At 34.4% G+C, this 144,179-nt stretch overlaps 1 protein-coding gene across 2 annotated transcripts; it reads right to left on the reverse strand.

Moving 5' to 3' along the window:
- Positions 1-15,155: 15,155 nt before the first annotated feature.
- LOC105229832 (uncharacterized) lies at positions 15,156-107,630 on the reverse strand. 2 transcript variants are annotated; one of them, XM_011210298.3, is made up of 11 exons: positions 106,812-107,630; positions 89,164-89,192; positions 70,270-70,318; positions 51,735-51,777; positions 34,859-35,529; positions 30,843-31,003; positions 29,513-29,714; positions 28,866-29,117; positions 27,080-28,029; positions 26,721-26,969; positions 15,156-17,441 (listed from the first exon to the last, which is right to left on the reverse strand). In XM_011210298.3, exons 5-11 carry the CDS (start codon positions 35,416-35,418, stop codon positions 17,158-17,160), a joined length of 2,658 nt encoding a protein of 885 aa, XP_011208600.2. In that variant the 5' UTR covers positions 35,419-35,529; positions 51,735-51,777; positions 70,270-70,318; positions 89,164-89,192; positions 106,812-107,630; the 3' UTR covers positions 15,156-17,157. The 2 variants fall into 2 exon arrangements, with proteins under 2 accessions (XP_011208600.2, XP_011208601.2); XM_011210299.3 differs by lacking the exons at positions 70,270-70,318; positions 89,164-89,192; positions 106,812-107,630 and adding an exon at positions 54,095-54,530.
- Positions 107,631-144,179: the final 36,549 nt, after the last annotated feature.

Genomic DNA, 144,179 nt, shown 5'->3' on the forward strand with positions numbered 1-144,179 from the left:
CGCCGCCTTGCAACACTGTACGCTATATGTATGCAGACTGCTAGCGATGCTAGCCACTCGTATCGCGAAATGTAGACGAAATGCAACGCGAAGCCGTAGAAGCAAACACAAAATAAATTATTTGTTTACAGTTGCTCTGAAATTTATTCCATTTCCGGGTACGAAATGCCAGAAATGTGCTTTTAAAATGCGATTAACAGTGTTTCGTTCCTTTTTTTATTCGCAACGAAGCACTGTGTTTGGTTCTCCGGCTTCGCCTTGTATTTAGAATTGTATAAACTGTAGAGGTGCCAAGCATATACGTGGAAATTGTCAAAAAAAATATAAAAAAAATGTTGCCCGAATTTTGTGCCATTTACTTATTTAATAGACGCCTGTCTCTAGCCTTCAAAACTTCGCCAGCCAATCAGCCAAGAATGTGTTAATTTTAACACATCCTCAACGAGCGCGCCGAAATGGGTTTAATCAAGCGCAATGCCGCGCCGCTACTCACCGCTGACCGCCCAGCCGCGCGTTGGCCGCGCGCAACCAGCGCGTCATTGTCTGGCGAGTCATTAGCCGCGCACGACAGCGCATAATCTTGTCATTGCTAATTCGCGGCATTTCTGGCAAACACCAAACATTTCCTACCACTTTTTTCGGTAAGTTATGTTTGTCTAGCTAGCTGCCGCTGCCTTATGCTGCCAACTAATGGCTACTACTTTTTATGCAGTTTCCATTTCGCTCCACAGCCCAATGACAATTCCGCTGCTGGAGCGCGCTGCTACTCGCCACCGCACCCTTGCAACGCGCTCTTCACGCCAACATTTGTATACAAATAAAGTTTGTTGTTATCAGTGAACGTGCATCTGCGCAGTCTAATTCGCTATGTTAGTTTATGGCTAAGAATATTTGTAGTTTGTTAGCAACCCGAAAATTTGCAAGATCTAAAAGTACTCCCCCAACACCACCACGCAGGCGAGCGCGGAAAACAGTACAGTACTGTTGCAAGACGATTCTGCGCTGTAGCCATTTGGTGTGCGGCGGTGTTGAATTACCTGCTGTTGGACGGCAGTGGTACTTCTTCAAATTACCTTTAAAGAAATGTGTCGGCGCTAGACCAGCCAAGCGCGTTAGTGTTTAGTGCGCTTTGTAGAGTTTTTACCAAGAGAGGTGAGCGTTCATTATTGTATGGTGTGCATAGCCTAGACTTTTGGGTCCATGAGCCATGAATTTTATCGGACTTATATAGATGAATCGACCTCCGCCATGAGAAAATTTAATTTTATAAATATTTAGTCTAAAAATTCTTTCATACTCTACCTCTAACGGCCTTGTTTCGTTCCCAGCACATTTACTCATTTATAATTCTCAACAGTTATATAAAAAAAACTTTTCTGGTTTCTAACCTTTCCGCATCATTCTTTGGCAAAACACATTCATATAATACTTAAAAAGTTTCAGCAAGACACTTACTTCCTCTAAATAATATTCAAGGAATATACACTTAGATTCTCAGAAGACTTCTGCGAAGCGCGACCACAACAAATGCAACAATGTCTCACGGCACGTACTCATTTCACTTAGAACTATTGTCTCTATGTGTTTTGGTTGTTGCTGTCAATGTTCTATGTCAATGTTGTTCTATGCAAATTGCATCCACGTTCCGGTGTCACCATCAGCGGTTCTCTAGCTCATTTGTGCATTAGAAATTAAAAGTTGGTTAGCAATTGGTAATGAATTCAATGCGCGCTGTCACGCGGCAATTAACAGCCCTCCGCTGGAACTCTTCTTCAGCTTCATACCATTTCTGGTTAATTAGTGAGTTTGCATTGTTTTTGTTTTGTAGCAAAGTTCTTCTGTAATTGGCAGTTAAATTTGGTGGTTTCGTGTACATTTTTGGCACATCTACTGTGTGGAGGGCGGAGAAGTGTTAATACTTTGAAGAAAACATATTGGTAATGAAGTTCGAAGTTATTCAAAATAGAAAAAATTATTTTTATTCTTCATTTTTAACATTAATTTTATAAATAGGCAATACCAATTTTAGTGGCGCATCACTCGATCTATAGCGAAAGCATTTTTTCTATAGAAATTGCAGAAGAACTTGGTTTTAGTTTCAAACCGAGTTTCCGATGAATTTCACTTCGATCGGATTGGTTTCAATTTTTTTCAATCAAATCTTGTTTTATAAATTTTGCTAATTAGTTGCCTACATTTAGGAAAACATTTTATAAACGGAGAAAAAAATTCGAGAGAATAACTGAAAGGTTTAGGACTTTTCAGTCCAACGTTCTTTAATGACTTTTTGTAATTTGTTGCCTACATTTAGGAGAATATTTGAAGAAACAAATCCGTGAGAATAACTGATCGATTTAGAGTCTTCAGTCCAATGTTGTTTAATGGTCTTTCGTAATTTGTTGCCTACATTTAAGCGAATATTTATTAAGCTCAGACCCGAACCCGTAACGTTAACTGAATTCAGAATTTGATATATAAATATGGAAAATATATATTTTATTACTGACACATTATGAATTTAAGCTTTTTTAATTTTTAAAATTTTACTTAAATTCATTTATAATATTTTTACTTTTTTCTGAAACATTTCATATATACAAGTGTCTCCAATCTGCCAAAAATATAATTTTCATTTATCAAACTTAACTTTTGCTTATAAAACAACGCTTATTATATCTCCGATTCCCATAAAATCTTCTATTGCATTTGCTTGACCACCAAGTCAGCAGTTCACACCCAATTTCACCACACATAAACAAAATTTAATATAAAAATTTTATGAAAAGAAAATATCCACTCAATTTCTTCCTGATTTATTAAATTTAATAACTGTTGAGCTGCACCAAAACTGAAAGTGGGCGGTGCTTTTGATGACTGGTCACTTAGATAAACATGAGCACCACAAAATATAGAAATTACCCTTAATTACCCATTTGATTAACTCGCTTTTTATAGCATCATTATAGCCAATAACTACCGTTTTCCGCAATTACCAGTACCTGTTAGTTAAACAGTTAATTATGGGGAAGCTTTTTAATGAAAGAAATTCGCAATTACACTTTGGCAAAATCATTAATATTACGGTACTTGCAATATCGCCGTATATTTTACTTTCGAGGCAAGAATGTATTGCATGAGGCAATTTGTCGCACTTTAACTGCATGGCCAATCGCCTGCAGCTTAAGTCAATATGTTAAATAGCAACTAAAAGCAAATTTTCGCGCCAATCAAAACCGATTTCATGCCACATTTTTGTTGCCCCAAGTCCAGTCACTTCCATGTGTTGGTAATATGAGCACTTATAGTTGAAGCTGTGGCTGTGGCAGTACTCTCACTTTTAAGCAACGGTTGTTTAGGGCGAATGGGAGGCGGTATTTGCTAATTACTTTTGTTGTTGAGGAATGCAACAACAACAGTGCAAGTTCAGTAGCAGTTTGCTTGGTGAAGTGTGAAAATTCCTTATTTTCATCGTATTGTGAGTACAAAAACAAATGTACGAGAGAGTTTAATTAGCTGAAAACTACTTTGGCTAAATTATGAGTATAGAGAGACAAAAATATATAACGGTTTCTGATTATTGATATTTTCTGAGTTTTTAGATTTTATATTTGCTTTCTTAATCCTAGTCAGTTTAACTTGTGTATGAGATTGCATATACGTAGGCGCGTATGCCTGATTACTCTTTTCCAAAGTTGAATAATATATAAAATGATTTGTCAAAATTTCATAAACGATATACTTATATGTATGTGTTTTCACATCTTTTTTGTAGTCTCTCATATTCCCTTGTGTAGTTACTCAGTATACTGACTTTACTTAGTGGGTAACTTACTAAACCTATAAGCTAAAACCATTTCTATTGTTGCCTACAATTAGGCTCTGTATTAAATTTAGCACAGACATGCACCTACTAATGTTCCTACAAAATGACAAGCAGTTCGTAGAACTATTTTTGAGAAAAATTTGCTGAACTTAAAAGTATTTGAAGTGAATTTAATTAATATCGTCTAAACTTTCAGAACCAATCCAACAACGAGTCGAATTTATTAAAATTTACCAGTTTCGTAGTCAGTGGCCTGAACTTTAAGAGCGCTACGTTCAATTATGGTCGACATAATCGTCCTATCAGATCAACAGTTGAGCGTCTAGTGAAAAAAACTGAATTCACAGACACCGTACAAAATGTTCCCGTTCCAGTGAGATTAAGAAGTGCCCAGTGTAGGGAATATTGCTGCCGCTAGCGCATCAATTGTAGAAGACTCAATTCAATCTCTCACACGTCGTTCTTAAGCGTTGGACATTTCTGTCACGTCGTTGTGGCGAAATTTGCGAAAAGATCTCGGCCTACATCCGCACAAGATCAAATTGACGCAAGAACTGAAGCCGGTTGACCACCAGAATCGTCGTATGTTCGTGAATCGGGCTGAGCAACAATTTGAAAATGATCCGGATTTTCTTTGAAAAATCATCTTCAGCGAAGAGGCTCATTTCTGGCTGTGTGGCTTCGTCAATAAGCAAAATTTGCGATCATGGTTAGATAGCAATCCACACGTACTTTATGAGTCACCATTGCATCCCGAAAAAATTACGCTTTGGTGCGGTGTATGGGTCGACGACGTCATTGGGCCGTATTTCTTCCGTGATGATCAAGACCGGCATGTTACTGTGAATGGGAATCGCTACCGCTTAATGATAACCCAATACATTTGGCCCGAATTGGATGAGATGGACTTGGACAATATGGGCTTGAACAGGACGGCACCACAAGCCACACAGCGAATGTCACAAAAACATATTTGGCGAACTTGTTATCTCACGAAATGACTCAGTCAATTGGCCGCCTCGGTCATGCGATTTGACGCCGTTAGACTATTTTCTGTGGGGCTACGCGAAGTCTATGGTCTATGCCAACAAGCCTGCGACAATTATTGAACTTCGTACGAATATCGAACGTGAAATTGCAACAGTATCTTACGATTTATGCTGAAAATAGAGTTCAGCGTTTGGACCTCTGTAAGCATGCCAGTAGTGACCATGCAAGAGAAATCGAGCTGCATACATAATGGCATCGAAGCACAGCTAATTTGACAGTTATCTCTCTAGGAAACTCTATACTATCAACATGCTATAAAACTTACATTCCAGAAAGCTTTTAAGCCCCGACCTATATTCTCTATTTATGCGGATTTTTGCTGAAAGTGAATTATTTAGCACATAAAGGTCAAGCTATGGCAAACGCCGTTGCTACAACAACAATGTAAACATGACATTTCTGCCTGTGGCAAGTGAGCGCCGTTTATTTATGGCACATTTGGAATATATTAAACGGTATTTCCCATTAACCCACAGCCATTGCAATAAGTAATTCAATCAGAAATATTTCTTCAACACCACTAAGCACCAAGCGCCGGCGAATCGGCGTACTTCGTGACTATTTGTTGTCGCTGCGGATCTACGAGTGTCTACATGGAATGAAAGGAAATCTTGCAACAAGCTTAAAACGAGAAAACCATTATACCAACATCAGAAGGCAAGTGATGTATGCATAGTAAGCATGGCAAAAGATGAAAAAAGTTGCCAAAAGTGACTTTTAAATTACAACAACAACAAGCTTAAGATATTCGCATGCCAGAGCAAGGTGTCAATGGCAGACGTGCTGGAGCTGGGCCAAGCGCGCACTCCATCGCATTTGAGAGCGTGAAATTAAACGAATTGAATGCCACTCCGACGCGCTTTGCCACATTGCAATATTTCGTATTTCCGAATTTCTTTCGCATTCGGCTGGTCAATTGATGTCGTTCATAGTCACTCGCTGCCAGCCACACACAATTGATTGTCAAATTTAAGGAAAAAAGTGGACTTGAAATGCAGCAAAAGTGGCTTAGTTGTTAGTTGTCTTCAGCGGTATGCCACCCGCCGCCCACCACACCACCCTTGATTCGCTTGCTGTTCATACTAAGCGTTGTGCCACACTTTGCACGCCGTTGCAATGCCAAATCAGCCTCAATGTCAGCTGCCCTCAATCGCATAGTTTTTGTGAAAGTTCACCCGCGCAACAAGCGCAGCGAACGCCAGTCGTACAAACAGTGTTGCAACGAATTATAAATCAAACGGAATGTGCCACATTCATATTCAAATGAGTCGCACACACACATACATATATACACTAGAGATATGTGTTTGCTTTAATGTTATTAACAATTTATTTATTATTTATACAAGCAATTTGTAGCAAAGCCAAAGTAAATAATATTTGCATCATTTTATGAGCTTTGTGATACTCAATAAGTGTTTACAGAATTAATGAATTGGCAATCTCTAGCAATTATTATCGCTTTAAGCGCTTCATTACAATCGCTGCAGCTGTTAGAATTTACATAACTGAGTATAACTGTTTATTTTTCACAAACTGTAATCTAACAAATTAACGTCCACATTTTAATCATCAGTCGCACATTATAAACTAATAAATATGTCACTCTATGACTAACTCAATGACTTCCTTATTTATCTTCGCTGCTCCTCAACTGAGTGCTCTAATTACTAGTTCGATTGTACTCGTTTGTGTAAAGCTTAAGAGCAACTAGATGACATATTTGTGCAGATGAATCATAATCGTTTGAAAACATCGCGGAATTAATAATTAGACATCTACAATAACTTGAACTCGAAGCTCAGCGTTTCGCTAGGGTTTTGTTGCGAGTAGTTGTAGCTAAAGTTAGATCATTTTTACTTTCAAAATGGCGAATGATAGTGAAATATCGTGGAATTATAAAAAACAAGAATTTTGTGAATTGGAAGTATTCATATGTGCTGCTTGAAATCCCAAAATCCCAAATACTAGGTTTTGACTTAATGAGACATCAGTTGAGTGCTGCTTTTAGGTATTCCTAAACCGACTTAAAGCCAACTAACTAAATAAAACTGTGTTTTTAAGCAAAAAAACTTTAACTAAATTTGAATTATTTCGACACGTTGTTATATAGTATATCTTTCTACAATAAAATGGCAAAACTTGACGTCGTTTGCTGTCCCTATCAGTCAACCTTTGTGGCGTCCCTGTTGGAAAACCGGTTACAACTTCAGCCTCATCATTTTCGCTTTTAGAAAAGAGTAAGAACAGATGATGCCAGGGAAGAAATTAATTCAATATACCTCATTTGACCACCTGGGCTATCAATTTTGAAATCTCAGCCAGAATTTCAGTAATTTCAGAAATATTGTCATTATGTGGAAAAGTACATATACCTTTTTAAAAGCATGCGGGTACTGTTCAAACTTATTTTTCTCTTTTCGAAATTAAGCCTCTTTGAGCAATTTTCCAGCGAATTCGAAAAGGAATTTCTTGTTATAAAGGATGGATTTCAGTATAAATAAAGTACATATAATTTAATGTTGTGGCCAAAAAATTAGATTTTAATAAAAATGTGGATTCGCTATTGTGTTTTAAAAATTATTTCCGCTAAGCGACTGCCGTGGCCGGCTCGAATAAATTTTAGCCGAGAATCCCAATTTTCAACAAAAATTTTTGCTGAATTTGGGGACGGATGTCAGCAATAACACGACGCATATTATCTTCCAAAGCTTCACTCGTGTTAGGTTTATTTGCATATACAACCAACAACATATAACGTCATCAAAAATACTCCAGCGTTGTTAAATCGCTCGATCTTCCTCAACATCCTTCTATTGAGTCAAGAAAAAATCATTAATAACGGCTTCATAGCGCTCCACAATGACTGTAACATTAAGACCAGCCTCATTTATAAAAAATTGTGGGCAGTGATTTCTGCGTCTAAATATTCTAGCTTTTGAGGGATTATATTAGAAATGATGGTCCCTAAATTAATTTTCCTCCTTTCAAATTCTTGTGCCTAAGGATAACATAATGTTCACCAATTATTAATACAAGTTAGTTACTACTATGATGAAAACATGGTAAGAGTTTTTAACTTGAATTTTGCGAAACTATTTTCCTCGAAACATTTTTATTTTTTAGGTTGGTATGACTGCCACAACATAATAATAATTAGTATTTAGTATACGCTCATCTTTCTGAAATACATAAAGTGCATTCGGCGATTTTTATGATTAGTGAAATCAAATTTCTGGCGCGTGGCAAAGGTGAGCCGCAGCCGAAAAAATATATCAAAGCAGTTCAAAAATCAAAGTTATGTTGACAGGATTCTACAATCATCCTGGTGTGGCGCACTCCGAATTCCTTCCGACCGTTGTGTCATTTGTACGAAGCTATTCGCAATAGGAGGAGGGAATTTTTTGTTTTAAAAGCCTAACAATAAGTAATAAAATCTTAAATCTACATATTTAAAAATTGGACAAGCTCAAGCAAATTATTGTGTTTTTTTTTTTGTTTTGTGATGCGTTCCTCTTCAGTACGCAGGCATATCTCTTCTTTTAAGGCGTTTTATTTATTTATTTATTAAATAAAAAATAATAATACAATTACGAGGGCTGCTATATATATTTCTGGCCTAATAATGAAAATAGGCATATTTATTTTATTTTATTTTTTTTTTTGCGTTGGATTTGGCTCGTCTTGGAAGACCCACACGGTCGATTGCGGTTTTTTTTCGGGCTCATACGCATAGATCCATGATTCGTCACCTATGGCGATCTTACAAACGCCTTTTGAAGCACCGCGATCGTATTTTTTCAGCATTTCTTTACACCAATCCACACGAGCCTTTTTTGAGCGATTGTCAAATTGGCCGGGATCCAACGAGAACAAACCTTTTTTACGGCCAGGTGTTCATGCAATATCGAATGTATGCTGGTGGGAGAAATGCATAGGCATGCCTCTATCTGAAGGTATGTTACATGACGGTCTTGCATTATCAGTTCACGCACGGCATCGATGTTTTCTGGCACAACGGCTGTTTTTGGATGACCTTCACGGAATTCGTCTTTTAGCGAGCGTCGGCCACGATTGAATTCGTTGTACCAGTTTTTCACAGTGCTATAGGATGGTGCTTCAGAACCATACAAAGATTTTAGTTCATCGATGCACTCTTGTCGTGATAATCCACGTCGAAAGTTGTGAAAAATGATCGCACGAAAATGTTCACGAGTTAATTCCATTTTTTGGCCGAGATGAATTTTTTAATTCCCTGTAAATAAAACAATTCACGATTAAATGACAAAACGTTCTGAGTGATGGTATGCTAAAAATGTCAAACTTTCCAATGGAAATGTCAGATTTCACCTGACAACTCTTAGTGTTGCCTAGTCCAGAAATATATATAGCAGCCTATGTATTATCTTACAGAGTAAGAAGCACTAGCTGCCAACGCTTACGGGTTGAAGGCGTTTTATATCACAGGAATGTACTAAAGCATTAGCCAATGGGCTTGGGTGATCTCGGAGTTTAAACATATATTTCATTCTGCTGTCCTTTACTTTCTTCTTTACCATAGGAATACCACGATCTTTATGGATATTTTCATTACGCTTGTACCATGGCGAACAAGTGATTGTTCTAAGTATTTTTAGTATGGATTATATCAATATTAGTTCCACAGGTTGTACCGCACAATTGAATGCCATACGTCCAAATCGGCTTTATGACAGCATTATATAAAATCACTTTGTTGTCTAGACTAAATTTATAACGGGATTATGTAACCAGTCTCTAGTCTCTATTTGAGTCATTTTGAGGCAAAATATCAATTTGTGACTAGTTACTATTCACTAAGCAGTCTCTAGCATTAGTCTCAAAATATTGAGACCTGGTAGTTAGCAGGTCACAAAACTAAAAAGAGCTCTTGTCTGCCATTTTGAATATACTGAATAGAGATCATCATAGATGTTAATCGATTGTCGTTTCTTTATATTTTGTAAGCAACTTAAACACGAAAAGATGAAAAATAAATCAACTTTACATAAATTTCGTAAATATTATGAAACAAAGTCAACATATTAATTTATTTTTATTGATAATTATGCTTTTTGACTATGTTATAGAAAATTTAATATTTGTTATCGACATATTTATTTTGATTCAAGTGTAAAAACAGCTCTGAATAATGAAGTGTAATAGATTTTGTGACTGTCACTTACAGAATAGCAATATCGTCTCAAGTCTCAAAAATTGTCTCTAACTTAAAATCTCATATTTAGAGACTTGAGACTGTCTCACGTTATTTAAAAGTCAATTGAAATGTGAAGAAATTTCTGAAATAAATTTGCTGTACAAGACGGCATTGGCTTTCCACTCCCGCTGCTGCCAAAAAACGCACATGTAAAGCAACAACAATAGAGTTAGAGAACTAAGTTCGATACCATGGAGTAAACACATTCTTTAATGCTACTAAACTTTGTTTTGTGGATTGTGTACCCGTTTTACTGTTTCGAATGACTACCTGTATTTTGTAAAAAAAAAGTGAAGCATGGACGAACTACTCGAAATCAAAAGAATACTAATATTGTATTGCGTTTCTTTACCAAAGCGAGAAAAAAGAATTTGCCTGCCTCAGAAAAAATGTTGACAAAAGGTTAACCCCAAGTGCTTCAGATCTCTTAGAACAGCTGCTGTAGTTTGTTTGATTCGCCACTCTCTAATGCTTGAGAAAACAAAGAGATTTATATTTCAGTACAAAAACTTATCAAATCAAAGTAGAAAATATTGAAATATGTATTCTGCAATGAATTTTACTTTCGCAATATTTACATACCGAATCCCAACGTAAGGCACATATACACAAACAAAACTGTCACTGTTGCTAATTGGCGATTATTAAAAGATTTTATGCCACAAATACGAAAATATCAAAGCAAATACTGTAAAATACATAAAATACCGCAAAAATCTCAAATGCCGAAAAATTCACACAACAATAAAAAATGTTTTTATTTTCTTTTTACTGCGATAAAAAAGTCAAAAACAACTACAACAAAATCACACAACAACACCACACAGCAATGGCAACCAAAGCGAGGCGCAACAGGTGTTAATTTAATTACGATCACTAGGCGCCGCCAAGCAGAGGCTGTGGAATAGCAACGGCAACAGCAACACTAAGAGTAACAACAAAAGCAACAACAGCCACAGCGGCTTTTAATAGCATTTTTAACGCCTCAGTTACGCACGTCATTGTTTTTGCGAATTTCTTGCTGTTTTTAATTTTTTTTGCATAAATTTTTTATTGCTCCGCTTTATTTGCGCGCACACAAAGATATGTGGGAATCCACGCCGTAACAAGAGCAACCGCTACAACAACAATAACGAGTCAATAAAACAGGCAACAAACACAAAGCGATCATAATTCTGTTTACACCTCGTATATGCCGCTTTATAAGCGTAGCAGTGGCAGTAAGCGTGAAATAGCCAAAATGTAACAACAACAACAAGAACCACTGGTTCAGCACTGGCTTTTATGGCGTCGCGCAATTAATCATTTAGCAGAAAAGTTTGCGTTGATGTTAAGGTGATGATAAATTTGCGCATGAATATGAAACGAGCGCGTTAATGCGAGTGAGTGCGTGCGTGTGTGGATACATATAGGGAGCCACACATATGTATATTTCGTGTCTACGCATGAAAAGTTCGCTGTGCAGTAGTCGCTTGGCATAATGAAGCTATTAAACTATCAAAAGCACGATGCGACACAGCGAGGCGCCACAGTCTCTTGCACGTTTGTGTGTATGTATGTACAGCTATTCTTATGACTTGGCGGCAGCGAGGTATTTAATTAGCTTAATACGCCCATTAAACCCCACATGTGAATTTATAAATATTTTTGCATGCATGCGTGCGCTTCGACTCTTCATTGCTGGTGACACAGTGCATGCTAAAAGTATGTGCGTATGACTAATATAGTATTTATTAATAACTGGTTCAGTTTGTCATTCTCAATGGCTTCATGGAGTGTGTGCCGCCTCAGCGCTGGAAAACTGCGTGCGACAACTAATCTAGATGGCATATAGATTTTTATATACATTAGGGTGGTAAAAAAAAAATATTTTTTTGCGAATAAAATAAAATATTCTAACAAATGGGTTCTTAGACTTTAGATAAGAAAGTCTCCACAAACATGAACTCTTAATTGTAACGGATTGCTATTTTTTTTTATTATCAGAATTGTATCTCGCTTCCAACTACTTGAAGAAAAACCTCGTTTCAAAGATTTTGTAGGAAATTGTTATATGTGGACTCAAAAAGATGTCACCTATTAATACTAATATTAAGAACTCAAACTTCATCACAATTTTTTTTTGTAATTTTGGACGATATTTTCACGTTATGTAAGAAAAATTAAAAAAATTAATAAATTTTTTGGTCCATCCTAAGATTTATATAATTTATTTTCCAATTCGATTTTGTAATTTTAAACGATATTTTCATGTTTTGTAAGAAAAAGTTAAAAAAAAATTTTTTTTGGTCCACCCTAATATTTATATAATTTATTTTCCAATTCGATTTTGTAATTTCAGACGATATTTTGATGTTGAAAAAAAATTATTTTTGGTCCACCCTAATATTTATATAATATATATTTCAACTCGATTTTATGCAAATGCAAGTCGTCCATCTAAAGTTTCTAAACAAAAACAAAAACAACAACCGCTACGCCGCACTGTCACGCATTCAATTAGCGAAGCGCATTTTAAACGTTTCATCGATCGCTCTTATCGCTGATCGCCGTCGTCACAGGTGTGGCACATTGCCGCTTTGATTAATTTCACTTTGATAGCTCAACGGGGTATGCAAATTTCTGCTGCATGTGTGTGTGTACAACTTGTTGACTTTAATTGCTCGTGCAACAATCTATCAAATTTAACAAATCGCAGGAACGCTTTCCCTCTCATTCTCGCTCTCTCTTTCTCTAGTCTCTTAACTCCATTTCATCGCCTTAATTCGAGGCGATTTGGAATTTCGCTTGTCAGTTTCAATTTTTTGTCGCTTGTTCAATGGCGTGTGAACCAGTTATTGATTGACACATTTGCTTATGCTGGCTAATATTGGCTAAGAGGGTGTTGTGGACTCACGCTGTTAGGCTTTTCATTTTCACTCATACGCATTTAAAGCTAAATGAAAACGAGATGAACGCTAATGATGAATGATACAATTTAACTACAATTTAAGCGTAAAGATATAATGAAAGCCATATCACAGAAAGATTGATTTTTGATAAAATTTAATTTGCTGTAATGAAAACTTCATTTTCTCGCATGTTATTTGAAATTGGTTGTTATGGCCTTTAGCTTCTTTTGGAGCCAATAAGAGCGTTCCAATGATTAATAAAATTTTCATACACTTGTTTTAAGCGCTGGCTTGGATGGTCTTCAATGTCTTCAGCGAATGATTTTTAATACAAGATGGACATCGAAGCCTTTTGCCATTTTTTCCGCTAGAGACATTATTCCATCAGTGTAAAACTTTTCTGGTATCTCGGTGAAAAACTGCGATAAGTAATTTTCATAGGCTTCTCTTGAAACCAACTTTACGCCATTAAGGGAGTTCTACATTTACCGAAGCAAATGGTAGTTCGATGGTGCAAGGTCCGGTACAGGATGCATTAAAACTTCCTAGCCAAGCTCTCCCAGTTTTTACCGAGTCATCAAAAATGTGTGTGGTCTAGCATTGCCCTGATGGAAGACGAAGCCCTTTCTGTTGATCAGTTCTGGCCGTTTTTTTTTCGAATTCTTGCTTCAATCTCGTCAGTTGTTGACAGTAAAATGTATAATCAATCGTTAGACTAGGTAGGAGCAGCTCAAAGCAGATTATTCCTTTCCAATCCCATCAAACTCAGCATAAACTTTCGAGGCGTCAATCCTGGCTTTGCGACCATTTCTTGAGCTACACCATGCTTGGACCATTATCTTTTTAATCCACTTTTCGTTTCCCTGTTACCATTCGTTTCAGAAATGGTTCGACTTCATTTTGTTTCAACAAAGAATCACAGATGTTAATTCGGTCCTTAAATCTTTCACAGACAATTTATGTGGTGCCCAAACATGGAGCTTCTTTTTGTAGTCAGCCTTTTTTAAATGGTTCAAAACCATTTGATGATGAATGTTAAGTTCCTTAGCGACGTCATGGCTGCTTATGTGACTTCCTGGTCAATCTTTTCCATAATTTAATGGACTTTTTCAACAATAGGTCAACCAGAGCGAGGTGCATTTTTCACATCGAAATTTCTTGAACAAAAGCGAATAAACCATTGTTGTGCTACACGAACTGATACAACATCGTTTCCGTAAACTTCACAAATTTCATTGGTGACTTGTGTGCCATTCTTCCCTTTTTATACAAAAATTTTAAAATGTAACGAACTTCCTCATTATTTAACTCATTTTTAACAGCTTTAACTGTTTTCAACTTCCCCGAATTTAATTTTTTTTGGTAAAAGAAGCTTAATGGTATAACACAATTTGATTGGTAGTACTGGAGACATACGACTTCAAAGACATCCATTGACAAAATACGAAAAGGCTTATTCGACTATCCCATATATATTTAGATTTTAGGATTCGAGTGCTAAATTCATGTAAATAACCCTTTTGTTTATTTTAACAAGTTCAACAGCCTTTTTTGAGGTGCATAACCTTTGGTGAGGTCAATGATCCTATTGTTTACGTTTAGTGAAGTCAACAACCCTTCTGAGGTCAACGACTTATTTGTTTACTTATATCGACATCAAAATCGTTTGGTGTGACCAATGACCCTTTTACTTACCTTTAGCGAGGTCAACAACCTGTTTAAGGGCAATGATCTTTCAGAAGTCAAACAATTTTTCTTACCCTTTACATACGCTTTCAGCTGGATAATTTGGTTAAAAACTTATTTGTTCCCATAGTGGTACTTAAGGGAATGGCATTACTGTATGGCTAAAGGAAATGTGAAGAATTAGTCAACTGCATTCGGCGATTCTGGTCTTCTAGTTTGGTTTCAGCTCCGTTTTCTGGGATTTCGAAAGAAAAATTGTCTTAATGTTGTCCTTCTATTCAAGCCAGTCTAGTTGGAACTCTAGGCTCTAATCCATCGATAATATTCAATTTTTGATACATATCTAGACCAGAATGCAGCAAATAATCTGTTAATGCTTTCCTTCATATTATTAGAAATAAAAAAGCAATTTGAATTTAATTTTTCTGAAATTATTATACGTATTTTGCTTTATTGGTTTCATAGACTTAATCAGTACAATTCGTATAAAAAGACTAAAGCTAAATAGTAACATTTAATTAATGCATTATTAAATGTATTGCGTTAGTTTTATTTTCTTGTCTTTTTTATTTAAATATATTTTTTTTATTTTTGTTTAAATTATTGCAATTCCGCTAAGCAACCTCGTAAATACGTCAAATGGATCCATTTAAGTTAGAATTGTTGCCGCGCTGTTTCTAGCCGGCTCTCCTACTGCTTGCAACACGTGGCTGCTGCTATTATATTTATTTAAATTGCATTTAATTTTTAATTATTTAAAGTGCTTCGTTTAGTAAATTCTACTATAAATAATAATGATCATATGTAAGGTAAAATACAGCTAACTAAAGAGCACCGTAGGCGTAAGCGGCTTGCAAGGCGGTGCGTGTGTGTGTTTCTTATGAAGAAGAGTACAGTTATAAATAATAAATAGCAAAAATAAATAAATAAAATAAATAGAAATAAATAGTTAAGCATATTTTTTTATATTTTTTTATAGCTTTTAGTGAGCGCTCACACATGCTTGTGGGTATTTTTTGGTTGACATCAAAAACTGCTGTTGAGAATTGTTGTTGCTGTGTTGAGGAACCACCTACGTATTTTGATACAAAATTACTTAGGAAATTCGCGCCGTTTTGCTATTGCTTATTGCTGTCTTTAATACTTTTTGACTAAGTGTCAGTTACAGGTGTGTGCATGTATGTGTTTCTATGCATGTGTGTATGCATATATGTATTTCTATGTGTGTGCGTGTGTGTTTGCGCTCATAAAATATGTTGTTGTTGCTTAGAAGCGCAACTGTGCAATAAATATGGAAAGCGCTATGCCCACTCTAACTAACTAACGGTGTAGTGTGCATTAGGCATGTGTTTTCGTTGTTGTTGTTTCTCTCATTTTATTGCCTAATTTTTACATTTTATTAGCCATAAATATGTGTTTACTGCACCTGTGTGTGCAAATTACTAACTTAACTAGCTTGCATTTTACTAAGAAAACAGAATTAGTTTTATATTTTCATTTTATTTGCGTCTTGTTAACATAGAATTCTTTTTAAATAATTTCTTCTCCTTTGCTTTGCTCACAATGCGCAGTCCTAAGCAGCGATCTCAGCTTGAAACGTTCACCAACGAACCAACAGCATTCGTGTATGCGTAAATTAGTGTGTGTGTGAGTGTTTGTGTGTGTATTTGTAGTCTTCAGTCTAACGGTTCATTAGTTTTTATAGTCACTCGTTTGTTGTTGGTCGGTTCGTGCGCTTACGGCTGTCGGAAATCGCCGTTAGAAGCGCGCATACGCTGGCATTTCACTACTGTCGAATAGGTAATTCTCACCCGCCTTAACTAAGTTAGCTTAAATTAAAGTAAATTTATTTCTATAATTTTTTTTAAGTGCTAAGCAAGTTTTGCCATTAGTTTACTAGTTTGGATAGATATGCGTGGTTTGGGGGGAAAAAAGTGAAATAATAATTTCTCAAAATTTCTACTTTTGACTTTTGCGTGTGCTTACTTTAACCCCCACAAATGCTATGAAGTCGGAAAAGTCTTGATTTTTCTTTTCTAAATATAAAACTACTTTACTTAGAACTAAAATATGCTACTAACGGTATATAAAAAGTAATTTTTTTGCGCAAGTTTTGCCAGTTTTCTTTCCATTAATTTCCATTTTTTTCGGTATAAAAGTAAAAAAAAGTGAAGCCTATAATATAGATAAGGACAACTAACGCCTAAGCCTCGAACATCTTGTGATTTTATATATAATATATGTGTGAACATATATCTTATATATGTGTGCGTGTGTGTATTTTTGCTCTATATAATGCCATGTGTGTGTGTACATGTGTAACGCTTTGCGTTTGTTCGTGTGCATGTCTGTATGTATGTCCTGTATTTTGTTGCTGTTTTTTTCTCTTTTGTTTCTAGTGTAATTTTATGCATAGTTAATTGTGTGGAATACTTTTAGCGTCTCCCACCCGCCGTTCCATCAGTATGTCTTCAATATTGCTGTCCATAACGTCCCGTCATGCCGCTGTCGTAGAGCTTGCCCAACGTGTCGCTGGCATTGCTGGAGCCCGAGTGCGAGGCCACAGTGACGCCGCCGCAGTGTGAACCGCTCGCTTGGCCGTAGACCATAGTGGGTGCGCCATAGTTGACGGCGGCCGCTGCCGATTCGTGTTGGTACAGGTAGCGTTCCTTCTTCGAGCGCTTCTGCACGGTCTTCCAGATGATGAAGATGGTGAATTGGGCTAGCAGGAACAGTGCGCCGGCCACAATGAGACCTGTGAATGCATGTTGAAAGAGGAGAAGAGAAAGAGAGAGAGATACAAATTAGTGGTTGCTTGGCGTGATAAACAATAATTATTTAGGTAATTATTTTTATTAGTTAATTATTAAACAAAAACAAATTAATAATTCATATTTTTATAAAAAAAATTATTTAATTAAAAAAATTAAAATCTAAAATTTTTAATTCAAATCATAAAACTTTATATACATATAAAATTATAATATTAATTAATTAATACTTTTAAATTTTACTAAAACCAATTAATTTAATTAAAAAATAGTTATAAAATATAAACGATTATATGAAATAAAAATTGACAAAAATATATTTTATTAGATTTTAATTTATAAAATTTAATTAAAAACTTAATTTAATTAAACAAATTTGTTTTAGTAAAAATGTTTTAAATAAAATGTAAATTTTAATAAAATAAATAATTTAATAAATTTAAATTATAATAAAAAATTGCAAAATAACTTTTTTTAATTAAAAAATTCACATTTCCTTAATTACATTTCTTTTTTTTTATAAAATTAAGTAAATTAAAAAGTTAAAAACATATTTGAAGTAAAAAAAAAATAATAAAAAACAAAAAAATTTCAAATATTTGTTTTTTTTTTATAATTAATAATTCTTTAAAAAAAATTGAGCTTAAAAAAATTAAAAATATATAAAATTACATTTTTCATAAAAACAATATTTTCATATTAGATATTTTTTTCGATTCATTGCAAAAATCTGTAATTAAATTTTCTCGAACAAAATCAAAGAATATAAAATTCAAGCATCTACTGCCAATAACCGTCTTTCCGATCCCGTTTTTCCTAAAACTCACTTTTTCTCATAAACCGCCAAATTTGTAAGCTCTAAATCACACCATTACTAATAGGTGGCAACCTTTTGCTTTCTTTAGTGTAAAACTTAGACAACATTCACTTTTCGTTTGCAAATAATTAAAGCCACAAATTTTAATTTTCGCCAAAATAAAACACCGTTACTTTCTAATTCCCTAGCCATAAAGACATAAAAGCCTCTGGAATACATACGTATGTATGTATATACACTCATACATGCAGCATATTCATTTGTAATGCTTTTAACCAAAACAAGCGCCCAAAGCATGAAATGTTGCATCACCAATGGCTGTGTCATTCATTTGTGCTCACCAAATGTTCTGCACCGCAACGAGTTCAATAGTTCCCAAATTGCATATTTACTAGCGCGATAAAAGAACTAAAATCTGTTTACGCTGCTAAATGGTAATTTTGCGCATAGCTGCTCATGAGATTGAATTTTATCAACGGTACTTTATTTTTGTTGCGCTCGTAATTCAAGCCGGAAATTTGTGGATTCGATATAGTTGAGTAACGTTCATTCGCAATTGATAAGTATAACGGTATGGAAACTTAGTAGCCATTATGGCATTTCTAGGTAGATTTGCTGTAAGCTTTTTTTGAAATCAGTGATAATTTTTACGTTTATTTGCTTCCTGGTTTCTTATTTTGACACTATCATTGAGAATTCCTAATTGGACTAAGACTAAAATGTTATAGAATTTCATTGAGCAAAAAATTGCTTTCGGAATAAGCTTTTAAAGAAATGAAAGCTTTCAGAGCTTTTACATTAAAGGTCTTGAAATCACGAAAACTTTCCAAAAACTGATTTTTGTAAAATAATTTTTGCAAAAAAAGCTTTTAAAGCGCAAAAGCTTTTAGGGCTTTCATATATAACATATCTTTTTATAATAAGCTTTCAAATAAATGAAAGCTTTCACAGCTTTTAGATTAAAGCTATTGAAATCGTGAAAAAGTATCAAAAACTAATTTTTGTAATGTTTTTTTTTCAGAAAAAGCTTTGAAAGGAGTAAAAGCTTCTAAGGATTGCACATATAAATTCTTGGAATCGTTAAAATCTAATAACTTTTGTTGTTTCTTTTGTCAAATTACAAAGTTATATCAAACTATTCAACATTTTACTCAAAAGCTTCTGAGGTTGCAAAAATAATTGTATGGTATGAGCTTGCAACGACTTAAAGTGACTTTTTTAAGTACAGATGCGAGCTTTTCTTTAAAATTTTTAACAGTAATTAGTTAACTAAAAAGCTTTTCTCTGTATATTTAAAAACAACTTTTTCAAATTTTCAAAAGCTTTTGACATAAACATTATTTTTGATATATTGAATGTGTTAAATAAGCTTTAAAAGTTTTTAAGCCGAGATATTAGTGTTTAAAGTAAATAGACATTTTATTTCACTGAGCTTTTGACATCTTTGGAAGCTAAAAAAAGCTTTCAAGTTATTTTAGCTTAACTATTTTCGGAAAGTTTTAATAAGATTTTGTTTAAGTGAAATTCTGAGATTGGCTTTTCCATATAGCTGAGCTTTTACTATTATGGAGCGCAATTCATGCCTTGTTTGTCTGGTTTACTGATTTTAATTAATTTCGTAAAGAACTGAGGGGTACTAAAACAATTTTTGAAGTGACTACGTGACGATTATAAGCGCACCTGTCGCAGCTTTTGCTAAATAAGCTTTAACTTTGACATTTTGAAAGCTCATTAGACACTTTGGAAGCTCATTTGACTTTTTGGAAGCACCTTAAGCTATAACTCATAAAACTACGGTCAAATGTAAGCATGTGAAGAACTTTCACTAAAATATAGGAAAGCTCACAAAAAGTCTCAAACTCCTTTTCATATCACTTACTAACATTCTGGTTAACAGCAAGCAACTGTTCATTTTTGCAAAAGTATTTCCGTCACTCAATGCCATATTTGACAACACTTTTCAATACAAAAACACGAAAGTAATAATGCAAGAATCCAAGTAAAACTGGGACGCCCTCAATATAACGAGACCGCCAACACCGACTGAGTATGTCATTGAAAAAGCAAAAACAACATCAACATCCTTACATGTGCCACACAGACCTGCGAATGCGCATACTTTGCACACAATTGGCATGCCACAACCAGAGAAATGCCAACGCAAACATAGACACATGTGAAAATGGAGTCAACTAAGCGCCGCCTCTGCTGACCAAAAGTTTCAATTATAATAGCAAGCGCTGCAGTGACAACAATGCGCTTGTTGTGCGCCATTAGCTGTTGCCGAGTACTGGGTGCCTATGAGAATGCAATTCATGCCACTTAAGCCGCCGCTGACCAAAAACTATGACAAAACGCATTTGCCACAAAAGAGCTGCGCCGCTGCCAAGGTTACTTTCTATTGTTCGTTGACTGTTGCCTGTGTACGCAGCGCTCGCGCATGCAGCGTGTATTGCGTTCAAGTTGACTGTGTAGAAAACGGGCGTAAACGCGCTAGTCAGCGCATGCGTGTGTCGCTAACGATGCGACCGCAACGGACAGTGGGCCGATAGGCTGGTGTTTGACAGCGCTGACAGCTTCACTCAGCACACTCGCTCACTTGTTCATGTCTCAGCCCAAATCGATTCTTGCAGGTGACACAGAAACACACACACACACACACGTACATGAAGTCAGCGCGAGCAAAGGAAAAGCGGTGAAAGTGGCTGCCGCACTGTGGTGAATAGTGACCGAAAAAGTAATTTCGAAAATTAGAAAAAAATGCAGTGAAATGATGGCACAGTGCACTTCAAATAAAACGAAAATCTAATTGCAGATCAAGTGTACACAACGAAAGAGCATCTTCAAGTCCGTTTCACTCGCACACGGTGCGCTTGGGGAGCGCGGCCGACAGTACGCTGAGCGCGGCATGATGAATGGGCGTATTGAAGCGTCTCGAAAACGCCACTAAGCGATACCATTTCTCATGCTACAAAGTGTGCGGCAATGTAAATTGTGCTTTTGTTGTTGCAACAAATTAAACAATCTAAGTAGTTTTTGTGGTCGGCGCGATGAGTTGCAAGTAATAAGCATGCCACAATTGCACAAAACAGCAGTGGCAGCAAGATATTTAACAAATTTGTACGTAGATAAAAAAGCATGCGTAAATAAAGAGGTAAACAAACAAATAAACAGTTATGCGCCGCCAAAACGCAGCACTCAGCGTCTCACTAACGCTTGTATATACACAGTCGCACTGCTAGCGCGTCGCTTTCGTGGCAATAAATTTCACTTATTTCGGCGGTCACACTCGCATTCTGAATGCCACTGCCGTCTGCGTGTTTGTGTGCGCGCGCGCTTGTGTTGCGTGCGCCCCGCTGCCAGCGCCGCTTGATTGCTGCGCGTACTCCTCGAATCGTCACTAAATGTTTGTTGCGTTCTATCTTTCATCTGCTTAACTTTGCGGCCGGAATGTCGCTGTCACTGCTACGCGCTTGCGCACTGCCATCCATCTACATTTAGTGGCATGCAGCCGCGTTGGCTTGTTGCCGCATGATTTAAGCTTGCTTCCCCACAAATTTATTTATTTGCTAACATTTATAACTTTAATTTCTCTTTTGCTTACGCGCATACAAATGTGCATATTTATTTATAACTGCGCTCGTACTATTGTGTGTGTGTGCGCATGCGCGGCTGCCTTGTTCTTGTTTTCAAATATTTGTTTGCGGTTTCTGCTTTTGGGTGCGCTTGCTCGCTTCTGACTGATTTTCATAAATTGTTTGTACTGACTTTTATTTCCTGTCGAATCTATTGCTCGCTTACATACATATATACATACATGTATATATAAGTATGTGTGTGTATATGCATGCTATGTCTGCTTACTGTTTAAGTAGTACAAATCTGGGTGGCAAATGCATTTGCTGCGGTTTCTGTTTTCTCGGAAACTACTATTTTTGACAGCGCCATTTGTGGTCGCGCGTATTCGGTTAACTGTGCATTAGAATGCAATGGTAATTACTCTGTTGGTTGACGCAAGTAATGAGGTCAAAGTGAATGCTAATCTTTTTGAAAATGCTGGCCATTATGAAAAGTTGAAAATGAATTTGGTTAAGCAGATTTTATAAAAAAGTAAAAAAAAAGTTTGGTTTTAATTAATTTTGTCTAATAAGATAAAATATAAAGCGTTAATTTTACAAGAAAAATTTGAATTTGTCTCAAAAAATTTAAGGAGTATGTTTTTAATTAATTGAAAATAAAAAACTAGAATTCTGTTTGAATCGGAAATTATAACAAAAAATTAAAAAGAAATTTATATTGAAAATAAAATTTAATTAAGGAATTCGTATTTTCAATTAAAAATTTTATTAATTATAATTTAACTTATTAATTAAATTTTTAATTTATTTTAAATTAATTAATAAAATCAAATGATAATTAGTAAATTAAATTAATTAGTGAAAATTTTAACTGCAAATAATTTTAGTTTATTTTAAATTTAATTAAGGGATTCGTATTTTCGAGTAAAAATTTTATTAAGTAATTTAATTTATTAATTTAATTTTTTTACAATTAATTAATTAAATTAAATGGTAATTAGTAAATTAAATTAATTAATGAAAATTTTACCTGCAAATAATTTTAATTTATTTTAAATTAGTTTATTTAATTAAACGTTAATACAAAATTAAATTAATTATATAAATAATTTTTTTAATTAAGCAAATTTAAAATAACTTTTTATATAAATTAAGTATATTATAATATTTAAGGTATTTTTTTATTTCCAAGTCAAAATTAAATAAATTAAATTTTTTAATGAAGCTATTTTAAAATTATTGTTTTATATAAAAAATTATAAAATATCATTTAGTTATGTAATTTATATAACTGTTATATTTTTCAATATTATCGGACAAATTTAGAAAAATTTTATGAAAATTAAAAGTTTTTCTAAAATTATTAAAAAATTAAAATTTTTTTTGTAATATAAAATTTAATCTCTTTTTACGAACTTTAATTAGTAATTTCAGTTAAGTAAAATAAAAAGATAAAAATTGATTTTGTAAAAGCCAGAATTCTCTTGAATCAAAAAATATAAAAAATTAAAAAAAGTAGATTGAAAAAAATAAGGAATTCGTTAATTAAAGTAAATTAATTAAATGAAATAATTTTTAATATTAATTATTTTGAAAATAATTTAAAAATTGATTTTATAAAAACCAGAATTCTCTTGAATCAAACAATATAAAAAATTAAAAAAAAATAGATTGGAAAAATTAAGGAATTCGGTAATTAAATTAAATTAATTAAATAAAATAATTTTTTTAATTAATTAGTTTGAAAATAATTTTTGTGTGAAATCAAATTTATTTTTTTATTTATTTGCGAACGAAAATTAATTTAATTAAATTTTTTTTAATTTTAATAATAATTAATTTCGGTTAAGATAAATAAAAATATAATTTTTTAAGTTTTCCCATTTCAATTTTAGGAACTTTAAAGTGCACGAAACATGTTTGGAAATTAAATAAAAAAAAATTATATAAATTCAAAAATTCAAATAAAAATATTTTTTAGTAAAATTAAAAAAAAAAAATTATAAACAAATTTATGATGTCAAAATAAATTTAAAAAAATGTTTTATAAAATCAAAATAAAATTTATAAAAAAAAACTATATAAAATTCTAAAAAAAAATTGATGATCAAAAATATTTTTTACTTATATTTCAAAAATTTGTATTAATACAAATAAAAAAATTGAACTTCATTAAAAAGTGCTGTTAAGTGTTATATTGTCAATTCTGTTAAATTCTCTTACAAAGATTTTTAATTCAGCGTATATATATATATATTTTTTTTTGTAATTAGTTAATGATTTTAATTTTTTTCATATTTTTTTATTTTTAATTTTCTAGCTCTTTTTATTTTTCTCATAATTATTTAATTTTTCTTATATTACTCACTGCTTTCTTCCGTAGAACCACAGAAATTTGCTACTACACTGCAAAAAACACATACTATATCTACAAACATATAAATTGTGTATGCCTTAAGGTGCGCCAACTACCTTGCGGTACTTTCGAAAATTATAAAATAATTTTTTAGTGCGAGTACATAAGGTAGAAGAAGCATAAGGAAGCGCACATCTTTTACGCCGCTTTTCATAAATTTCACATAAAGGCTTGTGGTTTATTGCGAAATAATGTGAGAAATGCTACAATTTTCAGTTCACAAGTACCGTAGACTGAGCCTTGTGAACCCCACTAATTAACGGTATTTTACGCCATTTATTAACCCGTTAACCTGCTTCTACTTGACCTATCGTTTATTGCGGAACAAGGCGATAAGTGCCAATGACTACTCATGAGCGAAAAACAAAGCAGCAATACAACAAAAGCAATGCACTCCCTGAGCATATATAAAAAGCGTTCGGCGCAACATGTGCAACAATCAACAACAGCAAGAACACATAATATTTATAGTCGAAGGATCGGCACACTTTCGCGGCGAGCAATGAGAAAAATAATATAAAAAAATTAACAACAAAAATAAAAATACATAAAGCGCCGACTAAAAGTAAGAAAAACCGTTGAAAAATTATATGCAACATAAACATTAGCAACAATTGTAACAGCGCAACATGTTGCTTGAGCAGGCGCACTGCCACCCCAAGCGGCAGCTAAAATGGGGCAATAAGAATTTGTGTTAGGAGTAAGAAAATAAAAATATATGTGAAAGACGTGTAAAAAGGCAACCGAACAAAGCGCATGTTGTGTTGCCAACTATAAAAAAATGCTCCCAATCGGTGCGCTGCCCGCGCACAGCAGGACAGACAGCGACACATGCATGCACATTAGCAAACGTGCGCAACAGGTGGTGTTGCATGCTTCAACTATTTTTAAACTTCTTATTTTAGTTCATGCAACAGCACATTTGCTGATGCGCGTTCGCTTCTGTTGGCAACGCTGCTGGAGCGCTTGGCAACAGCAGTATTGCGCTACCACACTGGCCTACCGTATTGACTGCCGCGCGGCGTCGCAGCGTTGCAGCAGGCACACAGACAGACTGGCGAGCTGAAGCGCACAGCGCTATTTCTGTTGTTGTTGTTGTGTGCAACATTTGTACGACTCACGGCGCACGTTGTCACGACACTTTGGCGTGCAAATTCTTGCGCTAAACATGAGTGGAAGAAGCAGCAGCAGAGCGGCAGCAGAAATTAGCACAAATATCTCGCGCGCGCCGGCGTTGATGGAGTCGCCGAATGTTTTCGCCCGCGAAATGGAAAATTGGAAATAACCGCGAAAAAAACTGTAAAATAACTGTGGCAAAGTTGAAGTGACGCGCATTGAACCACTGACCTGCTCGTGAGGAGGCATGCCACTGCACTGATTTGGCGCAGAGTGTAACGAATGCGCACAGCCGATGTTGCTAATGAAGCGGGCGCTGGGGCAAGAAATTGCGGTACAGTAAATGAAATGCTTACAACAAACAAATGAAACAGCATGCAACCACTGACTGAGGTCACTGAACGCACACCCAGAGACCTATATATTGGCAACAGCAATTGCAGGAAGCGCAAGTAGCCGCCGTGTGACACGGTGAAGCGCTGTAAAGCGCGCGCCATGACACAGCATGTGGCACGAACGTATATACAATATAAGCATATATAACGAATGATAACTTAATGTCTGTGAATACAATTGCGCCAGCTCACCGCAGGCCTGCCAATAAAAATCCAATAATTTTCGTTGGTTTGAACGGGCGGCGCAGCGCATAACACCGATTGCCTGGCGTAATTGATTCATTATCGTTGCCGCAAAGCCATAGAGTTGCACAGGCGCGCAATCAATGCGCTACCGCAGCCGCTGATGCCAATGCGCTGATGTGGCATTGAAAATGTGCGCGGCGAAATGCAAATTTTTTCGGTTGCCAATTTATGGCTGCCGCCAGTGCCACCACCACAATAAGCGCAGCATTGCAATTTGCCACTGTTATTGCAGTTATATGAACGGCACTCTTTTGTCTGCTTGCTGCCGCTTATGCTGCACGTACATAATTCGCTAGTCAATTCGTTGGAGCGCGAGGTTTGACAATGCTTTGGGAAGCGCGTTGGGTAGCGGCGTAGACGCGCGGTGAGCGGCAGCTCATGTCGGATGCCTGTATGCGCGCGCAATTATGTTTATCTGTTTGCAACATTGCCGCGCGCACCGCAAATGCAAAACACATACACAAATCTGGTGAACACATGATGGAGAAGTAATACAAAGCGCGTACGTATCAGAGAAAAATGGCGAAAAATTATTTTGCTAATAATAAAATATGCGACGTGTAATAACGCGGTGATAAATAAATGCGCGCGAAAAATTGCTAAAATAAATAAGCAACCGAAAATAAATTTCCAAATATTTCAATTGCTTATTTCCCAAGAGCGGCACAGGCATGCGCGATAGCGATCGTACTTACCATAACCGTTGAGACAGGTGAGCGCATCCTCGCTAATGCCGGCGTACAGTTTGTGATCGGCGCCCAACGCGTCGGCATCCTCTTGATTGAAGCCAAATTTATCGGTGATTTGAATGGATTGCACCAGCAGTATGTTGTCGTCGGCGGCGGGCTTTTTGTTGTCACTAACATTATTATTGGTTTTGCTGTTGCCACTCACATCGCGTTTCTCACGTTGCGCATGCGCAATTGTGCTCAACAAGAATTCAGCTGGAAGAAGAAAATAGAAAAAATTAATAAAATAAAATTAATAAGCGCTTAAAATTACAATAAATTATCAAACACAAAAACAATAACAATAATTGTTCCGCTCAACTTACCACCATCAGTTCCATTTGCCACCGAACGCCTTCTGCGTCCGTACGACACAAGCGATTTGGCATCAGCGCCGCCCATAACAGCATCCTCATTGTCGCAGATGACAGGCTCACAGCGTGGAATACAGGGTGTGACGAGCGCGCGGAATTGCACCACTTCGGAGGAGGGGAACTTGAAGGCATCGAATTGCGAAACGAGCACTTTGCGATTGGCCGACATTTTCTGTATGGCGCCCATGATGTATTGATCGGTGGGGCAACCGTTGGCATCGATCAGCGTGATCTCAGCATTGTCTGTGCCATCCATAGCGACCAATTCGCGCACGAAAATCTCATAAGGACTGTTCTGTTCGACAATTTCGAAGCGCAACGCCAACGGATCACCAACTTCAGCAATGCGTTTCATGTCGCTGCCATCGCGTGAGGTGATCTTCATGATCACATTCGGTGAGTCGATGATGATCTCTTCGCTGAGTGATGATTCAATTTCGCCGGTAACACCCAAGTCAACATCATTCGAAACCGTCTTATTGGTCAGATCGTATTGACAGGAGACAGCCAAACCTAAATCGGAGGAGGTCACAATCATATCGTGATGCTGAATGACAATATCGTTCATGTAACGGCCATAGGCGCTCTGACGCACATTGCACTCGAGATCGTTGTAGCCCATGCGGAAATCGAATTCGAGTGAGTTGTTTACATTGACCGAGCACGATTTGGGTGAACCCTTAGCGTAGACTTTGCCGTCGAACAGTTTTGAGGTGCGTATTTTGGTGATCATTTCGCCGGAGCGGCATTCAATGGAGACATTGTAGCAGGAGGAGAGTTCATAGGTGGCAGCCTCTGGCACATCCAAGTAGGGGTCGAGCACATCGGTGAGCGTGGCGCGGCTGTGATGCGAGAGACGGCAGACCATATCGCCAGTGTCATTGTAGTCGTATGAGTGGCATCTGAAATAAGTGTAAATATATTTAAAGAGTTTGAATTATTACGTAGCACCAACTTAAATATAGTTTATATTGAGAAAGTTACTTAAAAGATAATGAAGTTTAAGTTTAAAGAAAAAACTTATTTAAGAAAGGAGCTTTAATGGCATTATGTATGAAATGCAGAGTAGAAAGAAAGATTTTTGTGAAAGCTTTTTTTTATATTGCAATCGTAACCAAAGTTTGATACTTCTTATAAAATTTTGCGTAAAAATTGTAGAAAGCTTTCAAAAAGCTTTTTTAGAGCTTTTTCTTAACCTCTTCGTCATTATATGCATTAAAAACTGCTGGTCAAGCTTTCAGTTCCATAAATCATACTTCATGCTGGGTTTAAAAGTTCGTTCAAAGTTTTTGAAAGATTAGCTAATTACAATGTGAACTTATAAAATGTTTCGGAAAGCTTTCACATAAATTTTGATATTAAACAAATTAATGAAGTTTTTGAAATGTGAAGGTAGGAAAAGATATTTTTAGTTATTTATTTACTTTGAAAATCGGTCGGTAGGGAAACATAAATAGTTAGGTAAAGCTTTAAGCTTGAAAAGTTAAGGTAAAGCTTTAAGCTTAAGAAGTTTCCAAAAGCTTAAAACGAGCTCCAGTTCTAATGGCTTTTCAACATAATTTAATAAGTATGGATCTTTCTGCAGAGCTTTGAGCTTAAAACGTTTTCAAGAGCTCAAAATGACTTCGAGTGTTATTCGTTTTTCAACAAAGCTTTATTAATATGGAGCTTTCTATTATGAAAAGCTCTCCCAAATATTATAAGCTAACTGCTTAAAAGAAGTGTGTATATTATTTACCTGTAGGGTGAGTTCAAGCATAAGTCGCGGCACTCATCAATGCTGTTGATATCCTGATACACAGAGTCGACAGTTTTCAAAATTTTGCCAGAGATACGTTTGAATTCGCACAATTTGCTAGGTTCCTCAGCGCAATTATTTTCCAAGTAATCAGCACCATCATAAGGTTCCACATTATTAGCGCCAGTCAGAGTAATACGATCCATATCGGAGAGTTCGCACAAACCAGAGTGACGGTAGAAGTTAGCGGATCTACAAAAAATTATTACAAATCAATAAACTTTCATAAAATTATAAAAAGAAGACTGTCAAAACTTATTTTAAAATAAGATAAAGCAATCAAAAATTAGTTGGACTCAAAAAATTTTTAGATGAAAAACGTCTTGAACAGATAATTACAATTCTAATGAAAGCACTAAAACTACAAAAAAAAGGTGAAAAGCAATTGATGACTTGAGTTTTTCTGCTGATAGACACAAGAAAGCTTGGTACTTGACCCAATTAAGTAACGGCCCAGTACAAAATATACAAACACACTGCACCAATTTTAACTCGTTCAGCCAACAACGACTCATCTATGTATATATTTTTATACTGAGCTGCAAGACCGCACCAACAACGGCCCTCAGCCGGCCGCACACACTTACCTGCAAGTGAATTCAGTTTCGCCCAAGCACAGTTCCAAGCAGTCACGGCGTGAGTAGACAGTCTGGCTAGATTTGACATGCTCCACTAGACGATAACCTTGAACGCGATCAATGCACCAGGCCTTCGAGCAGGGACGCACGCCCAAACAGGATTTCTGTGCGTAGATGGTGAAAACTGGAAACTGCGAACGCGAAAGTGAACCTGCAACAGCGACGAAAATCAAAGCATTAACCAAAAATAGCAAAAAAAAAAAAGAAAACAAAAATAACGCAAAAAAATGTAAACGAGCAAGGCGCACGAGCAAAAATGCGTCACGCACTGTAACGGTAACTGGCGTATTTGCGGCCGTAAGCAGCACGAAATGTCGCTACGCACACGCCCATTCGCTGTGAAGGAACAGGCGTTAAGAAAGAAGCAGCGCGTGGCTGCGAATCGTACGAGCCGGCTGCTGGACAAACTGGCACCTGCCAGCTGCCAACAGCCAATTGCCAACTGGCGTGGCGACAAAGTAGGCGCAAAAATTGTGCGTTCGACCGCGGCCAGCGCGGGCAAGGCGAAAATAAAAATATGCAATCGAAACGAAAAAATGTAAAAAATCAAAACAGCGTTTAGTGGCGCACTACAGGCAAGTTGGCAGCGGTGCGCGCAAGGAAGTGAGGCAGTTTACTGAAGCTGACACAAAACCTGTTGCATGCTGCACGCGGCCACTCATAGCCTGCTGCATGCGGCGCGCGCACTTTCCTCATGTTGACTTGCCGGCGCGGCGTGGCCTGCTGCAGTGGCAGCACATAATTTTATGCGTAAAAAGTAGGTGTGTGCGCGCACGTTGAACGCGTCACCGATTACACAACACCAACCCATGCAATTTACCACAATCAATTTACTACAGTTTAGCGGATGGCGCATAGCGGCCACAAGTCGATACAAATAAGAGTAAACCATTAAAGGCCGAGGCCAAAAATGATTTTTCATTTACAACTCTGTTATGATTTTGCACAACGAGTGCAAAACTGTAGTGCATGCATACTTTTTTGTTGACTTTTGCTTTTGCCTTTGCTTCGCGTCGAAATGTGATAGTTTGCACAAAGCGCCGCTCGGCTATCGATTGCAGTCACAGCGCATTAGCAGCGCGTTGCAAGAATAAAAAAACACATGCAAATACCAGTTTGACGGCCTACAATCGAACGCGTGCACCGCTATGCCACATAAACGCGCACAACGCGACACACATACGGGTTCATGTAAATGGCGCATATTTATCAGTGTTATGACTTTGGCGTTTGCTGCGGCGCGCTTTTCAGCCGCCACAGAATCCGCTTACCCACTTACCTGGCAATACATCAGCGGTGGTTCTAAATAATACACATAGACCGGTCTCGTAATTAACTGCACTGCATGATTCGTTCGCCTGGCATGCCTCCAAGCAATCAGTCAGCATCAGTATGCCGGGCAGCGTGTCAAGCAATTTAGTTGGCGCCGAGAGAACATAACTGCAACAGAGCGAAAGAATATAGTTTAGTTACAAGAAACAAAAGCAAAATACAAAGAAAAAATATATAAAAAAGAAACAGCGTATGTCATAAAGTGGGTTGGGCGGCAAAACTCACAAAAGCCAAGTTTGAAAATGTGTGCAGCATGAGAAATGTTAGTCAATGGCAACAGAAACACAACTTAAATGAATAAATATCAATTGTGAATATATTCTGAAGTAACGGTAGACCCATTTGACGTGTGTCACATTATTGATATACTTTTATTTTATTTGTATATCGTTGGTCTTATTTCGTAGTTTAGGTAAAGTTGCTTTTACTGACCCTTGAGTCAAAAGTATTGCTTAACTTACTGTACTAACTTACTTGTAACTCAAAAATAGTTTCAAATATCTTTTCAAATCGCCTTCGTAATTAAATGCTACCCTAAGTGAAGACTACATTTTCTGTAGAGTTTTTAACAATATGTAAAACATTGCCTACCTTTGGGCATATTAGTACCTACTCTATCCAAGTCGCAATACTTTTAAACGGATACGTATGCTAACAGATACAACTTTTAATTTTTAGATATATTTGCAAGAAAAGATTCTGTGCTTTACTATGAAAAAATAAAGATACTGTTTAGTTTACTGCATTGTAACTCAAAAATGGTTTTGAAAATCTTTTAAAGGATCTTTTAGTTATTTATTTACCTCCTCTTTTCTTCATTTTTAAACGTTGTCCTAAATGTTGCCTACATTTTCGGTGCAATTTTCGGCAATTTATTAATTGTTGCCTACCTTCAGGCACACTAATACATATTTCATCCAAGTCGCACTCCTTTTCTCCTCATTTGAATGCTATACGACTCAAATTATAATTTTGAATTAATTTATAAGTTAATGTTTTTTGCTGTAGTACCAAAAATTAATGAAACTGTTATTAAAAACTAGTTTTAGTTTAATTTCAAATAATTTAAATTGAGATGCCCAAAAAAAATCTTGCTTTTTCCTGGGTAATTTTGGGCACTGATAGTTTGATGTTTTTCCCAGACAAAGTTTTTAGGAAACCAGTGCACAGAAGTTTTAAAAAATCGTATAAAATTCTATAGATATGTGTGTGCGAATTATTGGGAGCTATACAAAACATACGGAAGTTCGCTTTAATGTCATACATTAATTGTCTGCCCTCAAGTAGTTAGTTTGTAGTATTTGTAAAGCTCCCCTCTCCAGTTAATTCATATGTATGTATATATATTTATAATATACCCAAATATAATTAATGCAAGAAATGAGTGCAAAAGATTACTTTACATTACTGTATTCCTAAGCGTGCTTATTAAGTATTTTCATTGCCACTTAACTGCAACAATCTCAGCTCCAATTGTATATCTGTATGATTAACCTAAAACTTTTCATTGCATAATTATAATAACAACATTAAAATATTTCATTAATTCATTGTGAGTGAATTTTCAGTTTAGTGAAAACATTTTAATATAAAATGGAATAATAGAGTACAGAAAATATTAAAGATAACTAAAATAATTAGATAGCTGTAAATATGTGTACTGGTGCTTTACCGGAAATCTAAGAAATGAACTGTGAGAATAATTATAATTTAAAAACCGTATAACAGAAACAGCTCACATTAAAACAAAATTTGAGTTTTGGTTATAAAATGGTTATACATTGGTTACAAAATAGTTATATGTTGGTTATATATTGCTTATATGTGGGTTATATATTGGTTATATCTGGCATGAATGTAGAATGTAAATCATAAGCAATAAAAAACTCGATTTCGTTGTTTTTTGATGATACGTTGTTTTACTTGGATGATATGTAGAAGCTCTCATTCCCTGCCTTCATTACTTGGATTTACGGTAAATCACAGAATATGTTAATGAACCAATAATTCATTATTAAAAAAAATTTCAAATATAGTCGCTTTGTACTATAAACTCTCACTTTCACGCCAACAATTTACACAATAATAGCTCCAAAATCAATAGTAGCAAGTTTTTATTACGAAATCACAAAGCATTTCTTCTTTTGATGAAGTGTGAAGAAATGGAAATTAATATGTAAAACAGTTAGCCTTTTATATTAAAATGTTAGATGGTATAGTTGTTATAAACAAATTTGAATTGGACAGTTTTGGTAATTTTTACAGCTAATTTATGGTGTGCTTTCTGCTAAGCTAACAAAAGATTCTAATCACAACAATAAAGAGAAATATGCGTAACAAATAAACACTCTCACTTAGGCTAAAAACAAACAAAAATAATTTCTTCACAGATTTTAATCTTCTATAGAATTGTTTGACAGTTTGTGAATAGCAAGTAACAGTGATGACAAAAGTAAAAGTGTCTAATTTCTTCTTAGAAAATGGTATTTTGAATGATAAAGAAATAACTGATTTCTTTTTGAGTTATAAATGCGCTAATCAGTAAATAACTGTATAATACGTAATAAACTGAATTATAAAAAAAAAAATTAAATAAAGTGAAAAATTATACAAATTTTTTTAAATTAAATTAAAATAAAGTAATTAAATTACTTAAAAAAATTAAAGTAGAAATTAAATCAAATCAAGATGAATTTTTAAGATAAAATTAATTAAAATAAAAAAATTTAAATTAATTACAAAATTTATTTTAATTAAAAACTAAAGTAAAAAATTAAGGAACATTTTTTAAGTGAAATTAAAATAAAATGATTAAAAAAATGTAAATTAATTTAAAAAACATATCTTAATTTTTTCGTTATTTTTTTTAATTAAATTAAAATAAAATTAATTCAAATTAGTTTTTTATATCCTAAATTATTTTACAAGAGCACTTCATATCTTGTAGAATATAAAAAAACTTAACTTATATTAATCTAATTTAATTATTTGAATTGAATTGCATTTTAATTAAATTTTAAATTAATTTAATTTTGTTTAATTTTACTTTAATTTATTTTATTTAATATATAGGAGCCCTTAAAGGCCTGTTATAATAAAGAAAATGTGTTGAAATTAACCTTGCATAATTTAATTGAAAGTAATTTAATTTGATTTATTCAAATTTAGATTAATTTAAATTAATTTTACTTCAATTCTATTTTATAAGAATATACGAAAAAATATGAAAAATTAGTTAAAGCTATTTAATTAGGTTTATTTTTATAATTTTTTTTTAAAGTTTTAAGTTTTATTTTATTTTATTTTATTTTATTTTATTTTATTTTATTTTATTTTATTTTATTTATTTTATTTTATTTTATTTTATTTTATTTTATTTTATTTTATTTATTTTATTTATTTTATTTTATTTTAATTTATTTTATTTTATTTTATTTTGTATTATTTTATATAAGGCCTTCAAAGGATTTTAAAAATTAAAAAAAAAGATAAAAAGAAATGTTAGAAATAACATTAACATCAAAGTTTTTGAAAATGAAAAAAAAGAAGGCGATGAAGGTGAGCATTACCATGCATTGCGCTTATTACGCTCAAGGATTGGGCCACTATGTACCTAACTGTATACGCCAAGCATAAATAAATTTCTGAAACATCAATACAATTGGGTCTCACAGCGGCGCGGACAACAAAACGAGGCAAAATTAAGTCATAAAATCTTATTTGGCCACCACGTCGTATTTTAATTAAGTTTATCACAGCCAACTCGGCCGCATGGAACCATTACATGCAACATATTTCATTACAGTTGGCTACGTTTGCCTCACATAAATATTTTATGCATCCTATGAACTCATTACTACCCGCCGATTGACGTCATAAAAGCATATCACACCAATATACGACATCCCCACCACCCTACCGCGCCATAACACGCAACTAGTTGGTCAACACGCCGCTACTCACCCAGTGATAATCTCGAATCCAATCATATCCGGATCACAGTCTTCTTCGATGGGCGATAACGTGGCCGCGGGACGATCGGTTTTGCTCTCAGCCGAAGCGGATGCCGCCGCAGCGCCAGTGCTGCCGGTGCTGGCCTCCGACAATGGTGTCATCGGTTTAGGCAGCTCATTGCCGGCCACAAAGCCATCACTTCCGGTGCTCTCATCGCCAGCTGCGCTGCCGGCATAATTGCCACTGCCAATTTGTGTTGGCGTAGCTATGCTGCTGCTGCTGCTAATGCTTTGCGGCGCATGCGTTGTGCTACTGCCGCCAGCCGGTGTGGTGACAGCGGCAGTTTGTTGTGCGGCGGCTGCAACGCTGGCGGCGGCCAACGCGCCTGTGCTGACACCGGCTACAGCCGCGGCGGCTGCGGCTGGGGCAGCTGGTGGTGCTGGTGTTATATTGTTGCGCGGATAGGTTTTGGCCGGCTTAACCGGACGTTTGGTTTTACGTGCCGCGGACGCGGTGCTTGCCACCAGCAGCAAAACGATGAGGTAAATTGTGCAACGTCGCAAAAACATGTTGCCGCTTGCAATTGATTGTTTAGCTATAAATGTAGAGGTTGGTTTTTTTTGCTTTTTATTGTTGTAATGCTAACGCTGTTATGGTATTTATGGACGCCGTTAGATATGCTGCAAAAAGAAGAAGTGAAAAAAAGTTAGTCATTAGTTGAGCCTTAAGTGGAGAAATGATTGCGTTTGTAGTATATTTGTTGTATTATATATATATGTGTGTGTTTATTGATTGCTGCTTGTTTATATAGAAATATGTGTGTGTGTGTGTTTGTGTTTGACAGCCGGTGGCAATAAGTGGCACAATGCGTACAAGCCGCCGCGTCTAATTAAATAGCCGGGCAAGAAGCTTGAATAGCTGTTTCTACAGCAAGCAAAGCAACACAGACTCATGCATGCTTGTAAGTGTGTTTTTTTTTGCTAAGCGGCCCCTCATTTGGCACTTGTGGCAGCGCACATCTGTCACCCTGGCATGAAAAAGTGTCGCCATTGTCGCCTTTGCGCTGTTGTGTCTCCACTGTTAATGTATTGTTGTTGTTTCTTTTTATGTTTGCCTGCAGTTGCCGCCATAAACCAATTAAAATCGTGTGAAAAATCCGCTTTGGCCTGCACATCGCCTCTACTCGAAATGCAACTCGTCATACCGTTAACCATGCCTTGTGGCGGGAAACAATTGAACTTGGAAATCGTTCAATTTGACAACTTTGTCAATAATATAATATTTCCGCCCATAAACATTGTATGACAGGTTTTATACAAAACACTTATGCCAGCGTAAAGCCAGAGAGAGATAAAATCATTGATGACGTGTGAAGCTGCCTAAGAGATTCACAAAAAAAAATGCTAAAATCTTTGTAGTGCAAGTCACATATATTTATTATAAAATATAAAAATATATATATAAAAAAGTAGGCGATTGCTCCAAAAGTAAAATGCTAATTTCGGAGTGAGTGAAAGCATTGTAATACATTTTGCTTTGTTTTGTTTGCTGAGTTACAGTTATGTATGTGTTGTTGCATTATTTCATATTCACCACTACTTTTTATTTGGCGAGTCTAGGCGATTATTATTAATAATATTTATTTTTGTGGGAAGAAAAGAGCTTAAAGCCAGCTAAGAGATTTTTGCTTGAGTTGTGGCTCAAATAACTGTATTTGCAGTATTTTGTGTGCCTTTGCTGACCTAATTTTCCAGCGTTCTATACTGGTGGGAGCAAATAACTTTTTTTTGCTGTAATTATTTGGTAAAATCGACATTATTTACAGAAACGTATATTTTATTAGTTAATAACAATTTGCGAATCATTTTGTATGGTTCCAAATTTTTTTAGAATTTTCAATAATTTTTTGTAATAAAATTTTATATTTTTTAATTTAATTTAATTTTATTTTATTTTATTTTATTTACTTTATTTTATTTTATTTTATTTTATTTTATTTTGTTTCTTTTTTATTTTATTTTATTTTATTTTATTTTATTTTATTTTATTTTATTTTATTTTATTTTATTTTATTTTATTTTATTTTATTTTATTTTATTTTATTTTATTTTATTTTATTTTATTTTATTTTATTTTATTTTATTTTATTTTATTTTATTTTACTTTATTTTATTTTATTTTATTTTATTTTATTTTGTTTTACTTCCTTTTATTAAATAATTTTTTTGCCGATGGAAAAACAAAAGAACGTTAGCATGGATAGATAACTCTACCGTCGAAACTGGTTCATCACCGAGAAATGAGAAAATACGGTGATCTCTGAGCAGATGCATCACGATCCCAGTGTCAATAATCTCCAAGAGGCGCGCGAAAAGCCCTTTGGAGCCTCGAGAAACTGTGCCACCACGAAACGAAAAGGACGGCCAGTGACAAAAAGTTATGCCTAAAATCGCAAAGAAGACGCACGCAAACGAAGGAACGGTGAAGGAAGCTCATAAAAGCACAAAAGAGAGACAACAATAGAAGAACATAGCTGCACGTCAGAGAGCATATAATATCCCTAACCGGCAATCAGAGGCCGTGATCATTAAGCCAACTGGAGGCAATAGCTACGCCGAGGTCCCTAAAACTATCCGTAGCTAGATAAATCTTAAAGAAGCAGAGGTTCAGAGCTAGAGAAAGGACAGGCTGCCAAAGCTAGCTTCGGCGAGGCAGTAAAGATCACCTTCAAGAATCTGCAACTGTGGCCGACCATAAATCAAGGGCTACTTTAGAGATTAGAGAGCTCGATTCACGTATAACAAAAGGGGGTTGTAAAAAAAGCACTACCAAACCCCATCGAAGACTCAACGATAAACATAATAGCGCCTTTGCTGCTTTAGGTTTATATTTATGTAAATTTACTTCGAAACTTAAACTTTATGAATGCCTTATTTTGATTTCTTTCAAAAAAGTTTAGTGCTCTTTTGATGTTATTTAAATTAAAATAGTTATATAAAATAAGGTAGAAGAGATCAAGTCGACTTTTTTAGAAAATATTAGATCACAGGCACATTGCTAACATATTTTGAGTGATTAGTTTCATATAGAATAGAATTCTCAAAAAATTTTCTCACAAACGCCCAAACAGCATATTGGAATATATTCAAAATTTGCTATGCATAAATACATATATATCAAACTTAGCAGCGTTAATGCATAAGTAATTGATTAATTATAGTCGAAAATAATTCAGCAACTTCCAAAATGCATTTAATAGTTCTCACGCCTTGCTTCCCTAAGCTCACCAGCTTGCAGTTAATGATGTAGGTGTTCCATAATCAGTCATTACAGCAATAATTCATAGAAAATTACGCCTAATTTATGACCGATTTATAAAATGATATGCGCAACAAAAACCATTAAACACCTTTTCTACAAATCGAACGCCACTATATCAACAACAGTGCGCAGCAGCGCCACCAGCAACTACCACTACCTACCTCCATGCTCATTTATCTCGCCTCAGTGCAGCGAACGCACTCAGGCGCCAATCACGCCCTACCCGAAAAGCAGCTTATCCCTCAAACTAATCAAACAAAATGCTTGGCAAGAAGCTAAGATTAATCATAATCTAATCCCTTCCGCATAGCGCCTACCTGAGCTTTGACGCGGCCACAGAGGCTAAATGCTGCTGAGAAAATCCACATCTAAGCCAGGAAATCTAGCTGCCACAGCGCTTAATTGTTGTAACAGTGAAGCGCAAGCAACAGTTTTACATTTGACATGAACAAATATGTTCACCTACGGTAGTGCTGTGAAAGGCTGCCAACACCCACACACATACATATTTCTAAGTACTCGTACCGTTGGCGTTGCTCACTTATGCAGCAATAAGTGAGTAATTAGATCAGAGCGTCGAGATTTTCGCAGGCATTGCCATTATGTAATTAATTACATGTTCCAACATGAACTCAAATTGCTCCAGCATATTTATGTGCTGGCGGGCATGCTGCAACAACACTTGTGTGTCATTAATGACGCGTTCTTGGCTTGAGTTCTCATTGCGCACACACAAACGCACAGGCAATTGCAAATCAACATAGCTGGTACGGCGGTGAGTAGGCTGCCATTGACATGAGCGATTCATAAATAAATTAATTATAATTAACACATAATAATGCATGTAAACCAACGCACATACATACGCACTCAATTGAAGTTGCAGGCAAGCGCATTTTTGTTGTGAGAACACATCAGCGATTTCATGCAACAAAAACTGAAGCATAACTAGGCATCTGCTCTGACATACACCTGGCGCGCTTTGTCACAAAAAAAGTACAATAAAAATGTCTAAGAAACAATCTGGCAACTTTATTAGCATTTTGATTGTGTTGAAAAGCATCATTTCAGCGCTGTCAACGTCTGTGCGCTGTCAGCCAACGGTTTATGATTGCTATCAGCTGTTCCGCTGTCTATTTGCTGCTGTAATAATCTTTAAAAGCAAAGCACACATGCTCATGTGTTTTATGGTGTGTGAACTTTTGGTGGAAGTTGGGCGCCGTTGACCTCGCTAAGGCGCATGCGCCGAGTTTTGTGTATGCATATGTTTGTAAGTATTTTATTATATTTGTGATATGTTTGTATGTATATACATGTGTTTGTTCTGTAGTAATTTCTGCTCACTGCCAGCAGCGGCACAGTTCACTGGCATTTCAAGTCGGCAATTAAATTTTGCAGTTAGAAGCGCGTCAGCGTGTTGTTGCGGGCATGTCGCTCCGCTTTGATTTTATGATGTGTGCGTAGACACATTTAGGTAATTGATGCTGCTGATTACATAATTTAATGAGAACATTTTTTTTTCACTTTATTATTACACGTGTGAGATAATATTATTTTTATATGGAATGTATTTAACTGGGAGAAATGTTAAAATGGCTAAGGAGCTCTAAACAATTATAAGAAAAATATAAAAAATAAAATTTTCAATATGCTGGGTAGTCGAAAAAGTCTTTTCGTGTTTTTAATCTACAACACATTTTTTTGTATTTATACTAATAAACAAAAAAAAAAACAAAAAATGCCTAAAATTTCATCTTTCCAACATTATGTATGACATAAATGTGAAATGACAAAATACGAAAAGACTTTTTCGACTACCCAATATCTATTCCACAACATTACCATATCGTATATCATATCTAGTTATAATAACTCAAACTAAGCGGCGCAGCAAATTTAAATCAAACACAAAACAAAACACAAAAAAAAAAACAAAAAAAAAATATAGATAACACTTAATTGTATGTATAGCCAAATAATTAAAAGAAGCCAAATAATTGCTTTCGTTAGAAATATTTTAACGAGCAATAAAAAGGATGCCGGCGAGTTCACTCAAACAACCGTTATATTTGCATATAATAAATATGAAATGCGCCCCTTTTTACTCGCGCTTTCAACAAGTTGCAGTAAAAAAGCGCAAAAGCTCGTTAAATTTGAATAAAATCAAGACAATTGCAATTAGCCGCCTTTAATTGCAGCGCTGTGGTGCTGAAACAAAATTAAGCGCTCACTTGCTAACGGCAATGGGAAATGAGGAATTTAAATAAAATAGGGTTTTATTATTTTTCTATTCTCACAACATGCTTAGTGTAATGACATGCAAGATATGGTTATAATTTCAAGCAATTGAAATGCGGAAGTATTCCCTGGCTAGTATTTAAAAAATATGTATAAATATGTATAAATCATAGCTGTCGCTGCAGTCAGTTGTGGCAAAAAGTTTTGAAAATGCTAAAACATAAAGCGGGAGGTGCAGTTATGTGTGGTTCGTGGGAGAAAATGGGTTGGAAGTTTGAAATAAAATGTAAACTAGTATTAGGAGAAATTTTGGTGGATATTTACTATATAATAAGAATCAAAAAAATGGTGAAATATAAATAGTTGATGGCTTCAGTTTAAAAGTTAAAATTTTTTTTATTTTTTTTTTTAATTTTTTTCATATTTTGCAATTTGGTAAATTTTTATTTTTATATATACCTTTTTTTATATATATTTTTTAAAAATTTTATTCAAAGATTTCCTTTCAAAATGTAGTACTTGATATCTTAAAATTTTATTTGATTAATTATTATTATTAAATTCTATTTTATTTATTTAAAAAAAAAAATAAAAAAATATTAAAATAAATTATTAAAAATAAATTTATTCAATTTTTGTTTACAATTTTTTTTTTATATTAAATCTATTTAATTAATTTATCATTTGTAGTTTAATTTATTTTAAAAACTCGCATAAAAAAATATTTTAGTTTTGATTGCGAGAATTGTAAAAGCATAGCCATGTGCTGTAATAATTTCTTACTTTTTTATTATTGTGTTGCAATGCAAACAAAGCTCCTATCTCATAAAATATGCAATTAAATCAAATAAAGTAATTTGAATTAGTTCTTAGATATCATTACAGCTGCATCAATTCCCACACACATAACTACAAGCAACTAATTGCTCACTTAACTGATAACCCTCCACACAGGAACATAACGAAACATTTATATGGGTAATAAAAGGGCGCCAATACAGTGCTTATGTGGCTACGAGAACTTAAGTGCCGGATAATTAATGAAATGGGTAATTAAAAGGCGCATAAAAAGCATTTAGGAATGCGTAAAATATGTTTATCTTATTTTCTTTAAAAAAATTTTAATATTTTTATCTTTTTTTCATTTTAGACAAAAATGTAGAAAAGTGTGCTAACAAGAAGGATTATACTTTTATATGCATGTGATTATGAGATTTTTACATTCTTCTTTTATATTCCACTGCAGCTAAATTATAATGAAGTAGCTGAGTGAAGGAATGCGCAGCAAGTTCGTCGCTTAAGTCTTTTGAAACCAAACAGTTGACAAACGAAAATTCCAATTTTTAGGAAATGAAACCAAAAATCGCTACAAAATGCAAAATTATATTTAATAAGATAATGCCAAATAAATTTAAAAAATATGTTAAAAATACAAAAAATAAATTAAAAAAAAATAAATTTTATTATGAATTTAATAATCAAAATTTGCACACGTTTGGCTGCAAAAATTAACAAAATTTTATTATTTTAGATTAGAGAAATTAATAAAATTTTATTTTATTCTTTTAGATAAAATATGCAATTTTTTTTTTTTTTTTAACTAAAAAAAGTAATAAAATGATTTTATTTTTTTTATTATTATTACATTGCAACTTTTACAGTCAAAAGAAAGACTAAAAAGCAACTAGAATGCGAATTAAGCTATTGTTATATAACTTAACTTATTACAAAATTACAGAATTTTTATTAAAAATTATTTAAAAAAATTCGCAAAATTTTTTTTTTTTTAATAAAAAAGTACTTAAACAAATTAAAAATATTATTTGTTAAAAAAAGTAACAAATGATAAAAAAAAATTTAAATAATATATTAAAAAAAATTTATTACACAATAATTACAACAATCACAATTCCACTACTTTTACAACTTCCGTTATAAAATCGCATAAAATGCAGACATCCTCAACTTTGTCGCGCTGTAAAATTGCTATTTCCTTAAGCGCGTCATTCTTACTCAATGTAAACGTCATTCCACAGCACTTTGTGCCACTCGTAATACACAGCGAAATGCAATTGCGCCAATTTCGCAATAACGGTTATGCAATAGACAATTTCAAAAAATTAATACAACACTCAACGGTATGGCATAATTGTCTCATTTAACGCTTGAATGCCGTTCGCCGATAATTGTTTAGAATCTGATACTCCACAGAGCGTCATACGGCATATTTAAGTGTATGAGTGTGTTTGTATGTGTATATATGACTAGCTGTACATGCGCAGTGGCAGCCAGGCCATAATTTCGCTTCGCTTGCAATTTGCGAGCATTTCACGCCCGTGGCTGCCCGAGAACCAGTCTGTGTATGTAAATGTCTCATTACGCGACTAATCAAGCCAGCCGAACAAAGTGGCACACAATCAGCCAATCATCACGTAACTGTGTGCTGGTGTATGTGTGTGTCTGCAAACAGCATTCTAGGCATTTATGCGCGCAAAGCAAATCTATACCGCAAATAAATCGCTCGCATTTCTTTTCTGCTTGGCTGTGTGGATGTATGTGTGCGTGTGTTTATTGCTTATTGTGGAGAACTAGTTTATTCTTTCAATTTAATTTCGTATTTTTATGCTCGTTTTGCTGCTTTTATTTTAATCCAGCATATGCCTCGCAATCGTTTGTTGTTATGGCACAAGAACTATTATGCGTATTTTATTTACAGTTAATAAGCTTATTATGCAATTTGTGTCGCTATGATGCAGCGCTGATAATGCCGCAATTTGCTGGTTGCTTGTGTGTGTAGAATAATGTGTGTATTTGATGAAGTTGTGGATCAACTATTTATGTAAGATGCTTATTATTATGTTATATAATACATAAAATTTTTTTAGTGGATTACGTGATATAAAATCGATTTAGAATGCTATTTTTGATTTAAGATCTAATTTGTGTATTTGATGAAATAAGTCGAGTTGAATATGAAATATTATTTTTAAACTTTAGGTATATTAAAGAGTTAATGCTGGGCCAACTTAGAGCCCAATCTCTTTTATAAACGATTGAATTAAGGTTCTAATATAATATGCACCCAAAAACGTCGTAAAAGCAGAAAAAAATTATTTTAGTTTAATATTGGGTTATTTCAGTGGAGTTCTGTGTCTCTTAAAAAAGAAACCACCTTTCTTTGTTGTTATAGGGACTCACTGGAAATATCTCAATTTTATCCTTCAAAAAAGCTCTAAACGATTCGAATTGATCAATTTAAACCACGCGCTTAAGCCCAATTTGTTTATCACTGGGTACAAGTCTCATTTATGTTTGTATGAAATTTGATCTCTATATGTAAATTTTTGTGTGTCTGCGCATTTTTTAGTTTCAAAAACAGAGCAAAGTCATAGAGAGCCATAGCGGACAAATATGGTATGGGGCAATGATGCTTGTTTCGCATTTAGCCAAAAATCCAGCCTCAGTCTTGCTTCGCGAGTCTAGCATTGACATGAATCATACCCAAAATGTTAAGCATTGACACGCTCCATACCTAAAATTTTAATCAAAATGTATTCAGTCAATCCATAAGAGAGCTTAAAATCCTCTAGTATCTCTCTAGTGCCTGCACGATGAATTTTAAGCACTGTTTCTTTCACTTTCTCATCTTCTGCCTAAGAATTACATCTCTATTCATTTGGTCAAAAGAATGTTCAACTTCTTTATATATTATCTATAACATTATAGTCATTATTACTATTTAGTCACATACATTTCTGCATAATGCATAAAAAAGTTTTAAATTGTAGCACTTCATTGAAAATGGTTGCCTGTTTGGAAACAAATCATATATTTTCTATATTTAAGTATTACTTATAGACTCTCAGCTTAGTTTATACTTCGTTTATTACATCCTTGGGGCTTCTTTATTTATTATTTCAAATAAATAAAAATATAATGCCTAGAGTAGAGCCGCAGGGAAACAATGGAGTATCTCTTGTACGCTTGTCCCGCATAGGCAAGACTACATTGTATGCATCTGGGGTCCTCACGGTATGATACGCTGGAGGAAGTATCGACAGTGAAACCGCAGAGTCTGTTAAAATTCGCGTCAAGCGATAGCGTCCTAAAATCCTCTTGGACTCAGCAACTAAACTCCATCTGCCATTCAAAAATTATGTATATGTTTTACTTCCTAAAGTGCCAACTTAATCTTTTAAAATAATTATAAGTTATTCTTTCATAAAAGTTATAGGATTAATATTGAAAAATATTTAATGAAATTCAAAACAGAAGCACTAAGTACTAGCAATCTGAAGCACTGAGTGGCAATTTATTGAGGAAAATATTTTAAATTAATGTTTTATATAAAAAATATCCTCAGATAGTCTTAAACATATTTCTGTTAACATATAGCATAAATACCAAAAATCGCATGATATTTTCGAATTGGCCACTTAAAAGAGATGTTTTAGTTAGCATGCATTTTGCATTTTCCAATCATAAATCTTTCTCATTTCGTAGAATTAACTATTTGGTTCCGGTTGGTCTGGAGGTACTTGCTTAGGAGATAAAGCGAAATTTTCACAAAAAAAAATGTACTAAAAGAGCGTTTTTCTGACCTGGAGCTGTATATAACCCCTAACTATGTATAACGCCTTAAAGCTTAAAGGAATATTTTATATATTTTTTTTAAAATAAATTAAGACTGATCAGTTTATATTAATAAAAAGCTCGTTTTTCTCATACCTTCAAAGCCTTCCAATAAAAAATCATAAAAATTTCAACAGATAGCATGACCTTACCTGAACGCTAAGCTTAATTTGATTGAGTGATACTAAATAGCTTAAGTCCTTCAAATTGAAGTGGGGTGGAAAACCACAAAGAAAAGAAAAGGAACTTTAATAGACATGATTTATTAAATTTAGCACGCAGATATACTTTACATACACAAACAAATATATATGTACCATATATATGCATATCGGCTTAGGACTGTCAATTAGCGCCACACGTCGCCAACAATCATATTTAGCACGGATCATGCGGCCGGGTGCGAAGTACAAGTGCACGTGCTCAAAGCCATTAAACTGGCGAACAAGCCGAACGACTTCATCTAACTGTCAGCGCGTATTTGAGCGGTGTAAATTTTGATGTGAGGCAGGCAATAAATGCTAAGCAAACAGGGCAAAGTGTGGAAAATGACTTCCGCATTGCATCAAGTGGCGGATTAAACGCATTTTCCAAGCGTCGCAAGAAGGCAAACAACAAAAGGTAAAAATAAATGCGAAAAAGCAACGCAAATCACAACGACAAGCCGCGTGTAGCGCGCGAGCGTCGCAGGCGCGATACGTGATTTGGAGCAATCAATTGAAATGCGAGTTTTGTGCGGCCGTCATTTGCCTTTGCCATTGCCGTGAGTCGGCACAATATCGCCGCCGTTTCGTATTGTGAATTTGCCAAAGCAATAATAACAAAAAGTGCAAAGAGAGGAACAAGAAGCAGAGCATAAGTAACGCTGGCAATTGAGTGCTTGCCACAATTCACAATTGAATTGTATTGCCGGCGAATTCAATTTCCACCAATCCACAAATATGGCAAGCGCAATTTTTTTCTAGCAACGCCTTGTGTTGTTGTTGCTGTTGGCGCACCATTAAAAATGAATCAAGCGCAAAGTGCATGGCAATGAATTGAGTTACCGTTTTCGATTTGGCCAAAAACAATAACTTCAACACCTAATCACATCGTAAATACAGTCAGCGCACAAGTTATTGTTGTTGTGGTGGCAGTAAAAATACAATACAACAAAAAGTTTGAACAGAAAAATTGGCAGCTCGCGGCAATGTTATTGTGCTCGTAAATGTAACAGTGTTGCAAGCGGTGCAAGTTCCTGCCTTTTAGGGACTTGTGTAACAGTATTTGCTGTTTTTGCAATTTGTTGATTTTTTTTGTTATTGCATTTCATTTGTTTTTCAAGCTTTGTATTTGCTCCGCCAGCAGTTGCTTGGCAGCATAAAAATGTTATTGGCAGCGCTTATTTACAGCGTCAGTTGCTGTTAGTGCCAGGCAATGAATTAGCGGCGTTTGGCGGATTTGATGATTTCTCACACTCAGCTACAGTTATCGGCCGCGTAGCTGCAGGCGTTAGGCCCATAAAGTAAAAGCTTTTAAAATATTTCAGCGCAACACTGCCCGATATTCGCATAGCAATCAGTGGGGAATTTGAATTTTTTTTTAAAGCTTTGAAACAAATGTTTTGCCAATTACCTGAACGAATGCAAATTTATGTGGCGTTGCCACCTAATTTTTTATACATTTTTTTTTTGAAGTGGATTATGACTTGCAAACACGCTGGTATTCAACTTAAGATGATTTCCGAAAGTTTTTGTTGGCATAGAGTTGCCACCCTTTTGAAATTGTTTAATTAATTTTAAATATTATCAAGCAATCAGGAGATGCGATATGGAAAAGTAAAAAATAATTCGAACATTTGTTAAAATATAGTAGATGTTCAAATTGCGGAGTTGCCACATTTGTCAAAATTTTTAATAAATATGCGCATAGCAATCAGTGGGAAATTTGTGTTATAGCGTAAAAAGCTTTGAATAACAACTGTGTTGCCAATTACTTGAATTAATGCTAAATTTAATGTTGAGAGTTGCCACCTAAGTTTATAATTTTTTTTTTCATTTGGATTATGACTTTCATTTGTGCTGGATGCAACTCAAGTTGATTTTCGAAAGTTTCTGTTGGCTTAGAGTTGCCACTTTTATACAATTTTTAAATCAATTTTAAATAATGTCAAGTAATTAAGAGGAACGATATGAAAAAGTAAAAAATAATTCGAAAATTTGTTAAAATATAATGGTTGCTGAAAGTGCGTTTCGAACATTTGTTTAAATATAGTAGCTGTTGAAAGTGCAGAGTTGCTACTTTTGTAAAAATTGCCAATCAATTTTTAATATCAAAAAATGAAGAGTAGCTATATGAAAAAATAAAAAGTCCGTTCCAGAATTTGTTAAAATATTCTAAAGAGAGTTGCCACTTTTGTAAAAATTTTTAAATAAATTTTATAAAATATCAGAAATCAAGTGGAACAATATGAAAAAAACATCGTTCGAAAATTTGTTAAAATATAATATTTTCCAACTCATTGCACTACTTTCACTCAAATGTTATTTGAATTAGTATTTATAAGCAGAGAAGGATTAAATATAAATTACTGACCAATAACGGTAAAACAACTAAATATTTTGTATTTCTTCTGTAATGAGATTCTTATTCAAATTTCTCTCATTAGAATGCAAATTATTGGTAAGTAACATAATAAGTTTATCAAATAACAATGACAAGCTGTAAAACCCAAGCCTTGACGCTCAACTCAAGAGAGACACTTTTCTATGTGTAAATCATGGCAAACAACAATGAAGAAAAATTTCAAGGTAGTGAACTCATAAAAAAGCTATATTCCATTACTAGTCACACGACGTTACAAGAAAGCTAATTTTTACCGTTACATTTTAAATTTAAATTTCAATTTACACAACAATGTGGCGCCCTTCGGCCGCGGCTGGATAATACCATAAAATATTTGTGATTAATTTCCTTTCCTTTGTCATTTTTATTTATTAACAAATGGCTCGCAGCTCAATAGAAGCGAAATTACTTAGAAATGAATACAAAAAATGCATAAAATATTTAATTTATGCATTCGATAGACAAGTGCTTCGATTGACACACTGGAACTGTAAAAACTTTCATTTTCGTGCTACAGTTTTACGGCATTTCAATTGGTTAATAACAGTGAAATTTTATGCACCAGCACACATTTACATATATACAAATCAAAAATGATCAGCGATGGCTTTAAAGACGCTTTATGGCTCCAGTTGTTACCATAACAATTAACACATAATAAAAAGCTGAAAGATTATGTCTGTCGCTGTTAATTGATGCACTCAGATTTATGTGTGTATGTGTGTGTTATTACAGTGTTTTATTAACATCACTTTATATGTGGATTGACATAAAAAATTGTCATACATTCAACACGAATGTATACAATTGTGTTGAAGGAATGGATGAGCTTGGCTTTGGAACGGAGGCAAGAGATTTGTGTCATATTCAACAGAAAGAAGAGCCGATACACATATAATGAAAGCGAGGAGGAGTAGAAAATAATAAAAATATAAAAAAATTTTAATTACTTTTAATTACTTAATCATTTATTAAAAATTTCTAACAAATATTTCATTGGTATACCAAAACGATAGTGGCAGCAGTAATTGTGGTGATGGTAGTCGAAAATGTAATGGTAATATTATTGAAAGTAGTTCTGGTAATGCTAATGATAAGTACAGTCTCACTATTACTGATATTACTAGTGTTGGTTCTCCAAAAAGTAATGGTATGGTATTTGTAATAATTCTTGTAATGCTAAAAGAATTTACAGTGGCTTTTTTACTGATATATGTACGAGCGATAGTAGTCCAGGTAATCTTAATAGTCATCATAGCGGCACTGTTAATGATATTAGCATTACTCGTTTTCAAAAATGTAATGAGGGTGGTATTCTTTGTAATTCTGGCTATGCTAATAGTAAGTATAGTAGCACAATTACTAATATTAATATTAAAGGCATTCAAAAAAGTAATGGTAATGGTATTTGTGGTAATGTTAATGATATTTGAAGCAACTATGATAATACTAATAGTAATTAAAAACATTTTATTACTGATATTAGTAATTTTGGTCTTCAAAAAAGTAATGGTATTGGTATTTATAGTACCTGTTACTGATTTTAGTATTAGCCGTCTTCAAAAATTTAAAATAATTACTAACGGTATTCAAAAAAAATGGAGGTAATGGTATTTAAAGTAGCTCGGGTAATAACAATAGCAATTAAATAACTTTTATTACTGCTACTGGTATTAAAGGTACTTAAAAAAGTAATGGTATTAGTATTTGTAGTAATTCTAGTAATGCTAATAGTAGTTAGTAGTCTGAAATACTCAATTAAGTGGCGGTATTACTGATTTTGACATTAGTGATCCACAAACAAGTAATGGTAATGGTATTTTAATATGTAATGGTAACTATGAAAATTGCATTACTAGTAATCGTAGCTTTAAGAGTCTCAGAATAGTCGATAACTGCGATAGTATTGCAATTTCAATACAATAATTAATTATGTATTATAATTACAACAGTAATGAAAACGGGCAAATCAATACGTATACTAACAGCAAATAATCATTTAATCTTTGTATATTGCAATTTGCTTAAACGCTATTGTATTTTACTCCCCGTACTGGTTTTTATAATATAAGTAGTGGTAGTACTGCGTATTTATATGACTTCTCGAAGTATATATGCATCACATATTAATCAAGTGGAATAAAAATTTGATAAAAAATTATATAAACACGACTTTCCATTTCAACTCGTCAAAGAAATTAATAAATACTTCAAACAATTAAATAAAGCATTTCATTGTTATTATTGCATGTAATTGTTTATCACTTTCCCGTGTGAGTCATTAATTTGTTTTGACTTAATACCACGCACAAATACAAACACACACATAAACATAAATAAATAATTAAAAAAAAACTCTGCGCGGAAGTATGTGTGTCACTGTGTGCCTCTGTTTTCATTCACTTCAGCAAATTCATTGATTGGAAGCGCTGATAAATGATCAAGCAGATCTGCAGTTGTTTACATGCACACACATACATATGTTCGAGCGAGCTGCCGCTGAAAGCACAACAAAGCGGCGGATTAACATAAATGAAATAAGCACAGCGCGGAGAGGAAGGCATAAGCAACATAGCACAGCACAGCTGTTGCGCTTGTGAAAGTGACAGATCTGTGCGCATAAATATATTTTATTTATATTTTACACATATTTAACCACTTTCCGTGTGACTACCACACAATTAATACCGTTTAGGAAAAAAGCCATCAATCACATAATGCCACAAAGCTGTTAATTTTCTCTCCAATTTATCACTTCAAATTGAACGCTTGGCTTTGCAGCGCTTAGTTAAGTGCGTACAAAATGCCCAAGCGCGCACTCGTTACGCATTCGAATGCGCTCAGCTGTGCGTGTGTGTGTGTAAGCGCGTGTTTTTAATTTGCCACTTTGGAATTTCGAAAATCGCAACAAGAAAATTAGTTTAATGGGTCAACAGTGTTGCACATAAATCACACGCATCAAAAGTGGTTTGTGAATCTTCAAATGTGCGTGTATGTGTGTGGTCCACTATACAATTTCTAGAATGCAAACATTATATTCTAACAACATTTCAACGATTAGTTGATATTATTTGTTATTTTCTTTTTTTTTTGTTTTTTGGTTGCACACTTTTTCTTGTGGCACACAAAAAGCAAAACCTAATTTATTTAATTGGTGGTTAGCTGACTTCGTTACGCTTGGTTAGTTGCGCGCAAACACACACACACACACACACACACTCACATACACATGCAGATATCTAGAAATTAATGTACTAAATGAAGTATTTCAGCCAGCTCTACTGTTTTGGTCAATGACTTTGTATGCGCGCGTTCGTTGCTTAAGTCTTTTGTTTCGGCGCTCACTGGCGCGGTCGCACGCCTCAGCGCGCAATGCAAACGCGGCGCTGCTTATTAGAATAGAACATAATCACTTAAATTGCTGCGGTTTAGCTAAACAATGACCGCTGATGGTGCGCTTGTACTGAAAATCAGCTTTTTAGTGAAATTTTCAACTCTTTCTTCTTACTAATTTTTCTATGCATAATATTCTTTTTTTTTTGGATTTCACCAAAAGCAGCACACCGCTTATTTATGTTAATTGCTACAAAACGCCGTGACGCGTTATTGCTGCTGCTGTTTCACACACAAATCGCCAACTGACAGCTGTGCAAACGGGCTGTTATTAATGAGTTTAGCGCCACTGACCACCAACGTGGTAAAGAATGTGCGCGCGCTGACGTTGTAGTGGTGATTAAGATTATTTTTAGAATGTAGAAGCTTTTTAATTGCAAAAAATGTTGCAAATCTATTTTTGATAATGGATTTGGGTAAAAGCTTACTTGTTATATTGAAAAAAAACATTATTAAAATTGAATTTTTTTCTATCTGATCGGCAGGGTACTTATAGATGTGTATTGAATGGAAAAACTTGGTGCATGTATAACTCTCAGAGTCAAAAACTCATATTGCAAGCAAAATAAAAATTCTTTGTTTATAAAAATTAATTTTTTTTCTGTTTTTTTAACCCTTTTCGTTGCTTTAAGATTTAGCTATGGAAGGTTTTTCGCCGCCTTTGTGTTAAAAAAATTAAAAGGATATAGTCTCTTACCTTTCTCAAGTCTGCTTATTTTTTTATATATTTGTTTTCAAATCTGCAATTAAAGAAAAAAGTTAAAATTAGATATAATAGGAATATTTTAATTTCAAAAAATATATAAAAATTAGCTTTAAACTATTTTAAAATGTTTATTGAAATAAAAGAGATTGTATGGTAAATTTATTTGGTGGATTTAATATTTTATAGACGAAAAAAAAATTTTTTGAAATAATATGAGTAATTAAATGTCTTTTGGGAGAAAGCAAGCAATATTTTTTTATATTTAGTATTAATTTTTTATAATTTTTTTTAAGGAATAATTATTTTTATCAAAAAAATTTTGCTTAAAAACATCAAACATTAGTTAGTCAAACACTTAATGCAAAAAAATCTGGGAAACACATGATTTTTATAAACAATTTTTCTAAATATTAGCAAATTACCAGAAGTAAAAATATTTTTTTCCCAATAATTTTAGTTTTGTTATAAATATTTGACCGGCTATAACACAGTAAGTAGTGTCTACGCCAATAAAAAAGAAGAAGAAGAAGAACATACATAGTCAACAAAAATATTTCACAGCGCCAAAAAGTAAACATTTTCAGCTCAAGAAGGGGAATATCTGCACGTTAGTCTATCTTTGTCACTTATTCCGTAGAAAAGCGAATTTACAGACCAGCTGTGTAAACATAAGGGTTGAGAGACTCAGCTTGAATAAGTTTCGACTAAAGTTTTGAGATGATCGCAGTAAATTTTTTTAAATAAAATGTCTATGTAATATAATAAATTGCTCGAGAGAGAAGACAAGCTGATCTGTATTTATTATTTCACCTTCTAAAAACTACTCTAATCCTTCGAAGGATGCAAATAATTGATATCGAGAAAACTATGCCCATAAAAGCAATGAGTAAATGAGCAGCAAACTAACACCAGCTGTGAAAAAATAACCATGCAAATGAAATGGTAACACTTAAAGGCTCAAATATGTACGTATGATGACAGTAGTCCTTTACGTTGAGAAGTAGAAGAAGGAGAAGTTGATAACGTGACCGAAAAAAATATTATATAATATTAAAAAAATCTTAAGGAGCTTACTAGCTAAAATTATGGAGAATTTGTGATTACTAGAAAACAAATTTACAAAAAATTTAAACTTATTAAGTATAATAATTAAAAAGGCTTAAAAAAATCAAGAAAGACTGTTTTTAATGAGTGTAAAAATTAAATTGTTAAAGCCTTGGTCTAAAAAAATGCTTAAGAAAAATCGCTTGTTTCTTCTTTGCTGCTAATAACAAAGGACATTTTTTTTTATTAAAATTTGATTTTGTAGAAACTTTTTTAGTATTTCTTATACATTTGTATGGACCAATCAGAACCACACATATTAAGCAAAAGCAAAGTATAATGGCTAGAAATAAACATGTCAGTATTTTTCAGTGTCGAGCAGCAGAATTTGAGTATTAAATCAGCAACCAAAAAGAAAAAAATTGTGTTGATCGATGGAATTTTTCATTAAGAAAAAAGGGTAAACAATTAATTGTTCGGCTTTAGTCTATAGCAAGAATTACAGACTTTGCCACACTAATGCAAAAGTTATCAATATCCTTATATATAAATTAATTTTGTGGCATGACATATGTTTTAGAGTAAATATGCAATGAAATTAAACATTTTTAGTTCAGCGCATATCGTCAAACACGCTTCCCATTAAAAATCAGAACTCACGCCAGAATAACAAACCAGCTTGAACTCGCGAACTTTGGGAAGAAAGCGCAAAACAGAAAGTGGTTCAATAAACAGCCAACCTGCTTTAACCAAAAAACACTTTCCCCACCAACAAAAAACTATGTTAAGAATAAACACTGAAAATAAAGAAACTAGAACTGCGTGCGCACGAAATTTTCACTTTCTATCAAGCGTACACGAACTACGCGTTGACACGCCGGCGCGCACCTATTAAAAGCAGTTGTCATTGCCCACTCAAAGCTGTCAGCGGGCACATAAAAATCACAAACTCATGCTTGAAAAAAAAAAGAAAAATGAATAAAAAATGCTGAATGTAGCAAACGAACGGTAAAAAGTGTAATATGATTACAAGCAAGCGCCGACAGACACGCATATAAGAACACACACAAACACATAAAAACATACAAAAACAATGAATTGTAATAAAATAAGCAGTGCCGCAGGTTTCGAGCGCCAGAATAAGAATCTTCATAAAATTAAAGTTAACGAAAAAAAATAAAATTAAGACAAACAACAACAACCACAGAAGAGCTAGCAAGCCAAAAGCTTAGCGCACCGCCAGGCATTTTGTGGCACTCATTAAATAACAAAGACATATGCAACTAACTGTAATGCATCATACATACTTTACTTTCCACTTTGACGATCACTGGTATTAAGTTTCATTTAATTGCTACTCGAAAGCTTGACAAATTGACACTCAACACTTCGGCACTCAGCACTTCAGCACTATAGCACTTAACACTTTTTATTTCTTTTCACTTCACTTCGCCACACTGCAGCACAAATTTACATATACGTGAGTGTATATGTGTGTGTGTGTCAGCATAAGCACTTTAATGACTTTTATCTTTTATTAGCGAATGTGTAATGATTATCCGTGTAATATGGATGGCGAGTATTGTGCGGCAAGGCAAGGCGCTCACTCCTGTGCGCTGTGAACATGAATCTCAAATATGCGCATATACCATGAAAAATACGAGCGTGTATGTGTGTGCGCGCGCTTGCTGTGATTGATTGACTGACCGTCGTTTGTCGAGTTTGCTGACTAACTGTTTTGGCTAACTGTGCTGCACCACTGACTTTGTGTCGCAATGCGGCGACTGCGGTTGAAGCTGGCCGCGCGCTCACCAGACACTCACACACACGCCCGCTTATGAGTGCATGTGTACATATGTATAACTGTATATATGTCTGTATGTATATTTGTGTATAGCTTGCTTGAGACCCTTGGTCTTGTTGTCGGTTGAAGCTGCATAATTTCACCTATTACACACACTGCCTCTCGCTCGCGCACTCAACCGCTCTCACTCTCTCTACTACTCTTACTCGGTGCTTTAATTGAATTTTTATAGTTTTTTCTTCGTGTTATTTATTTTTTGTTGCTTATCACTGGCGTTATTGTGTCTTCAGCTGCCGCTCACTTGCCGCGCGCTCTCCACAAATTGCTACTCATTCCGTTTGGCCTTCACCTTCAATCGCTTGTCGAATTTCTCATTTACACGGCGTGCAATTGGTTGGCTTTGAGGCTTTTTTTCGATTAAAGCTAAATTTTTGGAGCATTTTTTTGGCATTTTGTGTACAGTTTGTTGCTTCTTTTCTCTTTTCTCTCGCATTGTCATGGCTCTCGGCATTGAAAAGCAAAACTAATCCGCTGTGAAATGTAAAAAAGATCACAAAGCCATATTGAATGGTGCAAATTGTTTCTTTGTTGTTGCCTTCGCAGACAATTGTTCCAATATTGGCGCGCTTAACTCGGCTGGCGTTGTAAATAAACAATAAATATGTATAAAATAGCAACTATTATAAGCTATTATTATTTTGTTTGCGCGCATTTTGTTGTCGGAATGTAAGCTGTGCATTTCTAAAGGGCCACGCGGCCCCAACAATAACATTTACTGCTCTAATTTTATGGCTTGCCATTTTTACTGTTTTTTTTTTGTTAAAAATTTAAAATTTTTGCCAAAGGAAAGCGCAACTTAAATGGATTTCATTGAAAATGTGTTTAGTTATAATAAAATCATTTGTGCCGCTAAGCACTCAATGGCATAAAAGCGAAATATTTTCGGTGTCAATTATTGTTATTATCATGGAAATGAACGAAATGAAAGTAAGACATTGAAAATTCGTTACAAATGTGCACAATAGTCACTCAGAATTTGGTTTCTTTGGTTTCAAATGCTTATTTTCTTTTTGTTGTGGAAAATACTTAATTTACGGCAATAAAGTGGTTTAATACGGGCTAAAGGTGCGACACAGAAAAAAGAAACAAAATGTATGACTAAGAAGAGAAAAGAAAGGGAGCGATATAAAGGAATTATTTGATACGAAAAATGTGAACAATGTATAATAAGATAAAAAATACGGAAAAGTAAAAAAACACTTTAACAAAGAAGAAAAAAATATATTTAACAAATTAAAAAAAATTGAAACGATATAATTAAAGTTAAAAAAAAATTAAAAAAAAAATTAAAAATATAAATAAACAACCCAGAAAAAAATTTGGAAAACTCAAACCAGCAATTAAACAAAACAAAAAATATTATATAAATTAAAAAAAAATTAAAAAAAATAAAATTAAGTTAAAAAAAATATTCGAGAGTTAAAAAATTATGAACAAACGAAGCTTGTCCTCTATTTGTATAGCTCTTATCTAAAATTCTATACCAAGACAAAAATCTAATTTAAAAATTGCGCTTTCCAACACCTTCATAACGTCCGATTTGCAAAACATCAGCTCTTAAAGCGTTGAGCTTATAATAACTGATAAATAAAAAAAATAAGAGTCCAAGCTGAGCGCAAAGAAGGTGCCATAAAACTAGTGTAAATCGTGTTAGAGTGGCGCATTAAATCAAGCAAACACTAACACCAACATGGCGCTAGAAAAGCAACAAAAATGCGTGATTTATTTATTATTTTTGTATGTGTTAATTCAAAAGCATTTTCAGCTGTCAGCTTTAGTGACACGTGCTTTGTACATACATACATAAGTAACACGTAAGCACATAAGTCGTACAGGTGTTTGTTGTTGCGCAGCGGCGCGTGCTACACATTTGCACAATCCGGAGATTATTCAGCTTAAAAGCAAAATATCGCCGTCATGCCGAAACACGCATAAGAATGGAATTTATTTCGACAACTCATGCCGTGCCATTGTAAACGTAGGCTTTTGCTGTTGAAACGCAATGTGCGGAGAGAGATTAAAAGTTAAGCGTTTTTAACACTATGATTTTACTTTTATAAACAAACATATTTACGCGCAACAGGTGCTGAAGTTGAGCTTCCGGAACATTGAAAACTGAATAAGTGTGATTTCCGTTTAGGAGGGAAAAAATTAGAGGGCAATGAAATGAAAACGAAGTTACTTGAAAAATAGCGAAGATTTCGGTGGTCGGCGTTGCCAGCTCAATTAAGGAAGCAAAGGCTGGCAGAGAGGCGTTTATGAATGCACCAAATTCGAACCTTCAGCACTTTAAGATTCCAAATTTAGTCTCTAAATTTTTATTCGTACAAATTTTTAATAGGGTTGCCACTTTTTAAATTATATTAAGTATTAATTGCGCAAAAATTCAAATTATAGTAATTTTTCTTGATGAATGGTCTACAATACTGGTTCTTCAAATAAATTTTTTAATAGAGTTGCCATATATTTTGAAAATATTAAAACGAAGTGCGTAAAAATTTAAATTATTTCAATTTTTCTTAGTGGATGACCTACAAAACGAGTTTTTCCGACAAATTTATTAAAAGGGTTGCCATATTTTTGGTATACTATTTAGTATGAAAAGTGCAAAATTGCAATTTATTATAATTTTTCTTTATGTACGAATCACGAAAACTTATTTAATTTATTTATTTCCGATTTAAACACATAGTTTTTAATAGGGTTGCCGCAAACCTTCAAAAACTGGATTGATGCTTGAAACTCATTGTATCAGTTGAAACTGATTAACATTTAATCAAATATGTAATACAATTGTGAATTTTATTAGGAAATATTTAGTAGGGTTGCCACCAACCACTTTTAAATATGAAAATTGTAATTTTAAAAATATTATTTTTTTTTATTAAAACCATTCTTTGTAATAAATAAAAAAAATGTACTCTTCCTCTGCACAAACTAACAGAGTAGGGTTGCCACTTTGTTTTAAAGAAAATTTTTGAACTATGTTTTTAAAGAAGAAATTAGTCAATTAATTCTTAAATTAAAAATACTTTTCAGCCAAGTTGACAGAAAATATGTGAATACTTTGTTAAATTTATATAAATTTGTTCAAATGGTATTTGAAAATTTATTTTCGAAAATGTACCGTTACTTGTTAAAATTTCAAACAGTTTTATTATTATTATTTCAGGAGAGTTTATTAAGCTAATAGGAATTGTAAAAGATTTTGGCAAAAAAAAATGTGAACAGCGTTGCCATATTGCCATTAATTAATTTAATATTAAATAAACTACAAAAAATTTAGAATCATTGAAATTTTGGAAGATTCAGCTGCAGAAATAAAAAAATGCAATTTTTTTTTTAATTTGAAATAATTTAGGAAGTGTTGCCACCTTTTTTTTTAATAAAAGCTGATGAAAAAATTTTAGAAAAGATAATAGTTAGTCACTTAAAGTGCGGAAATTTTATAAAAATTTTGTTTTTGGAATATTTTGAGAAGTGTTGCCACCTTTTTGTTATATAAAAGCTTTTAAAAAAATCTTAGAAAAGATAATTAGATACTTAAGAAGCGAAAATAATATAAAAAGTTTGCAAATTTTTTAATTCAGATATTTTAAGAAGTGTTGCCACCGTTTTGTTAAATAAAATTTGATAACAATGTCCCAGATAACTTACTAGTTAGTTATTTAAGTTGCGAAAATTATAAAACAATTTCACATTTTTAATTAGGAGTATTTACAGAAGTGTTGCCACCTTTTTGCTACATAGTAGCTAACAAAAGTTAATCAAAAATATCTAAAAAAAATCAACTTGTTAGTTAGTTATGTCAATTAGTAATTATTAAATGTATTTTTCATATCAATACATTTTAAACAAGGTTGCCACTGCGTAGCAAATTAGAACAGGTCAACAAATCGGCCATAACTTGCATGTTTATAGTTATTTGCCACTTGTGCTGTATTCAATTAACTCGTTTGCTACAGCACTTTTGTCATAACTCACTGCGACATTTTCTAGCACACGATGCTGCACAGACCACATGTAACTAAGCGGGTCAGTGGGCTCAAAAATATAGACAACCAAGAGCTGATGTAAGCAAATATTTCTACGTGCAGCCAACAAAAGTGTCAAGAACTATGCAAAAGGTACGAGAGCGTGAGTACACAAAAGATTGTAATTAACGTGACTTAAGTGCGTCAAAAGCACAAATACACGCGAAAGCGAGCGCCTGAAGAAGATATTTTAAAAAATAATTTCTAAAATTGGAAAGCGTTCAACGCATTTTTGTGACATTGTTCGCGAGTTCTGCGCAGCCAAAGTGCTTGAGTGTGCAAATAGTGAATATTAAATGTTCAAACACCCCATTAACGCCCATTAGGGGCGTGACTGAATGTTTTTGCGACTCAAAATACATTAAACGAAGAAAAAACTGGCAGCAATTGCACTGAGTTGTAGTTGTTTGAGCTGTCCGTAACAATATATGTGCCCACAAAGGCAAGCTAACAAAGAAATATTTGCTGTGGCATGCCACAAACAGTAGCTAAAATATTTGCAACTAATTTAATGCTTTTCAATATTGACTTTGTGACGACACGGTGCGCGTTCTAACTATGCGCTTGCTTGTTTTTGTTGTTGCTGTTGCTGTCACTTCAGCCTGTGTTCGGCCCAGTGACGCTGCTGTTGACAGCCGATGCAAATGTGGGTTAATAGCGCTAGCAGCGCACTTGGCATGCACAACAGCCACCACAACAACAGCGAAAACAAAAATACATACAACAACAAAAGCAACTACAACAACAAAAATAAATACAACAACAAAAAGAAATACAACAACAAAACAACCACAACAACAGCAGTTGACCGACACCCGCAACATACAGCAAGTTTAAGTGGAGCCAGGTGCTATTGAACTCATACATATGTACATGTGTGGCAAGCATGTAAATAACCACTTGGCCGCTTAACTACACGCTTTAGTGCCGACCAACACACTATTAGCCGCGTTCTTTGCGCTCTGCCAATTATGCATCAATACCGAACACAGCAGTCACACACACACACATGCCTACATACATGTGTATATGACAATGTTGCAGCAACAGACAAAAACACAACAAAAGCAAAGCCACGAAATAAACGTTTACGCGAATTGCAATTAATTTTAATACGGCAACAAAGAACCGATATTTATGCGCTCATGCATATGTATGAGTGTACGTCGTGTAGCTGTTGCAAGCACCAAAAAACGTTGCACATTTGCTTTTCCACCTCCACAAAACCGCGAACGGCTGGCGAAAGAATTTCAAATTGCTGCTGTTGTTGGAATTTCATACACAGCGCCTTCTGAGAATACCAGCATTGTACAGTTAGTTCTGGCCTCACTACACCGAGGAACAGCAAAAAGAACAACAACAAGTAAGAAGCTGAAAGGCAGCAGAAATCAGGTTGCAGCCTGCAGTGACGTCGATTATATGATGTGGCATGCATATTACAGCGTGTTAATGCCGCATTAAAGATTAAGAAAAGTATGCTACTGTGTTGCCGCCTTGTCTGCCAACCGCGCGCATATGTAGAGTAAGCGCCTGCATAACAAAAACTCCCACCCAACGGCATATTTGCCAAGAGCTGCAAACGCTGTCGCTATTCTAACCTTCGCTTGTGTGTAGTTACAACGGCACTTCGTGTGGCATTATGCAATGCACGTACCTTTTTATTAGTTAAAGCCGTCGCCGCTGCTCGCCTTTTCCTAAACTACTTTAATCTAATGCAATTTGTTGGAATTTTAATTGAAACGGAGGCACTTTCAATGCAACGCGAGCTTTGCGCCAGGCTGCAACAGTGGCATTAGCGACTCTTGCCACGTTTATTGGGTGAGAATGTGCATAATGCTAGCTAATAGCTGTTACTTGCATGCCCAAGAAAGGCTTCATGTGTTGCGCTGCCTTCATTGCACGTGAAATGGGTCACTTAATTATTTAAATTATAGTTATTTTTAGAAAAAAATTTATGCACACAATTTATATTCAATTAGAAAATGCTAAATTCTCATAAATATCTCATAAAGAGGCAATTGCGTTGCTTTGTAGGCTGTGGGAATTGGCTTGGCGTTGCGTTTTGCTTACTGGAGCGTGCTTTGACAAGTATTTATGTGCAAGTATAATGGTAAACGAAATACATTTTATTATTTGTTGCATTATTATAGGTAAAGAAAGGTTTTTGGTATATATTATTTTCCGTTGAATATCCAAAAACGTAATGAAACTTAGTATAATACTTAGTTAAATTAGTAAAAAATTGGAAGTAACTAAAAAAGAAAAAATAAAAATAAATTGAAAATTATAAATGAAAGTCAATATAAAAATATTTAAAAATTTATTAAAAAATTAAAAAAATTAATAAAAAGTATTAAAATAAACTAGATAAATAAAAATATTTAATTTTTTAATTTAAAAAATTTGTAAAATAGAAATTCACTTAATAATTAAAAAAAAAACTTAAAAAAAATTAAAAAAAATTAAAATAAATTTAAAAAAAAATTAAAAAAAAAGAATTTAAAAAAAAAATTAAAAAAAAAAATAAAATTCAAAATTTTTTTTAATTTAAAAATTATTAAAATTAATTAGAAATTTACTTAATTATTTTTATTGCGTTGCATTTAATTAAAAAGTATTTAGCAATGCTTCCTACTTTATTTTTAGAACAATTCGAGGCATAAATCTTTCAATTCATTATGAAATTATTTTCTAAGCTCAGTTTGTTGCTGAACTCTTAGAAATAGTAGAAAATATTGGCTCTTTCATCTTAGTTCGTTGCTTAAGTCTTTAATTTAGTGAGTAAATTTTTTCTTTAGAATGAGTTCGCTGCTTAAGTCTTTAGAAATATTGTAAATATTATTTCCCTGTGACAAGTTTGTTGCTTAAGTCTTTCATTGAATTCAGAATTTAAGTTTTCATCAAAAGTTCGCTGCTTAAGTCTTTCAATTTGATGTGAAAAATTAATTTCTGCCATCAAGTTCATGGCTTAAGTCTTTTATATAGTTCAGATAATTAGCTTAATTACAAGTTCGTTGCTTCAGTTCTTCGAATATGTCCTTGCTTGAGTCTACCTTCCTGATTCAATTCCTAATTTCTCATATCGAGTTCGTCGCACGACTCTTTCATATGTGTGAATATTTCGGCACTCAACTGAAGTTCGTCGCTTAAGTCTTTCAGTAGCAGTTAATTGCAATATGGCATATGAAGAAGATTTGTACAAAACTCACACTTTCTTCATTAACACATCAAAGAAAACAACAAAACCGCAAAATAATTACTACAAATTATTCCTTAATTGATGAGATTATTAATAACACAGCAATTAAAATTGGAAAAATCCAATATCGCATAAAAACAATAATCAACCATTGCTTTTACCAGTTCAGCAAAGTGCTTAACGATTGTTCACACATTCAAGAAGAAGAAAAATTTCACCAAACACTCACCACAACAGCTTATTAACGGGTTAATTACGCGCAAATTGCCAACGAAATCGATAGCAATCAAAACGATGAAAATGAAAATAATTTCATACCAGTTAAGATAAGCAACAGAAGCAGAAACAAAAAAAAAATAAACCAAAAATTATAAAAAAGTTCGAAAAAATGTGGAACAAAATGAGAAATTAGCTACAGAATTAGCGCGATCTTGTCGAAAGCGCTAAGCGGCGGCGTGAACTGCTGAATGCTTAGCACGTTTTCGAGTGCGTCGAACGTGTGTGCCTAATACGTCCATTGTGCGGAATTTTGGAGCGCTTGGGAAGCACACGCACACAAAGCTAACTACGCGGCATGGAAAAGCAAACAAAAATTGGCAAACAAGGCAGCAACGCAGCAGGCGAAAGGCCGCGGCGTTTGACCAACTATTCCAAATACAATTGGCTTCGGGTGAGATCGAGACTCTCGTAGTCCGCGGCCTTCGCTACAATTGACTAATAAGCGATTATTTAGACACGCTGTAATGTGAGAAAGTGGAGTGCAGAGGGGCGGCAGGGGAAATAGTAGAGCGGAAAAGGAAGCTACAGCTGTGTTTATCAGTGTAATAAGCTTAAGTGGCGTGTTGGTTAGTAAAAAATGCCAAAATCTCAAAAAAATATTAAGCAATTTACTAGAAAAATAAAAAAATAATAAGAAAGCTTATAATTATTAAATAATGAAAAGCCAATAAAACAAAATATAAAAAAATTAAAAAAAAATTAAATAAAAATGAAAAAAAATTTAAAAAATTAAAAAAATTATAAAAAAATACAAAAAAAAAGTTAAAGAAATATTTTAATAAATTAAAAAAAAATTAAAAGCAATTAAAAATATTCAAAAAATTATGAAAGAAAGTTAATAAAAAAATAATATTTAAGAAATTAAAAAAGTTAAAAATTACATAAAAAAAATTAATGATTTTTGATCTAATTCAAATTTCAATATTATTTTATTAGCCTTCTTTTATAATTTGTGCTTAATTTATTTTTAAAGTTTTATTAGTATTTTTTTTTATCATATTTTTTTTATTAAATTTTTTTTTATTATTTTCTTTTTAAAATTATTTTAATTGTTGAATACTATTTTATTAAACTTATTTTATAATTTATTGAATTTTTTTAAGTTAAGTTTTTAATTTTTTTTATTATTTTTTTAAATTTCCTGGCATAGTCGTACAGAGTTTTTCTGATATTGTGGCAAAAGCCAGCACACCGCTTAGCCATAACTGCAACATAAAGTAACATAAAGCAACATGCCAGCTGACGCGAGAGCTTTAATTTCCCCCTTTTCTTGTGCCGCTTATTACATTTATGATTTATGCCTTTGATCTTGGCGTAAAGCAATTACCACTGCTGCCACACTAAGCAGATATCCCATATATAGATGTTGCACATAAACTCACATTAAATTTATAAATCAGCGTTGCACGTTCAAACGGCGCTCACGCGAGACACACGCTGCGGCAGTAGATTGGTTGTTGCTGTTGTTTTACACACTGCTGTCAGCTTAGTTATTGTTTGATTTAATTGCTGCCGTGCTACGTGCGGCTTATTCGCTCGTTTGCGGATGTTTAGGTGTGGCAGCACGCACAAACGAACACAAATAGCAACAAACATACTTCTAGATATTTTATGGCCAGCAAGTGATCTAAGGTGCATGGAAAATGTTTGAGCAACCAAAAGCCGGCGTGTGAGTAATTTCTAAATGGTGCACTTTTTGCGTGCCCCACCATCTTCCTGCATGACGCCAGCTTGCCACATCCTGCGCGGCAACTACGCAAACACTTAATACCTTTTATTTGCAATAATTTTTGGAATTGTTGTTGTTTTTGTGTGCCAATTTTAAAGCGCAAAGCGCAAACCCAGCAGCTGACATTAAACGTAAAACGTTCTATAAAGTCTGCGACAGCAACAACAACAATACTCAAGTAGTATAGAGTACAAGCCTGCCACAATTGCAACACTTGCAACATTTACAACAATGTATGTAACACTAACCCCCATTCGCCGGCCTTAACAATTGCTCATCCATCATGCATTGTTGTTGCTGTAGTTCTCTTTTTTTCCTACAAACGTATTTCAAAGTTGCATGCGCCGCTGCCACAACATCTTCTGCGACCGCTGTTGCTCTTCTGCTGTTAATTAAGCTGAAATATCAGCGCTAAAACGCCGCATTTATCTACTCGCCGGCATATTTTCATAATACACTTATGAGAAATTTTATAATTATTTTAAGAGTTATTTGGCGTTGCACGTTTGTGGCAAGCTGCTGTTTTCTTTCCAACTATATTTGTACGCCTGCCTGTGCGCATGCGCTTCTGTTGTAGTTCTTGAATTCAAGGAAATGTCTCAAATGCCGGCCGTGACGTGCTTCGTCGGTTTTGCCTTAGTTTGCGGCATAATTGCACACAGTTTCATATAAAAGCATGTGTGTGTGTGTAGCTGTGGTGTTAATGCCTTGAAAATTTATGTTCTGTTGTGATTACAGTTCACTGCGAAATTGGAATGTGTGAGCCAGCGGCTGCTCTAAAAAGCCTTCAATTGCTCTAAATGAATGGCATGTGGGTTCGTGCTTGAAGGCAATAGGAAAACAGAAAACAAATAAATAATTTTAATTATAAGAGAAAATTTTTTTTTTGAAAAAAATTTATTAAAAAATTATTGTGAAAATGTTCTTTTATTAATTTTTAGCCGGTAAAAAATGTTGAATCTGATAGTAAATGCTGCAAAGTTAATATAATAATATCACTAAATCTTCTGCTTTTTTGAGCAGCCAAAAGTAATTAAAATATATTAAGTCATATGGATACTTTGTTGTAATTATAGCAGGCTAGTGCCTTGTGGTAGTAAATTTAAATGTTATTTTGTTATATACTTTGTTGTTGCTTAATAAAATATTTTTTTTATTTAATCAATGATCATACAGAGAAAAACTGGTAAAAGTGTTCTAAATGCAATTAAGGCGATATGTCTATATGTATTTGTTTATTCGACAAGATGAAGCAATAGATATAGTATATTGTTTTGGAAGAATTGCAAACTCTCAGCTTTAAAGCATGGCCACCATTGGCCTCATTATCTCATTACCATAACTTTGAAGTTACTCATACGCCATGGCGACTTTGCGAAAAGGTGGCTATATGGAAAGTGGTAAGTAATACTTTAGCTTAGAGATATGAACTTAAAGGTAGGTTTGTTTGCCATATCTTTTTATTGATTTTTTTTAAATAATTTTTGATACTTCTCAGAGAGAATATTTAAAAAATATTTCTAAAAAATTTCTATTAAAAAAAGAAAGAAAAAAAATAATTATATACATTTTTTAAGAATTTTTCATATTTTTCACAAATTTCTATTCCACGAAAAAAATTATTAAAAAACAAATTATTGATGAATTTAAAAGCATGATCTTTTTTTAAAGAGTATTTCTTATTTCACCCAAAAAATTAAAACAAAAATAATAAAAAAAAAATTTTTGATGAAAAGAATAAAATATTAATAATAAAATATTTCGCAATAGTTTTGCTTATCTTTAAGAAAGTTCTATTCTAAGACAAATATTAAAAAAAATATTAATGAAGAAAACAAAAATTTATTATTAAATTATTTTTAAATATTTGTTCATATCTTTATGAAAGTTCTAATTTATGAAAACATTACTAATGAACATTTAAAGCTAAATATTAATGAAAAAATAAAAAAAATATTTTTAAAATAATTTTTCACATTTTTCACAAACCTCTATTCTATGAAAAAAAAATTCTTAAAAAAAATTATTGAAAAAACATTTTAATTAAAAGTTTTAAAATAATTTTTTACATCTTTCAGATTTTTTATGAAATCTCAACCTTTTTCGCAACGACTGGCATTTACTTGCATAAAGCGAAATAAAAAACCGTGAAGGTTTCGCCGCTGCAGCCAACTGTCACAAATGATTTTACTCAACAAGGTAATTTCTCATATCTTTTTCTCTTAATCTCTATCAGCCAAGGTATAATTATCGAGCTAATAACACCTAACGCTGCTTAATGCGTTAAAAGATGTCAGCGCTCAAAATGGACAAGTCAACAATCGCTCGACAGCTAAACTAAGCATTGATCGATGAATGCTTGGACAAATAGCTGCGCGGAGAATGCTTTTGACGGGCGATGCGCAGCTGTGACAGCGTCCTTTTTATTCGCGCTACTGGCAGCCAACGTAAGGTTGCTTTCATATATATATATGTGTGTGTGTGTACAATTTATGCTTGCTACTACTACTTAGCCAACTGCTTACCGCTATGGCAACAGCTGTTTAGCCAATTGCAACTTTAAGGTCAAGCATGTATGTGGCAAGCAATACAGCACATTTTTTGTCCGACAACAAAGTTGGAAATAAAATTATAAAAATAGTAATAATAAAAGAAAAAAGTGGAATTTTCTCCACTAAATACATGGGTTTTCCGCCTTTCAACGGCCGACGCCGCCAATATGTGGCATGCCGCAATGCAGCAGCACAACAATGCGCTCGAACAATGGCAAATGGAACTAAAGCGCAATCGCAGTCAACTACGAACATGCCACAAGCGCTTTGGAAATGTGAAAATGCGCGCGCAATGTGGCAAGTCAAGGCTATGTGCAACATCTTCCGCGTTAATTACCTGTCAGTGATTTTCTTTGCCACTGACCGACTCTTGACGGCAGCCGCTTGCTGCCGCAGCTGTCCACATGCCGACTACCGGCAGAGCTCGCACTCGATTTGTGGTTTTTCTCACAGTAGCGCACGCATTGACCGCTGCACGGCCCCTTTGCTCCTTGCACTAACCATTTTCTGTTATTGTTGTTGTTTTTCACTATCTCCCACCAAATCGATTTCTGCCGATTGCGTGCTTAAGCCGCCGCTTTTGTGCTAAGCTTTTTCCTTGTGCAAATCGATCAGCGCGTATTCGATTTCCTCTTGCTTTCCTCTGGATTATCCGCGCATTGCTGCTACTTGCAACATGTCTGCGTAATTGGCGCTGGCGAACAGCTGGCAATCGCAGCACAAACGAGCTGACTCGGAGCAATCAAAAAAGACAAAAGGAAAACAACAACAACTACACAGCCTAACATGAGCTGCTTTCTCATGCTGGTCGTATATGTATATGAGTGCGCTTCTAAGCAGGCGTGTGTTGCAAGCTTGTTGATATTTCTATTAAATTGGCAGTAAGTTAAGCGTCTCGAAAAAAGTTCACCTCACAATTTCCCCTCCCGCTGCGCCTTTTCACTGACCAGCTGTTCGCTTCTCTACAAAAAACGCCTGCCTGCTGTCCGTTGCGCTCACCGCTGCTGCCAGGCGCATGCAACAGAACCATAAATTTAAGAACATCAATAATGTGGCGGCTGTCGCTCAGTGGTTGCATGTCTATTGCCCGCCAATAACAACAAGAAAAACAACATTTATTACTACAAAAAAGAAATTATGATAAACAGTTGCCACACTTCTGTGCGCCGCACTCAACGCTGGGTGGTGCAAATGAATATAAATACGGGCACAAATACAAACACACACATACATTTTGAAACACACATACATATGAAAAAATTAGTGTTGTTGTTGCCTTTGCCAGCAACATTTTTCCATTTATTTTTCAAGTTATTAAGCGAAACATCCAACAATGGAATAAAAATGGCTACAAAAACAACCACTGTAGGCAACAACAACACAAACAATTGCCTAAATCATCTCTTCAGCTTAATTAATTGTGCAATGATGCTGCCGTTGTTTTATTTTTAAGTCAAATTGTAGCATCGAAGCCTGCCCAGCACGCCTAAACTCCACGCCGCTGCATATTGCAAGTTCGAAGCGCAAGCAACAACAATAGTAGTATATATTTTTTTTTTGATTTCATTGTAGCTTTGGCTCAAGCTGAGCTTGGCGGGCCATTTGTTGCATTTGCTGTGCTGCTCGCTGTCTTTAAGTTGATTTTTGTTGGTGGCTAAAAGTTGTCCTACTTTTGTTGCGTGCTCGATTAGCTAGCTGCATTTCTTTGTAACGCTGCTGTTTTTTTTGCTTGGCTGATAATTTTGCCGTAAATAAAATTATGCTGACGATCTATCTGGCTATTGCTGTGACACTTTTTTTTTATAAAAAATCAATTTGAAAATATTAAAAAAATATATTAATTTGAAAATATTTGAAATAAATTTAAGTACAAAATATTTTTTTGTTGGTCTTAACTCAGTAAATTATTTTCATGAGTTCTAAGCTCAAATACCGTAAATGCAGTTTATTGGTTTAATTATTTCTAAATAGAAATGTAGAATTACCGACACACGCCCGCGAGATGGGGCTATCGGCAATAAATAATAGAGCAGGGCAACAGGGATGGAGCATCTGTTATGTACTTGTCTCGCAATGGCAAGACTATGCTGTTAGCATCTGGAGTTCCCACAGTATGAAGGAGGAATCGACAGTGAAACCGCAGAGTCTGTTAAATTCACCTCAAACACAGGCATCATAAACGATGACTACTCCTCTTGGACTCCTGTAACTGAACTCCATCTGGTATCGCAAAAACCAAAAATGGTCTATGCGTGGTTTATTGGTCTACCAGATTAACCTAACCTAATCGAAACAGACATGTTTAATGATTTCTAAACGCATATTTGGCATAAAATTTCTTTGTTAACATTTTTTTGGTTCAAAAAGTGGCTAATTGTAGCACTACTGAAGTCAACTGTCTACAAAGATTTTAGATATTCTGAAAGCATTTTAAGTCAATGGGAGAAGTCACTAATTCCATTAAGTCAACAAATTTATATAACTGGTTAAAAATCCTGTAATTTGTTACGACTAAACGCTGCTTCCAAAATATATGTGAAACAACTGACCTAAACTTCTCATAAAAAAGAGACAATGAACCCTTTTAAAGCCGATACAAAACTTAGTGACAACTTCAAAACGCTGCGTGCTCCACATTTTTATTTACACCAATATACAACACACATACTAACACTCAGCTAATATAATAGAAGATCCTACACATCTATTCAAAACCTGCCACTAGGCAAGAACCTTTGTGCCACAGCGAACAAAGCTCGATAATGCGCCAGCTATTAGCAGCCAAAAGCGACTATTATAGAGAAAATATTTGACGAACAAGTGACAAAGCTTTCAAAAAGGCAAGAATGCTTGACTTAGTTAAAATAATAACAGCAACAAACAACAACTGCGGCAATAATTACCTGAAACTGTCACCTTTTATATGCCAACGCCAAGCATTGTGGTGGCCACACCATACGCTGGCCGCAAAAGACGCGCTGGCTTGGATTCGATTAAAATTGAAATGGATGACAGCAGACGCACACAAACACGCCGCCGTTTAGTCAACCGTGCCATAGTACACCAGCGACGGCCGCACAGTGCACCATCAAAAGGCCGTTAAGCGTGCCGCATAGTACAGTTCTGCACCAATAAATAACTTTGCGGACAATGCGTTATGTGGAAAGTACTGAACGGAGCGCATGGCCACAAGCTGCCATGGTGTTTGGTGTAGCGCTGCAACGGTGCTTTGCGGACATGAGACCATGTCAGATTCTAGTGCACCGCTGAGAATACAAGCTGAAGTGTGGCCGCGGAATATTGATGAGTTGTTGGCGAGTCACGGACTGCGGCCTTCCCGGGCATAGACGATTATATTGTCACCGTGCCACAGTGCGGCCTATTGTCATATGCTTGCTTTGGTGTTTTGGCTAGTTTTTGTTGTTGCTGCTGTTTTTGGTTTGGTTTGTTTTTGTGTGTTGCATGGTGACATTTTATGACATTTTAAGGTCACGTCAAAAGTGTGCTGCGTCGTGCACCTGATCGTCTGCCGTCGGTGCATTCTATGTGACAGGCAGTTGATGAAGTCTTTTTTTGAAGAAAAAAGTGTAGATATTGACATGCCACAGCGTGTGGTGGCAACAAATGAGCGGTGAAAGAAGGTATTTTATTCTAGGCTTTGTATTGGTTTGTGACAATTTGTTAAGATATTTTCTTCTAATTTATTTTTTTTTTTTTAATTTTGAATTTTTTTTTACTGCCTTTAATCCCTTTTCTCTCCTCAAAGATATTTTCTTCAGTTTTTGTGTACCCTAGCATTTAATATATTTTTAGTAAGACACTTACCGAAACTACAGCGAAAATATATGCCACCAGCTTTTGTTGGTTTCAGCAACTGTAAGGAAAAGATAAAAAAATGTTTAAATAACTGTTCTTAGTTTAAAAAATTCAACTTTGCAAACTAATTATATTTTTGTAGTTTTTTTATTTGATATTGTTACTGACAAAAAAAAAGAAAATGCAGTAATTTTGTTGGCATAAGGGTCATAGAGGTTTGAACGATCTCTCTGAGAGTAAAAAATTAATTAAAGTCCTAACTGGAGTTGCCACTCTCTTGTACTAAAACTGGAACTATTTTTGTATGGGATTTTAATATAGTTTTATTATGCCTGGTACTATTTTATTTTTTTTTCTTACCAATTTCAAATATTTTTTTCTTAGCGCCCAAATGTAGGCCACAAAAATTTACTAAATGAAACAAAACCGTAAATTATATACACTATTTCATACAAAACCTAGGCATTAGTAGTATTTTTGTAACATCTTTTTATCTCTGCGCCGAAATGTAGGCAATATGTTTTCAACGAAATTCTAATATAATTTTATTACGTCTAAAGGCATTAAAATCAGTTTTCTGTACAAATTTTAAATATATTTTTCCTTAGCGCCCAAATGTAGGCCACAAAAATTTACTAGATCAAGCACAAATGCCAATTTCACACATATATTCCTTGTTTCACACAAAACCTAGACATTGATAAACTTTTTCTAACATCTTTTTATCTCTGCGCCGAAATGTAGGCAACATGAATTAAACGAATATTAATAGTAAATTTAATGTATTATTTTTGAACTATTTTATCCTGATAACTTGCTTAGACTTATAAATTCAATACTTTACCATAATCTGTATTTTAGCGCTGAAATGTAGGCCTTTTAAAATTTATAGTATTTATAGGATTTGGTGTTAGCTAGGGAGATTTTGAAAATTTAATTCAAATATAATGCTTTATATATTTTTTTTTGTTATACATATGTGTTTGAAAAATTGTCTACACTTATATTGTCAATAGAAATCTAAATCTTAGGGAGCTAGATCAGCTAAAATTTTTGCGCTTAAATGTAGGCAACAAATATTATATTTTAGTCTAATATTTAAACTCAAACTTTGGTTGGTTTTTTCAATTTGAAACTTAAGTTTTTTTAGGTTTATACGTTCTCCCTAGCTTTTCTACTTCCTGCGCCTAAAGGTGTGCTTTAAAAAATAAGCTTATTATTTACAATCTCAAAATATTGCCGCTGTTTGCGAACAAATTTGAATTTCTAAGCTTTTTTATACTGAGCCAGTCCATACTGAGCCATTCAGTTACCTCTCCTAGTAAGTAGCGAAAGTTGTGTACTTCTGCGCACAAATGTAGGCAACACTTTTCAACGTATATATAAAATATGCTATGGAATGTTATGTTAGCATGTTAGCATATGAAAAATAATAGTAAAAATATATGTTAATGAAGGTACTTATTTCTTTTTAAAGATTTTTTAAATAAAACATTTTATAAGTTATAGTTTTTAACCAAAGTTTTTCACCAGGCTAAAGCTATTTCCCACAGATTTTTTTTTAAATAACCGATAATGTTTATTAAATTTTTTTGTTTTAGCATGTAAAATGAAATAAAAGCATCTCAGTTTCTTCTCGAGCGGTAGTAACCCAAATTTTTTTTAGCTTAGGTTAAGGTTTCGACGACAATAAACATTTAATAAGTTTTTAGACCAAGTTCTACTGCACTTTTTTATCACATTTTTTTATTTGTTCACCTCCACTTTTTTTGTCGCTTTCTTCTTTGTTATCAATCTTTTACCCAATTCTCCGTGACAATGACACATATTTTTTGTTGTTACAATATTTTTTTTTCTATTTCAGTTGTTTTCTTTTTACAATCGCCCTCTTGAGTCTACATGGCGGCGCACAAGCATTCGCTACTTGCCACAATTCCCAGCGGTACATGGCCAACTTGAAATCCCAGCGCTTGGAAAACTCGGCCAGCGGCGCAGTTGCAACGGCATTTCTGCAGCAGGTGACATTGAGACAATTTATTTATCTCTGCCTTGTAATTTTGCCAGCCCGTCAAAGTTTTTATTATTTTAGATATTTTCCGTTAGCGTTGCTGCACCAAGGCGCTGCACTTTTCGCGGGTGACTATTTCCACGCTGCCGTATTTTCTATCAATTTCAGCGCAGACGACAACAACTCGTTCGACTTTGTATGCTAACTTGACATTGTTGTTGTGCAGACGTTTTAGTTACTCCACTTGCAGCATTGTTGTAGCTGAAGTTCAGCACTATGGTTGCTCGTTTTTTGTTGTTTTTGGACTTTGCGCGCGCCGTGCTTTTTGTCACAATTTGTAAAATTGCTTTTTAAGTGACATTATTAGGTTCAGCCGCCAGGCTCGCAGCGCCCAAAGTGGTCTACAAACTTTTTTGCTACTGTTGTTGTTGTTGCCTTTCCTCCTGCTGCCCTGTCGCGCGCTCCTGCCCGCGCCTAGCTCCGCAAATGGCTGAGAATATTTTTATTAACATTTTACCTTCATTTACTTATGTCTATTGTTGTCCATTTTTGTTGCTGCCACATAGCATTGCCATTGTAACGGTGTGTGTGTGTGCTGCACGGCTGCCAGCGAAAGTTGACCCAGTGCGCGCACTCAGCCAGCCAGCCAGGTAGCAGGCAAAAAATTTGCTTAATTTGTGTATTTAAGTTTTTGCAACGCGCTATGTGCATGTGTGTGTGTGTATGTGTGTATGTGTGCATGAGTTGGTATGGGTAAAAGTACAACATAAATGGTTAATTGTTGGTTAACTTGTAAATTGCCTTTTTAAACTCGAGTTGACGGCAGCGACAAAAGCCAAAGAATTCGCAATGGCCGGAGCAGTTGCAGCAGTCGCAAGTTAAGAAAGTTCTGTTGCAGGTATTGGGCGTGTGTGCGCTGAGTTATCGCGTCAATGGCGTACAAGCGTGTGCTATCTGTGTTGTTGGCGACAGGCGCTGGCAATATTTTCGCGTCACCTTATTAGGCGGCAGTTCATGCCACACACACACGCACACAGGGTGTTACACAAAAAGCGTTGCCACAAATTTGGCATGCCAACGTTGCAGCGACTTTTTGCTGCTTTTATTGTTGCATTGTTGTTTTCATTATTAGATATATGTGTGCATGTGTGTGCTTTTATTGGATATTTAGGCGTATTTGTTGACAACCTGTTGCTGTGGCAGAAGTGGCACATTTTTTCGCGCCAAACTTTTTGAATTGCTTATGGTGTGCTATTGTTTTTATTATTTTTGGTTGCATATTTCCGTTGATTTTATTGTTATTGGTTTTATTTTCAATTTTATTTTATTTTTTTCTCTTTTTCATCAAATTTTTTCTGTTCGTTGTTATGTGCCGCCATAAAATTTTCGCTTTTTCATTGCACTTTTCAAGTCTATATCTGTGCCCTGCCACCGTTATTTGGCCACAAATAGCTCGCAGCCATTGCTTTGCCCAAAGCCATGTTGCAAGCTTGTTCACCTGCGTGTGTGTGGCTTGCTGCAGTGTGACATTGCGTGCCAGCGGCGTAAAACTGTCACCGTTATCCATATGCTGCGCGCCGGGCACTTAACTTTTGGACACACCAAATACCTGCTAACAAATATGGACACACATACAAATGCTTGGCTGCATATCCGTTGACCGTTTCCATTTCATGTTGCATGTTGCACGTTTGTCACTTTCATTCACGATTATATCAATTACTTCAGGTGTTGCATATACTACATATACTATACTTTTATGAAGTGTGGTCACTTTTACTTCTTTAAGCAGTCATTTGTGTATCTAGAGTTATTTTTGTTAATTTTTTTTAAGTAATGCTGAAAGTATGCATTTAATTTTTTCATTAATTTTTTTATTAATTCTTTATAATTTATTTATTTTAACAATTGTAGCAACTATAAAGCTTAATTTTTATTCAATTAATTTTTTTTAATTACAAAAATTAAGTTTAATTAATTATTACTTTGTTTCATTTTTGCTTTAATTTAAAATTATTATTAATTTTTTTTTTTAGTTTTTTCCCAATTTACTTAAATATTAATTAATTTTTTTCACAATAATTATTGTTTTTATAAGACTTTTTTTCTATATTTAATTAATTTTAATAACTAAATTTTTTTTATATTTTTTTTGAATTTTAATTTAATTTAATTTTAATTATTTTTTTAATTTTAATTTTTTTTACCAACTAATTATGTATTATTTAATTTTTTTTCGCAATAATTTTTGTTTTTATAAGAGTTTTTTTTTCTATATTTAATTAATTTTAATAATTAAATTTGTTTTATAAATTTTTCATAATAATTTTTTAATTTATTTTTTTTATTTATTTTATAATAGTTAAATTTAATTAATCATAATTTTTTTTAATTTAATTTTAATTAATTTTTTAATTTTAGTTTTAATTAATTTTTTAATTTTAATTTTTTTTACCAACTAGTCATGTATTATTTAATTTTTTTCGCAATAATTTTTGTTTTTATTAGAAATCTACTTTTTATTCGATATTTATTCTTTAATTAATAGCTCCTTTAAGTGTTTTCATATTTTTTTATTCATTTGTGTTTCTTTGACATTCTAAAAAAAATTCATTCCTTCTTAGTTTTTAAGTAAGATTTAAAATTATGATTTGCTTTTATTTTTTTAATTAATTTTTTTTTATTATTTACTTGCTTTTAAGGTCTATATATGCTTAATTATAATGTTAAGAACATCTTCGCAAATGTTTTTTTTTAATTTTTTTCTTAATTTATGTTCATGATTTACATGTATTAATAATTATTCACATGTATTTCTTTTTATATATTTTTAAACATTTCATTAAATTGCTTTTTTCAATAATTATTTATTTGATTTTATTTTTTTCTTATAAAATTTAATTTAATTTTTTACTTAATTGAATGAATCCAAAAATTTTTAGTTTTTAATATAAAATTTTAATTAATTATTTGCAGTATATGTATTTACATTATTTCATATTTTACTAAAAGTGTTTCTAATTATTTTATTGAATTTTTAATTAGAAAAATCAACATAGATTTTTATTTATTTTTTTCTTTATTTAATTTCCATTTCCTTGAAGTATTAAATTTTTTCTTTCAAAAAGTAATTATTTTTGCAATTAAATTTCTTTAATTTTTGTTAAATATTTATTTGTTTAATTTCGCTGCCATTTCCTATTCATCTGCAGCAGATAGAAAGTTTTTCGCAATTACCGAAAATTATGCAAATTGCGGCAAAGATATGCCAGCGCATACTTGTGCTTTATTAAAATTCGCAAGCATTTTTCGCCACTTCCATTTGTGTCACTAACTTTCTTCTTCTTCTTTCTTCTCTGCCACTGCTTATACTTCTGCAAGCGCTTTGGCTTTGGCTTTGTCTTTGGGTTTCGTCTGCGTTCGATTCTTTTGCGGTTTTCCTGCGCGCATTGTGCGTGATCGGCTTCAATGATTAGCTTAGTTGGTCACTTGAAATGCGAACTTTTACTTGACATTTACTTTCACGCAGAATTAGCATTCTTAGCTGATCACTTAGTGAGATATTATTTGCTGGAGAAATAAATTTATAGATACCTTGCGTTATTTGTCAATCACCAAAGTGTCATTGCGCTGGAAAGTGCGCGAGTTTTGACTTCATTTTACTTTCTCATTTTAATTGCTGGCATGACGATTGGGGGTTTTGGAGGTTTAGGATAAGCTTAACAATTGTTAAATTATTTGTGAATAAATGTAAATAAAACTTAATATATATATATATGTGTATATTTGTAGGTAATTTTATTTGTTAAGGGCGAAAAAATTTGAAGTAAACTCTTTTTTTAATTTAATTTTATTTTTTAATTTGAGTTTGAAGGAATTAAAAATTCGGTATGATATAGGCCAGGGTAGGAAATAATTAAAAATATAAAATAAATTATTAAAAATTGTTTGACATATTATATATATTTTATATATGTTATACGAAATATTATGCTATATTTTGTAAGCTCTCATGAAAAAAATGTCGTGATACGAGTATATTGTTTTCTTGAAGTGTAAAAATTCCGAAAATTTGTAGGAGGTTCATTCCTGTGTGAAAATTATTTTTAATATGCTTTTGAAGAAGCAGGCAGTGTTTTATTACTAATCTGGTGAATTCCATTCCAGCAAGTGACACAAAGAACTAATATATATCTCTTTATCGCTCACAAAATTTTATAGCATGCTATATAAAAAAATTATAAAAAAATTAATTTAAAAGAAAATTGAAATAATTTAAAATTTTATAAATATACTACATCTTTATTTTTTTTAATTAATTTTTTAATAAGAAAATGTCATTAATCATTTTATAATTATTTTTAATTTTAATGATACATTTTTTTAAATTACTTTTTAATAAAAACTTTAATAAAAAAATATCATTAATAATTTTTTAATTAATTTTTGAATTGATTTTAATTTTATTAATTTTTTTAAATTAGGTTTTTAATTTTATAATTATTTTTAATTATAATGATAATTTTTTTTACAATCTTTTTTAATAAAAAAATATCATTATTTATTTTTTAATTAATTTTAGAATTGTTTTTAATTTTACTAATTTTTTTAAATTAATTTTTTAATAAGAAAATAAGAAAATGTCATTAATAATTTATATTATATAATTATTTTTAATTTTAATGACAACTTTTTTTAATTCATTTTTAATAAGAAAATACCATTGTTCATTTTTTACGCTTTAAAGGAATCCAATATGCTTTCTCTTCTCCTTCAACTATTCAATAGCCTTAAAGACATTATTTTGCTATTTTGAAATCATATGAACATCTTAGCCTACAATTGAAACACAATAACAATAATAAAGTACTTTATACTATTTTCGATTTCACAATTCCTGTGGAAATAACAGCGAGCAATTCGTTTCAACACTTGAATTAATTTGCGACCGCTAATAGCTTTCTAATGCAAACAATAAAAATCACCAGCCACCGACCGCCGGCCAGCGCCACCAAAGACCAACAACAATACTATGAAGGCTTATCGGGAAATGCTTATCGCCTGAGAGCTTTCGCTCAACCCCAATGCCAAAGATCCTTTATGCATTTTTGCCCCCATAAAAATATGCGCAAACGCTTCCCAGCCGAATTGCCCCTCGTACGTTGCACTAATATATGCAATACATTGCCAGCGCATTAATTATTGGCGGAGGGAAAATTTAGCAGAAAAAAAAAATGAAAAATAAAGAAACTACCAACAACCGGAGGCGCAAGAATGCACCGCTTGTCGCCAACAAGCGAAATTATGCAGCTGTTTGTGTGCGTGTGAGTGTTTGTGCAAAAGTCACCTTTCGATTTTTATCAGCTACCATCTGGCCGCAATCTCCACGAGAGAAGAGTCAGCGCCAACAACAATGACAACTGCAATCCAGGAATTTCACTGCATTTAATTTTCCGCTCCTCAATGACTAAACGGTGACTCGGTCAATGAGGCCAATCGAAGATTCACTTTTAATGCAAGGCGGCAAGTTGCCAACTTACTCGAGTGAAAAGGGGAGAAGATAACGCGAATAAAAATAAATATGGAAATGGGAAATCGCGGCATCCGTTAGCCGCCGCCGTCGTTCCCAACCAGCCAACAACAAACGGGGATATCCAATTTAATTACGGCGACCAATAATGTGCCCAAAGTAGCGGCAATAACAATAACGCCAACAAAAAGACAATTTGAGGTAGCAGCAGCCGGCAAGCGAGGCAACTCAGCCGCCATAGCAAATCGTGACAATATCAGTGAGCGCGCAAGCAATCCAAACGCATAGATTGCTGGCAAGCAAACGGTAGTTGGTGGCAAGCGGTGAGGCGCGTTGCAACAGGCAGAATCGTTAGCGGAAGAAGAGTAGCTTTTCACCAGCCAGCGTAGCTGACCCCGAAAGCAACGTTGTAGCGCTGCGCCGCTGACATCACGCTTGCTGTTTGCTTTTGTTTTTGTTGTCGACTGCTGCCATTTCGCTGTGCGGCTTATGAGGCGGAAAACGGCAATAAAATTTTATTGAAGTGGCAACGTTTTTCTAGCTAATCGAATCATTGAGGTAGCGGCAACCTGCGTTGTTGTTGTTATTGTCATACATATTGTTGTTGTTGTCAAATATGTATAGCGGTTGTTGTTGTTGCTGCAGCTGTTACTGTTGTTCTGCCTCGTTTTCGCTGACATTGATGCTGTTGCTGATGATGATGATGAGGTCGCGTATCAGTCGTGGCAGCAGCGACAAATGCGCGCCGCGGCAGCTTAAACACACACACTTGAAAGCATACAAATGTACACACATACATACATGCAAGTGTAAACGGAAACTCGTATAATTGCATGCATGCAACACTTGCAACAACCACTTGTTTGCGCCATTTAGATTACAACAACACTTCTGGTGGACATGTGCAACAAATCGAAAAACAACAACAGCAACCCACATATACCGCTACCGCTAATCGCCCGTGCAACTTTCGATCTTCGTACGAAATTTCATTTCATTTCACTTCATTACATCTCATTCCTTCGCTCATTCATTCACTCGGTCAACTCTTCAATCGCGCGTTCGACAGCCAAGCGCTGTTGCACGCTTTTCACTTTGTCATTAGACGCATTTTTTTTTACTTTTTCTCTGGCTGGCAACTTTTTGCTTTTATTCGATCATTACTGTAGCTTTATGGCTGCTCATTTTTACTAACTGCTGGGTCGTAATGCTTGCTTTGGGGGCGTATAACTGTGAGGGCGTTTCGGCCAGTTCGATTTCTCGATTGCTAAGCTTTTTAGAAATGTGTGTGCGATTTTTTTATATTTTGCTGCTTCGGCTGTAATTATGTGGCTAGTGGGTGGTTGTAAATTGAGGTCTAACACTAATGTGGTAATTTTGGCACTTTTTTGTTTTTATTTTTTGTCATGACTTTTTATTGCTTCATTTCGCAATGATGTAAATCTCTCAACATATCTAATTGATGAAGACATAATTTTCAAATCAAAAGAAGAGACATGAGAAATTACAATAAAAAACATGTAAGAGAGGGCTAATTTCGAGTGCAACCGAGTATTTTGTACCCTTACAATTTACAAGAATCAAAGACAGGGAAATACTTTATGTTCTAAGACGTCAACCTGAGGATAGAAATCGAAGCAATTTTATGTATACTTGTATTTACTATATATAACTCATACACTGACAGACGCATAGGGTTTGTTAGAAAATCGAAAACGATTATGTGTAGTATTTGGCAGTTGGGGTAGAAGCGACCAAATTTTATCTATTCTTTAAAATATCACATATTATTAACATGTCACTGACGAAAAAACTAGTCAAATAAAGTTAAGCCAGCCGGATGCTCGACTCCTGATATTAGTTATATAGAGTCTAGGCCAAGTTTTCGCTCGAATTTATCTATTTTAGACACAAAGATAAACTGTTATGAGTAAAACACGCTCTCTTATTTTCATTGCGATAACTCACATCTTAACCGATATATGCGGTACAAAGTCACCTGGAAGCTAAATTATCTTTATGTTAGGTATATGGTGGCTGAGGGAATTATTGCTCCTGTACTATCCCTGAATTTCAATTAAATATCTCAGACATTGACCGATATTTTCAAACAACGGTCAACTATAGGTACCGGTATGCAAATATTCGGTACCTAGGGACTTGAATAGTTTTTATTGAATTTCAACAATTTTTGGTCATAAGGTGGCACACACTAAAGAGATTATTGGTGCAAACTTAAATCTCATTACATTAATTGTTTCTTGATTTGTGTACTGGAAAGTGAAAGAATCAAGTGGAATTTAAATGTTCTATATGGGAAGTAGGTATGGTTAATGTTCGATTTCGCTCATTTTCACAACGTTACGTAGGAATATGAAAACAATGCCACATACGAAATTTTGTCGCAATTGGTCGGTTGGGTCCCGAGGTATGGGATTACAACAAAAAGTGTGCGGTATCAAGCCCATTCCGACGAAACATTTTTACGTTTCTGGCGCACTTAGTTATGGATTTATCGCGCTTTTAGTAGTAGTACCGTTAATTTGGGGAGTCAACGGGGTTCTCATCCGATTTCATCCATTTTCACACTATCGGTGGAAGTTCTTATAATATTTTCTTTACATATTTTTCAAACTTTTATGCCAAAAAAAAAATCACAAAAATTATTTGAAATCTATGTTTTTAATAATGGTTCCAAAAAGCTTCAAAAGCATTAAAAATTACGAATTTAAAATTTTTTCTTAACAAAATTATTTTTTGTATACTATAATTAATTTTTACCCTTTTTTATTATTATTTTTTCTTTTAGCTTTTTTAATTTTTTATTGTTTTTTGTCTTCAAAATACATGCATATCTATAAATTTTTATTACTATTTTATTACTTTCCCTTACTTTGTCGCCACTATTTATGTATATTTGTTTACAAAACTTTACTTTCTTTGCATTCGAATTTAGTTGTCAGCGCGCGTAGGCACGCTTGCCCTGCTTTTGTTTCTACGTTCTGTGTGCTCACCCGCGCTTTTATGGTAAAATCATTGCCGATAAGCTCAGAATTTAAAACAGTTCGGACTTTTAATGACCTGCAAATGGATTTTTTTGTGTTCCAACAGTTGTTTGTTTTCACTTTATGGCGTTCTCGAATCGATTTGACGTAACATTTTTTGGTCTTTCAAAGCTAAAAGCCATAGTAGGTGGATTTTATGGTCTTTAGATTTGATGGCAATCATTTTAGTGAAAAAAGAGCTAAAATCATAAGAAATTGAAATTTGTATACAAGATGATTCATGCTTTGATTATTATACTTATATATAGAGCTTAAAACAAAGTTAACAGCAAACGATAATAAAACATCAAAAGCAACGAACCAATCAACTATATTATTCATAAAAATATAGCTGTGTGGTCATATTGAAGACATAAACTCCATTTGACAAGTTCCATATATTAGGTGTAAAGTCACTAAAACTTAAAAATATATTCAACCAGCAACATAAGCTGGAGCTTGTTGAACTTTTTTTGTTTAAGATTAACAGTTTCCAGAATCTGAGTTTAAAAGCCTTTCTGCCACACATCTTAAGCGGCATATTTTTGGTGTTTGTAGAGGTATAGCAAGAGTTTATTGCATCCTCTCTTGTTAAGGAGTAAACAGTAACCCTAAGCTGAAATTTTACTGTATTCAGAACGTATTTTTACTTGGAAGACTCTAGACAAGGATTTAAAAAAAATAATATTGAAAACCAAAAAAAAATTCTAACCAGAAGTAAATGAAAACAGACAATGAAAAAAATTAATAAAAAAGATAATTCACAACTAATAATTAACGAGTAAGTATAACTTACAAAGCAAACAAAAAAAACTCGCCGACAACTTTTACCGTTACAAATGAGCTGAAATAAATCCAGTTAATCGTTAAAGTCAAATTGCCACAAATGTGTGGACAAACATAGCGGGAGGTCTCATTATTTACCAACGGAATCACACACGCACACAAACACACATAAACTGGCCAATTTAAATCAGGCAGTCCAACCGATTTTTTGTGCCACCGAGTGGTCCACTAACTGGGTTAAGCAGAAGTGCGTTTGCTCGGACACGCAAGCGCAGGTGCATGTGAAGAGCAGAAAAAGCGCGAAGACGCAAAAAAGCGTAATCAAGTGTATCGCATTGCATTGCGTGCCGCGGCGGCCACAACACAAGCAGCGTGAGCCTACAACGACGACGCAATCAATTAAGGTTAATACGCCACCATTTCCCTAATCGCAAAGCGCGCGAAACGCGCCGGCAAAAAGCAGAACAGCAAATAAGAACGTTGTAATGAACGACAGCGGCGGCAGCGTCGAAGCTGTCAAACGCGCTCGCCGCACAAGTGATCGGTGATTGACTGCACGGCGCACGGCGAGAGTAGCGCGCGCTGACGCGTTGACTTTCGGGCACAACGCATGCTATTACGCTGCGTGTGTGTATGTGTGTGAATGTATTTTAGCAGGTGCGTGAGTTGCTTGCCTGCTTGCAACAGGTGCCGGCCACGCCAACCACAGCGACGACGTGAAGAGGCATTCAAATATTCTACTTAAAAGCGCATCAGCGCGCTTGTATAACTGCGCGCGTGTGCGTGCAACTTGATTTGCGCGCTGCCACACGGAGATAGCGCAAACCCGCTCGTAAATAGAATTAGAAAGGCAGTTTGCTGCCACTTTGCGGCATTACGGCGTTGTGCCAATGAGTGTCGTTCAGTGGTTGTCTGTCTGTAGAATTCACAGAAGCCAGTCAAACATTGATTGAATGCTGATTAATGTTGCAGCAACAACAAATTGCGGGTTTACTTATAACAGCCGGGTATTTGCCACCTTGACAGTTCATCATTAATCGCATCAATGCGGCAGACAAAGACAGCGCTGACTCTAATACCGCAGAAAGCAAACGAGGAGACATACTCACATATATAGTCAGATATAACTGTATGGCATACATGCATGCATATATATATATATATATATACATGTATATGTATTTGAACATTTAATAAACATTTCTTCGCCATTTGCGTTTATTTATAAATGTCGCCACAGCCAGCACCTGTGACTTTTTACAGCTTTCCTCGCACTGCGTGCTTGCATGTGTTGCAACCTGCAGCATTCAACAGTGAATTATGCATATGCATATATAAAATCATAAGCGATCTTGCAATTCGCAGCAAATGTCAACCAAATGACCTGCAATTTAGGCGGCACCATTGACACTGCCGCTCGGCGATTTTACTGCGCAGCTGCAGCCGCCCGCCTACGTGTGTGCACATGCGTGAATTTATTGCCGACAGTTTTTTAATTCATTATAGTTGCTTATTCGCACTATCATCGATAGAATTATTGAAAGTAATAAATAAAATTAATGTGAATAAAAGCGATGGCGATTCACCGACAGCGGCAACGCCCACTTTGTTGCGCACTTTTGTGTTGGTGGAGCGATAAGCATCTACAAAAATATGGAAATATACAGAAATATACAAGTAATAACAAACATTTTGCAAATCATTGGAAAAAAGTGGCAATGGGTGCAAGTGGTGTAATAGGTGCAAAGTCCGGTGTAAGTAACCTTTCCTCAACTTTTGTTGGTTAGGTGAAATATTGTTGGCAACTTTTTTGTTTTGCTGTTTCGACCATATGAATTTGAAGTATTTTGTGTATTTTCTAAGTTTTGTATTATATATTTTATTAATATAATTAATTTTTAAAATTTTTTCAATTGAATTAGTTTTATTTTAAATTTAGTTTAAATTATAATTTAACATTATTTTCATAATTTCTTATATTAGTGAAAGTAAAAAAATTATAAATAATTAAAAATTATTATTTTTAAATAATTATTTTTAATTAATAAAATTAAAATTAAACTTATAAAAAAAATAATTAATTATAAGTTTAATTTTAATTTTAATTACAATAATTAATAAAAATTATAAAAATAATAAAAAAATAATTACTAACTAAATTTCAAAGATAAAATTAATTAATTATAAGCTTAATTATAATATTAATTTTAAATTTATTGTGATTTGAATTTTAGTTTAAATTTCTTATTTAATTAGTTTATATATGACTTTTAATATTTTAATTTTAGTTCTAATTTTTTATTATTCAAATTAAAATGTGATTTTAATTGTATTTAAATTTCATTTTAAATTTCACCTCACTTTAACTGAATTTTAATTTAAATTTTATATTATTTAATTAAATTTTTTTAATTTGATTTTTAAGTTGTAATAAATTTTTTTTTTGGTTTTACTCTCAGTAATACTATGATTTTCATTGTAATTACAATTTTAGTTTTAGTTTATTTTTAATTTTAATTGTAATTGTAATTTTAGTTTTAATTGTAATTTTAGTTTTAACTTTAATTTTAATTTTAATTATAATTTTAATTTTTTTAAATTTTAATTTCAAATTTAGCTAAAGTATTTTTTTTTCATTTTGTATTACTTTTACTTCTAGAAAATTTAGGATTAATTTTAGATTTAATTTCAATTTTTTTTTTCTTTTAATTAATAATTTTTTTTTTTTTTTGAATATTACTAATATTTAGAATTTAGTATATTCTTATTTTTAATTTTAGTATTTATTCGATATTTTTTCTAATTTTAATTATAATTAAATTTAATTTCAATTCGAACTTTAAAAGTTAATTATATTTAAATTTTTTATTTTAATTTTAGTTTGTTTTTATTTTTATTGTAAATTTTTTTTTTATTTAAATTTTAATTTTTTGTAAATTTTTAATTTTACTTTAGAATTTATTTTAATGTAATTTAATTAATTTTTTACTTATAAATAAATTTTTTCGACCATTTTTTTTTAATCTTTGAAAACTTTAAAATTCGTAAACAAATGTTCCTCAACAATCTCAATGCCTTTCCATTTCACTTTTTTCCTAAACCAAATTTCCTCCCGAAAATTGCCTTCATTTTCCGCATTCCTCAAATTAGAGCCAACACTTTCAACGCAAGCTGCCAAATGGCAATCACCAGCGCAGACGCGCCGAAACAACATGTCCTTGCCACATTCGGCCGTGTCAGGTTGAGGCATGAAAAAGTGAAATTCCGCAAAAGTGTGCCACTTTGTTGCAACAGAAGCTACAAGCAACAACAGCAACAGCACACTCAGAAAGCAGACATGCTTTCATTCCTACGCCAAAAGCAACAAATACAAAAAGCACACATACAGTTAGGCCGCTGCCTGCTGAGTCTGACCCATGCAGGCATTGCATTTGCATAAGTCTGGCCGAAAGCGATGGTAATGCCTGCGATTGCACACCGAAGCATGCACAGAATTTCGAAAAAAACAACAACAAAAACTACAAGTGCTAACAGCAATTGCCCAAAAAGTGCAACATTCAAAAAATCGAATTTAAAGAAGAAAGTTTACCGTTGCGCCGTACGGATGAGTTGGCCGTTTGCGCTGCGCCGCGCCGCGCCGCGCTACGATTGGCGCAGTGGGTGAGCGACACAGCGAGGTCCGATGCTGGTCGCCACCGCTGCCTCGCTTGGGTGAGTGACTTGCGAGTGCGCGTTGCAAGGCGCTGGTTGGCGGTTGGCGTCCTAATGGGGCTGCCTGCCTGCATTTGCATTGAAAGTGAATCTCGCCTGATGGCGGCACAGAGCGACAGCGCCGCTTAACAACTGTGAAATTACAAAATTCAATGAAATCGAGGCAAGAATTTCGCGGCAAGCACATGTGGCATGTGTATGTGTGGTATGTGTGTGCGGCATACACTTGCCAAGTCGGCAATCAGTGCGATCTCACAGTCGAGTATTTATTATGTGCATGCATTCGGTAACGAAAGACTTAAGCAACGAACTTTCCTACTTTCTTTCTGTCGCCGCGCGGCGCACGAAAATCGCCAGCAATTTCATTTTCAAATTCATTTTCATTCAACTCATTTTTGTCTGTTTGTTTTTTTCGCTTTGTTTTTGTTGTTTTTGCCTCGTATTTGGTTGTCTTAAATTATTTTAACTGCTTCTAAACGAATTAACGAAACAACATATCATGCCACAGCACAGCACAACATCCGCAGACAAACAGTCAGTCAAACAGTCAAACGTGCCGCACGACACCAAACAATGCCAATCAACAGCGCCGATGGCAGTGACATGCGGCAGCTAATCAAGTGAAAAACTACGTTAGACATGCCACAAAAAATCAAAGACAAAAGCAACAAAAATAACAAAAACAACAAAATAACACCAAGACTACAAACTTGGTGGAAGAAAGCGCTGCTTAATACTCAACAACAGCGACATCGTCAACAACAACAACAAAAACACGGCACAGCTTTTGCATATATCAATCGTTGCCCGCATCATCGGCCGCCAGACATGCCTTCGAGAGGCCGCTGTGTCATGTGGCAAGTTGCAAGTGGCAAGTGGCAGCGGGTAATTGCAAGTAGCGCGGCTAAAACTTTTTCCAACACTACTGTTGCTGTTGCTGCTGCTGATGGTATTGTGTATGCAACAAATGTTGCAAGTGCAATCGTGCCGCAAATGTGCAGGCGGCAAAATGTGTCGCGCAGCCTGTTGTAGCTACGAGTTGTAGTATTTATTTATTTATTTTATTTAAATACAATCTGTTTACTTGTCTGTTGCACGTACGTACGTAAGTATATATCAATTATTTTCTTTCGTCAAGCTAAAGTAAATAAGTGGCAACTGCTGGTGTTTATATCCACAACTTTTATTTGACTTTATAAGCTTCAGTGCCGCCGTGTCGGCTGGCTAGCGCTGGTGTTGCAATAAAGTTTAAAATTATTGCCACGAACTCGGCTGACCTCAATGGCAGGCAGCGCAACGTGTTGTTGCCACCAGAGTGCACAACAACGCGGCGCGGCTCTCTAATCGATCGAATGAAACGAGCGAAAAATCACTCGCCAAGCACATATTTGATTTGCCCACATGTTGCACGAATCGTTGTTTTCTTTTTGTTGCTCTTATTGTTGTTGTCAGTTTGCTAGTTAAAAGTTGTTGTGCTGGTGTTTATCGCCAAGCGCAATACTAATGTGCCAGTTTAAAAGCAATATTTAATGGCTTTTCAGGCAATTACCCGTGTTGTTGGTTTTGTTGTTGTGCTGTACTGCCACTTTGCTGATTTGGTTGGTTTTAGTACACCGTAAGCGGTGCAAGAAGTCATTGAAGGCTTTTGGCTATTCTTGTCTGTTGTTGTATTCGTGTTTGGTTATATTGTTGTTGTTATTATAGTTGTTCTTGTTTTTATAGACGTTGCTTTAGTAGCTGTTGTTGTTGTGGCATTTACTGCCTGCACTAGTTACTTGCACTTGCTGCTTTGATTGGCGTGGCAACAACTGACCATGCAACAGACGCCCCCACACCAACGCTGTTGCATGCCCGTGAACTTATGCTTTGCATATGCACACACACAACCATGCCTACATATGCTCGTATGTGTAAGTATGCTTACAATTTCCAACTGTTCATTTCTCCTGCCACCTTAATGAATGCAGATCTCAAACAACTGCTGCTGGAATGCTTTAACAACATTTCCGAATTTCTTTGCCCAACACACACACACTCACATATGTATGTATTTGTTTACAATTCGTAGCCAACATTAGTCTGTTTGTCTGAACTGTCGCGTCAAGTGTTGCAATGCTCTATTTGCACCATATTGCCCATGGTTGCTTACCACATGGCACTACGTTGTTATTGTTGTTGCTGTTAGCTTATCTGCTGTTTGTTTGGTGAGTACTTGCCAACTTGACAGCAGTCTGTGCAAATATTTGCTGTTTGAAGTTGTTAAAATTTGAGTGAACAACACGAGTCGTGGTAAAAGTTGCATGCCACATACAAGGTCTCCACTGTTGCACATATTTTGCACTTATTTTTGCATACTGAACTGATTTAATTGCAGGAATTCGAGATCGACAGCTGCCATGAGTTTGTGGAAAAGTGAAATGAACTAGCGAAATGCTAGACATACAAGCTTAACAGCTCAGCCACAGATATACTAGTATGGTTAGGTCTTGAATATAATATCAAAATTCGATATTTCCAAAAGTTCCTTTTGCTAATTATATCTGAATGTCTTTTAACGATTTTAATATTCAAAGTCGAAATAGCATATCATCATTCTTCTATTATTCTTAGCCAGAAGTGTGTGCTTTATAATAGTGGCATACTTTTCGGCGTGAAAAGATATATAAGCAAAAAGATTAGATAGAGTATGACTATAAAGTGATAAAGGAGTAAGTAATGTGGAGATTTATACTAGAGTTAACAGTTTTTTAACTAAATTTTAGAATAAAAGTCCATAACGTTTTTGGTTCTTGGATTGTTGCCTACATATTAGCGCGTGCGTGTTATAAGTGTGACTAAATTGAGCAAACTAAGAGTAGCAAATACAAACTTAAAATGTTGACAGTATTTCTTGTATATTTTATTTATATAACTTACAATCATTTAATAAAAAAATTTTATTTTTTTTTTCAAACGAAAGTAACTTGTACACTTTCCTTAAAATGTTGCCTACCTTTTGGCGCTGACTGGTATATAGTGTCTTATTTATTTATTTCGAGAAAAGCGTCACTAATGTAAGGAAAAATGTGGTACATTCGTTGTTTCGAGTAATGTTTATATTTTGAAAAAACCGAGATATTTTTAATTAAAGAGGAAAATGTTGCCTACATTTTGGTGTTGGTTTTAATATAGCGTTTTATTCATTCTTTTTTTTCAAGAAAATCGCCACTAATGTAAGAAAAAATAGGGTACATTCGTTTAAAATTTTAATCAAATGTTTTATAATTAATAAAAAATTTCATTTTAGCGAAGATACATACTTGTAGAAAAGTTCGAAATATGTGAAAAAGTTCAAAATATAATATGTTGCCTACATTTTTGCGCTGCCTCAAAAAAATTACAAATTTTTTCGAGAATAGCGACAATGAAATAAGATCAATTATAATACATATTTCCTCCGAAATAGATTTTCTATTTCGAAAAGGTAAGTAAAAATGTTGAAGATTGCTGCCTACATTTTGGCGCTGGTTAAAAAATAATATTTTATTAATTTTAATTATTTATTAAAAAAAAACAAATTAAAAGCTCCAATAAAAGAAGTCCACATGAACATATTTATTCTACGAAACTAATTTTCTATTTCAGAAAGGCAAAGCACTTGTAAAAATGTTGAAAAATGTTGCCTACATTTTGGCGCGGGCTCAAAAAAAATTTAATAATTTCGAGATAAATGTCAATAGATCATTTTGTACACTCCATATAAATATGAGCTCATTCTGATATCCCAAAATTTTTTTTCTCTTATTATAGTATTGAAAAATATTAAAAAAAAAAATTGTACTTACATATTCAAATGCTCTAAAGTCATGTAAATCTGAAAGTATAAAGAAAAGTAAAAAAATTAAGTATGGAATGATAGAAAATTAATAAATTTAAAAAGGTTTTTAAAAATAAAAACATAAATTAAATTTTTTTATTATTTTTAAATGTATTTTATAATATTTTGAAAATTGTTCCTATATTTTTTTAATGTATTAATTTTATTTTTACTTCAAAAAAATTTTATAATAAATTCGATAATATTTCAATAATTTTTTTTTTTGGTAATTTGAAACAGTTCTGATAATAACGGGCGATTTTTTTGAGGTTAGGATTTTCATGCATTAGTATTTGACAGATCACGTGGGATTTCAGACATGGTGTCAAAGAGAAAGATGCTCAGTATGCTTTGACATTTCATCATGAATAGACTTACTAACGAGCAACGCTTGCAAATCATTGAATTTTATTACCAAAATCAGTGTTCGGTTCGAAATGTGTTTCGCGCGCGTGTTTTGTTCAGCGATGAGGCTCATTTCTGGTTGAATGGCTACGTAAATAAGCAAAATTGCCGCATTTGGGGTGAAGAGCAACCAGAAGCCGTTCAAGAACTGCCCATGCATCCCGAAAAATGCACTGTTTGGTGTGGTTTGTACGCTGGTGGAATCATTGGACCGTATTTTTTCAAAGATGCTGTTGGACGCAACGTTACGGTGAATGGCGATCGCTATCGTTCGATGCTAACAAACTTTTTGTTGCCAAAAATGGAAGAACTGAACTTGGTTGACATGTGGTTTCAACAAGATGGCGCTACATGCCACACAGCTCGCGATTCTATGGCCATTTTGAGGGAAAACTTCGGACAACAATTCATCTCAAGAAATGGACCCGTAAGTTGGCCACCAAGATCATGCGATTTAACGCCTTTAGACTATTTTTTGTGGGGCTACGTCAAGTCTAAAGTCTACAGAAATAAGCCAGCAACTATTCCAGCTTTGGAAGACAACATTTCCGAAGAAATTCGGGCTATTCCGGCCGAAATGCTCGAAAAAGTTGCCCAAAATTGGACTTTCCGAATGGACCACCTAAGACGCAGCCGCGGTCAACATTTAAATGAAATTATCTTCAAAAAGTAAATGTCATGAACCAATCTAACGTTTCAAATAAAGAACCGATGAGATTTTGCAAATTTTATGCGTTTTTTTTTTTAAAAAAAGTTATCAAGCTCTTAAAAAATCACCTTTTAATTAGAAGTAGTAAGTTAATAAAAAATATTAAATGATTAATATTTAATCAATTCCTGAACAAATATTTTGCATTTTAGACAAAAATCCATTTTAAAATGTCAACTTCCAGCCTCAACCTTTCTCTCCATATTATAAAAAAAAGTACACCTAATGCCCAGCAAATTCTAATTTTAAACACTCAACAGTGATCGACAACGTCAACTTCTTTAGCTCGCAAAATTCATCATTCCGGTTGACGGATATTTCCCGTTGCGGCGCGTGGTTTAATTTATTTTAATTTCTCACTTCGTTGCATCCACATCGGAAGTGACAGTAAGCGCACGCCATGCCGTGCCACAAAGCAACACATAACCACAAGGCAGCATTGTTGCATGAAACAATTTGCAATATGCAATTTGCAACATGCAAGACAATACTCGATGAGCTGTGATTAATTGGATTTTGTTATGAGCGACAGCTGGCAAGGGTGTTAAACTCTAAGCCGAACAAAGTTTGAGAGGCGTTTCAGTGCTTTACTTATAGTACTGTATATAGCGTTTGTATGTAAATATGTGTGAGAGGGAAATGAAAAGCGCGCAATTTAATTTATGCACTTTTCCAAACTAAAAGGAGGTCTTAGAATTTATTAAAAAAATTTATGTTTTTTTCCAATTTTTTTTACTTTTTTTTTGAATAATTTTTCGCAAGTTTTTATTTCTAAAATTTTCCGATTTTCTCTATCTCACCATACTCCAAATATAAAAAAGTTATAAATGAACGAAAATCATTTCGAAATTCCACTGCCACTATCATTTGTGTGCCCCTTCGCTCAGCTGCGTTTTCTCCGCCCAACTCCCTAGCCGCTGGCCAACTGTATGATCCATAACTGTTTCAGCTGCCACTGCACCACATGTGGTCAATGCGGTCAAATGAAAGCGAAACAAACAACACACACGCATATGCACTCATAAGTACACACACTGACACACATACCCGAAGGCGGCGTGCAACAACTTTTCCCTGTGTCACTGGCGGTGCTATACAGCATGTTGCAGATGCGCATGGCGCGGAAATGGAAAATGCGCTGTACAAGCGCTGAGTGAACTTTTTCCGACACACACACGCACACCCAGGCGCTCACATACATATGAATAAAGTATGCCTGACAGCAGAAACACAACAAAAGTACAAAAAAAAAACAAAAACAAATAAAAAGTAAAAACTGTTTATGCCACATATATTATTATTATATTATTTTGTTGTTGTTGCTGTTGCTGTTGTCATCATTGTTCACTGCCGTTGTTGTGTATAAAATATGTTGACCGTCAATGCGCGCGCATCAACGAGCAGATAAGCATTTATGTACATGCAACAACAACAACAACTTCATGTACAAAAACACGAAAACACACTCACACACATTCGTAGTGACCCATAAATGATGGGAAAAAAGTTACGAGCATGTTGTTTGTGCCACCGCGAATGTGTGTGTGTGTGCGCTGGTTGTTTGCTGCTTATTTATTTTGCTGTTGCGCCGCGTTTTGCTGCCTGCCTTAATGGTAGAACTTTTTTCGAATTATTTTTGTACTTTTTTTGCGTGTTTTATTTGTGTTTGTTGTTGTTGTTTTTATGTTGCCCACTTTATGCGCTCAGCTGCAGTGCGCCTTTGTGCGCGCGACATTTTCTTTTCATTGTCAAATTGTCAGTTTGAAAAATTGCCAAATGGCAATTGGCATTCAGGCATTTTGTGTTTTTTATAAATAGCCAAATAACGGTGATTTATGGTATGGCTGCGCGTGGCGTGGTTGTTGCACTGAGAACTGGTTTGCTTTAGAAGTTGGAGAGAAAATGTTTTCGATCGCTTGGGTGGCGAACCGAAAGTGCTTGCTTTTGATAAAAAAACCCAAAAAACTAAGGTTAAAAATGTTATAAGAAAAGATTAATAAATAAAACAAAAACATATAAAAAAATAATATATAATATTTTTATGAAAAATATTAGAATTGTGAAAAATTTGTATGAGAAAGTATTTAGCATATTTAAGTTCGTAATTTTCTAGGATGACATACTCAGTATTTAATTAATAAATTAATTAAAAAATTAAGTAATTAATTTAATTAATTAAATAATAATTAAAATTAAGTAATTACGTAATTAAATTAATTAAAAAATAATTAAATTAAAAAGTAATTTAATTCTTTGCTGAGGGGACTTATAATTTTATAGTATGGCATTCTTACTACTTAATCAATAAATCAAGTAATTAAATAAATTAACTAAATAGTAATTTAACTCGAGCATGAAATGAGTTTTTTCGTAAGGATTATAAAACGGTTGGGAAACTGCCAAAATTTATTTTCAATTTTACAAATTCTCATATAACTGGTTCAAATTGGTGTCTTTAGAAAACTTAAAAAGTTAAGAGTTGCCAACTTTTTGAAAAGGTTTGAGAGCTTAAAGTAGAATTTCACTTACTTAAATTTTTAATTAAAAAAATTAATTTAAAGAAACCAAACTAAATATTTTTAGGAAAGCTATTTGGAAAATTTTCTAAAGCAGAGTTGCCACCTATTTTAAATTAAAATTAAAAAGTTATAAACAAAATGTAGTACAAAGTAATATTAATTTTTTTTAGACTCTATTCCTTAGTTCTAAGGGCAAATTTAGTAGAGTTGCCAGCCGTTTGAAATTTAATTTTTATAACAATGGTCAAACAGTTTGCTGGATCAGATTTAAAACTTTAGATTTCGAGAAGTAAGTAGTTTTGAGAGTGCTGCCTGCTGTTGAAATTTTCTATCTAATTAATTGAAACAAAAAATTAAATATTTATGAAAACAATGATAAAGAAAAATGTAATGCAATGCTACAAAAATTAAATGCTAATTTTTTCTGTACTCTCTAGACAATACTCTAGTAGTTCTAAGTTCAATATTTTTAACGTTGCCAGCCGTTTCAATTTTTTTTTCCTTCAGAAGAAATAATTTGTTGCCATTTAGTTATTATATATAAAACTTGTAATTCGGCTTAGAGAAGTAAGAATTTTTTGAAGGTGTTGCCATCTGTTAAAAACTTCTGTCTAAATAATAGAAGAAATAAATAAAACATTAAGGGGAACAACGTCAACAGTTTTAGGAAAGATTTCTGGTGTAAATATTTTTGAGCAGTGTTGCCACATATTTTAATTCTATAAAAAATTAAAAAAATGTAATTTAGTTTCAGATAAAATTTTTTGATCTTAAGAGATCACCTTCAATAGTTCCAAGGTCACTAGTAGTTTTCGTGTGTACATAGTATTAAATGTGTAGCAACTGGCATTGTCCTGAATATGGTGGCTGCGTCAAAGCGTCAAAATCCACAGCGAAGTATTGTAATTTCACTGTTAATATTTTTTCAAAGATGAGTCGGAGCGTTTTTACTATGAATTTATTTCTTTGTTATCATATGTATGTAGACATATACACCTATCAAGTGAAACTTTGGTTCAAGTCTATATATTTGTATATTTTTAAAGACCACTTTATATATGTATCTAACATATGAGGATTTCGTAATAAACTCACATAAAGTAAATTACAGAGTTTATGACCCTACCCCTCAATCATATAAGCAATAATAAAGTCTCAGCAAGTAATTAAAAAATAACAAAAAAAATTAAAATCAAGCATATCTTATATAATTTAAACAAAAATAAGTGCAAATGTCTACATAAACATATTATATATCAGTAAAACATTGCACAATCGGTCACGTCAAACGGCTGTCAAAGGCCAAAAATCACTTTCTTCAAACAATTACGCGAAAGTGTTTCATAATTTCCTCGGCGCTTGCATGTACACACACATACACATAAAAGTGCATAATTGAATTAAAGTAGCTGCACATGAGCATTTAGCATGCTTATGTGTGCGTGTGAGTGTGCATGAGCTTAGCTAAAAAGTATCATAATTGAGAAAAATGGCAAGTAATACACGTTTTCACTGACATTACACGCCAATTAGCTTATGCATTCGCGTATGTCATCGCAGCTGTTTGCTTGCATGTATGTATGTGTGTGTGTTTGTGTTGAAAACGTCACACAGCGTGCGCTCGTAAAAAGCAGGGTAAACTACAGTGAATGTCAAATTGTTATGTAGAGAGTGAAATATGGAAATTAATAAAGAAACTATATATGTCGGCATGTGGACTCTTAAATAGCGCTCAATGCAGTTTCATTACATATAATGTAGTGTTTATGTATCTACATACATACATATATGCATATGCGTTAATTCGGAAAATACTTTTGCTTTTTACTGCACAAAGAAAGTGTGCATAAAACGATGCTTCGCTTTATTGCTTAATTGTGTGTGTTGACTTGTGTGTTGTAGCAGTGAGTGAGCGGTGAGTTAATGAAGTGACATTTAATAAAATATTATTTGCTTTTAATTAGAAATCTTCCACGCTAAATGCTAATTATGTGCTGATGATGTGTGTTGCTTATTAGTTATACTTTTTCTTTTCAACACACCCACAACAATCGCGTTGACAATCTTTTTAATAGCATATATTTAATATTTTCCATATATATTTTTTGATTTGCTAGAAATTAATGTGATATAAAAGAAAATACATTTATGTATGACTGCTTTCCGTCTGGGAGACCATCTTAAAGGCGTAGGCAATATGTATAAAATTATAATCTTCATTTTTAAAATCAAGCATTAAAATATAATATTTAACTATAAGTTTCTTTAAACATTTTCATAAAAAAGCAAAATCTATCTGCAGCAATCAGTTTAGGAAATATCTACTGTAACAGCACTTTTCAGAAGTCTTTGTAATCAATTCAATTATTTCGTTTCACTTCACTTAAGTTTTCATTTTAATTTTAATTTTAATTCCTATTTTAATTGGTAATTTTATTTAAATTTTAATTTTATATTTAGTTATAATTTTAATTTTGATTTTAATTATAATTTTGATTTTAATTTTACTTATAATTTTGATTTTGATTTTAATTTTAATTATAATTTTGATTTTAATTTTAATTTAAATTTAAATTTTAATTTTGATTTTAATTATAATTTTGATTTTAATTTTAATTTTAATTATAATTTTAATTTTATTTTTTTTGATTGTATTTTAATTTTAATTATAATTTTAATTTTAATTTTGATTTTAATTATAATTTTGATTTTAATTTTTAATATAAGTTTTAAGTGCGATAATAATTCTATATTAATTTTAATTATAATTTTAATTTTTGTATAAATTTTTATTTATAATTTAACTTTAATTTTAATTTGAATTTTAGTTTCAAATTATATTTTAAACTTGAATTTAATTAAAATGCAGTTTTTGGTTTACATTTAATTTTGATTTTAATTATAGTACACTTTTGTTTTAATTTTAATTAAATTTCAATTGTTTTTTATTTTTTTTATCAATCATTATTATTGTTAATTTTTTTTAATTCTTTTTTTAATTTTTAATTTTCATTAATTTGTATTTCGTTTTAAAAGCTAGCGTGAAAATTATTTATTTTAATCTAATTTAATTTTTCTAATTTTCTGCTTTTTGATATTGTTACTTGAATATTTAACTAATTTTTAATTTTCATTAAAATGTATAGTTATCATTTGTTTAGTAATCAAGTGTTCAAATTATTTATTTTATCTTACTCTTAATTTAATTTATTTTAATTAAAAATGTATTTAATTAATTTTGTTTAATTTTATTTAAAATAATTTAATTTGATTTATTTTAGTGTAAATTAATTAAAATTAATTTTATTTTAATTTAATTTGAATTTGTTTTAAATTTTTTTTATAAAGGCCTTTGAAAGCCTGGAATATTAATAAAATACGGAAAATTAAATAAAATTAAACTCATTTAATTTGGTTTATTTTTTAAATTTAATTTGGTTTTATTTTCTTTAATTTAATTTAATTTTCTTTCATTTAATTTAATTTAATTTTTCTTTTTATCTTAATTCAGTTTATTGAATTTGCTTTAATTAAATATTTAAAAATTTTCTATCTTTAATTTTTTAAATATATAATTATTTATTTTTAAATTTTTTTCTGTTACATAACATTATTTTTAATTTGCCGCCCCAAGCGCACTTAATAACTGCATTTCACATAACATCCATAAAAACTCCCAGCATTGACCACCAACGAGTTTGTTGCTTAAGTCTTTTGTGTAATTTACGAAAATAAATATGAACAATATCAATTTGGCTACCGGCAATAATTGTTGGTGCTTTACTGACCATGCGGTCGAATGCATGGAAAAATGGTACATGAAGTATTGAACAACAACAATAAATAGCTAAAAAAAAAACTTTCACACACAGCGAAGAAAAATTCATTCAACTGCAACGCCTTTTTGACACCGCCAGCTATTTGGACAGCGCGTTGCAGTTTACCCTTTAACGCCGGCATTTAATGGTAATAACGTACAGCGCTAAATGTCTCAAATATATCAAGCGCTGACGCGAAGACGGGCTATCAGTGACGCTAATCAGCGTTGAGTCAATAATAAGTTGCCGCTAACAAGCTGTTGTATGGCTGGGATGCTGAATTATGTATATACTTATACACATATGTATATGAGTGCACTCTTATGAGAATATATGTCCATGTTTGAGTATGTGTGCGCCTGTTTATTGAGGCGTTCGCACGCCAACCCTCCTCATTTGTTATTTGTTGCCTTCAAACTATTTCCCATGCGATACAGATTTTTGTTGATTGTTCGCTGCCAGCACGCAGAGCATACATGTGTGACTGTGTGTGACTATGTATGACTGTAGATTTTTCATGTTCACTTTTTACTTTTGCTGTCTATTTATCAGCGCGCTTATTATTATGTCTGCTTGTATGAAGTTTTCTACGGTTTCTGCTTCTTTTTCTGTAGGCGTGCTAGGCAAATTTGTCTAATTGTATGAGTGCTGCCACACAAATACTTAACTGTAAGTACATATGTACATATATACATGTATACATACACATGTCATTTAACAGTTAACTGCTGCCAAATGAATACACACAAAAGCTTAACCATGACGAGAAGATCGTTTGCCAAGCAGAAAGGTTGTGTGGAAAGGTGAAAGAGGAGTAAACGCTTGCAGGCTTTCGAAGTCAACTGGGTGTTGAAGTGGTAAATTCAACACCAGCCGTAGCATGACATGGCAGCACAAAAGGCTGAAACACCGTAAAAATCGAAATTCTTTTAATTTTGTGTGCATTTCACACGCAACTTACATAGCTACGAATGCAAATATAAATACGCTCATACACACATACATGCATATGCACTACAAATCGGTTCATATGAAGCTTGGCACTCTTCGGTGCTATATCGGTGAGCGCCAGCCAGCGCTGACTAATGAACAGCCGTAATTCAAAGCTAAGCTGCAATCTCTAATTCCGCCTACCCCGCATACGTTTGGTTCTTAGCCAGCTGTCAGTTGTGTTGTGCCGTTGACTGATGGCCAGCAAGCAAACGTCTTGCACAAATTTAACAACGTTCCTTTCTTAATTAGTCAGCTGTGCTGTGCTACAAGCGCGATTTCCAGCTGTAAAGCACAAGCGGGCATAGATTTACGTCTCACTGCCTTTATGTGTGGCGCGTTCAGCAAGCCATGACTTGACAGCAGCGGCTGTTGTCTGGTGGTGGTGGCAAATGTGGGCGGCCTGGCGCTGCCTCATTTTCATATTAAGTTATTTTTTCGCCTCTAAATTTGTAATTTTTATTTTATTTTTGTTATTAATTTAGTGTTTGCCTGGTTTTGTTTTATTTTTTCTTTTTGCCACAAACTGCTTGTGTTTTACATGTTGAATTAATTCATGCTTGGATGGTCATTATGGGCTCTATTGGTGAAGAGTATTGGGTTAATGCATCACAAAATAAGAAATATCGTTATTTTTATAGATTAAGTACTTGAAAAAAATTAATGGCTTTAAGTGAAAAATCACTTAGAATAGTCTTAGCTAGTTTTAAAAAAATAATTTGAGAAACAAAATTAAAATTCGAAATTTTTTTTGGCTAAGTTTTAATTATAAGGCACTGGAAAGACATTGATATTGGCAAACAGCCGATTTAAGGCAGCATAAGTGATATATATTATAATTATTTGATATTTTTAATATTTTGTGTTCCAATTTTGAAACAAAAATCACTCATCATTTAAGAATATATATTTTTTCATTAAAGTAATATTACTACTGTTGGAAAAAATTTTCAACAAAGAAAATAATGTCGATATTAGAAAGCAACTTTGGATTGTTACACTGGGCTACAAAAAAAATTTTGTTTTAATTTCTGCTTTCATGCAAAAATCTGTTTACAAACAGTGAAAAGCAAGTTAGATTTTTACATCGGTCAACAAATTTTTTTTAAATTTCTGATTTTATGCTCAATTCTGCTTATAAACTGTGTAAAGCAAAGGAATTTTTATTTTTAGCTTATAAAGTATATTTTTGCTTGAAGCAAATGGGCTTGGTTAGCTCATATTAAACATGAAAAAAATAAGAAAAAATAAAATTTAAAAAAAATGTTTTCAGTTGTTTTTGAGTAGCAGAAACTGAAATTTAATATGCGGAAGTCAGAAACAAAAATTGTGCCAACCGGTGTTATTTATTAAATAATGGCTTTATTAAAAAAAATTAACAATAAATATAGTGAAACGTTTTTTAATTATTTTTTAAATGAAATATATATTTTAACGTAATTATGCTTTATTCTAATTAATTTTTTTTGTTTTATTAGTTTATTTTTATTCCTTATTATTTTATTTTTTTTATATATATTTTTTTATATAATAATTTTGGTTCTTTTTTCAAAAAAAGATTTTGTAAATAGAAAATATATATTTTTTTTATTTTAACTACTTTTTGCTAAAAATTGAAATCAATTTTTTTTTTGAATTATTATTTAAATTTTTTAATTTTAATTTTTTTTATTAATTTTTTCTTTAATATTAATTTTTTTCTTAATTTTTCTCTTTAATTCTAATTTAAATTTTTTCTTAAATACCACAAAACATCGTCTCGCAATTTTATTGCAACACAAGCCTTGACATTTATTCCAATAAATACACAATTTATCTTTGCAGCCATCTACCTGTGCCACTTATTGTTGCCTCCAACTTAATTATCTAAATAAAGCCATTGCTCAATCTCTTGCACGTTTAACCGCTATTTACATATCGCGCACAATGATATTGCGCACCATTCGGTAAGCTGAAGAAGAATAACAATTTAAATCAGAGCAAAGACGAGCCGAACCAAATCGCCACATCGCAAGTAAGAAAAAAGAAAACAAATAGAACTATGCAAGAATAACAAAGAAGAACAGTGCAACAGCAACAATGGCTGAAAAGAACAAATCTAGCTCCCTTTAAAACCATCGCTTACCCCTCCCTCCTACCGCAAGCAGCAATTGAACAGAGCGAGCAACTAACAGTTTAATACAAGCGTCAGCGCATAACTCCAACGTTAAATATTGGTCGCTTTACAACCACAATCACAAACATATGTATGTGATTCTACTCTCAAGTGTGTGTGTGGCTGTGCAGTGTCTCCGCTAAATACTCGCATAAACTTATCTAAATAATCTTAATTGTTTTGCATCCGTTGTTTGGCCAAGTAAACGAGCGACCTAGCGCTCCAGCCACCAACCGACCGACCGACCGACCAATCGACCGAACGACCGATCAGCCGTCCAGCTTGGCATCCAAGTGACCCAAATAAGCGAACTGCTGGCCGCTGCGGTCCCGCACAAATGACAACAGCACATAAAAATAGCCAAGCCATGCCGCCGCGCTGTAACAGCGAGTAAACAAAAGCGCATACAACAACAAAGACGAAGCACAGTAAAAACTGTTACATGGTCCCGCTTTGGCTGCCACTGCTGCGCTGCTGTCACCGCTGTTATTGTTGCTGTTGTTGCGATAGCTGTCATTTAAATATGCTTGTACATACATATTTATTTAGTGTTTAATCTCGGCTCGTCTAATGTGTTCTCGGTGTTGCTGTTGTTGTTGTCAGCCACAAGATCTTGTGCGCTGCAAATTTATGCACAGCATTTCTAGCCAAGAATTTTGTTCGTCAGTTGCTTTTTAGCGCGCACACACATACATACATGCATAGATACATACGTGAGGATTTTTCAAACTGTGAGCTCAGCTTGGCTGTCTGTAGTTTTGGAAATTTCTCAGCGCGCAATTATTATATTTTCATTCTTATTTTTCAAATTTATAATAATTTTATTTTCATACTACTTCTTTTGCGTTTACTTCTTTCCTCTCGGGCTCATAATTAGCGGTTACACTTTCAACTCAACTCCATGGCTGTACGCCTTGTCCACCTTCCATTTCGCTTTTTACTGTTAATTTCAGTTTGACCTTTCTTGCTGTTTCTACGGTTCTTGTTCTCATGCTTGCTGCTTTTGTTGTTGTTGCTGCTTGAACAGCAAATGCTGTTAGTTTCTTACTTTTGGGCGAGCATCTCAATTAGAATAATCCGTTGGAATTGCCACCGTGTTGAAGTAGTTGAAGCATTTAAGGGGTTGGTGGGCATGAGGAGTATAGTTAACGTTTTATATAAAAGAAAAACAAAAAGAGAACAAGTACTACCGTAACTTTCCCATAATCAACGGTAATTTCTTAATTTTTATGATTTATTATCGTTCTTTTTTGTTATTTGCAAAGAAGAGCTGAAGCTAAGGCGGTATGTAGGCATGAATGGAATTACCGCAACATTTGCAACATTCAAAGAATATAAAAAAATACATTACATTTGTGCTCAAAAAAGTAAAAAAAAATGTATTATTTGAAATTCTTTACAAAACGGAAAATATTGGGTAGTCGAAAAAGTATTTTCGTATTTTTCTTTCTTCTATGAAATTTCGATCCTTAAGTCTTCTGATTATTAGAGAAAATATTATTTTATTTGAGTTCGCTTCTTAAGTCATCTGCAGTTTCATTCAAGTTCGTTTCTTAAGTCTTTCAAATATTGAAGGAAGTTCGTTGCCTAAATCTTTGGAGTTGATATAATCAAAGTTTCTCTAATTTTCACTGAAGTTCGTTTCTTAAGTCTTCTGGATATTAGAGAATATATTATTTTATTTGAGTGCTTAATATCGGTATTCTGCGTGAGACGATTGTCTCATGTCTCTAATTGTCACAATAGTAATTTAGTGATCCTGTTAGTCAGGAGTCTCATTTTGGTATTTTGGCAGACACAGTAAAGTAGTATACTGTATAGTAATATACTGTGTCTGCCAGAATACCAAAATGAGACTCCTGGCTAACAGAGTCACTAAATGAAGATTATGACAATTAGAGACATGAGACAATCGTCTCAAGCAGAATACCGATATAAGTCTTTGTACATTTGAAGCAAGTTCGTTTCTTAAGTCTTTACTCTTCATATTGTATTATAAATTGCATCTTATTCCTACAGAAAATGCTTCAGTTTGTTTCCTAAATCTTCAAGGAAATAAGGTTTCAAGGCAAGTTCATTACTTAGCAGTAGATATCTTCTTTGAAGAAATACTGAAAGGTACCATATAGGAAAAATTTTTGAAGAGTTCACTACTCAGCTTATTTCATCAGCGCAAGCACAAATCTTAAAATTTATTAATAAAAATAAATAAATGTACTAAAACAATATGTGATATTTTGAAACAAAACATTTTGAAAAAACTCCTTATTTTCCAAAAACAACAACCACACACACACATATCCATTGGCACAAAGAAACTTAATTTCCAATAAATTATGCTGCTGAGTTGTGTGTTGTCATTCAAATGAGTTTGCAATTTTTCAAGCAAAAACTGAGCCACCACTGCCAGTCACAAGGCCGGCAAGACAGTCTGTCTCCTTCTCAGCCACATTGCCACAAATGTCAAAGCACAGACAACCGGTGTTGCCAAGACAAACGCTAAAGAAATTATAGCAAATTAAAATTCCTACGAGATCTGTACACATCCAAGTGAGTGAGTGAGTGTGTGTGTGTGTGTGTGCCAGGAAGTAATGTGGCAAGCGGCAGTGCTAGCGACCGCTGCCATCCTTGCAATCACAGTTATGAGAAGGTGCACAAGGCGCAACCTACACACAGACACGCACCCAGATGTGATGTGAGCTGGGCAACGAGCGCGCTAAATTGATTGACAAGTTACGTTGCAACAAATGCTGCACGGACAAGCGCAATACAGCAAAAAAAAATGCAAGCAAAATGTGCGCAACAATTGTAACAAGCAGAAAATGTTGCTGACAGCTGCCCAGATGCCAAGCGCCCGGCTGAAACACATACGCTTGTTGCTGTTGTTGTTGCTGTTTTGGCTGACTGTGATCTTCCTGCTGCGGCTGCATGTGTAATTGCCATGTTGTTGTACACCATATTACATAAATGCCAGACACATATGACACAGAGTGCAATCACTTTTTTACATGCGTATGTATGTGTGTGTATGGTACAGCAGAACAGCGCCCATGTGTCAGCTAGCAACAGTGGCATTGTGAAGGCAATAATTGCAGGCGCAACAGGTGCCTCTCGAGGCGCAGCGCCGAGCTAAAGTTAGCCGCTAACGCTTTTACAAACTGATAAAGTATTTATATTTTTATAACTACTTGTTGGTTTTGTTATTGTTTATAGCTGTGTGGTTAACTGGTTGTGCTCATACAAATTAGTGCCATTAAATAATTAATTCAGCGTCTGCTGTTGGTAAATACGTAGGCTCTAAAGCGGTGGTTATTTGCTGATATGATTGCCACCAGAGCAATTTCACTGCAACCGGAGTAGGTAAATTTGAAATTAATACGAGCACATGAGATTATGGCTTTAACTTTTTTGTATAGCGCTTGAATTGTCAAACAGCTTCTTTATGGCTACAGGCAGAAGAGAGGGAATTTTCTTGAGGGAAATAATATTTTGATTTTACAAATTAAATAAGTTTTGAAAAAAATGAAAATTTTAGATAAAAGTTTTGAGAAAAATTCGAAATTTGAAAAAAGTTTTGAAAATTTTTCGAAATTAAAAAATGTTTCGACAATAAAAAATTTTTTATTTTCAAAGTTGAAAAAATTTTTATTCGAAAATTGAAAATAGTTATGCAAACCATTTTCGAAATTAACAATTATTTCGAAATGAAATAGTTTCAAAGCCGAAGAACTTATGTAACGAAATTTGAAAAAAGTTTGAAAAACATTTTCGAAACTAAAAAATATTTTGAAAATAAATATCTTCAAAGCTGGAAAAATTTAAAAAGATTTGAAAAAAATTTCGAAATTGGAAAAAATTAAATAAAGGAAAATTTAAAAAAATACAGATCTAAAGTATTCAATTGTAAAAACTCATGTAAAAATTTCGAGCTACATATTCTCAAATTTATATATATGTATATATATATATTTTCCCGTAGTTCCTAGGTTCCTATTCTCAAATTTAACACAAATAAAAAAATACAAATCTCGAAAACCTGAAAGTACATTTAGTAAATTTTGGAAATTTTCGAACATAAGATTTTCAAACGTAAATATGTAAAAGAGCAGTTTTTCTATACTCCAACTTATATTATTTAAAAAAAATTAGCGAGAATCGATGAAATTAGTTAATATTTCAAAATAAAAAATGCTTCGAAAACTTGTTTTCTCGAACAATATTTATTTTCTTTTCGTAGAAGACAGTTCAAATGTCTTTAAGGCTGGTTTAAATAGAAAGAATTTGAAATATTTCCCCCCAAAAAAAAGAAAAAAATCATTTATTAAAATAAAACAAAAAAAAATATTTGAGTGTATAAAAAAAATATAAAGTTTTATATAATTTAACTTTACTAAAAACCAAATATATTTAAAACTCATAAGAAATGTCAACTTCAAGTAAAATGGCAATGCTTATGTACTTATATTATATACAAACATATATTATATATTCAAATGAATATATAAGTACATCTGAAGTTTAGTTCGAAAATTCGAAAATCTGAAACTGTTCTTCAGTTCACTTTCGAAACCAAAATTTTCTACGTATAAAAATAAGCCTAAACAATACTTCACAATATGCAGATGTAAACACAAAAACCAAAATCGAACGACTTGGTTTTCTTTTCTCCACTGAAAAAAAAAGCGCTCTGAATATGTTTCCATTCAAATTCAAATTAGCAGCCAATGCAATCGAATTAAAATACCAACAATTGTTGCTTATCACAACAAACCGTTATAAGTGCGTCTTTTGATGCAACATGAGATTGTTGTTACAGTTAGGAATGCCTATAAACTTTCAAAAGCTGAAGAGGCTTTCTTCCGAGACAAACTAAAGCAACAATTGAAAACGCAACTAAAATGTTTGTGTATGTAAATATGTATGTAAATATAACATATCTGTAACTGTGCTACACAAGTAAGTTGTTTGGAGAAACTGGAATTTGGCGTTAAGTAGCTGCAAGCAACTCATAAAAATCAGATTTTCTAGAAACAATGGGTATTTGCGGCATATCTTCAGATTTGTGTAATACTATAATATTCTTTCGAATTATGAATTTGGCTAAATTACCGCTGATTTGAGTTAAAATATAACTTGTTTTAAATATTTTTTTAGTTGCAAGCTTTACAAATCGGAAAAGTGTTTTGAAAAAAGTACTTTAACGTAAACACAAACAATTGTGTGGCACAAAACTATCAGTGAGGCTCGTGAAATCATCGAAAACTTTTTTCATGCGCTTGGATGATCTCTGTTAATTGTGACAATATCGAAAACGTTAAAGGGAGAGTGCTTAACAATCGTGGTGTTGACATCAGAAAGATTGTAAAGGATCTCAACACAGCTTATGTGTCGACTGAACAAATTTTAGTTAATGCTTTGGCTGGATTTATACCAAAAGACTTGGTTCTTTGTACAACTATATCAAAAGCAATTTTTTTTACGGATTTCTCTAGTTGAAAATAATTGAAACTTAGAACTATTTCAAGTTTCAAATACTTTCCAAATGTACGGTTGAAGTTAGGATGTCAGTAATAAATTAATTTATAGCTCGGAGAATCTCAGTACCATTTGTTGAGAGTTAGACGCTGCCATAATATCATACCAATTCTGAGCTCCATATTATTTGTTCTGCATTGTTTGAAAATTTTAATCAACCAAACAATTAGTAGGGTAATGTTGTGTGTTAGGCTAAATTTGTTTCCTTAGCTCAATAGTTTTCATAATTATTCAACATTTTAAAAAATTTTAGCATAGTTAATAAATGAGCTTTAATGCAGTCACAGATTTTAGAGGCACTGCTTAAAAAAGTGAAATCAAAAAATAATATATTTTTGAAAACAATTTTATAAATAAAAATAATGCACCATGAGTTCATAGTACCAACCACAAAAGCGAGTTAGGTATTCAGCTAAGTCTTATTACCAATATACCATTACTTCAAGTAAAATGGAAATATTATATATAAACAGCAAAAATTGCTTATAAATGCTAGTAATAGCGAATTTGAATGCTAAAAAATGTACATATACTCAATGAAAAGACTAGCTGTTAGAAAAATATTGCTATACGTTCCCTAGAACACTTTGATTTCAAATGCATATTATTATAGCTGGCCATTATATATGTAGATTCTGGTGTGAGAGGTCCTCTCTCTAACATTGGAATCTGAATATATAGGTATTGAAAAAAGAGTAAAAACGTGTTCAATAAAATGATCGAATTTGCTAAAAATGCTTGAAAATCTATACACAACTAGTATTTGTTAAATTTCTGCGCCAAGTTCGTTTCTTAAGTCTTTTAAGTGGTCTCATCAATGATAGCATTTTTCTTCAGCCTATGGCCAATATGCTTAATGAAATACTTTTGAACTTCAAATGGGAAATTGTGATCAATACAAGCAGAATCTCTGAAGCAAGCAGATTGATATTTTTCTTTCATGGACCATATTTCATATATACTACATATCCTTTCATATGAGAAGCAAACGGAAACTTCTATTTAATATATATTTTGTTATCTTTTATATATATATTTTTATCTTAAATATTTATGCAAATTATAGCTATTGCTATATTGAGTTTTTGTACTATTTAAAATTCCAAAATAATGCTCCTGTGCCTTTTAAATGTATGCTAATTTCTCATTAACATTTTTAAGCAAGTTTTGCGAACAAACATTTTTTTTAATATTTATAATACGCAGTTTTGTGCTTTTAACATTTAATTAGTCATAAGCATATTATTTTATGTAATTTAAAAATGGCACAACACCATAGGCAATCGTCGTAAAATAATTGTCCTCAGCACTGTTTCGCTACAGAAGTTCGCTGCTTAAGTCTTTTGATAGGCGAAATTTATTTTATAATATTTAAACTTTTTGTATTATTTACATATGTATATGAAACACTCATACACATGCAGTACTCCCGTTTTCATTAAAAATTATTTTCACAAAAATTTAAAAATATTCTCAAGCACTCACTTCTTGTACGTTGCACGGCTGCTGCACTCGAAACTCGACAAAGCGTTATCCTGGCTTGCTGGTAATACTGTTTTTATAGCTTCAACACTATTGCACTTGTTTTTTTATTGCTGCTGAGAACAGCAAAGAGTTGCTTTTGTTTTCGAATTTAATCCTTGAACACTTTAAGCCTCAGTAGTATGCTTTCCATACGCAGGATGCACAGTTTTCTATTTTTTGTTTAATTTATTTTAGTTTTAAAAATTTTTGCTGAATTCAATTTGCTTATTTCTTGAGCAAAAATTTCACTCGTTGAAATCTTTTACAGTTCGCAATATCCAAAATTCGACAAAACTATATAATTCGGCTCCTTTCCCGGTAATCCACACACGCAAGCACACACTACTTGTTGTTTGACTTTCCGAAAAAAAATTATTCGTTACACTTTGCTTCGAATCGAAAAAAAGTACACACACATACGCACTTAGCTATGTATATGTTGCAGCAAATTGTGTCCGGTTGTTGGTTCGGTTTATTTGAGGCAAAAATATCCGATTCGGTTTTTTGGCTTTTGGAAAGGAGGAAAGCGAACTTGACCGTAGAGAGGTGACTGAATAACTAAAGTATATGCCGCGCTAATAAGTAGTTATATAAGTTCGAAGGCTTTTCTTTTTGAGTGCGCGCTGCGCGAAGAAGAAGATGTTGCGGCTGCGCCGGCGTTCGCTGCGACTGCAAATGCGAGTCCAAAAGCGCTTGAGAGTGCTGTCTGTCCGTTCCACAGTGGCCGCTGCGGATGCTCCGACCGACTATTTGTGTTATTGTTGTTGTTGTTGCAGCAATACGTTGAGTTCCGCGCTGTCTGTGCTAACGCCTTGGCAATGGCAATGCTTATGAATGCCCCACAATAGCGCCAATAGAATGAAAGCGGCAACATAACGCTCGCGCAAGCAGCAACACTGAGCAGGCAGCAATGTATGCGTGCGCGCGCGTGTGTGTGCAAGAAAACTCCGAAGGTAAAAGCTAACAAAAGCGACGAGCGAAGAAAATAAGCAAGAAAGTCGGCACGGCGGTCGCAACAAACAGCAACGGCACAAAAAGCACCGCTCAGTTGTGGCAACAATGCGGCGCGCTCTTCTTCAGCGCTCGGTAGCCGGCTAACACTTCATTTTCCTACACTCATTTGTGGCTTTCTTTCTTTCGGTCGCGGTTTGTAAGCTTTAGCGGCGGCTGCGCTTGATTTCTTCTGCCGCGCGCCAAGAAAAACCATGCTCAGCCAGCAAGCAGCAAGCGCAAGCGCCTGGTCTGCATTGGTAAGAGAGCGCGCTCTCTGCCTTGCGCTCAACAGAGTTGTTGAAGGTTATTTGCGCCGCCACGGCCACGGCCATGGTCAGCCGCGCGCCAGCTTACCAATCTCTGCGCTCAGTCGCTCTCATAGCGGTGCTGTGCCGGCTTTCATGGCTTTTGTAGCGCTCTCTTGCTGTTTCTCTAAGCACAGCGCGCACATTGCCGGCCCGCTTTACCTGCAACAGCTGTCATTGTGGCATTGCCGTCGGAGTGTGGCGGTTGTGTTGCTTGGCGAGCGCGTAATTGCTTTAGCGAATATTTGGTATTAGCGAGCATTGTGCGTTATTACGTACTGCTTTGCGATTTTTTGTTGCACGTGCGTGCTAGTTTTTAGAACATTTCGCTAGAAGTTGTTTTTTTCAAAGAATTCAGTATCATTTTCCACTTACCTGCGCTGTGACATTTGGTTAAACGGATATTCTTTTGCTCTGCTGTGCCATCCAGTGCGTGTGTTGCTGTTTAATGGTAGTACAACAGCATAGCAAATATAAATCAGCAGCGCAAGTAGCGGATTCATAACTGTGGCAAAATTTTTTTGTTTTAATTAATTTCTTTCATTTCGTTGGAAATCATATTTTGTGCATGTAAATTTTTTTTACCAGCGACTTTTTTTAGTTCTAAGACTTAATTGGAGGCTGTGGAAGTTGTAACAACAAATATGTAACGTTTATGTATACAAAAACTTTTTCATAGCAACCAAAGGCTAAAATGCCGCTTTTTTCGTATTTGTTTTCAAAATTTCTAATTTTTTTATTTTACTTAGAATTTTTCGGACTCCATACTGAATTTAGATAATATTTCTATTACGAATTTTTTCTGTTCTACCTCAAAAGCCCTAAGTAGTACATAAAACTTTTGCTTTAGTTTAAATTGCATGCCAACATCTAGATAGAGAGCTTCTATTTTTCAGGAAGTTCTTTAAAATATCTATTTTTCATTCATAAAACAAGTAAGGTAGGGCTAAGTTCGGATGTGTCGGCACATTTCATACTTTTGAAACTCGCCAGGATCAAAGCCTGTGAAATAGCATCAGGTGCATAAATTATGTTAGTGATGTGAGATCTTCTGCAAGTATTTACCCCATTTTAAGCATAAAGATGCGTTACTATTGGAAAAATACCTAATCTCAATTTCATTAAAATAACTCCCAAATTGGTCGATATATTCGCTATAAAGTCAGGCGAAAGTTCGAAAAGTTTCCTATTAATTAGGTATTTGTAGGCCGAAGGTATTGATCTGATTCAACACCTTTTTTACTATTAATAACAAAAACAAAACATTTTTACCGAATTTCGTTATTTTTGGTTAAAAGTCAGCCATACGCACTGTGGTCCACATATTCGGTATGTCCGATGCTGACCATTTTTAGAGCTGAAATGACATTGAAATACAATATTCAAGCAAAGTTTTATCGGAAGATATTCATTGATTTACAGTTTAATATTTCAATTTAGTTCTTCGTCACGGCATTGCGTAGGTGCTCGAACCCTGCAGCAACTTGCTGCAAGAGTATAAAAATATATAATTTTAGTTATACTAATAACTTATTTAATATATTACACAGTGAATATCGCATAATACTTATACTGACGGAAAATTAGACGAACAGGATATATAAAGGGCAAAAGGTATCTCATTACGCACAAACTACTTTAGCTCTTTCAATACTTTTTAATGTTTGTCCTTCCCATAACACTTTGGGAAATTAGAAATAACAACCACTGATATGCCTATCCGCTCTAGTAACATATAAATCAACAAGCAAGAAAATTTTTGAGAAAAACTTCGCGATATGTCTCTACTACATTCTGAAAATATTATTTTACTCCCTCAAATTGACAGTACACCCTTTATATTATTCAGTATACCAAATAATTGAGAATTACAGATTAGACAGAGAATTCGTTGAATATATTCCAAAATCTTCTTCATAATTAAAACGGATAAAATTGCAAATCTACGCTTATTAGGATGCCTTTTGGCTGTACATTTCACTAAATTCGATTACTCAGTAACATCTTAATAAAATTGAGTTGATATTACTGAAGAATATGTCACAGCGATTGATTTTCTCTACTTCAGTTTGTATGGAAGTTATATGCTATAGTAATCCGATCTGAACAATTTCTTCGGAGATTACATCTTCTTGTTGTTCTTATCTTGTCAAATATGAAAGTTTTCCATACAAGAACTTGATTCCGATCGTTCAGTTTGTATGGCAGCTATATGTTATAGTGACCCGATATCGGCAAGTCCGACAAATGAGCAGCTTCTTGAAGAGAGAATGATGTTAGCAAAGTTTCATAACGATATCTTAAAAACTGCTTTGTACCGCTTTCGCTTACGAAACTACTAGGACTAGTTCGTATATATATGTACAGACAGACGGACAAACGGACAGAGAGACGGACATGGCTAAATCGACTCAGCTCGACATACTGATCATTTATATATATACTTTATAGTGTCCCTGACGGTTCCTTCTGGGTGTTAAAAACTTCGTGACAAACTTAATATACCCTGTTCAAGGTACAAAAATGTATTTGCTAAGTTCCTAGGCCTGTTCTTAATTAATCTACCAAATGTGAGCGCGATTTGTCAACCAGTTTGTTTACAGCAACTGCTTAAGTCCGTACATCACAGTAAGGTGTTGCGATTTTTACAATGGATAAATTTATCGAACAAAGAACTTGTCTCAAATTTTGTATTTCTAACCAAATTTCGTAAGCGAAAATGGTACAAAGCCTTCGAAGACGATCGACAGATCGTTGAACACATGCCTCGTTCTGGGCGATCTTCGACCTCTTCAACTTATGAAAATAATAAAAAAGTGAAAAACATGCTGCATAAAAATTGTCGAACAAGCGTTACAGAGATGGGTAGAGATCATCACTTGCGAGTCCGTCGAATGATTTTGGTGGATATTTTGGGTATAAAACGCGTTCTTTCACGACTCATCCCGAAGAAGCTGAATTTTTTTCACAAAGAGAACCGTAAACAGTTCGCTGTGAACATGATTGGTCATACGTATTCCGATTCTACATTCATAGAGAGTATTACAACTGTCAATGAAACATGGGTTTATGCGTTTGACATGAAAATATGACAACAAACAGAATGAAACACACACAAAAACGAACCGAAATCAAATAACACGCGCCAAAGCCGCTCAAAATTCAAAGTAATGTTTATTGTTCTTTTTGATATTCGTAGTTTGTTCCGGAGAGACAGACGGTCATTTAAGAGTTGAGGAGTTTGTGTAAGGGCATCCGTCGAATATGGCCAGTTCATGGTTTTTACTCGATAATAATGCAACATCGCATCGAGCCAGGATTGTGACCGAATTAAAACCCAAAAACGCAATGTATACCATCGATCAACCTTCGCATTCACCAAATATGGCACCGTGTGTTTTTTTCTTGTTGCCCAAACTGAAATTGCCGCTCCGTGGAACCCGTTTTCAGTCGTTCGAAGAGATAAAACAAAATTCGCTGAAGGAGCTGAAGGATATCCCAAAAGGTGCTTACGAAAATCTTTGGCATAAGTGTAGACAAAAAAAAATTTATATTGATGAATAATTAAATAATAATAAATTTTGCAATTTAATTACAATTACCGGGTACTTTTTATTTGAATGTCAATAATCATCTCTTAAGATGTTAAAAATATAATATTTTTTGTACTCTACCACGAAAACTAAAAGCTAACTTCTCTTAAAAATGTCATTAATCGCCATACTAAATTCTTATTTTTTACAAAGGAGAAACAAAAATAAATAAATACTAATAAATGGGCGCTTGTTCTTGAAGTTCTTTGTTCTGCGGACGCATTTTTGCCATAAATGGTAATAAATTTGCTGCTAACTTTAATCACGACTGCACATTAGCAAGACTTCTAAATAATTTTGCTTTCATAAACACGCGCTAATATCATTAGATATTTAAATATCTTAATATACAAGACTACTTTTAATAACACAATAATTGCACGCAATCGAAATGAGTTCAATAAATTTGCAAATTTCCACGGAAAGAATGCAACGAAGCAAGAGACGCGCCTAGCGGCCGCAGCCGGCGAATGAACGAATGAGCGAAAAAAGAAGAATTTGATTAATTTGCTGTGTCCCACTAATACCTTAAATTGCTAGAAATTTAAATAAAGGCCAACAACAAGAACAACAACAAATGGAAATTACAACAACATGCGGCAGAGTTTTGCATTTTCTTGAACGACTAAACTCAATGGGTATTGGACGATGGTCACGACAGTTACGATACAGCACACACGATTGCCAGCCGCAGCGAGCGAACGCCGCATGCCGCATGCCACAAACTGCACGCCGCACTCGGTAAGCAAATAAGCGCATATATATGCGGGTATGTGTATGTGTGTGTGTAGAGGGAAAAAGCCACAAACGCTTTGGCAGCGAATGCGATGATCTGAAAGCAAAAATAATTATCATGCGCATCGGCAGCTCGAAAATAGAGCGATATAACAAAGCAGAAAGCATAAATTAAGCGCCAAATGAAACTCATTCATGACCGCGCCGAAGAATGAAATACTACACGGCATGCGAGTGCAAGATGACGCGCGGCAAGAGATGCAAGCCAACGCTTAGAAATGTGAGCTTCCCGAACGGAGTGTGGTTGCGGTAAGCAGAAGGGTGCAAGATAGTCGAGAGAGCGCTACTGAGAGCCAAAGCAAGCAGCTGGTAAGCTCAAACTTTAGGTGGAAACAGTTAGCGCAAACGCTGGGTGGGTTGAAAAACACAGCAAATTCATTGATGAGCTCGGATTGCAGGCGTCGCGAGCGAGCGCGTAGCAAAACCTTGACCGTGATCTAAAGCGCAACAAAGCGGCGCGTCTCCCTGAGAGCTCGCCAATTGAGTGATTGAGCGCATGACTTTGAGTGATTGAGCACAGCTCGCAAGAGAGAGCTGTGAGTAAGCGCACGACACATTGTACTCATAGCAGAAACGTAGCAGCAGCACCTGCTCTTGCAACAACAAATGTGTGGTTGGCGGAAAAACTTTGAGAAAAGCTTTGCCACACAACAACCGCGTCGACTTTGTAGTTTTGTGGCGTTTGAAGAAAATTTCCAGATATTGCTCGCTGAGTGCAGCTAAATGTGTGCTACTGTTGCATGCAACTCAAGCGCATATGTTGCTCACATGTTTCGTGTTTGTGCTTTCATATTTGCTCTTGCCGCTAGAAGCCTGCGGACACACGAGCAGTTGCACACGCGTCGGCAGCCCGCGGCAGTTCGGTAAATCCAACACTACTTTGTTGTTGTTGTTTTTCGTTTTTTATATTTCTTACTTTTTTTCATGAGCTGCGCTTGTTTGTTGTGATTGCATGCACTGGCGTTTGTCTTTAAGAGATTTATAATGCTTGGAAAAATCGAAAACGCAGTCAAGTGCCGCGCCACGCAGCCGAGCGGCATCCGCGCACGCACACAAACATATTATTATTTTAATTTTATTTTATTTCTTCTTTCATTTTTTTACCCCTTTGCTTTTGCGCCGACTTGAGCAGTTGTTGGAGGGCTTAGGAAAGAGTCAGCCATTCTGACAGGCAATTAAAATGTCTAATAAGATTATAATACCTTTGTCTCTAATAGACAGAGAGACGCAAGCGAATGGGCTTGAATAATTGTTCATACATGGATATGTATGGACGTATGTGCATATATTATATACTTCTATAATCTATATATGTGTAAACACTCTATTCCTTTTATCATTAAATACAAGACAGAAGGTGAAACAAAAGAAAATAGTGACTCATTTGAAGCATGAAAGAAAAGAGCGTAAGTTCATGTGCTTCAGTTCATCCGCTGTCCGCAAAGTACGAACTCTTTAATAAATTGTTATATCGAAGGACGAAAAACGGTTAATCCATGTATCTATATAAATACAATTATCAAAGTAAGTAAAAGTAACTTCTTACAGGTAATTTTGGATGACCATAAAGTGAAGTTGTTCGAAATAGCAGGCTCTCTAAAAATATCAGCTGAGCGCGTAAAGCACATCATTCATGAACATTTGAGTACGAGAGAGCTCTGTGCAAAGTGGAAGCCGCGCGGACTAACTTTTGTTCAAAAATAACGACAAGTTGATAATTCAGAGCAGAGCAGGTTTTGCAAATATTCCATATTTTTACTCCAAAATCCAATCGGCAGTCATCCGAGTGGACTGCACACTCTGCCTTTCTGTGATTTTTTTTTCTATTCTTAGATTTCAAATGAATGCCCGAAGAAATTTTTGTCGAATGAAGAGTTTATAACCGAAACTAAGGCCAATTTTGAAGTCGAAAAAGTCTTTTCGTATTTCTAATCAAATTTCAACTTATTTTTTTTATATTTATAATGAACTTTAAAGAACCAAATAAATTCGTACCATTTTGGTCGACCACGTTTTGCCATTTTCCCACTAAAGACATTATTCCATCAGTGTAAAACTTTTCTGGTTTCTTGGCGAAAAACTGCAACAAGTAATTTTCAGAAGGTTCTCTTGAAGCTAACCTTACTCCAATAAGGGAGCTATGCATTGACCGAAACAAATGGTAGTCCGATGGTGTAAGGTTAGTGCTATATGGTGGATGTATCAAAGCTTCCTAGGCAAACTCTCCCAGTTTTTGCCGAGTCATCAAAAATGTATATGGCCTGGCTCCTGTTACCATTCCCTTCAGAAGTGGTTCGATTTCATTTCGTTTGAGCAAAGAATCGCAGATGTTAATTCGGTCCATTAAATTTTTCACAAACCAGCCTTTTTTAAATGGTTCAAAACGTTTGATGATGAATGTTAAGTTCCTTAGCGATGTCATGGCTGCTTATGTGACAGTTCTGGTCAATCTTTTCCATAATTTCATCAACTTTTTCAACGATAGGTCGAACAGAGCGAGGTGCATCTTTCACGTAGAAATTTTCAGAACGGAAGCGAGCGAACCATTGTTGAGCTACACGAACTGTTACAGCATCGTCTCCGTAAACTTCACAAATTTCATTGGTGTTCCGCGAAGTTACACTTATAAGCTTAGCAGCTTCTAGTTTTAAGTTCGAAAATGAATTATATTTATGTAGCGATGCTTCTTGCTTATTAAATGAATTCTTATTTTTACATATGAGGAATACAATTGTTTGCTCAGCTTTAACATTTTAACATTCAAAATTCTGGCAGTTCAACATTTTCTTTGAGCTGCGGACACTATATTAGTAAAGTAGCGATGTCATACATTAGTAATGAAGCTGGTAAATACTTGAACTGCCGTATTCGAACTTATAACTCGACAAATCGCCTGAGATTGATACAAATCTTCTTAGGTGATTTATTTCCACCAGCTCAGAAGGATATCTGAAAATGACAGAGTGTGAACTGAGTACTTAAGCCTTAATCTCGCAAAGGTGGAATGGCTAGGAAGCAATTGTTGAGATGTTTCTACCTCCTCTTCTTTCAAGCAGCTGGCATCCGGTAAGGTCGTCAAACTTATCACGTGAACACCGATAGTGCAATGAAATGTTAGAAACCCGCAATTAAGAAGAAGTTAGCCTTACCAAAAGGAGGAGGAAAAAGGGCTCATTCGATCTTTTGAATTGCCCTTGCGGCGAAAGGATCTTACAGCAGCTTAAGAACCGATGGTAGTCCAGCTCGGACTTAGTTCTCGCAAAAAATTGATCATTCACTTTGTTGAGAAGAATCTTAAACCCAAAAAAGACGGTAAATGAGCATGACAACCATAGATATACTGCAAGAATGTCTAATCATATTAAAATATGTTTTATTACCAAAACTTTTCTGCCAGAAATAATTCCAAATCTACTGAGGACATACATATGATAAATATTTAAATAGTTAGTTCTTAGTATTTTTTCGGAATGTGGCAACTTCGAGAGTTAATTTTCATTATTCGCTTCTATATCTCAACCTTTTGAAGGTCACTTTGCTTTTCAAGAAAGAAACTGTAACAAAAAATACGTGACTCCCGCATGAACATGAAACAAGACAAGCCAACGAAATTTCTCTCGACATAAATGCTTGCAACCAACTAACTAGTTAAATGAACATTGTTATTAATTTATATATATGCATATATATGTATGTATGTATGTATATGAATGTGTTGCTGCACTCTCTTCGGCAATTCGACGGAATTTCCCTTCTAAATGCCGTAAATGTACGCATGCGCAATGCAATGATATTTTTAACAACAACCAAAATGATAATAACAACAAAAATAATAATAACAACAACAACAACCGCGATGGTTGCATCAATAATTTAACAGTTATTATAAAATAGACTTAGCTCACTTGTTGTCATATTTAATGGCATTATAATTGCACACAACCACATATAGCCCCATACACACTCACACACACATCGGCCACAATTGCATGCCAAGAGCATTTAACGCTGATCATAGAAAATTTTCACTTTTTCCACCTGAGCGACACACCGCTCACGGACCTCACCGAAAGTTCGATTGAAAGCGATTGCAACAACAACAGCGACAACATCGATCACACAGCAGCAGACAATTTGTACGCAAGTTATCACTTCTGGAAATCAGTCAACGTTGTTGCGGCTCTGGAAATTGCTCGGCGTCATTAATTTCTTATAAACAATTAATTTTTTCTTCATCTTTTACCTTCTCAGTGATTGTTTCAACAACCGTTATTTACTGTTTGCGCTTTGTGTTGTATTTTTGTTATTGTTGTTGCCGTAGTAGGGCTGCTTTGTGAATGGCATATGCATAGCAATCAATGGCAAGTGCGAACGCGAAGAATGTCATATGTAAATGGGCATTTTTGTATACAATTCTTTAAAGACTTGTTAAGCCATTGTGTCTAAATGAATAGACATTTGATTAAAAGAGGCATAACTGGTGCGAAGTAGCGAAACGAATGTTGAATTGTTGGTTTTTATTTTTAAAGGAAAGTAGCGTTTTTGTGCTAAAAATAAATGCAAGAATATAGAGCGAATCATTTTGGCTGGCAATCGAAAGTGACAATGTGAGAGTAGACGGTGACTGAGAAAGCAAAAGTTTGTACAATAGAAATATGCTCATATTTTATGGATTAGTTGATATCATAAATTTAAAAAGTATTTAACAAATTTTTTAGATTGTTGTTTGAAATCTATTCTGGCATCTTTTTTTTAATTTAGCTACTAATAAATACATTTTATGGTGAATTGAATAGGCTATTCAAGAAAAAAAGTAGTGCAGTTAAAATATATTTTTTGTGACTATTGAAAGACAGGCCTATCTGAATAAAAAAAAACGAAATCAAATCTCAAAGATAATTTATCGTATAAAAGTGTTTTTTCATTTCATTTCTTATTTTTTGAATAGATCCAATATATGGGTAAATGCAGATTTCCTTGAAGCAAGTTTTGGGCAAAACTATTTTCTTTAACAGATGTTATACTCATAGACGTTCAATGAGGCAGCAGAGTATCGGAATCTATTCTGATTAGTATCCAGCCAATAGGTGTTCATCCTGCTATACAATGTTCGATCAGCAGGCTCTTGACATCTAGAAGATTATGAGAAGACCGGAACGACGCTAGAATAACCATGGAATTCTGTAGAGGTACTCCGCAAGGTGAAGTGATGTCACCGCTTCTATGCACATTAGTGGTGATATGACTAAGAGCCATCTTAATAACAGGTAGGTGTCTACAGACCATTAGCAGTATTATAACCACTACTCTCAATACAGTCCAGAATTGAGCATCACAGGTGGGTCTGGGATTGAATCCGGAGAAAACGGATCTGATTGTACGCACAAGAAAACACAAAACTTCTATATGGAGGTTCTCTTCAATAAAAGGAACCGTACCAGGTACCTTGGGGTGGTCTTTGACAGCAAACAATGTGGAAGGCCAACGTGGAAGAAAGAGTGAGGAAAGCCCGTAATGCTTTATGCGCGTGTAGGAAGATGCTCGGCACAACCTCTCACTCTCTCTTGCACTGATGCTACACAGCTATCTTTAGACCAATTCGTCGCTACGCTGCAGTATTATGATAGACAGGCGTATGGAAATTCACCTACAGGAAGCCAATGGAAAAGGTTCAGAGGCTTTTCTACTGTGCATAATATATGGAAAAACTCCAAAGGCGGCTCTTGAACTTATACTAAACCAACCATCTATAAACCTCTTAACGGAAAGCTGCGCAGCAAAATCGGCGGAACGATTACTGGCTTCAGAAGAATTTACATATTTGGGCATAGCTAGGTGGGTAATGACGGTTTGGGAAGCACTGACCGCATGATCCCAACTGAGAAAGAAGATTCAAAGAAAACATAGAAAAAGGTTGTTGGCGTAAAGGTATGGTAGCTGCCTGCAATACTTTAAACATTAATACCGATGACTTGTAAATGGCGGATAGAATTGATTTGGGGATGTGCTGTTCAAAGTTAGGTATAAGCCTTTTAAATTGCCGTAGCACTGCAGTATATTGCAAGCTGAGCTATAGAAAAAGTCCCGAAACTGGCCTCTAATACACCTGCAGACAATTGCAGAGTCAACATTTACATAAGTGGACAGTCAAGCAGCAATCAAAGCAGTAACCTCGAAATCGGCCATAAGTGTCTTGGGAAGAAGAACAGTATTGCTGAGAGCAAGCAACTTCACTTCTACTGGGTGCCAAACCGCAAAGGCATCGGTGTACGGTTGACATCCGAAAACGTGGGAAACCCGTGTATTGTCTATACGTTGATCTGAACAGAAGCATGATAATGAAAATCAAAACCCGATAAAATGAGAAGTATCGATAGTGAGGCCACGGAGTTGAAATTCTCGTGAAGCGCAGGCATTCTAAAGAAACACTACTCCTCATAGGCTTAGTCACTGAACTTTATCTGACATAGCACAGGTCAAAAACTGATCTATGCGTGGCTTATTGTTCTACCAGACTAACGTAAGCTAACCTAAAGACGCTTGTCTACCCAAATAAGCTCGACAAGAGATTATTCTTCGCGTTATGGCCTTTTTTATCTTCCCTTATGAAAAAAAGTCTTTCAAATCATAAGCTGTTTTGGATGCTTTCAAAAACAAAATTAATAAATAATCATAAAAATTAAAAAGAAACCTAACTGTAAATGTACATTATTATAATTTCTGATTAATTCAGAGTAATCAGAAAATAAAAAAATAAATAACTCGAAACTTCTACCGTCAGCTTTACGCTTAGTTAGCCATATTTCGCGCTTCTCAAGCATTACAAGTACAGCTATCTACATATCTATAGAAGTGAAAAATTGTATCCACACACACACACACACACAACTGAATGTCGCGCCAAATTGCTTCTGAATCTGCTGCTTGTAAGATTCTGCTCCACCGGCGTCATTATTGTCGTTGTTCGCCAGTTGATCCTTATCGATTTTCAAATAATTTGTTCAATCGGCGTACAAATTGCGCGCCCAAAAAGTTATGCGTTCGATCTGATAAGCTTCTACACACACGAGTGTGCTTGCTGCTGCTGAGGAAGTTGTTGGCGCTGTGACTTTCATTTCTCGCACTGATTGCGTGCACCTACGAATTGGCGTGAGAATTTCACTTTGGAAGCAGTCGACGATTTGCAAAGACCAAAATGCGAAAAGAAGTTTCATACAAATTTTTGATAAAAAGTTAATTTTATAAAATTGCTTAATTGAAATTATTGCGTTCTTCCGGCGTTACCGTTTTTTAAAGAATTTTGTAGAAAATATTTGCTTAGATTACTGAAAGTATTTAATAATGTGTTAGCTACTGCTACTTTTTTTGTTTTATTATAATTTTTGAAATGCAAAAGACTCAAACTGAAATTATTTCCAATAAAAAGGCTTAGTATCTGGCTTAGGGAGATAGCAGAGGGCCTCAACATCGCCTATAGGTCGGCTTTACACTTTTTGGTTAATATTTTGTGTAAGAAGAGTATCAATGTTAGACTCATACCAAAATAATTCAATTTTTACAAAGACGGCATACAGAAGAGGTCGCAAAAGAGCTGTTGGGCAAGCTAGCTGAGGACCCTTCATTCATCAAACGCATCAGTAGTGCTGAGAAGACGTGCAAACTTTCCAAAAAACTTGCCAATGTTGCTATTAAAATGAGCGGATTACGAAAAAATCAAAATCACTGCGGCACTGAAGACCATACCCGCCGAGGCTCATGTAATTTAAAGGCGTTATTAAAAATTTGTACTAAAATATCTGACAATTTTTTCAGATTTTTGGCAGTTCGGCAAGCTCAGTAATAGTATAAATTTATTGATTTAATACAAAATTTAATTTTACAAATTTATGCAGAAAAAATATTAGTGTTAACTTTATACAATTCAGGGAATATCACAGGAAGTTCGTTTCTTAAGTCTTCTGTTTTCAATTAACTTGGCAAAATTTTGCTTATCTTAACGAATTTCGCCATAAAAGTGAAAAACTTACTTTTAAATTAAATTAAAATTTCAAAATAAATCCCAAAATGTTGAAAAAATTTTTAAATATTTTTTTTTCTAATTTTTATTTGCTTATTATATGCAATTTCATAAAAAACCTACGTAAAATTTTTTTAAATTATTACAAAACACATTACCAATAAACATGCCGCAATATGCGCGCCTCTTTGCCGCCGGTGTCAGTTGCCTCATCAGATTAGCGATATTAGCAAACACGAAGGTTGCGAGCGGAATATGAATTCTGAGTAATCGTTTGTACACACCCCAATTGGCTAAATTGAATTATGCCCAGGCGCCAATATGAAAAGAAAACTGATATGCACACACACACACACATGTGTTCAGATTTGGCAATAAATTGCAGCGAAACAATGCACTGGCGCAAAAACGTTGCACACACACATGCGCATACGTACTAGTGGACATGGAGTTACATTGTGTGAGCATGTACGCCTCTCAACAGCGCGCCGCACTCATCGTATTGCAGGAGTGTTGCGTTACAAATGCTCATTAAATTAACGCGCCACCTGATAAGATTACGAACAGCCGCTGAAACAATAGCGAACTCGAAGAACAATGCAGCGCTGTGGCATGTACACACACATGTGTACACATATTGGACACTCATACAAATACTTTGCAGTTTTATATATGTATATTATATATACAAGCCAGATTGAATGACTGTCATAAATGTTTGGCTCCAGGGCAAAGTACCAGGAAGGAACTGCAGAAGCTTTGCAAACTATTAGCAAGTAATGGGATGTTCAGAAATTTCTATTATTTAAAAATAATTGAAAAAAATATATATAAGCATTAATTTTATTTATACATTTTTTTTTAATATTTCACATAAAAATTATATTTCTGAGTCAGTCCTTGGCCGTGAAATAATTATAAAAAATTAATATGCAAAAAAAAAACAAGACTAACACACTTTAAATTATTTTTAATCTAGAAAAAAATGATTTTATTCTTAGAAGAATTTTTTTTTTGTTTTTTTTTATCCCAAAGAGATCTCTGAAAATAAGTCTGCCAGATTCTTAACAAAATTCTATCAATCATATATGTATCAACCTCTATCTTCTCACTTCCAATAAACTATAATACCTTATATTATATAATCACTTTAATGTTTCCCCTTATTTGTTGATAGTTTTATGCGCTTATGCACCCTATCTATGTACCCATGAAGCTCTGTAGGCCCATCAATATTGACTCGTACTTAGCCTACGCGGAAGCGTGTGTGGCCTGCCTGCAGTTAAAATTAAATGAGCAGTGGGCAGTGTCTTCGTCATGTGAATAGCTGCATTTAGTGAAATAATGTGGCAATATTAACGTTGAAGCGCCACATGCCATCGCAACAACAACAAGTGCATGCACCTTGCTTTCTTTGCACTTGTGCGCTCACAGTGAGCTTGTAATTTGGAAATGTGAGCACTTAAGATTAACTGCTTATAGTGGAACCAAATTTGTTGCTTAGTTCGAATTAACCACTAGACAAAAATTTTGAAAAATGTAGAAATAACTAACAGATTATGAAGCATCAGCAATTATTAGCATCTCAAAGGTTTAACCTTGAAGGAGAACTCTTACTTATTGCTCATGGCATAGACCTCGTCATATACAGCTCTAAACATGTAAATTCACATTGTTGAACATAATGCTCAAACAGTTTAAAAAATACTTTATATGCAAAAATATATATCTAAAAAATAAAAATAAAAATAAATACTAGAAACCCAGTTATATTTACATTTCAGGTAAAAATATGTTGGAGAAAGGTTTCCAGTTAAAAAATTTCATAATATTTGTTGATACAAGTTTTTCTGAAGTGATGCCACCTGTCTAGAAATTTTGATACGCACAAGTTAGCATGTGTGAATGATTTATAATATATTTGTCAAACCGGAGCATTTCAAAAGATTTCTAGCTATATATTAGTAAAAAAGTTGCCACCTGTTTAATTTTTTTTATTTAATTAAATTGTTGAAATATTTTAAATATCATCTACAAACGCTATGAACAGTAAAATAAACCATTTCTGATCTCTATTTAAAAAAGGGTTGCCACCCTTGACGAAAATTAAATTAAAATAACTTAAAAAATAAATTAAACATAATAATATCGATAAAAAAGAAGGAAAACATGTGATTTACATGAAATTAAAAAAAATCCTAGTTATTAATAAAAATGTTGCCACCTTTTTTGAAATTTTAAATAAAAAAAATTAAAAAATTAAATTCAGCATAATAATAACGAAAAATGTAAGGTATTTAGAAAATATTTTTAAAAAGCCTGAAAAACCAAAAATTCCTTATTTTAAATTTTTTAATTAAATAATTTTAAAATTAATTCTTTTTCATAAACAGTGAGCAATATTACCATGATAACTTTAATAATAATTTTTATTATAAATAATAATATTTCAAGCAACCAATATAAAAAAAGAATTTAGAAAAAACAACAATTAGATATTTCCAAAAATTAGCTATCCACACACGCACACACACATAGAGTTACACGCGCTCAGCTGGAATGCTCCTGTTCGAAACGCATAAAGTACGACTTGTAACGGCATTTCCGCTACTCAAAACCCTGCGAGCCTAAATCATTAACGCCACAGCAGCTGCCACACGCAATTCACTTAACAAAACATGCAACATGCAACAAGCAACGTGCAACAAATAGGCGTGATAAAATATGAGTGCAGCGTTAGAACCAGCGCATCATTAGCGCTGATTGAATTTTTATTAATATCGCCAACATTGACCACATTTACTTAATGATGAAGAAGAAGAAAGTAGAAAATATGGAAAAATAAAATAATCAATAAAAAAGCAAAGAGTTTAACGACTTTAGCTATCGGATAAGAGAAATACAACAAACCACCGCTACCGGCAAGCAAATAACAACAACAAAAACAAGCAGCAGCATTCGGAAAGAATTCTTCATTTTATACGAAATCAATTTCGAGCTTAACTTTCCGTTCGGCGCTCGGTTGGACGGCACCGTCGACGTGCTGGTGAGTCGGTTGAGGTTGCGCAGCCGCACTTCCGCTAGCATGTAGCATAGAAACTGAATGAAACGAAAGCTGGTGGCAGCTGCTGAGCCGCGGCGCAATGCAAACCAACCTCAAGAATTTCCTACGCAACGATTTGAAAACCGCAGCGCTTGCCGCTTGAGACCACGAGCTTGGCAGCGGCAATCTTAGGCGCGAGTGAAGGTTTTGAGCTGCCGCGCTGCTAATGCGATGCTGTCAAGTGCAGCAGCCGATTTTGCTGGCGCATTTCTAATACTTATGTGTTATGTTCAGTTTTTGTTGTTGTAATTACTGGTAATTTTGTTGCTTTTTCGCGCATTTGTGAGCCAAACAAACCGAAGGCGACACATCTTTCATTCATTTGCGCAGCTACCAACGCTGTTGTTGCTATTGTTGTTATTGCTATTGGCTTTGCTTATCTGCAACACTTTGCTCAACTTCAGCAATGGAAATTTATGCAGATGTCTTGGTTACTATATTTTACTTCTTTTTGTTGTTCTTGTTGCTTAGTCAACTGGCGCGGAAGCAGTAAATGAGACAACATTTTGTGGTTTCTGTTCGATTTGACACAATTTTGCGCCCAGCAGCGCTTCGTTGCCACAAGCCATTCTAAGAATCGTTAAATTGGTGAGCGGTGCCATCAGTTTGGTGCCACAGTTGATTTAGTTTGACGACATACTTTTGTTTAGAAGTTGTTGAAATTTTTTAGCAGAGATTTTGGTGATCCAAAAAATGTCAAACAGAAGTGTTCACTAAGTGTGGCAAAGATTAATTGTTGATGGTGCGTCGATTATTTAACATTTCTAACAGATTTACAGCTTCTGGTAATAATATGCAAAATTGACCAACGACGTGTTGCTCAGCACACTGACAAACCTATCGATGACAAATTACACTGAACTTCATGGTGAAGTTAATCAACTAAGTTGTTTCTTTCAATAGGTCAGTAGGAAATAAATACGAATTTAATTTGTGTCACCTCTTCATTTGTTGTTGCGGACGTTTTTGCTTTCGACATATGTATATTAACAACCTATACTCTGCTTCAAATATAAACGAGGCTTTGCTCAAAGTCTTTGCCAAAGGGAAGCCCATCATTTCTTCTTGTCAACCGCGTTTTCGGCTTCTGCTTTGTTGACATTGCAAATTTGCTGGCAGACAGCGATACACATCTATACATATACATTAAAATGTAGAAGAAACTAAAAATTTATGAACTTTCGGAATTACTAATTGACAGATATTCTATTCCGTTACAATGTAAGATAAGTGAACAAAAGGATTAACATGCAAATTTTTCGATTTTTGCTAATGCACATATGAACGGTAAACACTTGTCTAAATAAATTAGTAAGCTATAAGCTATTGGGTACTCAAAAAATCTTTTGTATTTCTAATCAAACTTCAACTGATTTTTTTTATATTAATTATAAACTTTGATGAACCTAATATGTAACATTTTGGTCGACCACTTCTATCAGTGTAAAGCTTTTCTGGTTTCTGAAGGAAAAATTACGACAAGTAACTTTCACAGGCTGGAGCATGATTCCTTTCCAATCCCATCAAACACTCAGCATAACTTTTCGAAGCGTCAATACTGGCTGTGTGACCATTTGTTGAGCTTCACCACGCTTGGACCATGATCTTTTACGCACATTATTGTCGTATTTGATCCACCTTTTGTCTCCAGTTACCATTCGCTTCAGAAATGGTACGATTTCATTTCGTTTCAGCAAACAATCGCAGATCTTAATTCGATCCAGCTTTTAAAAACTATTCATGTAATACCCAAACATTGAGCTTCTTTTTGTAGCCCGCCTTTTTTAAATGGTTCGAAGCCGTTTGATCATGAATGTTGAGTTTTTTAGCGATGTCATGGCTGCTTGTGTGATAGTCCTGATCAACTTTTTCAACGATAGGTCAACCAGAGCGAGGTGCATCTTTCACATCAAAATTTTTAGAACGGAAGCAAGCGAATTATTGTTGTGCCACACGAACTGATACAGCATCGTCTCTGTAAACTTCACAAATTTCATTGGTGACATGCGTGGGATTATTCCCTTTTTTATACAAAAATTTCAAAATATAGCGAATTTGTCGGAAACGCTGATATGAAACCACTATAGCATATAGCAGCCATACAAACTGAACAATCGAAATCAAGTGCTTGTATGTAAATTTTTTGGCAAATATTTGAAATTATAGTAAATTGCTAGACCAAAACGTGGACCTCAACTCTTTCCTCTGAGGAAGAAACGTCTTCGGCATGCCTAGAAAGTCAGTAGAAATCCTAGTGACAAAAACAGATAGGCAGGATGTGATCAGAGAATTAACAAACAAAAAGTCTTCAGGTTATGATAGAATTAATGAGTTTGCAATTAAAGCGCTGCCCGAAATCGTAATCAGCAATATTTTCAAGTTTTAATGCAATGCTCAGACTTTGTTATTTCCCATCGCAAGGTTATTTCATTTCTTTAACTCGGGAAACCTGAACATCTGATCAAATTCTTATCGACTAACTAGTCGACTGGAATGTAATAGGTTAGAGCACTTTATAACTGATGCCATGGAAAATAATAAATACTGCTCTGCTGTGTTACTTGATCTCCGCCAAGCATTTGACAAAGTCTGACATCTTGGCCTATTATTCAAATCTAAAGGATAACAGCCATAGCCTTATTATTTGCTGTTAAGATTTTACTTGACGTTCATCAGACGTGCTTTGTTAGATGCCGTGATCCTGAGTCGGATTTTAGACCTGTTCATGCTGTCGCGTCCCAAGGGTGCTGTGGTCTACATTCTCTATACTTCCAGCGATCAACTCTGACCCGAAAATGACGGCAATCTATGCTAATACTTCACTGCTAGAATCAAGTAGCAACTTTAATACTGCTTTCAGGAAAATGCAGATGCAATTAAATGCTCCAGAACCGTGGCTCAAGAAATAGAACATTGGCATCAACACCGAAAAGTCCGTGCAAGTAGTAGATACTCTCAAGCTCAAAAATTGTCCCCAAGTGGCTTTGTATAGTCAATTGTTACCAACAAATTCATGTGCAAAATATTTGGGGATTACAATTGACAATAAGCGCACTTGGAGAGATCACGTAAAAATAAAAAGAAAAGAAAAAGGGTTACTGGCCAAAGGTCTACAACTTTGCTTCCGCCGTTTTCCAATAGATGTCTCTAGGGTCAAGCACTGGTCGATTAAATCGATTTATATCGATCTTGGGCATTTGTGGCAACATTAACCCAAAAAAATATTTATAGAGATCTGTTTGTATCCCAAACTTATTCCCAACTGAAAATGTCATTTTTTGAGCCGAGTTCTCGACATTTGCGGGAAATTTTGCTTTTCTTTTTTAATTCCAAGAAAAGTCCACACTTTACATACATAGATAATACTATTACTCTACTACTACCATCTACTCGTATATGATTTCTATTAGGTATTAAAAAAATACAGAATTTTTGTAAAGCAACTTGTGTTAGTTTACAAAAAACTGGATCATAAAGCATTTTGTGTGTTAATTAAGCATTGCTTTTTGAGGGAATAAGGGAAATTTTGGACCGTTTTTATACAATAAAGCCTTAAATTTACAAAAAAAACGGCGAAAGCAAAGTTGTAGAACGTTAAAGAACTTTTCCAGTTAGGACTATTATAGCGATTAAAATCAAGTACTTGTATGAGAACTTCTTTAATTGTTAAGGGTATTCTATCTGCGGTCCAACCCAAGTTAAAGTTTTTTCATGTTATATCTGCAATGTCTTATATACCCATATCTCGGGGTAAAATAATTAGGTTTTAATATATTATATTTTGGTATGGCAACATAAATAATTTAGACCATTTAAAGAAGTGATTATAAGTAAACAAATACCTCCAATTTTTTGAAATTTATGCTTTTACTTGCAAAAAAAATCATACTACAATTCTTTAGAAAGCGAAAGTTTACACTATAATAATATAAATCAACTAACCAATATTTTGCAAATAATTTCAATACATATTTAACTAAACCAAATACTAATTATTTCCAAAACAAAATTTTTAAAAATAGTTGCCATATGAATTAAAAAATACTTCAAAGGTTAATGCCTATAATGAACGAAGGCCATTTCATTTACTAACTGCATAGTTGATAGTTAAAAAAACCACGATGGTAAAATTAAGCGCGAGTTTTCGTTGAATTTCGAATTTCGGCGAATGCTAGTGCTTAAATGAGCGCTTCGAACGAAACACTTTGAGGCCAAAATGTGGAGCAGAAAAATTAATGACAGTGAATGGTGTTGAATGGTGTTGACTGAGGTCCATCATCGGCGTTGCTGACGGCGGCAAACGCTGTCTTGTAGAAACATAAATGATAATGATTGCTTAGTAACAGTAAAAAGCATCGATTTTTAATTGCGACCACCTGAAAGCAAAACCGAACACTCACACATACGTACACAGTGCATGTCAGGTCCAACAATGAGCGCAACGAAAGTGTAACAGTTTTTTTGGGAGCGAATGTGAGCTTCTTCCAAAATAAATAAGAAACTTACAATTATAAAAAAGTTATAATTTGCAAAAGCAAAATACGAATTTACGGTTTATAGTGGCAGCAGAAGTGGAGGCAAAAAAGACGCGCTCAAACAAATGCAAATTCACTTTCAAACATGCGAAATTCTCGAAAATGCTGAACGCCAAAAGCGCTCGCACATTCCAACACACTCGCTCCGTTTCGCATTAAAACGCATTCAACGCACAAATTTCAGAATTTCGTTTTCATTTTCATGTCGTTCAAGCCGCTCGAAACCTTTTTAACTTTTATTGTCACCTTGTTATTGTAAGCTAATTTGCATTTATTGTTGGTTTTTGTTGTTTCTGTGTTTCGTGAATAGAACTAGTATAACTGTTTTACATGTGTACCGCATTGTTGTGGCTTATTGTGTTGTTGTTGTAGTGCTCCATTAGTACAACAATCAATCGATCAGTCATCACAAAGGCACCAAACCGTTTGCAGCGCTCGCTTTTTCAGTTGACAAGCAACGTTTGCTTTCTCTCGTTCTCATTACACATACACACACACACACACACACACCTATACAATATATAGAAATATATGGTATAGAGACATATGTGTGCTTGGGTCTCGTCAGCTGCGTTAATTGTCACCGGCTTGTATGCAAATTAAGCGACCTTTGTGTGTTTATGTGTCATCAACCGACTTACTGGCATGAGCGCCGCTGATTGACTTGTGTTAATGTGGCTGCAAAGCGCTTTAGCTGTTCTTGATTGTTATACAAATTAACAGTAAATGAACCAAATTGTGGCAGTTGTTGTTATTGCCTTTGTTGGTGTGATTTTATTTTCATTAACCCAGAACAAATCCCTTCACTAAGCGCTCGACTAGCGATTGATTTATTTGTTAGCGGTGCTTCGAAATGCAATCGAGTTGTTTATGGTACATTTGGAGACAGTTAAGTCGAATCTAATAAATCTAAAGTGCGTACTAAATTTTTTTATGTTGCCTTTCCGATTTTCACTCATATTTGCATAATGGGAAATGATCGCTGATTGCACTTTTTTGTATATCTGTAAGAGTTGGCAGGAGAATAATTTCTTAAATTTGACAAGAATTTCTTGATTTGTTGGAAAACGTCGCAGAAGTGTTTTAGAGAGTCTATTCAATCACCAAGACAAGTATTTGAGTAACACAAAGCATTTAGTGGAGGTTGTGAGCTCGTCGAAAACATACTATATTATACGAGTCCTACATGCACTTTCGTTAATGACTATCTATATGGTATTCTAAAAAAAAAGAGCATTAAAATGGGTCAATGTGTTCTAGACTCAACAAAAATTGCTTGAAAATAGACACATTGACATAGACACAATATTAGAAAGATAGACTCGAAACATTTCGCTAATTTTTTGGTTATGAAAGGTGTGAATGCTAGATTCTTATCAGCAAACTTGAGTGTTTTCTTAAAACGACTTCCAGGAGAGCTGTCAAAAGAGATGCTTGACACGTAACTGAGGCTTGTTCATTCATCAAACGCATCATTAATGGTGTGAAGACATGTGAATCCGATGTCAAACCTCTCCAACAATGCAGCTAATGGCGAAACCGAAAAACCGAAATTCGCTGAAGATACTTCATAAACAAATTTAAGCTCATATTTGTATCAGTTCCACTAGTGTTAAAGTTCAACTACATTTTGTGTTTCAGTTTCATTATCATTTAAAAGCGTATTTTCCTTTCTTTGAAAGTACTCACTTGCAAAATTAAGTTGAAAATAAGAGTCTACCTAAGTCTTGAAGTCTTAATACACCGAAAATTGGTTACCAAATCACTTAAGCATGAGCTTGCTAATTGCAATATAGGCATGAAATTGGCGTGAAATGTGCTTGAATTATGAAAATCAGCTAGGTACAACTATGTATAAGGTATATAAGTAAGTAAGCAAGTACAAAAATTAGCAGCGTATGAATTTCGCTTTTCATAGAGCAAGCGCCATGAAATTGCCTTGAAAGTAAGCGTTTGGGGCAACCCTCTGCCAAAATAACAAGCCAAACAAATACATTTGCCATTTCCTAAAGCATATACATATATACATATATACTTGTATTATGTATATATAAATATAATATATCTTAAAAATTTTCTCACATTAATTGTTTGAATAAAGTTTTTCCACGGTTTACTATATTTGAATAATTCCTGCCAATTATTTTTTCCAATTATAACTTTTATCCACAAATTGCGAGTTGCACGTTGCAGGCGAGAGAGCTGGCCGGGGAGACCGCATGCTAAATAAACAATTAAAAATGCATTTGAAGTGCACAAATCGAAGCATTTAGCACAAATGAGGCGCTTAAGTGAAGCGTTCCGAGAGTGAGCTGAGTGACGCCGCTGCCGATGAGCTCGAAGGAAAATTGAAAGTTGAAAAATAAAGCTGCTTAGTGTAGGAAATATTTGTGTTTATGAATTTTGATGGTTATAAATATATATATATATATATATATGTGTGTGTGTGTGTTGTAAAGCACAATTAAGAAAACTCCTAAACAAGTGAATGTTGGTTTACTAAGAAAGTATGAAAAATAATTTGAAGAAAAGAAAAAGTCAATTTTAAATGTGGTAATCAGGAAAAGACAATATATATGCAATGTATGTCTCTATTTTTCGTACGAAAATAGAACATGTGAACACTGAGAAATCAGCTAATATCCTTCAGTCGATAACAAATATTAATTACTCAATAATTACTTTAAGTTTATTTTCAATTATGTTAAAGTATACTACTTCCAAGAAAATGCGGACACTACGCCTCAGCAGAGTAAAACAACTCATACGAGTTTGACAATTAAGTAATGAGACTGATTTTATTGTCGTGCTTGTGGTAAAGCTGTGACCTTGAAATTCTCCAGTGATATATTTACCATCGCTCTAGCTTGCTGCGTCAAGTTGAGTAGACGTGTATTTGTAGTGTTCGTCACGAAAATGGAAAAACGAAATCAAGAGCAACGCGTCGCGATAAAATTTTGCGCCAGATTGGGCGAAACGGCTTCGGAAACGTACGCTAAAATTGTAAAAGTGTATGGTGATAGTGCTCTCAGTCGTGCCAAAGCTCACAATGGTGGTCTCCGCGCACCATCCGCCCGAAAAAAGCTCGCATGAGCAAGTCGAAGGTGAAAACGATGATTATTGCCTTTTTTGATAGCCGTGGAATCGTCTACAAAGAATTCGTTCCACCGAGGAAAACAGTGAATCAAGTCTGCTATTGCCAAGTACTCGAAAGATTGCGAAAACGAGTCAACAGGGTGCGACCAGACATCGCTCGTAACTGGATCCTTCATCACGACAACGCGCCGTGCCACACCGCCCTCAGCGTGTCCCAGTATTTGGCTTCTAAAGGGATCGCCGTGTTGCAACAGCCGCCTTATTCGCCCGACATGCCACCCTGTGACTTTTTTTGTTTCCTAAAACAAAATCGGTGGTCAAAAGAACCTATTTTGAGTTGATTACGGACATCCAGGTGGCCGTGACGAGGGTACTCGCGGAAATCCCAGTCGAAGCGTTCCAGAAATGTTACGAAGCATAGAAAACGTGCTGAATCGCTGTATGGCTGCCCAAGGGGACTACTTTGAAGAGGATGACAGAGTCGTCGAATAATTTTCAAATATACGGTTTTTATGGAATCAGTCTCATTACTTAATTGTCATACCTCGTATATAGCTGGAAAAATTATATTATCACAAAATTCAGCTCAACCAATCACCAATAAAAGCAAAAGTGTGGCCTACATAAATGTTAGAATTTTCCAACAAACGAAAACTTTTGTTTTCAAACAAAAAAAACAACAATGCGTTGCTTACAACAACGAACATCCCCATTAATGACTTCCTAACTGCTACATTTTTTATTCACCACAAAATTTATATATAAACAACTTTAATTTCATTTTCAAGCGCAGACACAACTGAATTTCGGAGTGTGAAAATAAAAGTGCTGCGCATGCGCAGATATAGACGAATGATTACCTTTTTCTTGACACCGAAAGCTACCGAAAAGCGCGACTTATCACAAAGAAGTCATTCTCAGGCGCACAAGTTTACACTTCCTGTTTGGTGTCAATAAAATTGGACTTGGTCAGCGCTGAAGCACACAACAACAACTACAGCATGCATATAGTTTAACAGCACAAGCCGAAGTAAAGTCTACAAAAACCGATATTTACTTGGCCAGTGGGTCAGCGCAGCCATCGGTGGTAAAAAAGATGCTGCAGCGCTTCAAAGCAAACTGCTAAGACAAAGTCAAATTGCAGAGCAGGTGAAAAGAATGAAAGTAAAAAGTCAAGTGGTCGAACTAAATTTGAAATTTTTTTTGTTACAAAATTTTTTTTATTTCAATAAATATTTTTTATTTTATTTTTTTTCTTGCTTTTGTTCTGCGCTTTCCGGTCAAAATGTTGCTGCACTTCCTTTCCGCACTACACTCATTCATTGGTTTTTGTTGACTTTGTCTTTTGAGGGGGAGCGATGTCCAGATTAAACGCTTAAGCAGGCACTTGAATGCGCTTTTATGCACTTCTTGCTTCGTTGTTTTCACTTCTCACAAAAAGTTTATGCACATAAGTAGTGTAAACAAACAAACACACACACATATATATGGACACATAAGCATATGAAAACACTCATTTGTTTACTCTAATATGTTGTTGTTGCAGCTATTGACCCACTGTTGCGCTGCACATACTTAAGACATTCTTTTCTATAACTTTTTATTGTTGTTATGTATATTAATGGGTTCATATATTTATATAGTGTGTGTGTGTTGACATACCTAACCGTCACTTGACTGCAGACACACACACACTCTCACTTACGCGCATTTGAAATGTTAATATTATTGCTGATCTGTCAAATTTTATCGACTTTCCACTGTTCCAAAGAGCTTCCAATGGAATTTTTCGGCTACTGACATTTACCGTTACACGCAGTTGCCATTGTTGTCGTCAACTGTCAGTTGTAGTGTACAGTTAGTAATGGGGAAAATTATACAAAATATTATGTGCCCTTTAGTGATCGTTTCATTTGTAGTATATAGTGACAGTTTCAACTCTATAATTGTGTATGCGCTACCCGAAAATGTTATCAGCGTGATTGTCAAGCGTTTTAACAGAATGCTCAGACTTTGTAATTTCCCATCGCAATGAAAATGTGTTGTGTTTTTTCAATACTTAAACACGGAAAACCTGAACATCTGGTCAAATTCTTATCGACCAATTTGTCTCCTTGTAATTATCTCGAAAGTATTTGAAAGCATATTTTTACGCCGGCTTTTGGTGGTGTTGAACTACTAGCAGCTTATTCAGAATCATCAGATTGGCTTCAAAAAATTTCATGCCACAATTGTACACTGTAATCGAGTAGAATACTTTGTAACTGATGCTATGGAAAATAATGAATACTGCTCTGCTGTGTTACTTAATCTCCGCCAAGCATTTGACAAGGTATGATACCTAAGCCTATTATCCAAATTAAAAGAAAAGATGCCAATGTCTTATTATTTGATTGAAGCTGAGTTGGAGTTGAGACCTCTTCATCCCGGCATGCCTCAAGGCAGTGTACTGACTGATATACTCTACACTCTTTATACAGCAGACCTTCAAATGATCAACTCTGACTCCACAATAACGGTAATATATGCTGATGGCATTCACTGCTAGCATCAAATGGCAACTCTCGTACTGCATCCAGAAAACGGCAGATGCAACTGAATGCTCTAGAACCGTGGCTCACCAAATGAAACTTCAATCTTTTCAAAATAAAGTTCGGCATAGTTGACCATAGTGCCAAAAATTTAACCACAAAAGTCTTTTGGTATGATTCTAGCATCAAAAAGATAGCAGAAGATCTCAGTATCTCATAAGCGAGTCAATGTTTCATACCCAAAACATTAACCCAAATGTGTTGAGCCAATCCATAAGAGATACTGAGATCTTTTGCTAACTTTTTGTTGCTAAAATTACGATTTTCCATTAAGGGGGGAGCCGCATTTAGAAGCTTCAAAAAATCGATTTTGTTTTTTGCTTAAATCTAAGTCTAATCTAAAAATATGTCCCCAAAGTTATAGATGGGAATTAGAAGTATTTTCGAAGCTAGAAGGGAAATAGTGACCGAGCATCTACCAGATATGTATATGAGTGCTTGGGCAGAAAGCGAAAACTTTGACGCGCGATTTCTCGGTTTTTCATTTTTACGGTTTTTCTTAATTGGCAGGCAGGATAGAAAAAAAACTAAACGTCGTATGCATTTGGGGCAAAGTTTATTATCTTTGGCATTAAATTATCTTCCATTTAAACTAAAAAAAAACTTGGAAAAGTCAAGTTTGAACACATTTTTAAACAACATAAAGTAAAATTTTTTAGGTCAGAAACCACTTTTCTCAATTTTTAAAAAATTTGTATAATTTTACACTTTTTTTTATTTTCTTAGTTTAACTAGAAGATAAATTATTAAAAAATATGAAGCTCTTTGAATTTTTAGTTTCCGATAAAAATTGCGACCTGCATCCTGCCCGCCGTCCGACAAATGCACATGCGAGTTGCATCGGGCAATTGCTTCCCAAAGGCAGAATTTCAAAGATTTCCTATCCAAAAAATTTGTGAATGATGTCTAAATATATACCAATAAACCCTAGAAATTTCGCTTTAATCGATTATTTCTTTCTCTCCCAAAAAAATCATCAAAAAAATTTTTTGAGGCCTCTAAAGCAGGCTCCTCCCTTAATACTCTCTTTAACTTTTTAGATGTTATCATCATTAATAGCGCTGAATGTAGGAATAACGTGAGGCAATTTTGCGGTGTTGTCGCGGCTTTTACTGAAGGCTTTGTACCCCTCAAATAGTTGTTTTCATCAAAAAGTAGACTCCTCAAAACAAGTCTGCAATTTTTCAATGATTCCGTAGTCGTGTTTTGATTACAAACAAAAAAAAAATGAAAAAAATTGTTAAATGAACTCCCACGGTTAATTTATAAATAGCACAAGCTATCTTAATAAAATTTGCGAGCAGCAAATTTGCAAAATCCCGTTAACACCTTTCTACAATAAAATCTAATAGTTTGCGAAAATAGTTCAGCGCCATGTGTGGACATCTGCTTTACTTTAAGTATTATATGTATAATTCTAACTGTGTATATTTAAAACAATAAACTAACATACAATAAAGACAAAAGCAAAGTAGAAAATAGTGTAAGAAACACCAAATATGTCAAATATCACAAGCCATTTAACTTAATCAAGAGCAGCATTAAACCTTTAATGCCGTGTTCACTCAACAACTAAACTAAAACAATAGAATTATGAACATACAATATGTGTAGGCGTGTCTTCGCGCTTTGTAAGCGTTGAATTTGATAATTTAGTGCCTGCTTTTGGGCAGCCCTAGTTCTACCGCGACCAATCTAACTGACCCAATTACTAATTTCACCAGCCAAAAAGTGAATTTATGATGACCACAAAAGCTTAGGAGCTTTAATTTGTGGTGCTATGGCTGCCATATGTGCGAGGGAAATGGGGAAAACTGGGTGAATGCAAAAGCAGCAATAAATAAACATTAGTCATTGTGAATATGAAGTCACTGAAATTTAAGTCAATCTTGGAACAAACAACTGTAGGCAGTTAAGTTTTGTGTAAACAAATTTAATGCGATGGACGAAAAGGTAAATCACTACTTTCTTTTTTGTGGGTAGAGTGCCTGGCAGTGTTTTTAATAGGCTATGTTGAGGTAGTAAAACTTCGACGAGATTAATTTTTAGAAGAAAATTTGTACAAGAACTTAAAAAATGCGCGCGAAGGTGTTGCCTTTCTCTGATTTGCGGATACTTATATATAAAGTAGTCTCAATAAATTTTAGCTGGGACGCGAACCCAAAACACTCAAAATCTGGTAGTTAAGTGCTCAACCAGAAGAGAAAAATTTAATATCTGACTATACTATATTGTCTTCTACAGAGAAAAAAGGTCAAATAGGGATTGCTTCTTCTTTCCTTAATTTCTTAAAGCTATATTGTACAATAATCGAACTCTGAATAATAATACCTGAAGAATATCAAAGATATACACACCATAAATATTTCTTATATTAATTATTGAAAGGATATATATATATTATAGTAAAGGTCAGTATCAATGCTGATTAAAACAAGCAAGTATTCTGATATATAAAAATCAATATTTTTGTATTGACAAGTCGTTTCAATATTGATTCTAGTCCAATAATGGTCCCGGTTTTCAGTTCTCAAAACATAACTCAAAGTTGTTCAATTGAATTGAGAATAAGGATCATTACTGCTTAACTACGGAGAATCTAAAAACCCAAAAGGATAGACACATGACAGAGAGTTAGAAATGAAGGACTTTCTCAAGTTGCAAACTTCGAAGAAATTTTTGCATCGAAGTTGTTAACACATAGAAGGAAACATCCGAGGCCCTGTAATCTATATTTATAAATGATCAACGTGACGAGCTGAGGTGATTCAGCAATGTTTTACCGTCTTTTCGTCCAGCAGTCTAATCGCCTCACTGTCTGTATATACGCAATCTAGAACCTCAGTTTTTCAAACGTCGCAGCCAACTTAATAAAACCTGTCCATAAAATTGCTCATTGTTTTTCTCTTCCAAAGGCTCAGTCTCACCCACATTTAGTCGATTGGCATAGATTACACTATAAGAAATCTGAGGGAAAAATTTGTGACTGATGTGTTAAGAGGTCTGTTGGATATTTGAGCTGTATTGGTTATGAATTTGAAATCAGAAATTTTGCCTCACGTAAAGTAATTTTTCTCATTTTACTAAATATTGGTGGTTTGACCCATACACCCTTGGACTATAACACAAGGAATCCTATATACGAACTTATAGGTAACTATACACCGCATATAACGGCCAACTTGAAGGTACTTTCTTGGCTTGAAATGTTCAGTTTTAAACGAACTTAGCTCCTCCCTACTTGTTTTAGTTTTATTCAGCAAAAGTATGTCAAACATCGTCAAAATGATACCAAATCTCAGCAAGTACAAATTACTTCTAAAAAGCCGCAGAGTCGGCAAAGAACAAAGTAATTGATAGAGTAAAAGCAGATCTGCAAAATATATGGACATCATAAGCTATCATTGTACCTCCAACAAATGGCGAACATGAAATTTAATAATGAGACAATAAAAGGTGCTAAATGTACTTTATTTCAATCGCCATCAATTGATAAGTCATTAGAGTGTGAACGAGCCTAATGTGTGGCAAGCGGGTGTGCAACCAAATCACAATAAATACCATGAACTAAATGGCATTTGACCCTCTTCGCCAGCTAAATGATGCTTTTTCGCAAAATAATACTTTCATATGAGTGTTGTTGTTGTTATTTAGCCAAAGCGTAATCAGCATGAAAACGAGAACGCGCACAAACTGAAAGCGATTTGTGCTCAACAAGCAAAATGCCAGCACAAAGGCAAGCGCGGAATAAAGAAATTCATTACAAATGTAGGAAAATCAATGAATTTAGCTTACAACAACAATAAAAGCGTATGCGACATGCTGCGTCTAGCGATGTTGGAATGTGGAGCATTCGGCGTGCGATTCAGCGCCACTCAGCTTTATACTTGTATGTAAGTGTATATGTGTGTGTGTGTTTTCAACGCGCTTGGCACGCGTTCAAGTTTCGGCTGTGTTATGAAAGAAGTTGTGCTGGCAGCAAATAGTACAATAAATAATTTATAGGTAAGTACATATGTTTGAAGGTATGTGGCAATTTTTGGTTGCTGCTTTGATTCTGGACGGCACAGAAAGATTGCATTATCGTCGGTAATCAGCACAATTTTGATGTTCCAAATTCGCGAAAATTTTAGTTTTTTTGTTATTTATTTATTTCTAATGAATTACTTGAGATTTGGCGTAATTCTTAGTGTTTTGTTTTGATTCGCCTTTAATTGGTCGATGCAATTTTCGCGATAGTCCAATTTTGAAGTACGTTAAGTGGAATAAGGGCACACATTGTTAGGTTATGCGTATAGAAGTGTAGTTGATTTGGTGTAAATAAATCTCGGTTCTACTTTTTTTGTAGGAAACTCATTACAACAATTAATCATTATATGATAATTAGCAATACATATGGTATTAAAAAAAATGGAAGAGTAAAAGTTTTACAGCGGTTTTATATGAGAATCGGTTTAAATATTGGACAAAACGGGAACTTAGTAGAAATAGTGCTTTGAAATATGAAAACTCTCATCTAAAAACGGTCGAAACCAAATCATAACTTTGCAAGACCCCATATATCGAAAATGAAAGCTTCAATTGCTTATGTCTGATTTCTGGCCGAAAATAGTGGTCAGTATTAGATATGGTATACCAGTTGTACCGGTTTGAAATGAAATATTAATTTTGAATAGCAAAGTAAAAAATTTATTCAAAGTATTGCCCAATGCTTTTTACACATTTTGAGCACCTTTCTGAAAATTTTCTAGATATCATGCCAATCAAAATGTTCGTCTTTTGAACAAAACCAATCAGACACCTAATTTACAACTGCTGCGTAGGAATCGAAGTGCTGCTCATTTAATGCGTGTAATCTGAAAGACCCGAGTCTGGTGAATACGATGGGAGGGTTAGCAGCTTCCAGTCATTTTTTGGCTTTATCATGAATCTATTTTGCGATACTACTACTTTTGACTTTATACCGAATATATCGGGTAATCTGTGAGGATATTAAAGCAACCCAGAGAGTATCTTTTTCTGGTTATAATATCATATATCATGATGCCAAACAAAAAAGAAATCGGGTTGATAATATTTCTGCTCTCATTTGTATACCTAATATAAGAGTTTCGATCAGAGGTTGACTTCATACCGTATATATTGGTAGATCTGTGAGATATTTTATCTCTGTTATCATTCTAACATGCAAATATAATACAATGGGAAATGTTTATTATCATTCGAAAGAACATTCTTTGGCATTTATTTTTTGGAGATTATCTGTTTTCTAACATTGGCCGCGACAATTTTGCTTTTTTACATAACCATTGAGCCAGAAATTGGCTTCACCGCTGAAAAAAATTTGGCTCAAAAGCGTCGGATGCTCTTGGAACTTTCCAAGAACGAAGCGATGTCTTTTGGGAAGGTTGAGTTCTGGTTTTGAACAATTCTGTATTTTGTACGCTTTCAATTTAAAATTTCGACGTAGTCGTTCCATACGTCTGTCCAAGTTGCTGCGAACGGCGCTGAATCGACTCTCCCGGTCTTCGTGTACACATTCAGCAGCTATAGTTTCTTCACTATGTACTGGACGTGGTCTATTCGGACGAATATTATCTTATAATGAATGCTGGGTCTCAGGATGCTCGATGGTGTTGCAAATAGTACGCTCAGGCCGTTTATGTTGATCGTCAAATGAGCGAAGCGCGCGAAACACATTCTTTACAGAATGTGAATTTGCAAAATGAAGATTGTAAACATTGTTCAGGCGTTAGTCTTTCCAGCAAAATACTGAACCCTAAGAGACTTTAGTGACTTCAAAGGTATCTAGATATAGGTATATAAATATCCTGCTTGTTGTGCACACATTCTTTATCGGAACATACTGGCTTTCTTTAAATCCTGTGATCTCCGCTTGAAAGATACTGCGGTGGTCTAGTCTGCTATAATTTTTTTTTATAGTCTTGGTAGGCTAACTTTTGAATAGTTCCTAATGAGTCATTCTAATAATCCCTTATTTATCTTTAATCTAAGTTTTATAATTTTTTTTTAATTTTTTATTTTTGTTTTTATATTTTAGCCGTCAAATTATCCAGCGTGGAATCTTCATCTCACCATTTATCATAATTATTATTATTGACATTGCTAAAGTGCTGAACAAAAGTGCGGTGATGTGGCATGCAGCCACATAAGGCACTTAAAAGGAAAGTGGCCAACAGTCTGAGCGTATAAAATTCGATGCCACGAAGCTGCCAAAATATTCTCTTCCATTTAATGCCTTTTGCATACTGTCAGCAATGGCTTAATGCCGCATGTGGGACGCGGAAAAAATTTCACTTAAATTAAGCAATTTATAAAGATAATGTGGCAGCATTAAAGAACGACAAAATGCGAGCGGGAATAAAATAAAATAAATGGAAGGAAAATAAAAGGAAAGAATTATTGGCGCAAAAGCACCTAAAACTGACAAATGACGTCGAGAACAGCAGCTCGTGAAGGGCATTAACGCAAATATTTTTTTATTAATTTTACTTTTTTCGGCATTTTTGCGATTTTTGCGCTCCTTTCATGCCTTTCGAACGCAATTAAGCCACACAATTACCACCGACTGGACTTGCGAAAGTTCTTGGGCGAACCCTTGGCAGTGCGCATGCGTGAAAGCGCCGTAGAAAGCAGACGCATGTATACGGTTTTGTAGCCGCAATCGCTGATAAAGCACCGAGGAGAATTACTGTTGATTATTGTAATTTGTTAATGCCCCAAATTCGTTGCGCGTGTAATCTGGCGGCGACGCATCTTTCGGACAGTGATGCGACAGGGCATGTTGCAACAAGTAGGCAGCCTGGAAAGCGAAAAGTGGGAAGCAGGTGAAGGTGATGGATGCAGACATAGGTACGATGAATAATATGTGCCACAGCCTCCTGCGTGCCTTTTTGTGCCACAAACGAGGCAACGACGACGCCTTTTTGACCCAAATTTTTTATACGCAAGTATGCTTGTCTGAAGCAGCGTTCTGTGCACACGCAGGTGAGTATATAAATTTATATGTATTTGTGTATGTCTTGTTATTAATTTCAATTTTGTTCTTATGCATCACACGCAGCAGGCGGTCGCGGCACTTTGTTGCCACCTAAATCACTTTTATGAACTTTTTCACCGATATTTCCTACCAGCTCTCAGAGCGCCTAGATGCTTATCAGCGGCTTAATTGAATTCTTGTTTATCGCCATTCGCCAATTTATGCTTTTTGTTGCTTCTGCTCATTTAGCTCCTCAATCGAAAGCAAAAAAGTTATGCATTTTTGTTGCAAAACTTAATGAAATTGAAAAACTTGCCGCAGTTTGCACTTGCAACTCCTTTCTCTCTCGACGCAAAAAATGTTTCAACTTTTTTGCTTTTGCATTTTTGCGCCTCGTTTGCGCCGAAATTTCGCCCAATCAGGAGCACCAGTAATTACAACAACAATTTAGTGAATTTAACAGCACACGAACAGTATTTGGCGTGAAATTTTCAGCAAATTAAAGTGAATGTGGGCGCAACGCTCGAACAGCAACAAGAAAGCTCGTATGTGTTTATCCATATTTTGTGGCTTTTAATTTGTTTGGGCTGTCGAAAAATGCCGGAGTGCCAATATTAATTAGGCGCTGAAATTTAAATACCGTTAAGTGCATGAAATTGACGTGCACGTGCAGCAAGTGAAGAGAAAAAAATTGTAAAATATATTTACACATCGAAAAACGACTGCAAAATATTTGAGGGTGCTTGTCTTGGCTATGGGTTATATAAACTAAGTCATTTCAAGAGAAATGGTTATATATGACAGCAATGGGTTTCTTTGTTGGATCTGTTTTGCAAAAATTACATAATTTTGAATCCATAAATGTTTTTGTTTAAAAAAAGCTGTTTTTCGGCGAAGGTAAACCATGTTAGCCTTAAACTATAATGGTATCTGTCTTCACTAAGCGACACGTCGGTTGAGGTCTTTGCTAAACTGTAAATTTATTAAAAACATTTACCTGCAATCTTCTTTATTTTCTAAGACTAAATTTAAATTGTAAAATTAAAAAAAAAAAAAATAATTTTTAATGTTATTTGCTATTTTTAAAATATTAAAAATATATACAAAAATTCTGCAAAATTACTTTTTGAACCAAAAAACGCTGTTGAGATCGAAAAGTGGCTTCATAAAAACTGTCCGGTCTCCGCCTTAGCCGTTGTAGAAATCAAAAGCGATTTGAAAAATGTATTAGCACCGAAGCAATGATTCCAACGGATGTTCAGCAGAGAGCCGAATGACAATATAAAAAAAGACATACAACGTAAATGTATCATAGAAGACCGTAAAGTAAGTTTAACCCAGAAAGCTGATACTTCAAAGTTATTAAAGGAATGTATTGGGTATGTTGTTCATAAAGATTTGAGTATAAAAATGCTCTGAGAATAGTAACGGGTGATTTTTTTGAGGTTAGGATTTTCATGCATTAGTATTTGACAGATCACGTGGGATTTCAGACATGGTGTCAAAGAGAAAGATGCTCAGTATGCTTTGACATTTCATCATGAATAGACTTACTAACGAGCAACGCTTGCAAATCATTGAATTTTATTACCAAAATCAGTGTTCGGTTCGAAATGTGTTTCGCGCGCGTGTTTTGTTCAGCGATGAGGCTCATTTCTGGTTGAATGGCTACGTAAATAAGCAAAATTGCCGCATTTGGGGTGAAGAGCAACCAGAAGCCGTTCAAGAACTGCCCATGCATCCCGAAAAATGCACTGTTTGGTGTGGTTTGTACGCTGGTGGAATCATTGGACCGTATTTTTTCAAAGATGCTGTTGGACGCAACGTTACGGTGAATGGCGATCGCTATCGTTCGATGCTAACAAACTTTTTGTTGCCAAAAATGGAAGAACTGAACTTGGTTGACATGTGGTTTCAACAAGATGGCGCTACATGCCACACAGCTCGCGATTCTATGGCCATTTTGAGGGAAAACTTCGGACAACAATTCATCTCAAGAAATGGACCCGTAAGTTGGCCACCAAGATCATGCGATTTAACGCCTTTAGACTATTTTTTGTGGGGCTACGTCAAGTCTAAAGTCTACAGAAATAAGCCAGCAACTATTCCAGCTTTGGAAGACAACATTTCCGAAGAAATTCGGGCTATTCCGGCCGAAATGCTCGAAAAAGTTGCCCAAAATTGGACTTTCCGAATGGACCACCTAAGACGCAGCCGCGGTCAACATTTAAATGAAATTATCTTCAAAAAGTAAATGTCATGAACCAATCTAACGTTTCAAATAAAGAACCGATGAGATTTTGCAAATTTTATGCGTTTTTTTTTTTTTAAAAAGTTATCAAGCTCTTAAAAAAATCACCCTTTAGATGCCTCTCAAGCTCTCAAGCTCACAATCGACAGAATTGCAGCGTCATATATGACTGAGAAACAGTTACAAAATTGCATGTATGCAACCAAACATTTCTGACACATTCATATTACACTCTAAGCCTTAGCTCCAGATTATTTTTTGTAGCCAAAGACTTCAAAATATTTGGAATTGAGAGGCATTTTGAGCCAAATAATGATTTGTGCTACAAAAATGATAAAAAATAAAAAAAAAATATTTTTTTGGTCTTCCAAGTAAAGGAGGAAAGGGGAGTACGGAAGTCCTAGCGTTCGTAAATGAAATAAAAATTAAAAAAATTCCGCATCTGTGGTACAGAACGTAGGAGAATTTTTTGAGTAGTAAATCAACCACTCTACAACAAAAATATATAGAGGCTTTTTTTCCTTTTTACAAATTTTTTTTTTTCGATTTATTCAGTTTCAGTGGTCAAAATATTCATCACACTTCAATCTATATAAACCAAATTCAGAATACTTTAACAAATAAATGTCTACAATTTCGATTCCATACTCCACTTTTGTTGCCCGCCGCCTTTCAATTGCAATTATGCGCGAAAAATTTTTCGTTCTCATTTCAGCAATAACAACAAAATTGTTTTGTACCATCCACAAGCGATTTCCTTATTATTGTTGTTTTCGTTATTGTTGTTGTTGTTGTTAAACTTTGTAGTTAACTGTGGAATTTGGCGCGCAACCAATGCCACAAAGGAATTGTTCAAGCATCTAATAGAACTTTTGATGGTTCGTTTAATTTGTTGGCATTTAATTTGTTTTGCTCGTGTTACTGTCGTTGTTGTTGTTGCCGCCTTTGTTTGGTAATTTCTTGCGAAAAAAGTGTTAAATCTGGCGCGCATCGCTGATTGCGATCGTCGGTGTGCGATAAATGTTTCATGTGGAAAATAACAATTTTCCA

The sequence above is a fragment of the Bactrocera dorsalis genome, chromosome 2 (genome assembly GCF_023373825.1).
Source record: "Bactrocera dorsalis isolate Fly_Bdor chromosome 2, ASM2337382v1, whole genome shotgun sequence".
Lineage (NCBI taxonomy): Eukaryota > Metazoa > Arthropoda > Insecta > Diptera > Tephritidae > Bactrocera > Bactrocera dorsalis.

Coding starts and splice junctions, on each gene's coding strand:
- LOC105229832 (XM_011210298.3), bottom strand. CDS start 35,418: ATGTTTTTGCGACGTTGCACAATTTACCTCATCGTTTTGCTGCTGGTG. Junction 31,004..34,858: donor GGATTCGAGATTATCACTGG/GTGAGTAGCGGC, acceptor GCTCTGTTGCAG/TTATGTTCTCTCGGCGCCAA. Junction 17,442..26,720: donor CACCTGTCTCAACGGTTATG/GTAAGTACGATC, acceptor ATGCATTCACAG/GTCTCATTGTGGCCGGCGCA.